A 144179-nucleotide genomic window follows, 5' to 3' on the forward strand; every position below is an offset into this window, starting at 1 on the left:
AGCCGCTTCATCCAACAATACCGCCGAACCAAAGTATGACATGCTGGTAAGAAGTATGACTTATATCGCCCACAACTCACTTGTGTTCTACTCGTGCATATAACATCAACACATCAAACCAGGCTCGGATGCCACTGTTGGGGAACGTAGTAATTTCAAAAAAATTCCTACGCAGACGCAAGATCATGGTGATGCATAGCAACGAGAGGGGAGAGTGTTGTCCACGTACCCTCGTAGACCGAAAGCGGAAGCGTTAGCACAACGCGGTTGATGTAGTCGTACGTCTTCACGATCCGACCGATCAAGTACCGAACGCACGGCACCTCCGAGTTCAGCACACGTTCAGCCCGATGACGTCCCTCGAACTCCGATCCAGCTGAGTGTTGAGGGAGAGTTTCGTCAGCACGACGGCATGGTGACGATGATGATGTTCTACCGACGCAGGGCTTCGCCTAAGCACCGCTACAGTATTATCGAGGTGGACTATGGTGGAGGGGGCACCGCACACGGCTAAAAGATCAAACGATCAATTGTTGTCTCTAGGGTGCCCCCCTGCCCCCGTATATAAAGGAGCAAGGGGAAAGGTGCGGCCGGCCAGGAGGAGGCGCGCCAGGAGGAGTCCTACTCCCACCGGGAGTAGGACTCCCTCCCTTCCTTGTTGGACTAGGAGAGGAGAGGGAACGAGAGAGGGGGAAAGGAAAGGGGGGGCGCCGCCCCCCTCCTTGTCCAATTCGCACTTGGGGGGGAGGGGCGCGCGGCTGCCCCTTGGCCGCATCTCCTCTTCCACCAATTGGGCCCATGAGGCCCAATAGCCTCCGGGGGGGTTCCGGTAACCCCCCGGTACACCGGTATATATCCGATAACCCCCGGAACCATTCCGGTGTCCGAATATAGTCATCCAATATATCAATCTTCATGTCTCGACCATTTCGAGACTCCTCGTCATGTCCGTGATCACACCCGGGACTCCGAACAAACTTCGGTACATCAAAACATATAAACTCATAATATAACTGTCATCGAAACGTTAAGCGTGCGGACCCTACGGGTTCGAGAACTATGTAGACATGACCGAGACACGTCTCCTGTCAATAACCAGTAGCGGAACCTGGATGCTCATATTGTCTCCCACATATTCTACGAAGATCTTTATCGGTCAGACCGCATAACAACATACGTTGTTCCCTTTGTCATCGGTATGTTACTTGCCCGAGATTCGATCGTCGGTATCTCAATACCTAGTTCAATCTCATTACCGGCAAGTCTCTTTACTCGTTCCGTAATACATCATCCCACAACTAACTCATTAGTTGCAATGCTTGCAAGGCTTAAGTGATGTGCATTACCGAGAGGGCCCAGAGATACCTCTCCGACAATTGGAGTGACAAATCCTAATCTTGAAATACGCCAACCCAACAAGTACCTTTGGAGACACCTGTAGAGCACCTTTATAATCACCCAGTTACGTTGTGACGTTTGGTAGCACACAAAGTGTTCCTCCGGTAAATGGGAGTTGCATAATCTCATAGTCATAGGAACATGTATAAGTCATGAAGAAAGCAATAGCAACATACTAAACGATCGAGTGCTAAGCTAACGGAATGGGTCAAGTCAATCACATCATTCTCCTAATGATGTGATCTCGTTAATCAAATGACAACTCATGTCTATGGCTAGGAAACATAACCATCTTTGATCAACGAGCTAGTCAGGTAGAGGCATACTACTGACACTCTGTTTGTCTATGTATTCACACAAGTATTATGTTTCCGGTTAATACAATTCTAGCATGTATAATAAACATTTATCATGATATAAGGAAATAAATAATAACTTTATTATTGCCTCTAGGGCATATTTCCTTCATTTCTAAGCCAAGTATCTGTGTTCGCCGAGATCATTTATGGCGGCTCACGTCAGAGATGAACACTGAGTATGTGGCAACAACTCTCGATGTAGGTCTAAGCCGAGTGTCGTACTTGGCATAGGTTTATACCCTGTCGTGCCATTTGATCTTGGACTTCCGTGATTGTGGCACGCGTCCTGTAAGCTGAGTGTCGCACTCAGCCTACATGTATAAGAGCAACTCTAGCAAACCCCGCATCCGGCCCCGACCCGCAAAATAACCGCCAAAATGCGGGTCCGCGCAAAAAAGCCCGCCCGAACAGACCCCGCAAAGTCGGTCGGCCCACAAAAAATTTTGAGGGGCGCGGCAAAATATCGGCCCCAACCCGCGAATACGCGGGTTTCCCCCTCGCCGCTGCGGTGCCCTGCATCACAGTGAAGCAGTTGGCGGGAGGGACATTTCAGCCCACGCGCCTTCCCCACTTCCTTCCGCCGCCGACCGCCTTTGCTTCCGCCCGTCCGCCGCCGGCGATTCCGGCCAAATCTGCGGGCGGAATCGTGCTGCGGGGCCGTCCCCCACCGTCCAGCGCCGATACGCTGCACCGACCACCCCGGATCTGGCAAGAAGAGCCGCCCCTCGTCGCTGTCGCCGCCGGGGATCGACCACTGTCGAGCCCGCCCCTCGTCGCCGCCCGGGATCACCCGCCGCATCCGCCGCCGGTTAGTGTTTGTTTTGTGATATTTTCGAGCGGTATGCATAGTTGATTGACGCGCCGGTATGCATGTAGATGGAATTGAGTCCGTGCGCCTTTGTCAAGAGCTGATACGTCTCCAACGTATCTATAATTTATGAAGTATTCATGCTATTATATTATCCTTCTAGGATGTTTTATATGCATTTATATGCTATTTATATGATTTTTGGGACTAACCTATTAACCTAGAGCCCAGTGCCAGTTTCTGTTCTTTCCTTGTTTTTGAGTATCGCAGAAAAGGAAAACCAAACGGAGTCCAATTGACCTAAAACTTGACAGAGCTTTTTTTTTGGACCAGAAGAAGGCCATGGAGTAAAAGGGTTGGGCCAGAACAGTCCCGGGCTGCCCACGAGGGTGGGAGGCGCGCCCACCCCCTTGGGCGCGCCCCCTACCTCGTGGATAGCCCAGAGACCCCCCTGACTTGTTCCCGACGCCAAAACCTCTTATATATACAGAAACCCCCAGAACATAACCTAGATCGGGAGTTCCGCCGCCGCAAGCCTATGTAGCCACCGAAAACCAATCTAGACCCGTTCCGGCACCCTGCTGGAGGGGGATCCCTCACCGGTGTCCATCTTCATCATCCCGGCGCTCTCCATGACGAGGAGGGAGTAGTTCACCCTCGGGGCTGAGGGTATGTACCAGTAGCTATGTGTTTGATCTCTCTCTCTCTCTCTCATGTTCTTGATTTGGCTCGATCTTGATGTATCGCGAGCTTTGCTACTATAGTTGGATCTTATGATGTTTCTCCCCCTCTACTCTCTTGTAATGGATTGAGTTTTCCCTTTGAAGTTATCTTATCGGATTGAGTCTTTGCGGATTTGAGAACACTTGATGTATGTCTTGCATGTGCTTATCTGTGGTGACAATGGGATATTCACGTGATCTACTTGATGTATGTTTTGGTGATCAACTTGTGGGTTCAGTGACCTTGTGAACTTATGCATAGGGGTTGGCACATGTTTTCGTCTTGACTCTCTGGTAGAAACTTTGGGGCACTCTTTGAAGTACTTTGTGTTGGATTGAATAGATGAATCTGAGATTGTGTGATGCATATCGTATAATCATACCCACGGATACTTGAGGTGACATTGGAGTATCTAGGTGACATTAGGGTTTTGGTTGATTTGTGTCTTAAGGTGTTATTCTAGTATGGACTCTATGATAGATCGAACGAAAAGAATAGCTTCGTGTTATTTTACTACGGACTTTTGAATAGATCGATCAGAAAGGATAACTTTGAGGTGGTTTCGTACCCTACAATAATCTCTTCGTTTGTTCTCCGCTATTAGTGACTTTGGAGTGACTCTTTGTTGCATGTTGAGGGATAGTTATATGATCCAATTATGTTATTATTGTTGAGAGAACTTGCAGTAGTGAAAGTATGAACCCTAGGCCTTGTGTCCTAACATTGGGATACCGTTTGTGCTCACTTTTATCATTAGTTACCTTGCTGTTTTTATATTTTCAGATTACAAAAACCTATATCTACCATCCATATTGCACTTGTATCACCATCTCCTCGCCGAACTAGTGCACCTATACAATTTACCATTGTATTGCGTGTGTTGGGAACACAAGAGACTCGTTGTTATTTGGTTACAGGGTTTTTTGAAAGAGACGATCTTCAACCTACGCCTCCCACAAATTGATAAACCTTAGGTCATCCACTTGAGGGAAATTTGCTACCGTCCTACAAACCTCTGCACTTGGAGGCCCAACAACGTCTACAAGAAGAAGGTTGTGTAGTAGACATCAAGCTCTTTTCTGGCGCCATTGCCAGGGAGGTGAGTGCTTGAAGGTATATCTTTAGATCTTGCAATTGAATCTTTTAGTTTCTTGTTTTATCACTAGTTTATTTTATAAAAGAAAACTACAAAAAAAATGGAATTGAGAGTGCCTCATATGCTTCATCTTTTAAATGTGTTTCGTGAAAATAAGGATTCCGATAATTGTGCTCAAGTGCTAGAAGAAGAATGCATTAGAATGTTTGGCACTAAATATTTGAATGATGAGCATGATTGCAATGTTGTTAGTATGAATTCCTTGAATATCCATGATGCTAATGATATGCAAAGCCACAAGCTTGGGGAAGCTATGTTTGATGAACATGATATTTTTTGTCCCCCAATTTTTGATGAGCAAATTTATTATGATGAAAGCATGCCTCCTATTTATGACGATTATATTGATGAAAGTGGATTTGGAGAGGTCATGACTTTATTTAGTGATGAATCCACTATTTCGGAAGAGGTTCCAATTGATTATGATAACAAAGTTGCTATTTATGATGATTGTTGTGATGACATGTATGCTATTAAGAATAATGATAACCATGAAACTTGTCATCATGATTTTAGTTTTCAATTGGATTATGCTTCACATGATAGTTATTTTGTTGAGTTTACTCCCACTATTCCGAATGATAAGAATTTTGCTTATGTGGAGAGTAATAAGTTTTCTATGCTTGTAGATCATGAAAAGAATGCTTTATGCGATGGTTATATTGTTGAATTTATTCATGATGCTACTGAAAATTATTATGAGGGAGGAATATATGCTTGTAGGAATTGCAATAATAACAAGTTTCCTCTCTATGTGCTTAAAATTTTAAAGTTATGTTTGTTTTGCCTTCCTATGCAATATGATTCTTGTTCCCATAAGTTGTTTGCTCAAAAAATCCCTATGCATAGTAAGTGGGTTAGGCTTAAATGTGTTAGTCATATTCTTCATGATGCTCTCTTTATGTTTCAATTCTTATCTTTTATACGAGCATCATTGAAATCATCATGCCTAGCTAGAAAGGCATTAAAGAAAAGCACTTGTTGGGAGACAACCCAATATTTACCCCTACTGTTTTTGTGTGTTCACATGATTAAGCTACTGTAGTAATCCTGTTTTATAGCTTTTGTTTCAATAAAGTGCCAAGTAGAACCTTTGGGAAGACTTGGGTGGAAGTTAATGTGATCTTGCTGTAAAAAACAGAAACTTTGCGCTCACGAGTTTAGCTGTCATTTTTTACAGAAGAGCGCTTTTAAGTTGATTCTTTTTTCAGAAGATTAATAGAAAAATGCCTCAGGTCCACCAATTTATTTCAGAATTTTTGGAGTTCCATAAGTATACGTTTGATACAGATACAGACTGTTCTGTTTTTGACAGATTCTGTTTTCTATATGTTGTTTGCTTATTTTGATGAATCTATGAGTAGTATCGGAGGGTATGAACCATAGAGAAGTTGGAATACAGTAGATATTACACTAATATGAATTTAGAATGAGTTCACAACAGTACCTAAGTGGTGATTTATTTTCTTATACTAATATGAATTTAGAACTTACGAGTTTTCTGTTGAGTTTTGTGTTGTGAAGTTTTCAAGTTTTGGGTAAAGATTTGATGGACTATGGAATAAGGAGTGGAAAGATCCTAAGCTTGGGGATGCCCAAGGCACCCCAACGTAATATTCAAGGACTACCAAGAGCCTAAGCTTGGGGATGCCCCGGATGGCATCCCCTCTTTCGTCTTCGTTCATCGGTAACTTTACTTGGAGCTATATTTTTATTCACCACATGATATGTGTTTTGCTTGGAGCGTCATTTTATTTTGTTAGTATTTGCTTGTTGTTATTTAGAATAATGTTTTGCATCTCTATTTTCAATAAAAATGTCAAGGATAGCCTTTACCATGCTTATTTTGCAAGTATACATGTTGCTGTTTCAAAACAGAAAGTTTATCGTTGTTGCAAAAATTCCCTAGAAAAGAAGGAATATGATAAAATGTTGAAACTTTTTGCATAATAATCTCTGATAAATTTTCTACAGTGTGGTAGAATTTCATAATGTTTGGAGTTAGGGAAGTATGATGAATCTTGCATTCTTTACAGACTGTACTGTTTTGGCAGATTGCTGTTATGTTTGCATTGTTTGCATATGTTTGCTTGTTTAATGATTCTATTTGAGGATAGGAGTATTAAATATGCAGAGGCATTTAGTATGCAATGTCGAATAATAATTTTAGTGATTTGTTACAGTAGAAAATGATAAGGTTTTTGCATTGGTTTATACTAACTTATCTCACGAGTTCTTGTTGAGTTTGGTGTGGATGAAGCTTTCGAGATTTAGGAAACCGTGATATGAGAGTAATTAAGGAGACACAAAAGCTCAAGCTTGGGGATGCCCAGGGCACCCCAAGTTAATATTTCAAGAAGTCTCAAGCATCTAAGCTTGGGGATGCCCCGGTAGGCATCCCACCTTTCTTCTTCAACAATTATCGGTTAGTATCGGTTGAGCCTAAGTTTTTGCTTCTTCACATGATGAGTGCTATACTTGAAATGTCGTTTTATTTTGTTTTGCTTGTTGTTTGAATAATACCCCAAGATCTGAAATTCTTAAATGAGAGAGAGTCTTCACATAGCTACATAATTATTTAACTACTCATTGATCTTCACTTTTATCTTTTTTGGAGTAGTTTATCATTTACTCGTGTGCTTCACTTATATCCAATGAGTAAATGGTTGAATGATTTGAATGTCATAAATCTGAAATTATATATGTTTCATATGCCTTTCCCATGGGGAGAAATGCCTTCACATATAAGAAGTAGAGGTGGTAATTTTTTTGAAGGTTAGCAAACATTGTATTGGTCACTTGAACAATTAATCTATGTACTGGTGCAAGCATCTCGGAGTTAGAATAAACGCTTTGCTGAGTTGATCAAAGCATATAGTTTTATACAAACTTGCGCTGAAGCCTATATTTACAAGAAAGTGAGTGGGAGCACTACAACATTTCTGATAAGTATATGTGAATGACATATTGTTCATCGGAAATAATGTAGAATTTTCTGGAAAGCATAAAGGAATATTTGAAAGGAGTTTTTCAAAGAAAGACCTCGGTGAAGCTGCTTACATATTGAGCATCAAGATCTATAGAGATAGATCAAGACGCTTGATAAGTTTTTTCAATGAGTACATACCTTGACAAAATTTTGAAGTAATTCAAAATGGAACAGTCAAAGAAGGAGTTCTTGTCTGTGTTGCAAGGTGTGAAGTTGAGTAAGACTCAAAGCCCGACCACGACAGAAGATAGAGAGAGAATGAAAGTCATTCCCTATGCCTCAGCCATAGGTTCTATAAAGTATGCCATGCTGTGTACCAGATCTATTGTGTACCCTACACTGAGTTTGGCAAGGGAGTACAATAGTGATCTAAGAGTAGATCACTGAACGGCGGTCAAAATTATCCTTAGTGGAATAAGGATATGTTTCTCGATTATGGAGGTGACAAAAGGTTCATCGTAAAGGGTTACGTCGATGCAAGTTTTGACACTGATCCAGATGACTCTAAGTCTCAATCTGGATACATATTGAAAGTGGGAGCAATTAGCTAAAGTAGCTCCTTGCAGAGCATTGTAGACATAGAAATTTGCAAAATACATACGGATCTGAATTTGGCAGACCCATTGACTAAACTTCTCTCACAAGCAAACATGATCACACCTTAGTACTCTTTGGGTGTTAATCACATGGCGATGTGACCTAGATTACTGACTCTAGTAAACCCTTTGAGTGTTGGCCACATGGCGACGTGAACTATGGATATTAATCACATGGTGATGTGAACTATTGGTGTTAAATCACATGGCGATGTGAACTAGATTATTGACTCTAGTGCAAGTGGGAGACTGAAGGAAATATGCCCTAGAGGCAATAATAAAGTTGTTATTTATATTTCCTTATATCATGATAAATGTTTATTATTCATGCTAGAATTGTATTAACCGGAAACTTAGTACATGTGTGAATACATAGACAAACAGAGTGTCACTGGTATGCCTCTACTTGACTAGCTCGTTGAATCAAAGATGGTTAAGTTTCCTAGCCATAGACATGAGTTATCATTTGATTAACGGGATCACATCATTAGAGAATGATGTGATTGACTTGACCCATTCCTTAGCTTAGCATTTGATCGTTTAGTATATTGCTATTGCTTTCTTCATGACTTATACATGTTCCTATGACTATGAGATTATGCAACTCCCGAATATTAGAGGAACACTTTGTGTGCTACCAACGTAACTGGGTGATTATAAAGGTGCTCTACAGGTGTCTCCAAAGGTACTTGTTGGGTTGGCATAGATCGAGATTAGGATTTGTCACTCCGATTGTCGGAGAGGTATCTCTAGGCCCTCTCGATGCACATCACTATGAGCCTTGCAAGCAATGCAACTAATGAGTTAGTTGCGGGATGATGTATTACGGAATGAGTAAAGAGACTTGCCGGTAACGAGATTGAACTAGGTATTGAGATACCGACGATCGAATCTCGGGCAAGTAACATACCGATGACAAAGGGAACAACGTATGTTGTTATGCGGTTTGACCGATAAAGATCTTCGTGGAATATGTGGGAGCCAATATGAGCATCCAGGTTCCGCTATTGGTTATTGACCGGAAACGTGTCTCGGTCATGTCTACATAGTTCTCGAACCCGTAGGGTCTGCACGCTTAACGTTCGGTGATAATCGGTATTATGAGTTTATGTGTTTTGATGTACCGAAGGTAGTTCAGAGTCCCGGATGAGATCGGGGACATGACGAGGAGTCTCGAGATGGTCGAGACGTAAAGATCGATATATTGGACGACTATATTCGGACATCGGAAATGTTCCGAGTGATCCGGGTATTTTTCAGAGTACCGGGGGAGTTACGGGAATATGGGAGTACATATGGGCCTTAGGGGAAAAAGAGGAGAAGCCACGACGGTTGGCCGCGCGCCCACCATGGGCCTAGTCCGAATTGGACTAGGGGAGGGGCTGTGCCCCCTCTTTCCTTCTCCTCCCCCTCTCCTTCCTTCCCCCTCCTAGTAGGACTAGGAAAGGAGGAATCCTACTCCTACTAGGAGGAGGATTCCTCCTCCCCTTGCACGCCTAGAGAGGCCGGCCGGCCTCCCCTCCCTCCTTTATATACGTGGGGAAAGGGGCACCCTAGAACACACAAGTTGATCAGTTGATCTTTTAGCCGTGTGCGGTGCCCCCCTCCACCATAATCCACCTCGGTCATATCGTAGCGGTGCTTAGGTGAAGCCCTGCGTCGGTAGCATCATCATCACCGTCATCACGCCGTCGTGCTGACGGAACTCTCCCGCGAAGCTCTGCTAGATCGTGAGTTCGTGGGACGTCACCGAGCTGAACGTGTGCTGAACTCGGAGGTGCCGTGCGTTCGGTACTTGGATCGGTCGGATCGTGAAGACGTACGACTACATCAACCGCGTTCTCATAACGCTTCCGCTTACGGTCTACGAGGGTACGTGGACAACACTCTCCCCTCTCGTTGCTATGCATCACCATGATCTTGCGTGTGCGTAGGAAATTTTTGAAATTACTACGTTCCCCAACAGCTTGTGCATCCAAATTCCTTGAACGAAGTTTCTTCCATGAGTGTCCACCATATTTGCCTATATGCGGTATTTACCTGCCGTTCCAAGTAAATTTGCATGTGCCAAACTCTAAACCTTCAAATAATAATCTGTTTTGTATGCCCAAACCGCTCATGTAGCGACTAGGGGCTGTCAGTATCTTCCATGCTAGGTGGGTTATTCTCACGATGAGTGGACTCCGCTCATCATTCACGAGAAAATGGCTGGTAACTGGGATGCCCAGTCCTATGATCAAAAGATCAAAAACAAATTCGCAAATAATTTAAACAAACTCCCCCAGGATTGTTGAAAGTCGGACGGCACTCGTTGTTTCAGACAAGCCGTGGAGTGTGATTGTTGGTGGAGGCGGAGTAAAATCTTTACCTTTCTGTTTGGGAACCGCCTATAATGTATCTAGTATGGAACATATTGGGAACTCTTGGTCGTTATGTTGACAATGAAAGCATACCTCTCAAAATTATTTTCATCTCTGTTTTAGCTTCGAGCTCTGGCACCTCTGCAAATCCCCGCTTCCCTCTGCGAAGGGCCTATCTTTTACTTTTATGCAAGAGTTAGTAGTATTCCTTCTCATTCCAACCTACTTTTTAGTTCGCAAGCATCATGTGGTGGAGAAAGATCTAAGCATATATGGCCATTCAAATATATTTGAGCATGAATTATTATTGTTGACATTACCCTTGAGGTAAAAGGTTGGGAGGCGAAACATTAAGCCCCTATCTTTCTCTGTGTTCAATGAATACTATTTGTTCTAAAAATATGCTTTGAGTGGTAGCAATCATGGAAGACTATATGATGGTTGAGTATGTGGGATTTGCTAAATCAAAGCTCTTACATAGACCCTTCCTGAAAATAAGATGAATTGCAATTGTTTGATGACTGAGAACATAGTTTGTTAGTTTTCAAGAAAGTTTATGGTCTATGCTTTAACATGTGAATAGCTTGTTACTTGATCATGAAAAGTTTTATGAGTTGAGCTACTGTTATGACACATAATGATGCTAGAAAAGGTGATTGAAATTATCATTGATCAAACTTGTGCACCTGCTAGCATTCACACTCATAAATTATTTCTTTTATCATTTACCTACTCGAGGACGAGCAGGAATTAAGCTTGGGGATGCTGATACGTCTCCAATGTATCTATAATTTATGAAGTATTCATGCTATTATATTATCCTTCTAGGATTTTTATATGCATTTATATGCTATTTTATATGATTTTTGGGACTAACCTATTAACTGCTACCTCTTGAGCACTGCGTTGGTTTTCCCTTGAAGAGGAAAGGGTGATGCAGCAAAGTAGCGTAAGTATTTCCCTCAGTTTTTGAGAACCAAGGTATCAATCCAGTAGGAGGCTACGCGTGAGTCCCTCGTACCTACAAAAAACAAATAAATCATCGCAACCAACACGATAAGGGGTTGTCAATCCCTTCACGGTCACTTACGAGAGTGAGATTTGATAGATATGATAGGATAATATTTTTGGTATTTTTATGATAAGGATGCAAAGTAAAATAAAAGCAAAGTAAAAAGCAAAGGAAATAAATAAGTGCTGGAAGATTAATATGATGAAGATAGACCCGGGGGCCATAGGTTTCACTAGTGGCTTCTCTCAAGAGCATAAGTATTTTACGGTGGGTGAACAAATTACTGTTGAGCAATTGACAGAATTGAGCATAGTTATGAGAATATCTAGGTATGATCATGTATATAGGCATCACGCCCGAGACAAGTAGACCGACTCCTGCCTGCATCTACTACTATTACACCACTCATCGACCGCTATCCAGCATGCATCTAGAGTATTAAGTTCATGAAAACAGAGTAACGCCTTAAGCAAGATGACATGATGTAGAGGGATAAATTCATGCAATATGATAAAAAACCCATCTTGTTATCCTCGATGGCAACAATACAATATGTGCCTTGCTGCCCCTACTGTCACTGGGAAAGGACACCGCAAGATTGAACCCAAAGCTAAGCACTTCTCCCATTGCAAGAAAGATCAATCTAGTAGGCCAAACAAAACTGATAATTCGAAAAGACTTGCAAAGATAACCAATCATAGATAAAAGAGTTCAGAGAAGATTCAAATATTGTTCATAGATAATCTTGATCATAAACCCACAATTCATCGGTCTCAACAAACACAGCGCAAAAAGAAGATTACATCGAATAGATCTCCACGAGAGAGGGGGAGAACATTGTATTGAGATCCAAAAAGAGAGAAGAAGCCATCTAGCTACTAACTATGGACCCGAAGGTCTCAGGTAAACTACTCACACTTCATCGGAGAGGCTATGGTGTTGATGTAGAAGCCCTCCGTGATGGATGCCCCCTCCGGCGGAGCTCCGAAACAGGCCCCAAGATGGGATCTCGTGGGTACAGAAGGTTGCGGCGGTGGAATTAGGTTTTTGGCTCCTATTCTGATCGTTTGGGGGTATGTAGGTATATATAGGAGGAAGGAGTATGTCGGTGGAGCAACAGGGGGGCCACGAGGGTGGAGGGCGCGCCCTGGGGGGGGGTAGGCGCGCCCCCCTACCTCGTGGCCTCCTGGAAGCTTCTCTTACGTAGGGTCCAAGTCTCCTGGATCTTGTTCGTTCCAAAAATCACACTCCCGAAGGTTTCATTCCGTTTGGACTCCGTTTGATATTCTTTTTCTGTGAAATTCTGAAATAGGCAAAATACAGCAATTCTGGGCTGGGCCTCCGGTTAATAGGTTAGTCCCAAAAATAATATAAAAGTGAATAATAAAGCCCAATAATGTCCAAAACAGAAGATAATATAGCATGGAGCAATCAAAAATTATAGATACGTTGGAGACGTATCAAGCATCCCCAAGCTTAATTCCTGCTCGTCCTCGAGTAGGTAAATGATAAAAACAGAATTTTTGATGCAGAGTGCTACTAGGCATAATTTCAATGTAATTCTTCTTAATTGTGGTATGAATATACAGATCCGAAAGATTCAAGATAAAAGTTCATATTGACATAAAAATAATAATACTTTAAGCATACTAACTAAGCAATTATGTCTTCTCAAAATAACATGGCCAAAGAAAGTTCATCCTACAAAATCATATAGTTTAGTCATGCTCCATTTTCGTCACACAAGAATGCTCTCATCATGCACAACCCCGATGACACGCCAAGCAATTGTTTCATAGTTTAGTAATCTCAAACTTATAAACCTTCACGCAATATATGAGCGCGAGCCATGGACATAGCACTATGGGTGGAATAGAATATGATGATGGGGGTTATGTGGAGAAGACAAAAAAGGAGAAAGTCTCACATCAACGAGGCTAATCAATGAGCTATGGAGATGCCCATCGATTGATGTTAATGCAAGGAGTAGGGATTGCCATGCAACGGATGCACTAGAGCTATAAATGTATGAAAGCTCAACAAAAGAAACTAAGTGGGTGTGCATCCAACTTGCTTGCTCATGAAGACCTAGGGCACTTGAGGAGGCCCATTGTTGGAATATACAAGCCAAGTTCTATAATGAAAAATTCCCACTAGTATATGAAAGTGATAAAACAAGAGACTCTCTATCATGAAGATTATGGTGCTACTTTGAAGCACAAGTGTGGCAAAGGATAGTAACATTGTCCCTTCTCTCTTTTTCTCTCATTTTTTTTGGGCCTTCTCTTTTTTTATGGCCTTTCTCTTTTTTTTAATTCCTCACTTGGGACAATGCTCTAGAAAATGATGATCATCACACTTCTATTTATTTACAACTCAATGATTACAACTCGATACTAGAACAAAGTATGACTCTATATGAATGCCTCCGGCGGTGTGCCGGGAAATCAAATGAACCAAGAGTGACATGTATGAAAGAATTATGAATGGTGGCTTTGCCACAAATACTATGTCAACTACATGATCATGCTAAGCAATATGACAATGATGGACGTGTCATGATAAACGGAATGGTGGAAAGTTGCATGGCAATATATCTCGGAATGGCTATGGAAATGCCATAATAGGTAGGTATGGTGGCTGTTTTGAGGAAGATATAAGGAGGTTTATGTGTGAAAGAGCGTATCATATCACGGGGTTTGGATGCACCGGCGAAGTTTGCACCAACTCTCAATGTGAGAAAGGCAATGCACGGTACCGAAGAGGCTAGCAATGATGGAAGGGTGAGAGTGCGTATAATCCATGGACTCAACATTAGTCATAAAGAACTCACATACTTATTGCAAAAATCTACAAGTCATCAAAAACCAAGCACTACGCGCATGCTCCTAGGGGGATAGATTGGTAGGAAAAGACCATCGCTCGTCCCCGACCGCCACTCATAAGGAGGACAATCAAAGAACACCTCATGTTTCAAATTTGTTACATAACGTTTACCATACGTGCATGCTACGGGACTTGCAAACTTTAACACAAGCATTTCTCAAATTCACAACTACTCAACTACCACGACTTTGATATTATTACCTCCATATCTCAAAACAATCATCAAGCATCAAACTTCCCTTAGTATTCAAAACACACATAAGAAAGTTTTTACTAAACTTGAATACCTAGCATATTAGGATTATTTAAGCAAATTACCATGCTATTTAAGACTCTCAAAATAATCTAAGTGAAGCATGAGAGATCAATAGTTTCTATAAAACAAATCCACCACCGTGCTCTAAAAGATATAAGTGAAGTACTAGAGCAAAACTATATAACTCAAAAGATATAAGTGAAGCACATAGAGTATTCTAATAATTTCCAAATCATGTATGGCTCTCTCAAAAGGTGTGTACAGAAAGTATGATTGTGGTGAACTAAAAAGCAAAGACTCAAATCATACAAGACGCTCCAAGCAAAACACATATCATGTGGTGAATAAAAATATAGCTCCAAGTAAAGTTACCGATGGAAGTAGACGAAAGAGGGGATGCCTTCCGGGGCATCCCCAAGCTTTGGCTTTTTGGTGTCCTTAGATTATCTTGGGGGTGCCATGGGCATCCCCAAGCTTTGGCTCTTGCCACTCCTTGTTCCATAATCCATCAAATCTTTCACCCAAAACTTGAAAACTTCACAACACAAATCTCAACAGAAAATCTCGTGAGCTCCGTTAGCAAAAGAAAACAAAAGACCACTTCAAGGTACTATAATGAACTCATTCTTTATTTATATTGGTGTTAAACCTAATGTATTCCAACTTCTCTATGGTTTATAAACTATTTTATTAGCCATAGATTCATCAAAATAAGCAAACAACACACGAAAAACAGAATCTGTCAAAAACAGAACAGTCTGTAGTAATCTGTAACTAACGCAAACTTCTGGAACTCCAAAAAATCAGAAAAAATAGGACCACCTAGGCAATTTGTTTATTGATCAGCAGCAATTGGAATCAGTATTTTATCACGTTCTGGTGATTTTTAACAATTGTTTTCGTGAACAGAAAGTTTCTGAAAATTTCTGCAAGATCAAATAACTATCTTCCAAGAAGATCCTATAGGTTTAACTTGGCACAAACACTAATTAAAACATAAAAACACATCTAACCAGAGGCTAGAACAAAGTTTTATTCCTAAACAGGAGCAAAATCAAAAAAAAACTAAAAATAAAATTGGGTTGCCTCCCAACAAGCGCTATCGTTTAACGCCCCTAGCTAGGCATAAAAGCAAGGATATATCTTAGGTATTGCCATCTTTGGTGGGCAATCCATAAGTGGCTCTCATGATAGATTCATATGGTAATTTTATTTTCTTCCTAGGGAAGTGTTCCATGCCTTTCTTTAATGGAAATTGAAATCTAATATTCCTTTCCTTCATATCAATAATTGCACCAATCGTTCTAAGGAAAGGTCTACCAAGAATAATAGGACATGAAGGATTGCAATCTATATCAAGAACGATAAAATCTACGGGCACATAGTTCCTATTTGCAACAATAAGAACATCATTAATTCTTCCCATAGGTTTCTTAATAGTGGAATCCACAAGGTGCAAGTTTAGAGAGCAATCATCAAAATCACGGAAATCTAGCAAATCGCACAAAGTTTTGGGAATAGTGGAAACACTAGCACCCAAATCACACAAAGCATAGCATTCATAATCTTTAATCTTAATTTTAATAGTAGGTTCCCACTCATCATAAAGTTTTCTAGGGATAGAAACTTCCAACTCAAGCTTTTCTTCATAAGATTGCATCAAGGCATCAATGATATGTTTGGTAAAAGCTTTATTTTGACTATAAGCATGAGGAGAATTTAGCACGGATTGCAACAAGGAAATACAATCTATCAAAGAGCAATTATCATAATTAAATTCCTTGAAATCCAAAATAGTGGGTTTATCAACATCTAACATTTTGATTTCTTCAATCCCACTTTTATCAATTTTAGCATCAAGATCTGAAAACTCCGAATTTTTGGAACGCCTTCTAGGTAAAGGTGGATCATATTCAGTCCCATCATTATCAAGATTCATATTGCAAAACAAAGATTTAATAGGGGACACATCAATAACTTTTAGATCTTCATCTTTATTTTCATAGAAGTTTGAAGAACACGCTTTCATAAAGCAATCTTTCTTAGCACGCATCCTAGCGGTTCTTTCTTTGCACTCATCAATGGAAATTCTCACGGCTTTGAGAGACTCATTGATATCATGCTTAGGAGGAATAGATCTAAGCTTTAAAGAATCAACATAAAGAGAAATTCTATCAACGTTCCTAGCCAATTCATCAACTTTAAGCAATTTCTCTTCAAGCAAAGCATTGAAATTCTTTTGCGAATTCATAAACTCTTTAACACTAGTCTCAAATTCAGAGGGCATCTTATTAAAATTTCCATAAGAGTTATTGTAGGAATTACCATAATTATTAGAGGAATTGCTAGGATAAGGCCTAGGATTAAAGTTTCCTCTATACGCGTTGTTACCAAAATTATTCCTACCAACAAAATTCACATCCATAGATCATTATTATTCTCAATCAAAGTAGACAAAGGCATATCATTAGGGTTAGAAGAAACACTCTTAGTAGCAAATAATTTCATAAGTTCATCCATCTTTTCACTCAAAACATTTATTTCTTCTATCGCATGCACTTTTTTATTAGTAGATCTTTCAGCGTGCCATTGAGAATAATTAACCATAATATTATCTAGGAGTTTAGTAGCTTCTCCTAAAGTGATTTCCATAAAAGTGCCTCCCGTGGCCGAATCTAAAAGATTTCTAGAAGCAAAATTCAATCCGGCATAAAAAAATTGTATAATCATCCACAAATTCAAACCATGAGTAGGGCAATTACGTATCATTAATTTCATCCTCTCCCAAGCTTGTGCAACATGTTCATGATCAAGTTGCTTAAAATTCATAATATCATTTCTAAGAGAGATGATCTTAGCAGGAGGAAAATACTTAGAGATAAAAGCATCTTTGCACTTATTCCATGAATCAATACTATTTTTAGGCAAAGACGAAAACCAAGCTTTAGCACGATCTCTAAGCAAAAAAGGAAATAGCTTCAATTTAACAATATCATTATCAACATCTTTCTTCTTTTGCATATCACACAAATCAACGAAGCTATTTAGGTGAGTAGCGGCATCTTCACTAGGAAGGCCGGCGAATTGATCTTTCATGACAAGATTCAACAAAGCAACATTGATTTCACAAGATTCAGTATCGGTAAGGGGAGCAATCGGAGTGCTAAGGAAATCATTATTGTTGGTATTGGTAAAGTCACATAATTTGGTATTATCTTGAGCCATCGTGACAAACAAGCAATCCAACACACGAGCAAACAAAAAGCAAGCGAAAAAGAGGCAAACGGAAAAGAGAGGGCGAATAAAACGGCAAGGGTGAAGTGGGGGAGAGGAAAATGAGAGGCAAATGCCAAATAATGTAATGCGGGAGATAACGGATTGTGATGGGTACTTGGTATGTTGACTTTTGCATAGACCTCCCCGGCAACGGCGCCAGAAATGGCTCGTTGTCGGGAGTCCAAATCTTGACTTGACCTTGCGTAAGCCTCCCCGGCAACGGCGCCAGAAATCCTTCTTGCTAGCTCTTGAGCACTGCGTTGGTTTTCCCTTGAAGAGGAAAGGGTGATGCAGCAAAGTAGCGTAAGTATTTCCCTCAGTTTTTGAGAACCAAGGTATCAATCCAGTAGGAGGCTACGCGCGAGTCCCTCGTACCTACACAAAACAAATAAATCCTCGCAACCAAAACGATAAAGGGTTGTCAATCCCTTCACGGTCACTTACGAGAGTGAGATCAGATAGATATGATAGGATAATATTTTTGGTATTTTTATGATAAGGATGCAAAGTAAAATAAAAAGCAAAGTAAAAAGCAAAGGAAATAAATAAGTGTTGGAAGATTAATATGATGAAGATAGACCCGGGGGCCATAGGTTTCACTAGTGGCTTCTCTCAAGAGCATAAGTATTTTACGGTGGGTGAACGAATTACTGTTGAGCAATTGACAGAATTGAGCATAGTTATGAGAATATCTAGGTATGATCATGTATATAGGCATCACGCCCGAGACAAGTAGACCGACTCCTGCCTGCATCTACTACTATTACTCCACTCATCGACCGCTATCCAGCATGCATCTAGAGTATTAAGTTCATGAAAACAGAGTAACGCCTTAAGCAAGATGACATGATGTAGAGGGATAAATTCATGCAATATGATAAAAAAAAACCATCTTGTTATCCTCGATGGCAACAATACAATACGTGCCTTGCTGCCCCTACTGTCACTGGGAAAGGACACCACAAGATTGAACCCAAAGCTAAGCACTTCTCCCATTGCAAGAAAGATCAATCTAGTAGGCCAAACCAAACTGATAATTCGAAGAGACTTGCAAAGATAAGCAATCATACATAAAAGAGTTCAGAGAAGATTCAAATATTGTTCATAAATAATCTTGATCATAAACCCACAATTCATCGGTCTCAACAAACACACCGCAAAAAGAAGATTACATCGAATAGATCTCCACGAGAGAGGGGGAGAACATTGTATTGAGATCCAAAAAGAGAGAAGAAGCCATCTAGCTACTAACTATGGACCCGAAGGTCTCAGGTAAACTACTCACACTTCATCGGAGAGGCTATGTTGTTGATGTAGAAGCCCTCCGTGATGGATGCCCCCTCCGGCGGAGCTCCGGAACAGGCCCCAAGATGGGATCTCGTGGGTAAAGAAGGTTGCGGCGGTGGAATTAGGTTTTTGGCTCCTGTTCTGATCGTTTGGGGGTATGTAGGTATATATAGGAGGAAGGAGTACGTCGGTGGAGCAACAGGGGGCCCACGAGGGTGGAGGGCGCGCCCTGGGGGGTAGGCGCGCCCCCTACCTCGTGGCCTCCTGGAAGCTTCTCTTACGTAGGGTCCAAGTCTCCTGGATCTTGTTGTTGGGGAACGTAGTAATTTCAAAAAAATTCCTACGCACACGCAAGATCATGGTGATGCATAGCAACAAGAGGGGAGAGTGTGTCCACGTACCCTCGTAGACCGAAAGCGGGAGCGTTAGCACAACGCGGTTGATGTAGTCGTACGTCTTCACGATCCGACCGATCAAGTACCGAACGCACGGCACCTCCGAGTTCTGCACACGTTCAGCCCAATGACATCCCTCGAACTCCGATCCAGCCGAGTGTTGAGGGAGAGTTTCGTCAGCACGATGGCGTGGTGACGATGATGATGTTCTACCGACGCAGGGCTTCGCCTAAGCACCGCTACGATATTATCGAGGTGGACTATGGTGGAGGGGGGCACCGCACACGGCTAAAAGATCAATGATCAATTGTTGTATCTCCAAGGGGTGCCCCTCTCCCCGTATATAAAGGAGTGGAGGAGGGGGAGGGCCGGCCCTCCCTATGGCGCGCCCTAGGAGGAGTCCTACTCCCACCGGGAGTAGGATTCCCCCCCTTCCAAGTAGTAGGAGTAGGAGTCAAGGAAAGGGGAGAGAGAAGAGAAGGAAGGAGGGGGAGCCGCCCCTCCCCCTAGTCCAATTCGGACTAAGCATTGGGGGGGCGCAGCCGCCCCTCTCTGTTTCCCCTAAAGCCCAATAAGGCCCATATACTCCCCGGCGAATTCCCGTAACTCTCCGGTACTCCGAAAAATACCCGAATCACTCGGAACCTTTCCGATGTCCGAATATAGTCGTCCAATATATCGATCTTTACGTCTCGACCATTTAGAGACTCCTCGTCATGTCCCCGATCTCATCCGGGACTCCGAACTACCTTCGGTACATCAAAACACATAAACTCATAATATAACCGTCATCGAACATTAAGCGTGCGGACCCTACGGGTTCGAGAACTATGTAGACATGACCGAGACACGTCTCCGGTCAATAACCTATAGCGGAACCTGGATGCTCATATTGGCTCCCACATATTCTACGAAGATCTTTATCGGTCAAACCGCATAACAACATACGTTGTTCCCTTTGTCATCGGTATGTTACTTGCCCGAGATTCGATCGTCGGTATCTCAATACCTAGTTCAATCTCGTTACCGACAAGTCTCTTTACTCGTTCCGTAATACATCATCCCGCAACTAACTCATTAGTTGCAATGCTTGCAAGGCTTATAGTGATGTGCATTACCGAGTGGGCCCAGAGATACCTCTCCGACAATCAGAGTGACAAATCCTAATCTTGAAATACGCCAACCCAACAAGTACCTTCGGAGACACCTGTAGAGCACCTTTATAATCACCCAGTTATGTTGTGACGTTTGGTAGCACACAAAGTGTTCCTCCGGTAAACGGGAGTTGCATAATCTCATAGTCATAGGAACATGTATAAGTCATGAAGAAAGCAATAGCAGAATACTAAACGATCGTGTGCTAAGCTAACGGAATGGGTCAAGTCAATCACATCATTCTCCTAATGATGTGATCCCGTTAATCAAATGACAACTCATGTCTATGGCTAGGAAACATAACCATCTTTGATCAACGAGCTAGTCAAGTAGAGGCATACTAGTGACACTCTGTTTGTCTATGTATTCACACAAGTATTATGTTTCCGGTTAATACAATTCTAGCATGAATAATAAACATTTATCATGAAATAAGGAAATAAATAATAACTTTATTATTGCCTCTAGGGCATATTTCCTTCAGTCTCCCACTTGCACTAGAGTCAATAATCTAGATCACATCGCCATGTGATTTAACATCAATAGTTCATATCACCATGTGATTAACACCCATAGTTCACATCATCATGTGACCAACACCCAAAGGGTTTACTAGAGTCAATAATCTAGTTCACATCGCTATGTTATTAACACCCAAAGAGTACTAAGGTGTGATTACGTTTTGCTTGTGAGAGAAGTTTAGTCAACGGGTCTGCCATATTCAGATCCGTATGTATTTTGCAAATTTCTATGTCTACAATGCTCTGCACGGAGCTAGTTTAGCTAATTGCTCCCACTTTCAATACGTATCCAGATGAAGACTTAGAGTCATCTAGATCAGTGTCAAAACTGCATCGACGTAACCCTTTACGACGAACCATTTTGTCACCTCCATAATCGAGAAACATATCCTTATTCCACCAAGGATAATTTTGACTGCTGTCCAGTGATCTACTCCTAGATCACTATTGTACTCCCTTGCCAAAATCAGTGTAGGGTATACAATAGATCTGGTACACAGCATGGCATACTTTATAGAACCTATGGCTGAGGCATAGGGAATAACTTTCATTCTCTTTCTATCTTCTGCCGTGGTCGGGCTTTGAGTCTTACTCAATTTCACACCTTGTAACACAGGTAAGAACTCTTTCTTTGACTGTTCCATTTTGAACTACTTCAAAATCTTGTCAAGGTATGTACTCATTGAAAAAACTTATCAAGCGTTTTGATCTATCTCTATAGATCTTGATGCTCAGTATGTAAGCAGCTTCACCGAGGTCTTTCTTTGAAAAACTCCTTTCAAACACTCCTTTATGCTTTGCAGAATAATTCTACATTATTTCCGATCAACAATATGTACTTCACATATACTTATCAGAAATGTTGTAGTGCTCCCACTCACTTTCTTGTAAATACAGGCTTCACCGCAAGTCTGTATAAAACTATATGCTTTCATCAACTCATCAAAGCGTATATTCCAACTCTGAGATGCTTGCACCAGTCCATAGATGGATCGCTGGAGCTTGCATATTTTGTTAGTACCTTTAGGATTGACAAAACCTTCTGGTTGCATCATATACAACTCTTCTTTAATAAATCCATTAAGGAATGCAGTTTTGTTATCCATTTGCCAGATTTCATAAAATGCGGCAATTGCTAACATGATTCGGACAGACTTAAGCATCGCTACGAGTGAGAAAATCTTATCGTAGTCAACACCTTGAATTTGTCGAAAACCTTTTGCGACAATTCGAGCTCTGTAGATAGTAACACTACTATCAGCGTTCGTCTTCCTCTTGAAGATCCATTTATTTTCTATGGCTTGCCGATCATCGGGCAAGTCAACCAAATTCCACACTTTGTTCTCATACATGTATCCCATCTCAGATTTCATGGCCTCAAGCCATTTTTGCGGAATCTGGGCTCATCATCGCTTCCTCATAGTTCGTAGGTTCGTCATGGTCAAGTAACATGACCTCCAGAACAGGATTACCGTACCACTCTGGTGCGGAACTCACTCTGGTTTACCTACGAGGTTCGGTAGTAACTTGATCTGAAGTTACATGATCATCATCATTAGCTTCCTCACTAGTTGGTGTAGTAGTCACACGAACAGATTTCTCTGATGAACTACTTTCCAATAAGGGAGCAGGTACAGTTACCTCATCAAGTTCTACTTTCCTCCCACTCACTTCTTTTGAGAGAAACTCCTTCTCTAGAAAGGATCCATTCTTAGCAACGAATATCTTGCCTTCGGATCTGTGATAGAAGGTGTACCCAACTGTCTCCTTTGGGTATCCTATGAAGACACACTTTTCTGATTTGGGTTTGAGCATCAGGATGAAACTTTTTCACATAAGCATCGCAACCCCAAACTTTAAGAAACGACAGCTTAGGTTTCTTGCCAAACCATAGTTCGTACGGTGTCATCTCAACGGATTAGACGGTGCCCTATTTAATGTGAATGCAGCTGTCTCTGATGCATAACCCCAGAACGATAGTGGTAAATCGGTAAGAGACATCATAGATTGTACTATATCCAATAAAGTACGGTTATGACATTCGGACACACCATTATGCTGTGGTGTTCCAGGTGGCATGAGTTTGTGAAACTATTCCACATTGTTTTAATTGAAGGCCAAACTCGTAACTCAAATATTTTACCTCTGCGATCATATTGTAGAAACTTTTATTTTTGTTACGATGATTCTCCACTTCACTCTGAAATTCTTTGAACTTTTCAAATGTTTCAGACTTGTGTTTCATCAAGTAGATATACCCATATCTGCTCAAATCATCTGTGAAGGTCAGAAAATAATGATACCCGCCGCGAGCCTCAACACTCATCGGATTGCATACATCAGTATGTATTATTTCCAATAAGTCAGTTGCTTGCTCCATTGTTCCGGAGAACGGAGTTTTAGTCATCTTGCCCATAAGGCATGGTTCGCAAGCATCAAGTGATTCCAAAATTCCATCAGCATGGAGTTTCTTCATGTGCTTTACACCAATATGACCTAAACGGCAGTGCCACAAATAAGTTGCACTATCATTATTAACTTTGCATCTTTTGGCTTCAATATTATGAATATGTGTATCACTACGATCGAGATCCAACAAACCATTTTCGTTGGTGTGTATGACCATACAAGGTTTTTATTCATGTAAACAGAACAACAATTGTTCTCTAACTTAAATGAATAACCGTATTGCAATACACATGATCAAATCATATTCATGCTCAACGCAAACAACAAATAACACTTATTTAGGTTCAATACTAATCCCGAAAGTATAGGGAGTCTGCGATGATGATCATATCAATCTTGGAACCACTTCCAACACACATCGTCACTTCACCTTTAACTAGTCTCTGTTTATTCTGCAACTCCCGTTTCGAGTTACTAATCTTAGCAACTGAACTAGTATCAAATACTGAGGGGTTGCTATAAACACTAGTAAAGTACACATCAATAACATGTATATCAAATATACCTTTGTTCACTTTGTCATCCTTCTTATCCGCCAAATACTTGGGGCAATTCCGTTTCCAGTGACCCCAGTTCCTTTGCAGTAGAAGCACTCAGTCTCAGGCTTAGGTCCAGACTTGGGCTTCATCACTTGAGCAGCAACTCGCTTGCCTTGAAGTTCCCCTTCTTCCCTTTGCCCTTTTCTTGAAACTAGTGGTCTTGTCAACCATCAACACTTGATGTTTTTCTTGATTTTTACCCTTGTCGATTTCAGCATCACGAAGAGCTTGGGAATCATTTCCGTTATCCCTTGCATATTATAGTTCATCACGAAGTTCTAGTACCTTGGTGATAGTGACTGGAGAGCTCTGTCAATCACTATCTTATCTGGAAGATTAACTCCCACTTGATTCAAGTGATTGTAGTACTCAGACATTCTGAGCACATGCTCACTAGCTGAGCAATTCTCCACCATCTTGTAGGCAAAGTACTGTCAGAGGTCTCATACCTCTCGACACGGTCATGAGTATGAAATACCAATTTCAACTCCTAGAACATCTTATATGCTCTGTGGCGTTCAAAACATTTTTGAAGTCCCGGTTCTAAGCCGTAAAGCATGGTGCACTAAACTATCAAGTAGTCATCATACCGAGCTTTTGTCAAACGTTCATAACGTCTGCATCTGCTCCTGCACTAGGTTTGTCACCTAGCGGTGCATCAAGGACATAATACTTCTGTGCAGCAATGAGGTTAATCCTCAGATCACGGACCAAGTCTGCATCATTGCTACTAACATCTCTCAACTTAGTTTTCTCTAGGAACATATCAAAATAAAACAGGGGAGCAAAACGCGAGCTATTGATCTACAACATAGATATGCTAATACTACCAGGACTAAGTTCATGATAAATTTAAGTTCAATTAATCATATTACTTAAGAACTCCCACTTAAATAGACATCTCTCTAATCCTCTAAGTGATCACGTGATCCAAATCAACTAAACCATGTCCGATCATCACATGAGATGGAGTAGTTTCAATGGTGAACATCACTATGTTGATCATATCTACTATATGATTCACGCTCGACCTTTCGGTCTCAGTGTTCCGAGGCCATATCTGTTATATGCTAGGCTCGTCAAGTTTAACCTGAGTATTCCGCGTGTGCAACTGTTTTACACCCGTTGTATTTGAACGTAGAGCCTATCACACCCGATCATCACGTGGTGTCTCAGCACGAAGAACTTTCGCAACGGTGCATACTTAGGGAGAACACTTATACCTTGATAATTTAGTGAGAGATCATCTTATAATGCTACCGTCAATCAAAGCAAGATAAGATGCATAAAAGATAAACATCACATGCAATCAATATAAGTGATATGATATGGCCATCATCATCTTGTGCTTGTGATCTCCATCTCCGAAGCACCGTCATGATCACCATCGTCACCGGCGCGACACCTTGATCTCCATCGTAGCGTCGTTGTCGTCTTGCCAACTTATGCTTCTACGACTATCGCTACCGCTTAGTGATAAAGTAAAGCATTACAGGGCGTTTGCATTGCATACAATAAAGCGACAACCATATGGCTCCTGCCAGTTGCCGATAACTCGGTTACAAAACATGATCATCTCATACAATAAAATATAACATCATGCCTTGACCATATCACATCACAACATGCCCTGCAAAAACAAGTTAGACGTCCTCTACTTTGTTGTTGCAAGTTTTACGTGGCTGCTACGGGCTGAGCAAGAACCGTTCTTACCTACGCATCAAAATCACAACGATAGTTCGTCAAGTTAGTGCTGTTTTAACCTTCTCAAGGACCGGGCGTAGCCACACTCGGTTTAACTAAAGTTGCAGAAACTGACACCCGCCAGCCACCCGTGTGCAAAGCACGTCGGTAGAACCAGTCTCGCGTAAGCGTACGCGTAATGTCGGTCCGGGCCGCTTCATCCAACAATACCGTCGAACCAAAGTGTGATATGCTGGTAAGCAGTATGACTTGTATCGCCCACAACTCACTTGTGTTCTACTCGTGCAAATAACATCAACGCATAAAACCAGGCTCTGATACCACTATTGGGGAACGTAGTAATTTCAAAAAAAATCGTACGCACACGCAAGATCATGGTGATGCATAGCAACGAGAGGGGAGAGTGTGTCCACGTACCCTCATAGACCGAAAGTGGAAGCGTTAGCACAACACGGTTGATGTAGTCATACATCTTCACGATCCGACCGATCAAGTACCGAACGCACGGCACCTTCGAGTTCAGCACACGTTCAGCCCGATGACGTCCCTCGAACTCCGATCCAGGCGAGTGTTGAGGGAGACTTTCGTCAGCACGACTGCGTGGTGACGATGATGATGTTCTACCCACGCAGGGCTTCGCCTAAGCACCGCTACGATATTATCGAGGTGGACTATGGTGGAGGGGGGCACCGCACACGGCTAAAAGATCAATGATCAATTGTTGTGTCTCCAAGGGGTGCCCCCCTCCCCGTATATAAAGGAGTGGAGGAGGGGGAGGGCCGGCCCTCTCTATGGCGCGCCCTAGGAGGAGTCCTACTCCCACCGGGAGTAGGATTCCCCCCCTTCCAAGTAGTAGGAGTAGGAGTCAAGGAAAGGGGAGAGAGAAGAGAAGGAAGGAGGGGCGCCGCCCCTCCCCCTAGTCCAATTCAGACTAAGCATTGGGGGGCGTGCAGCCTCCCCTCTCTCTTTCCCCTAAAGCCCAATAAGGCCCATATACTCCCCGGCGAATTCCCGTAACTCTCCCGTACTTCAAAAAATACCCGAATCACTCGGAACCTTTCCGATGTCCGAATATAGTCATCCAATATATCGATCTTTACGTCTCGACCATTTAGAGACTCCTCATCATGTGCCCGATCTCATCCGGGACTCCGAACTACCTTCGGTACATCAAAACACAAAAACTCATAATATAACCGTCATCGAACTTTAAGCGTGCGGACCCTACGGGTTCGAGAACTATGTAGACATGACCGAGACACGTCTCTGGTCAATAACCAATAACGGAACCTGGATGCTCATATTGGCTCCCACATATTCTATGAAGATCTTTATCGGTTAAACCGCATAACAACATACGTTGTTCCCTTTGTCATCGGTATGTTACTTGCCCGAGATTCGATCGTCGGTATCTCAATACCTAGTTCAATCTCGTTACCGGCAAGTCTCTTTACTCGTTCCGTAATACATCATCCCGCAACTAACTCATTAGTTGCAATGCTTGCAAGGCTTATAGTGATGTGCATTACCGAGTGGGCCCAGAGATACATCTCCGACAATCGGAGTGACAAATCCTAATCTCGAAATACGCCAACCCAACAAGTACCTTCGGAGACACCTGTAGAGCACCTTTATAATCACCCAGATACGTTGTGACGTTTGGTAGCACAAAAAGTGTTCCTCCGGTAAACGGGAGTTGCATACTCTCATAGTCATAGGAATATGTATAAGTCATGAAGAAAGCAATAGCAGAATACTAAACGATCGTGTGCTAAGCTAACAGAATGGGTCAAGTCAATCACATCATTCTCCTAATAATGTGATCCCGTTAATCAAATGACAACTCATGTCTATGGCTAGGAAACATAACCATCTTTGATCAACGAGCTAGTCAAGTAGAGGCATACTAGTGACACTCTGTTTGTCTATGTATTCACACAAGTATTATGTTTCCGGTTAATACAATTCTAGCATGAATAATAAACATTTATCATGAAATAAGGAAATAAATAATAACTTTATTATTGCCTCTAGGGCATATTTCCTTCAGTTGTTCGTTCCAAAAATCACGCTCCCGAAGGTTTCATTCCGTTTGGACTCCGTTGATATTCTTTTTCTGCGAAACTCTGAAATAGGCAAAAAAAACAGCAATTCTGGGCTGGGCCTCCGGTTAATAGGTTAGTCCCAAAAATAATATAAAAGTGAATAATAAAGCCCAATAATGTCCAAAACAGAAGATAATATAGCATGGAGCAATCAAAAATTATAGATACGTTGGAGACGTATCATTAACCTAGAGCCCAGCGCCAGTTTCTATTTTTTTTCCTTGTTTTTGAGTATCGCAGAAAAGGAAAACCAAACGGAGTCCAATTGACCTGAAACTTGACGGAACTTATTTTTGGACCAGAAGAAGGCCATGGAGTAAAAGAGTTGGGCCAGAAGAGTCCCGGGCTGCCCACGAGAGTGGGAGGTGCGCCCACCCCCCCGGGCGCACCCCCTACCTCGTGGACAGACCGGAGATCCCCCTGACTTGTTCCCGACGCCAAAACCTCTTATATATACAGAAACCCCCAGAACATAACCTAGATAGGGAGTTCCGCCGCCACAAGCCTCTGTAGCCACCGAAAACCAATCTAGACCCGTTCTGGCACCCTGCCGGAGGGAGGATCCCTCACCGGTGGCCATCTTCATCATCCCGGCGCTCTCGATGACGAGGAGGGAGTAGTTCACCCTCGGGGCTGAGGGTATGTACCAGTAGCTATGTGTTTGATCTCTCTCTCTCTCTCTCTCTCGTGTTCTTGATTTGGCTCGATCTTGATGTACCGCGAGCTTTGCTACTATAGTTGGATCTTACGATGTTTCTCCCCCTCTACTCTCCTATAATGGATTGAGTTTTCCCTTTGAAGCTATCTTATCGGATTGAGTCTTTAAGGATTTGAGAACACTTGATGTATGTCTTGCATGTGCTTATCTGTGGTTACAATGGGATATTCACGTGATCTACTTGATGTATGTTTTGGTGATCAACTTGCTGGTTCAGTGACCTTGTGAACTTATGCATAGGGGTTGACACACGTTTTCGTCTTGACTCTCCGGTAGAAACTTTGGGGCACTCTTTGAAGTACTTTGTGTTGGATTGAATAGATGAATCTGAGATTGTGTGATGCATATCGTATAATCATACCCACGGATACTTGAGGTGACATTGGAGTGTCTAGGTGACATTAGGGTTTTGGTTGATTTGTGTCTTAAGGTGTTATTCTAGTACGACCTCTATGATAGATCGAACGGAAAGAATAGCTTCGTGTTATTTTACTACGGACTCTTGAATAGATCGATCAGAAAGGATAACTTTGAGGTGGTTCCGTACCCTACAATAATCTCTTCGCTTGTTCTCCGCTATTAGTGACTTTGGAGTGAATCTTTGTTGCATGTTGAGGGATAGTTATATGATCCAATTATGTTATTATTGTTGAGAGAACTTGCACTAGTGAAAGTATGAACCCTAGGCCTTGTTTCCTAGCATTGCAATACCGTTTGTGCTCACTTTTATCATTAGTTACCTTGCTGTTTTTATATTTTCAGATTACAAAAACCTATATCTACCATCCATATTGCACTTGTATCACCATCTCTTCGCCGAACTAGTGCACCTATACAATTTACCATTGTATTGAGTGTGTTGGGGACACAAGAGACTCTTTGTTATTTGGTTGCAGGGTTGTTTGAGAGAGACCATCTTCAACCTACGCCTCCCATGGATTGATAAACCTTAGGTCATCCACTTGAGGGAAATTTGCTACTGTCCTACAAACCTCTGCACTTGGAGGCCCAACAACGTCTACAAGAAGAAGGTTGCGTAATAGACATCAAGAGCATCAAAGATCCCAAAACTAGAAAACATTGTGAATTTGCAAGGGTGCAAGAGGCAGCCCGAAAAGACATTGAAAGAGCATTCGGTGTTTTGCAATCTAGGTTTGCCATTGTCCGTGGACCTGCTCATTTTTGGGATAAGAGAACGTTGAAAAATATCATGACATGTTGTGTTATCCTTCACAATATGATTCTTCAAGATGAGAGAGGAATGAACTTGGAATTCTTCTACGACAATGTGGGTAGCCGTGTCAAACTAGCTAGAGACCCTAACCGTATTAGAGCTTTTCTTCAGAAATACAAGGAGATTGAAAATGCAAACACACACTTTCAACTTCAGGAGGATCTCATTGAGCACCATTGGCAAAGGGCTGGACAGTGACTCATTTTTGTATTCATTTGTATTTGTATTCATCACGAGTTTTGTATTGCATTATTTAAGTTTGCTTCGGTGATTTGAATAATTATTTGTAATGTGGATGATTGTAGTATTATGTTGGATTCGAATAATTATTTAGTTTGCTTCTGTTTGTTGTATTATGTTGGATTTGATATTTGCGGGCCGATGAGATGCGGGATGCAGCGGCGCAAGAGCAGACACCGCAAAGCCGACCCGTAAAAAGCATATTCTGCAAATATACTTTTATACGGGTCCGTTTGGGGGGTCTGCATCTGCGGCCGTCCTTGCCGGCCCAGAAAGACCGTTTTCCGCGAACTGCAAACGCGTTTTGCGGGCCGGCGGGATGCGGGGTCTGCTAGAGTTGCTCTAACCGAGGCAACACTCCGCCAAGATACCAGAATACATTTTTTTCATGTAAGCAGTTGAACTACACAAACACTATCAGTTCGATGTAGTTAACAGAATATTAATCCCAATCATTGAACTAACGCCTGCTCCTTTATATTGGCAATCTTGTATTTTGGTTGTCAGATTGCCGCTGTTTGTGATCTGGTAACTGATTTCCATGGTGTTGCTTAATTCGTTCGTTGTATTTTCAGTTGTTTCCAGACAGGTTAGTCGGGAGTACATACTTATACAAATGAAAATACTGTTTTAATTGCTGCCACAGGAAAGTTGCTGCGTAAGTAATCGTCACAGGAGATTTGAAGAGCATAGTTTTTCTATTTGCAAGATCTTACGTAGATGTGGACCTGGAGATAGATATCCTTGGGCACGAACTTGGAGAGTGCCTTAACTTAAATACACATGATTTAGTGACCTTGGCGATCTTACTTTTCATCTGAATTTTAATTGGTGGTGTCAATATTTGAAGCTAGGCTCCGGCTTACTCAAACGGTAGCGAGGTTCGGTGATCCTTTACATACCATGCATATTTCTTAATTTGATGAAAGTTGTACACAAAAAATACGACACATTCTCTATATATTATTAATGTCGATAATTTTATTGGTTCTGTGACTTGATTCCTATTTAGATTGCAGTCTCCTTGCATAGTAGGGCATAACATGGTTCCTAATGTTCAATTCTACTTAACTAACTGACATTTTTAGGACACTGCTGTTGATATTTTTCTAATGTAATGCCTAAGATGTACTTTCCTGAACTATTTTCGGACAATGGCTGTTGTTGATATATTTTTGGTTCTTAACCCCAAAATGATAGATATATACACTGTTCCAAGCTTTTACTAGGATATATGAGCTGTTGTTGATATCCCTGACAAGCTTTTGCTAATTTCAAGGTGAAATCAAGATTGTTACTATCTCTTAAGCTGCGTGTACCATTTTCCACATGTCTGTTTGTTGGGAAGCAGAAATGAACTCCTTCAAGCTTTGGATTAGTTGAGTTGGGAGCTGTATGTACCAGTTATGCCCGATGTGATCATCTCCGGTCCATACTTTAAAGTTTTGATTTGAATCCATGTGCTCCACCGCTGCGACGACCATCAGACCTCACTGGCAAATTGAGTTTCGCGCGTTATCGCTGGTGATGATTCGATTCTGATTGACGATGAGTAATTGGAATCGTGCCGATCAATGGTCATCCTGGAAGGCAATACAATCTACAAGTGGGTAATTGTGCTGTGAGCGATTGAAACTGTTGCCATTTGCATATTCTGTTGTGCTTCTGAGTCGCAGCATGTACATGTTCTGTTGCCATTGTAATTGAACATGGTTGAGAAATATACAACTATACATACATATACTGATCGAGAGATACAGGCAAGTTTTATTAAGACAAAACATTTCCAAATTCTACACGTGATGACAAACAAATTAACCGGCCAGCAAGGTGACTGAAACAGATGGATGTCTTGGGTGCACCCGCGCGGCTCTCTTGAAGGCAGACTCGACATCGGCGCTTATGTGTTGCCGGTTGTTGCCTGACACCCGCGCGGGACCAAGGTTGTTAGAGCCACACGGATGTCCCTGAGGCAGGTCAGAAACTTCATGCCGACCGGCCACTAGTAGAAAACTGGGCTTTGGTCACAGGGCAATATTCACATTAGTCCCGGTTCAGTCACGAACCGGGACTAATGTGAGCATTGGTCCCAGTTCATGCGGCCAGGGGCCTGCCGGGCCTCGTGGGTGCATTGGTCCCGGTTCGTCCGGCCCCTTTGGTCCTGGTTGGTGGGACAAACCGGGACCAATGGGCCTCGCTCCTGGCCCACCACCATTGGTCCCGGTTGGTGGCTTAAACCGGGACCAGAGGCTCACCCTTTAGTCCCGGTTCATACCACAAACTGGGACTAAAGGGTTGGTCCTAGTAGCGGTCAGAGTTGGTGCCACCAACCGGGACTAAAGGGGGGCATGCGTACCGGTTCGTGGCACCAACCGGGACCAATGCCCCCCCTTTAGTCCCGGTTGGTGCCACGAACCGGGACCAATGAGTTGCCTATATATACCCAATCGCCATAGCAGAGCACTCCACAGTGCTCTGTTTTTTCTGACCGGCGAGGGGAGGGCATTTGGGTGCTCTAGCTCACCTCCTATGCACATGAGGTGTTCGATGAAATGTCTGAGCCACACTAGTTAATCTTTCTCCTCTCGAAACTCGACCTCCGAGCTCCATTTTCCCCAAGATTTGTCTAGGTTTAGCGGTTCGTCCCGTCCCGTCCCCGTCTTCACCGCCGTCGATCGCCCGCGCCGATCTCATCGCCAGCACCACCGTGGTGAGCCTCTTGTTCTTATCTTCTTTCTGAAAGAAAAAAATCTTACTTTAGATAGATACTTGTCTAATTTTGTTACTTTTATTATTCCTTCTTATTACATAGTGCGATGGTTTTGGTATCCGCCCCCGTCGGCCCTCGTCCTGTCTATGATTCGGATGTGGTATATATTATCTTTTTATAACTATTTGGTTCATTTATTGTTTATGACAAATATGCCGACCAACGTGACATAGATTTTATTTATCTAGGAGGTGGTTGAACCGGAAATTCCAACCGACCCTATTGTCGAGAGGTTAAATTTAGTTGAAGAAGAAAACAATTACTTGAAGGAAAAAATAAAAAAAAATTGAGGAGGAGAAGATGATATTGAAGTTGCATGTTGCGGATGTCGTCGATGATCACAAGATCAAGATGGATGCAATGCGCTTGAAGATTAGAAAGATTAGAAAATATGCCATTCATACCGAGGCTTGGTATCATTATGTCGTTGGATCAATTGTTACCTTGGTTGCGATTATGATCGCATTTGTTTTCGCATTGAAATATTTTACATAGTTTCAATGTATGGTTTAATTAATTAGATGCTCTGGAGAGCTATATATATGTTGTTAGATGAGAACTATGTATGTACTTTGGTTTTAATGTGATGATGAACTTCTATTAATTTGGTCACTTAATTATCTATTCATGATGTTCTGTAATGGTTTTTGACACACTTAATTATATATAAGCACGCAGATGAACCGGCAATGGATGTACGGTGATAGACACACCTCCGAGTACATTAAGGGCGTGCATGATTTTGTCGAAGTGGCTGAGGCAAACAAGCAGAATGGTTTTATGTGTTGTACATGCCCTATATGTGGGAATACGAAGTCTTACTCTGACCGGAAAATCCTTTACACCCACCTGCTTTACAAGGGTTTCATGCCACACTATAATGTTTGGACGAGGCACGGAGAAATAGAGGTTATGATGGAAGACGGCGAAGAAGAAGAGGACGATGACAACTATGTGCCCCCTGAATACGGTGATGCTGCAACGGGGGAAGCTGCTGAAGATCAAGAGGAACCAGACGATGTGCCCAATGATGCTGCAAGGGGGAAGCTGCTGAAGATCAAGAGGAATCAGTGCCCGATGATGATGATCTCCGCCGGGCCATTGTCGATGCAAGGACGCAATGCGAAAGTCAAAAGGAGAAGCTGAAGTTCGATCGCATGTTAGAGGATCACAAAAAAGGGTTGTACCCCAATTGCGAAGATGGCAACACAAAGCTCGGTACCGTACTGGAATTGCTGCAGTGGAAGGCAGAGAATGCTGTGCCTGACAAAGGATTTGAGAAGCTATTAAAAATATTGAAGAAGAAGCTTCCAAAGGATAACGAATTGCCCGACAGTACATACGCAGCAAAGAAGGTCGTATGCCCTCTAGGATTGGAGGTGCAGAAGATACATGCATGCCCTAATGACTGCATCCTCTACCGCGGTGCATACAAGGATCTGAACGCATGCCCCGTATGCGGTGCATTGCGGTATAAGATCAGACGAGATGACCCTGGTGATGTTGACGGCGAGCCCCCCAGGAAGAGGGTTCCTGCGAAGGTGATGTGGTATGCTCCTATAATACCACGGTTGAAACGTCTATTCAGAAACGAAGAGCATGCCAAGTTGATGCGATGGCATAGTGAGGACCGTAAGAAAGACGGGAAGTTGGGAGCACCCGCTGACGGGTCGCAGTGGAGAAAAATCGAGAGAAAGTACTGGGCTGAGTTTGCAGCTGACCCAAGGAACGTATGGTTTGGTTTAAGCGCGGATGGCATTAATCCTTTCGGGGAGCAGAGCAGCAATCACAACACCTGGCCCGTGACTCTATGTATGTATAACCTTCCTCCTTGGATGTGCATGAAGCGGAAGTTCATTATGATGCCAGTTCTCATCCAAGGCCCTAAGCAACCCGGCAACGACATTGATGTGTACCTAAGGCCATTAGTTGAAGAACTTTTACAGCTGTGGAATGGAAACGGTGTACGTACGTGGGATGAGCACAAACAGGAGGAATTTAACCTGCACGCGTTGCTGTTTGTAACCATCAACGATTGGCCCGCTCTCAGTAACCTTTCAGGACAGACAAACAAGGAATACCACGCATGCACGCACTGTTTAGATGACACTGAAAGTATATACCTGGACAAATGCAGGAAGAATGTGTACCTGGGCCATCGTCGATTTCTTCCGACCAACCATCAATGTCGAAAAAAAGGCAAGCATTTCAAAGGCGAGGCAGATCACCGGAAGAAGCCCGCCATGCGTACCGGTGATCACGTACTTGCTATGGTCAATGATTTACACGTAATCTTTGGAAAGGGTCCTGGAGGACTAGCTGTTCCGAATGACGCTGAGGGACACGCACCCATGTGGAAGAAGAAATCTATATTTTGGGACCTACCCTACTGGAAAGAGCTAGAGGTCCGCTCTTCAATCGACGTGATGCACGTGACGAAGAACCTTTGCGTGAACCTGCTAGGCTTCTTGGGCGTGTATGGGAAGACAAAAGATACACCTGAGGCACGGGAGGACCTGCAACGTTTGCACGAAAAAGACGGCATGCCTCCGAAGCAGTATGAAGGTCCTGCCAGCTACGCTCTTACGAAAGAAGAGAAAGAAATCTTCTTTGAATGCCTGCTCAGTATGAAGGTCCCGACTGGCTTCTCGTCGAATATAAAGGGAATAATAAATATGCCAGAGAAAAAGTTCCAGAACCTAAAGTCTCATGACTGCCACGTGATTATGACGCAACTGCTTCCGGTTGCATTGAGGGGGCTTCTACCGGAAAACGTCCGATTAGCCATTGTGAAGCTATGTGCATTCCTCAATGCAATCTCTCAGAAGGTGATCGATCCAGAAATCATACCAAGGCTAAGGAGTGATGTGGCGCAATGTCTTGTCAGTTTCGAGCTGGTGTTCCCACCATCCTTCTTCAATATCATGACGCGCGTCCTAGTTCATCTAGTCGACGAGATTGTCATTCTGGGGCCCGTATTTCTACACAATATGTTCCCCTTTGAGAGGTTCATGGGAGTCCTAAAGAAATATGTCCGTAACCGCGCTAGGCCAGAAGGAAGCATCTCCATGGGCCATCAAACAGAGGATGTTATTGGGTTTTGTGTTGACTTCATTCCTGGCCCTAAGAAGATAGGTCTCCCTAAATCGCGGTATGAGGGGAGACTGACTGGAAAAGGCATGCTTGGAGGGGACTCAATAATATGCAGGGACGGATATTCTTGGTTTCAAGCACACTACACAGTTCTACAGAACTCTACCTTGGTGACCCCGTATGTCGATGAACACAAGAACAGTCTGCGCTCCAAACACCTGGAGCAGTGTGACGACTGGATTACATGTGAACACATCAAGACTTTCAGCAGTTGGTTGGAAACACGTCTCAGAGGTGACACCACTGTTTGTGATGAGTTGTACTCGTTGTCCAGGGGACCATCTTCGGCTGTATTGACTTACAAAGGATACAAGATAAATGGGAATACATTTTACACGATCGCCCAAGATCAAAGAGCACCAACCAAAACAGCGGTGTCCGCTTTGATGCAGCAACCGAGAGGGGAAAGGACACATATTATGCTTACATAATGGACATATGGGAACTTGACTACGGACATGATTTTAAGGTCCCTTTGTTTAAGTGCAAATGGGTCAATCTGTCAGGAGGCGGGGTACAGGTAGACCCACAGTACGGAATGACAACAGTGGATCTGAACAATCTTGGGTACACTGACAAACCGTTCGTCCTAGCCAATGATGTGGCACAGGTTATCTATGTGAAGGACATGTCTACCAGACCGAGAAAAAGAAAAGATAAGGAAGCGAATACATCATACGATGAGCCAAAGCGCCACATAGTTCTTTCAGGAAAAAGGGACATTGTGGGAGTGGAGGGCAAGACAGACATGTCTGAAGATTATGAAAAGTTTCATGAAATTCCTCCCTTCAAAGTCAAGGCTGACCCAAGCATCCTGATAAACGATGAAGATTATCCATGGTTACGGCGCAATAAGCAAATGACACAAGCGAAGAAAAAATGAAGACTTTCTCCCGCAACTATTATGATGATACCATGCCAACTTTGTAACAGACGAGTATGATACCATTGTCCGTTTTGTACACGAAGTGCATCTAGTTTTTGCCATAACCCTCTCAACTTTCTTGCACATGCTATGTGGATGAAATGATGATACCATGACAACTTTCAACCTTTTCAGAGTTCATTTGAAATGCTTTTCAATTTTAGGGTCTTATAGCTCAAAATAATTAGTAAATGCATGAAAAATAACAAATAAATTCAGAAAGGGTTGAAAATTGATGATGTGGCTTTGAATGGTGTATTTTGAACACACAAAAAGTCAGGAGTTCAAATAAGTTTTAAAAAATGAAATCCCTTTGTAAGAGACGAGTTTCCATATGAAATCCTGATACTTCGAAAGAGATTGTCCGTTTTGTACACGAAGTGCATCCAGTTTTTGCCGTAACCCTCTCAACTTTCTTGCACATGCTATGTGGATGAAATGATGATACCATGTCAACTTTCAACCTTTTCAGAGTTCATTTGAAATGCTTTTCAATTTTAGGGTCTTATAGCTCAAAATAATCAGTAAATGCATGAAAAAATGGTGCATGAAAAATAACAAATAAAATAAATAAGTAATTAGAAACAAAATAATATAAACTTTAATAAAATATATAAGTAGAAACAAAATAAAATAAACTTTAATAACATAAATAAAATTTATGAAACTAAAATTATCAAAGTATTTTCTGTTTAAAACATTATAAGCAACCTCTAGTATTATTGAAAATAAAATTATATAAAATTGATGCAACTAAAATTATCGAAGTATTTTCTGTTCAAAATCTTTGATAGCAAAAATAATTTTCATAAAGAACTTTTTTTGTTAGAAACTTTAATAGCAAAAAGAATTATCATAAAGTAAAATAAATAAGTAATTAGAAATAAAATAAAATAAAATAAATAAGTTTTTTGTTGTAAGTAGAAACAAAACAAAATAAATAAAGAAAAAAAGAAAACAAAAAACAGGCAAAAAATAAAAATTATGCCACCTACTGGGCCACCACGGCCTGAATACGACTAGAAACCCATCCATGGGCCAGGATTCAGGCCCGCAGAAGGCCCAGTAGGCCCACAGGCATGTACAGAGAGGTTAGGCCCGTAAGCCTGCTTTAGAGAGGAGCTCGACAGCTCAGGCACACCGCACCTTATAAACAGATGCGGCTCTCTCTCAGCTAGCGAGGTGGGACTAAACTCCCACCACCACGCCGCTGTGCAAGGCCATTGGTCCCGGTTGGTGGCACGAACCGGGACCAATGCCCCCCCTTTGGTCCCGGTTGGTGGCACGAACCGGGACCAATGCCCCCCTTTGGTCCCGGTTCGTGGCACCAACCGGGACCAATGCCCCCCCTTTAGTCCCGGTTGGTGCCACCAACCGGGACCAAAGGCCGCCGCTTCCCGCCCTTTGGGCTGCTGAAAAGAGGCCTTTGGTCCCGGTTGGTGGCACCAACCGGGAATAAAGGGGGCATTAGTCCCGGTTGGTGCCACGAACCGAGACTACTGCTTGGACTATATAACAAACACTTGTGAAAATTTTCAGTTTTCATCGCCAGTTGCCCCCCCCCCCCCGCCGTCAGGCTGCTCCACCTCGCCGTCTACGCCGCCGCCAACGCCGTCGCCTCCCCGAGCCCGCGCCGTCCTCGTCGCCGGCATCCCTGAGCCCACCCCTCCACGTCCATGTCGCCGCCTGCCATCCCGAGACCGCCGTCCCCGTCACCGCGTGCCGCCCCGAGCCCACCGTCCTCGTCGCCGGACTCCTGCCATCGCCGCTCCCCTCGAAGTGAGCCCCCCCTTTCCCATGGTCCCGATCGAGCGCCGCTCTTGTGCCCGAGTGCCCCTTGCTCTCTGCCGCCCCTGCTCCATGGTCGCCGCCGGCCCCGACGCATTGAAGAGCAGAAGGAGAGGAGAAGGAGAGGAGAGGAGAAGGAGTGGAGCAGCAGCAAGACGTCGTCCAATTTTCTGAAATTTCTGAATTTTTTTACAGATATAAACAGTGCATATAGAGGGTGTTTGATCAAATGCTAGATGGCTTTGGGCATTTTTAGAATTTATGATATTTTTTGTGGTGAGGTACTGATGCAAGACAAAGGTGATGGCAAAATTTCAGAATTTTTTGATTGGTTTAGAATAGGTTTTCAGCAAGGAATTTGAATCTGGTTCAAATATCATTTGAATGAAATTTGAAAATTTTGAACTATGGATCAGAAGGTTTTTGGTGAAATGGAGTGTGGGTACTGTCATGAAGTTGGAGTAATTTTTGTGGTTGTAAAAGAGTTAGGAAAATTTAGAATGTGCTAAATATGTCAAAAAATGTTTTTTTGTTCATATACAGAAAGTTTTTATATATGACTATGGATATATGAGCAATGATGATCCATGGATGTATGCATTGATATATATGAGAAACGATGTTCATAGAATATTTACCAAGTATATATGTATTTTTGTTCATAGCATTTTTTTCCATTTATATATGTATGTCGCTATAGATGGATATATATGAGAAATGATGATCCATGGAAAAGTTTTATATATGCAAAAGTTACATTTTTAGAAAAGTTTTATATATCTAGCAAGGAAAGGAAGAAGAAGAAAAAGAAGGAGAGGAAAAAGGAAAATAAGAAGAGGAAGAAAGGAGAAGAAGAGGAGAGGAAGAAGAGGAGAGGAAGAAGAGGAGAAATAAATAAGAAGAGGAAAAAAGAAGAAAAAGAAGAGGAGAAGAAGAAAGGAATAGAAGAGAAGAAGAAAAAATAGAAAAAAATTCTATTTTTTCTTCTTCTCTCCTCTATTCCTTTCTTCTTCTCCTCTTTTTTTTCTTCTTTTTTTTCTTCGATCTTCTCCTCTATTCCTTTCTTCTTCTCCTCTTTTTATTTCTTCTTCGTTTTCTTATGTTTTATCGGGTCTGTCGTCGTCGATATACCCCTCTCCCGATAACTTCAACACGAGGGGGGGTCGATATACCCCCTCCCCGATAATATTATTTTCCCATGTACGTATGTCGTCGTTGTCGATATAAGCCCCTCCCGATAACTTCAATACGTGGGGGGGTCGATATACCCCCTTCCCGCTAACATTATTTTCCCATGTATGTATGTCGTCGTTGTCGATATATATAACTCCCTCCCAGATAACTTCGACATGATGGACGGCCAATATTTATACCCCCTCTCGACCGTGATAACTTATACCACGGGAGCACCCCCCCCCCCCGCCCTCTCGCTTGACCAAAACTCTCGAGGACACCCAAACCCTAGAAAAAAACGATGTCGGTCTCCTACCCCCTCCCGCCGCGCCCCTACCCTTGAAGCGTTGCCGAGGCCACCCCAAACCCGGAATAAGCTAGGTCTACGTTTGCACTAATATATCCACCTGCTGTCATGTTTGTGTAATAATTGTCATGTTGTAATATTTGCAGAAACAATGGAACACGGACGAGACGAGCAAGCAGAAGAGATGTTGGGGGACATAATCTTAGCCGGAGGTGATATCTTGTCGTATCTTAACGACAATGATGGTCTGGAAGAACAGGGTGAAGAAGCAGGCTACGGTGATCGAAGAGTGGAGGAGGAAAGACATGATTATGATGGCTCCGGTGACCCAATGCTGGTGCAAGAAGGAGCCCGTGGTGACGGCTCCGGTGACCGAACAGAGTCCGGCCAGGTAAATATATTAGTTAAGCATGTGCTGACTAGCTAATTGATGCATTCATTGTTTTGGTATGTACACATATTAATTAACACTCGTCTTTCTTCTTTTTCTAGCCCTCCGGATCGAGCACAACTTCGGTAAAGAGACGAGGCCCGAAGAGAAAGTTGCGCTCGGATGAAAGGTTTGAAATCACAGCAATCGCGCGCGACGGCCAACCGATTGAACTCATCCGGACAAAGGATGCATTTGCTGCTCAGTGCGGGGTTCTAGTTAGGGACAAGATCCCGATCAGCATCCACCAATGGTATAAGCCTAAGAAGGAAGACCCTGAGGTGTCTTATGTCAATGATATGCAGAAAGATGATCTTTGGACTGAGCTGAAGGCAAATTTCACCCTACCGCCAGAGGAGGATCCGAAGAAGCCAGTTAAAGAGCAATTAATCAAGTCTCATGCTCTTAAGAAGATGGCAGACCTATTCAGGAGGTGGAAGAATGAGCTGAAAATGTTTGTCGACAAAGAAGAGACACCAGAATTCATCGGCCGGTATGAGAAGATCAGAGATCACTGGCCCGCATTTGTAGCCCACAAGACATCGGAAAAGAGTAAGAAGATGTCAGCGACAAACAAGAAGAATGATGCGAAGAAGAAGCTTCACCATCGCACGGGGTCAGGTGGCTACCTCAAAGCCCAGCCTAAGTGGGCCAAGGCTGAGAATGATCTGCTTGAAAAAGGGATCGAACCACAGACAATGAACTGGACAGACCGTTGCCGGACTTGGTTCTTCGGGGCTGGCGGAACCTTGGACCCTGTATCAGGGAGGTGCGTTTGGACGAACGAGCTTTTGAGAATACCAGTCAAGAAGATTTAGCAATATATCGATGCAGCGCAGGAAGGGACGTTCGTTCCAGACAGAGAGAATGACGAGCTCACAAAGGCCCTCGGGAATCCTGAGCACCCTGGACGGACACGAGGCACGCCAGGCTCCGTTCCGTGGAAGGCTGGTTTTCCGGACGCATGCGGTTACAAAAGCCAGGAGAGGAGGAAAAAAATGGAGCAGACCCAAATTCAGAAGCTGCACGAAAGGGTTCAACCGCTAGAGGAACGAGACGGCAATCGACATGCCGAAACTACCCCCGAAGCTACCCCGCCATCTCAGCGGAGAAGCAGTGTGGCTTCCACCGAGCTGCTTCAGCCGGAGCATGTCTTGACGGCTCCTGCTAGCTACCCCGTGGATGCTATCACGGAGTCTCAACATTGCCACCTTATGGCGGAATGGCAGAACTTCAAAGTCAAGGCGGTTGTTGGCTCTGTTTTACCTCCTGAACCCGGCGCAACCTACCACTGCCGGCCGATTCCAGAAGGATATGCTAGGGTGATGGTGGATGAAATAACGGAGGGATTTGAGGACCTCCAGCTTGACCACCCTACCGGTGAAGGGGAGACTCGGCTGGGTTTAGCTCTGAAGACTCCGTGCCTATGGCGGAAGGAGCTCATTAACCTTCCGAACTGGACGCCTCCGGCGAGTAAGGGCACTCTGCCGCCGCCTCCTCCTCCGGCGAGTGATCAGGGCACTCAGCCTCCTTCTCCGGCGCGTGGCGGCACTCCGCCTCCTCCTCTGGCGAGTGATCAGGGCACTCAGCCTCCTTCTCCGGCGTGTGGCGGCACTCCGCCTCCTTCTCCGCCTGCGCCGGCGTGCCAGAGCAGCCAGCCTCCTCCTTCTTCGCCTCGTCAGCAAGGGCGGAAGAGACCCGCCGCCGCTTCGGCTGCTCCGGCGCGTCGTAGTCCTTCTCCTCCGCCTCGTAAGCAAGGAAAGAAGACAGCCACAGCCGCTCCGTCTGCTCTGCCGGCGTCTAGCAGTACAGCTACCAGAGGCGGGAGGCAATACAGATTCGGTCCTTCTCTGAAGACTCCAGAGAAGTTACCATACGAGAGGACCGAGGAGGAGAAGCGAAGATCGTGCGAGCCGAAGTGAAGAACTTCTTTGAAGGGGTGAAACAAAAGAAACATCCACCTCCGGAGGAGAAGGTAGATCCGGTGAAAGCGAAGCGCACTCTGGATGCCCTGACAAAACCACCAAAGTCTCCGCCGAAAGGCAACTATGAGCGCATTATTGCAAAGACATTTGTCGAAGCGGAGCGGTCGGGAAGTACTGTCAGTGATCAAAGGTTAAAAGAACGACGAGCTGGGGAAAAAATTGCCCAGCTCGGCGAACAAGCGAACCAATCGTGCCCCCCGCTCAAGGTGTCTAAAGACATCGTCGCTAATGATCCGAGGATGGTGGCCGATTATAGCAATCTTGGAGATTACCTGTCCGACGATGTACATTATGAAATCATGGAGGTGGACGAACACAAATACCATTACGGGAAGCCTCTCATCAAAGATGAAAGATCTCTAATAACGATGATGCGAAGATTACATGATTGGTACATGAAAACCTGCAGAGAGTCTGATGGGATGAATACTTTGACGCTGAGAGTTAAACCGGAGCATGACCTCGTTGGAATTGAACTGTTGAATGTTCCATTTAAGGAGTTCTTCCAGTTTTTCAATCAAAAGGCCCTCGATAAATCAACGATCACTTGCTACTGTCTATAAGTAGTACTACTTCTGTCATTAAGTCTCTCTATATAGGTCAGCTCTTTCATTGCATGTATTTATAATTATCCTCACTATATTATGCAGATTGAAGATCGCCGAATTGAAGAAAAGACAAATCGGTGATATTGGGTTCATTAACACAAATCTCATAGATGCATATACGGTTGAAAAACATGCCAAAGAAGCCGAGGCCAACTTGCTACGATCGTTGGTATTAAATCAAAACAAAGATATAATACTCTTTCCTTACAACTTCAAGTGAGTGTTACTGTCTTGTGCATATTCGGTTTCCCTTATTAGTCCAGGTTATGGTAATGTAATTGATGACTTATGCATGCATGCGCAGCTTCCACTATATTCTCCTAGAGATTAAGCTTGAGCAGGGAGTAGTAACCGTCTTAGACTCGAGACGAAAAGATCACCAGGACTATGCGGACATGACTCAAATGCTCGAGAAGTAAGTTAAATCGATCATTATCCACCATATCAGCAACTTTGTTCATTTCCTGATATCAAGTAATTGTTTTCTTTGTCTGGCAGGGTTTGGGGAAAATTCACCACAAAAGCTCCGGGACTGCCGAAGAAGCTGCAATTTAGACACCCGAAAGTAAGTACTATAGTAGCATGTTCCGCACATCTCCTAGTGATTCAAGCGCTAGTTTCATCAATACCATTTAGCATGCTTGCTTATTAGTTAGATTGACCTCTATTTCTTGTAAAGTGGTTGTGGCAGGAACAAGGGAATGATTTCTGTGGATACTACGTTTGCGAGTCTATCCGCCACACGACCTGTGAGCGGGGCTACTCTGACGAACAATATGAAGTGCGTAAGCAATAATATTCACAATTTTATTTTATTACCATCATTTGTGTCGAGTTTCATTTATTCATATATATATATGTATTGACCCCCTTCTTCAAATTAGATGTTTCGGATGCGGGATGAACTCCTAGCAGAAGATCGTATGCGAGCAATTCAAGAGGAATTGGCGGCACTCTTCCTTGACCACGTGATCGCTGAAAACGGAGAATACTATGTGGACCCTGTGTTCTTACAATTTAATTAGGAGATTATATTGTAAGAGATAATTATTGTATATATGTAGCCGGTAGTGTCATATAGATATACGAGAACTTGTTGTTCGACCAATCTCTCGGAGAAGGAGAGGTGGTCGATATCACTTCTCTCTGTATGCATATGTTCATGACGATCTTCTGTTTCCTTCATTTGCTTACTAGCTAGCGTGTCTAGTCCTCTCCATACGTATATAGTACGTAGCGTCGATCAAGCACGAAGATAAGAGAGGACACTTCTCTCTATTAATTAGCTAGCTAACACAATATATGAAACACCTAAATTAACCCCCCAAAACCCCCCAACCCCCCCCCCCCCCCTTCAAAAAAAACAAAAACCCCAGCCCCTGAAATGCTGACGCGTGGATGCCTATTGGTCCCGGTTGGTGACACCAACCGGGACAAAAGGCCCTGCCTATTGGTCCCGGTTGGTGGCACCAACCGGGACCAAAGGCCCCCCTGCCTGGGCTGGCAGCAGCGGCCACGTGCAGGACCTTCTGTCCCGGTTCGTGTAAGAACCGGGACTAAAGGGTTAGGGCTTTAGTAACGACCCTTTAGTCCCGGTTCGAAAACCGGAAAAAAAGGCCCTTACCAACCGGGGTAAAAGCCCCTTTTTCTACTAGTGGGCATAGAACCTCTCCACTCTTTCCAGCCGAATCGCAGAATGAGCGTTTGTAGCATGGGCATACCTCCTGCTTCAAAGCTCAGGTACGCGGTGACATCTTCAGACCGGATCGCAAAGTTCTCCAGAACCGGGATTAACCGCGTGCCGACCACGACCTTCGACACGTGGAACCATGCATGGACGAGGGACAAAAGCTCTCTAAGAACACAAACCTCTTCACTCGACATGTGCAAGACGTGAAGAGAGAGGACCCGTAGGCAATGTAGTTCACCAATCCATTTCGGAACTCTACCGAACTCCCACGTTGCCAGATCGAGTACCTCGAGACGTGGAGGAGGATCAGCTAATGACTTCAGCTTGCCTGTCATAACCATCCCATTCATGATGGCATATCAGGGAGAGTTGCCTTAGGCCTCTGAGCATTCCCCCCTAGCTTTTTGCGGATGGATATGTTCAATGGTGTAACTATTATTTGTATTAGTAAAGTGCACCATATGGCATTTTCCTTAAAAAAAGTCAATATGGGCGCAAACAAACTCATTAATTCAGGAGAGCTTTTTTAGAACCATTCAAGATAGTTATAAGGCTCGCCAAATCCTATTTGCCCCAAATAGAGGCAAAACGGTATACCACATACAGCTCTCACTAGATCTAAGTGGGTTGCGGCCCAATATCTCTCCTCCCACCGGTTTTTGGGCTAGGTTTTCCGTGGGTTTTTTTCATCATTTTTTGTTCGGTTTTGTTGGGTTTTTGGTTTTTACTTTCAATTTGTTTTTCCTTTTTTAAAATATTTATATGTTTTTCAATTTCCTGATTTTTTTGGAAATCACAAACAGTTTCAAAATCATGAGCTTATTTTTATTTTTTATTAACAATTTCAAATCTGCAAGTTTTTTCAAATTCACGAACAGATTTTAAGTCCATGAACATTTAAAAATTCATAGAATTTATACAAATTCGTGAACATTTTTATAAATTTGTTTTTTGTTCAAATTAGTGAACATTTTCTAAATTAGCGAACTTCGTGAACTTTTACAAAATTCACAAAGATTTTCTCCAATTCATGAACTTTTTCAAAATTCACGAACTGTTTTTCATGTTGGTGATCTTTTTCCAAACTCGTGACTTTTTTAATTCCCCCCTTTTTTTTAGAGAGCCACGGTGTCTGTATATGACTTTTTAAAAACATTTATCTTAACACTTACAACTAGTGCTTTTGTTAACAGTGAGCAGCGAAGTGCACGAGCGCAGCCGAGCAACAAGCGGGCGAGTGCAGCTGAGCAGCCTAATGGCTGGCCTAAGTGTCACTCGCGTGCAAGCGTTTTCCATTAGGGCTCCTGAAGGCGCTAAATAGGAGCTCTGAAGTGGGATTATCCATACTCGGTAAAGAATAAAAAGGTAATTGAAGACATGGAGCTCCTCAAGGCCCAAAGTTGACGACAAAAGATTCCAACAACCCAGCCCAGTGCCCATCCGCATCGCCCACATTTTCCCCTTCGTAGTATCTCCATCGCCACCGCCGCCGCCGCCGCCGCCGCCGGCATGCTCCGCCTGCGAGAATCCATCGTTTCCCATCTCCTCTCTTCACCCTCCGCCCCTGCCACATCCCCACTCCGCCGCCTCCTCTCCGCTGCCGCGGCCGCCATTTCTCCGAACCCCGCTGGATTCGCCGTCGAGGAGTACCTCATCGACACCTGCGGCCTCACCCGGCCCCAGGCGCTCAAGGCCTCCACCAAGCTCTCCCACCTCAAGTCCCCTGCCAACCCCAACGCCGTCCTCGCCTTCCTCTCCGGCCTCGGCCTCTCCGGCGCCGATGCCGCCGCCGTCGTCGCCAAAGACCCGCTTTTCCTCTGCGCCGGCGTGGAGAGAACCCTGGTCCCCGTCGTCGACGGGCTCGCCGGCCTCCGCCTGTCGCGCCCTGACATCGCCCGCCTCCTCTCGCTCGTCCGCAGCAACTTCCGCTGCAGATCCATCGTCTCCAAGGTGCAGTACTGCCTGCCCCTCTTCGGCTCCTTGGACAACCTCCTCCGCGCGGTCCGGCGCTCATCCTACCTTCTCTCGTCGGACCTGGACAAGGTGATCAACCCCAATGTCGTGTTCCTGCGGGAGTGCGGGCTAGGCGATTGCGACATTGCCAAGCTGTGTTACCGTGTGCCGAGGATCCTGACAACCAACCCGGAGCACGTCCGGGCGATGGCGGCGTGCGCCGAAAGATTAGGGGTTCCCAGGGGCTCCGGTATGTTCAGGGAAGCGCTGCATGCTGTCGCATTCTTCAGTGAGGAGAAGATTGCTGACAAAGTGGATTATCTGAAGAAGACGATCAGGTGGTCTGATACCGAGGTGGCCATTGCTCTGTCCAAGGCTCCAGTGTTGCTGAGGAAGTCCAAAGACCTGCTTAGGCGCAGGTCTGAGTTCTTGCTATCTGAACTCGGGTTGGAACCGGCCTACATTGCTCATCGGCCGGTGATACTCTATTATAGCCTGGAGGGCCGGCTCAGGCCTCGACACTATGTGTTAAAGTTTCTCAAGGAAACTGGATTGGCCGATCGCGACTGGAGCTTCTATAATGTGGTCACGAGGACCGAGAAGGATTTCGTGGACAAGTACATATGCCCTCACAAGGAAGCTGCGCCACACCTTGCCGAAGACTATGCAACCGCTTGCAAAGGGCAGGTGCCAACTAACTTCAGATTTTTACTTCAACCAAAAGTGGGCTGAGGAAATTGGCTACTATGTATTGCGCAGCAAAGTTTTCACTCGGCATAGTAAGTTGGTAGTTCCTGTTTTGGTGTTCTTTGCCAAACTAGATGTTTTTATTTTATTTTCTGTAGTATGCCTGTTACATGCCGGTTTGGTCATTGCTAAATGCTAACTCCTATGAAACTGATAATTTAATTACTGAACCGTGATATGTTGATGTTGTCATCCCTTACAGAAGATCTTTGTGTTTTCCTGATAATTTTATTCCTGAAGCCTACAGTCTAATTATATATTTTCCTAAATCATGGTTGAGCGAAATATGTGTTGCTAGTTCCATTCTATCATGTGTTCAGATTTTAAGAGTGATCTGGGAAGTAGGATTTGCCGGCACCTATCATGTCCACCTTCAGATACGTGGACATGGACCAATGCAGCCTGCCAAGATGGTGCTCTGTGAGATCAAACTTCTTCCACCAAGAAGGGCATTTGGCCTCAAACTCTGCTCGCTTTTTTTTTTTGAGAATTACTCCTCAATTTATCTGATAGGCATCCTTTTGTTAGTAAGAAATCGATCTATTTTAATGTGATTTAGATATGCTTCTTAGAGTCATTGGTTGATTTTGTTACTGAAATCTGCACTTACTTCTCTTTGTGTCATTGCTTCATTCCATCCAGTAGTTTGTAAACCACTGGAACAATATCATGAAAATATTTTTGTGTTCTGGAAAGTGGAGTTTGCCGGCATTCCTCCTTCAGATACGTGGGCATGAACCAACGCAGCCTGCCAAGATGGTGCTCAGTGAGATCAAACTCCTTACACACAAGAGCATGTGGCATAAACTCTGCTTGCTCTTATTCTTTTTTGAGAATTACTCCTCAATTTATCTGCTAGATATTCTTTTGTTAGTAAGAAACCCATCTATTTTAATGCGATTTAGATATGCTTCTTCTGGTCATTGGTTGATTTCGTTACTGAAATCTGTACATGCTTTCTTTGTATCATTGCTTCATGTCATTAATTCAATTCATGCCTTACAGTTAGTTGTTCATAGCTGCAGAACTGTAGGGAGTTCCATCCAATGGTTTGTAAACTACTGGAACAGTATCATGTGAAAAAATTAGTTTCCTGGTTCTATTTTGCCTCTCCTTTATGTGGTCCTATTTTTTCTTGTTTACGGATTCTTTGTTAGTGCTCCTTCGCATTGCAATCTTGTGCGTCAGATTGCTGCTGTTTGTGATCTGGTAACTGATTCCCATCATGTTGCTTAATTTGCCCTGGTATTTTTTGTTGTTTCCATACAGGTTAGTTGGGAGTACATACTTATACAAATGAAAATACCTTTTAAATTTGCTTCCATGGGAAAGTCATTGCTGAAGTAATCGTCACAAGAGATTTGAAGATCATAGTTTTTTTATTTGCAAGATCTTGCTTAGATGTGGACCTGGAGATAGATATCCTTGGGCATGAACTTCGAGAGTGCCTTAACTTAATACACAGGATTTAGTGAGTTCAATGATCTTACTTTTCATCTCAATTTTAATCGGCGGTGTCGATATTTGAAGATAGGCTTGAGCGTAATCAAATGGTAGTGGGGCTCGGTGATCCTTTATATACCATGCATATTTCTCAATTTGGTGCAACTCGTACACAAAAATATGACACATTCTCTATAAGTTATTAATAGTGATTTTTTGGGGGGTTCCGTGACTTGATTCCTATTTAGATTCCAGCCTCCTTGCATGCTAGAGCAATAACACGGTTTCTGATGTTCAATTCGAACTTCCTGAATTTTTAGGACACTATTGTCCATATTGTTCAACTGTAATGCCTAAGATGCACTGTCTTGAAGTTGCGTGGTCAATGGCTGCTGTTGATATATTTTTATTGCTTAATAACCCCAGAATGTAGATACGCTGTTCTGATTTTTTTATAATTTCAGCTGCTGTTTATATCCCTGAGATCGTTACCTGCTCATAAGCTGCAGGCACTGATTGCCATCTTCATACTGGATCTGTTGAGTTGGGAGCTATGTACCAGTTATGTCTGATTAACCATGTGTTCTGCTGTAATCATCCAATATTTTTGCTCGGCTACCTTGCCTTAGGTTTCCACTGCAGCAGCGACCATCAGACCTCGCTGGCAGGGAATTTCCATGCGTTATGGTTTTGGTCCCGAAAGTTTCTTAAATTGTTGCTACTTTGACACTGTCTGTTTCATGCATTGCTATTCTGAACTTTATTATGATGTCAGTTCAATATTCTATTTGTAAATGTGATGCTGTTTCTGACCATGGCCAAAGCATCTAGTCTGTGTTAATTTGCTAAGGAGGTGTAGTATATTCAAGGGTGCAGTATATTCAGGGGTGCTACAAAGTTCCAAACTTAAATGCAACAACACCCAGCATCAAAACATTCAGTACTTCAACAAATTCAGCTTAATTAGTGTCGCACACACATTTATAAACTCTTACACAGACCGAGGTATGCAGTATCCATTGATAAACAAAACTCCAGAAACTAAATAAACAGGGGAAATAATGTAGTGATAATAAATACAGAAGCGAAATGATACTGATGAAAAAAAGAATTAAGACAGAAATCAATCAAGTTACAAACTGCATTGTAACGGAAGGTTGTCTTGGGTGCAGCAGGGCGGCTGCGCTCTTGAAGGCAGACTCAACATCAGCAAGCACCTGTTGAATTTTTTTCCTGGACTCGCTGTTGCCGTTGATGAGACACACGCGGATGTCCTGGAGGCACGGCAAACATTCCATGCCGGCTGGTGTAGCGCCTCTCCACTCCGTGCAGCCGAATTCCACCAACGTACCTTGGGCATAGCTCCTGCCTCGAAGCTCAGGCATCTGTTTTGACCTTTATATTAGAGGCATGGAAGATGTATGTTCAGGAGTACTTTACATAACTACTGAAAGGTTTAGAACCTTAGAGGGCAGCACCTTTGAACAGCAGAGTTTTGCTATCTGTGCGGTCTTACTTATTTAGATGTGGAGATAGATAACCTTGGACACGAAACTGGAGAGTTGCCTTAACGTAAGTATACATAATTTGCCGAGTTCTACTTCCATACTTTCATCTAAATAATTGGTGTTGTCAATATTTGAAGCCAAGCTTGCTCAAATGGTAGCGAGGTCCTAGTGATCCTCTACATACCATGCATACTAATTAGTGGGGATATGCACATGTACTTTGGCGGGTTGGTCGCCTCTTCCACTATCTATGCCTCTTGTCCCATGCGGGCGACACCCGTCCGTGGTCCTAACGCTGTTACTGACTGACGAAAGAACCTGAAGATGTGGCTGCGGCCTGCAGATTCTCTACTTGAGGAGGCAGGTTTTGTGTGCCCAAGCTGAAATTCCAAATAGCGCAGACCCCAGGAGCTAGTGTGTAAGCAGTTGTGTGTTGTACTTGAACCTTTTGCTGTTCTGCAGAGAATTTGATGATCCTGGTAAAGACAATTTGTCTGGTATTAACCTGGTCACCGCCGATCCCTTTTGTTGGAACTTCCATTACTGTGACACTGCTGAAGCCTTTAGCCCTAGTAACCTTGTCACATGGTGCTGAAGTGGCACCTTCATTAGACTGGATTTCAAAGCACCCCAGAACCGGGAATAATCTTGTGCTGCCAACCATGACCTTGCCTTGGACATCTGACAAGCATCGACGAGGGAGAGAGAAAGAATCTCTCCCCCCAAGAATACGAAACTAATAACTCGATAGGTGCAAGGCGCGCAAGAGAGGATCCGGAGGCAATGTAGCTCAGGAACCCATTTACTGAATCCCCATATTGGAAGATGGGGTACCTGATGGGAAGGAGGGTCAGGTAATGAGTCCAGCCGATTGTCATGCCCACTAAAGGCTAGGTTGGTTCATGCCCTGGGCACTATGCCTGGGACGAAGCACAGCCTGAAAATAGCCTCGGAAACTGCCTGGCTAGGCACGCATTGGAGGATGGTGTTTGGTTCCTGAACTTAGCCTGGAGAAAGTTTTACCTAGGAAGATGTGCTAGACCCTAACAGAAGTATAGCTAACATCATGATTTGATCCAGGATCATGGAGCAGATACAGAACCGACCATGCATTGGCACCATAATAGTACGTTCAAAAGTGTATACACAATACATACATATACTATTAAAGCATAGGCAGGATTTATTAGGGACGAACATTTTCAGACTCTACGTCTGGATCATTCGTCAAAGGGCCTGCTGAGTGTTGACCGGCATATTCATTCATACATAAAACTGGGAGTATCAGGTTTACAGTACTCAAGAAATTAAACATATATACATACAATGGAAAACGCAATATTTATAATAAAATAAACCAAACAGCAAAGTGATTATGCATGCCTACTAAACTGTAACAGAGGGATGTCTTGGGTGCACACTTGCGGCATTCTTGAAGGCAGCCTTGATGTTAGCGCGCACATGGTGCAGATTTTTGTCCGACTCAACACGGGAGAATTAATGTGAGGCGCACACGGATGTCCTGGAGGCAGGGCAGGCACTCCATGCCGAATGGTGTACCGCCTCTCCACTCTTGCCATCCAAATGCCACGTTGAGCGTTCGTAGCTTGGGCATAGCTCCAGCCTCAAAGCTCAGGTATGCAGTCACATCTTCATCAGAACGGAAAAAGAAGTACTCTAAAACAGGGAATAACCCTGTGCCGACCACGACCTTGTCTTGGGAGAGCTCTGACACGCGGATGGTGGCATCAACAAGGGAGGGAAGGTCTCCAAGAACACGAACCTCGTCACTCGACATGTGCAAGACGTGCAGAGAGACGACCCGGAGGCAACATAGTTCACCAATCCATCTGGGAGCTCGACTGAGCTCCCATGTTGCTAGATTAAGCACCTCGAGACGAGGAGGATCGACTAGTGAGTTCAGCCGGCTGCCATAGTCATCTAATTTACCCCAACACACGAGGGAGAGGTGTTTGAGATCTCTGAGCATTTGAATGGAGGAAACCAAAGCATTGACGTGTTCAACCGTCAAGCACTGCTCGTAAGGTGTGCATAACATCAATTCCTTCAGATTGGTTAGCTCACTAAGGCCTTTGATATCTTCTAGTGAATTCTTCAACATGCCAGTGTAATGCAAGGTGCGGATTGATTTCATGTTTTGGATCCCTTCAGGTAGCATTGCACCATACGGAAGTTTCAAGTGAAACAAGTTGGCCAAGCGAGTTATATCGGATGGAAAGCTTTGCACTGACCGACATGATAACTCCAAACTTTCCAAATGCACAAGCCCTCGAATTTCAGTAGGGAGTGCTACATCTGCTAATCTGGCTAAGACCTTCAAATACCTAAGCAGAAATAAATGGCCAATTGCAGTTAGGTCGACTATCATGTCCCATCCATCTGGAAACTCAAAGAATAGAACCCGTAGATACTTAAACTGTGAAAGGTGAGGTATGTACTTGGACTCTCCGAACCGTGCATATGATCTAACTTGTGACATGCTAGTAGCAAGGGTCTCCGATGTTGCACCACCAACACCGGACTTCAGGGATAACCGATGAACCTTGTACTCGCAACTTTGTAATCTTGCCATGTCTTCATAGTTATATGCCACACTGATGAAATTGTTTTCTTTATTCTTGCTTATGATCAAATCAACCATCATGTTGTGTACTCTGCAAGAAACCACATCCCCATAGCATATTTCTTCAGGTTGAATCAGACTTCTATTGATAAGCTCATCAAAATAACTTTTGGCAACGTCTTCCAAATCTACTCCGTGCAAATTACAAACAAAGCCTTCGCCTATTCATTGGCAAACCAGGTCATCCTTTCTGATCACACAGTCTTCTGGATACATGCCAAGGTACAAAAAGCATGGCCAGAGATGAACGGGAAGATGCATGTAGCTAAGGTTTAGTATATACTCCTCATCTCTTCCATGGTGGGTTCTGTTTGCTACCAAGAGAAGTCTTTATGCTCCCCTATTTAGTCAGTGATCTTGCTTCATGCCTAGCTATGGTGATAATTGCAAGCGGCACTCCACCACATTTCTTGAGAATGTCACCTGAATTTCCTTGAAACTGTGGTGGGTAGACAATTTCATACCCAAATACTCTATCAAAAATAATCTTCTCGAATCTTGCTCTTCGAGGTGCTTCATTCTCATGTACGATCATTGCGACATGCCCTCACAGCTATGCCATCCAATCGTGTGGTTACCATTACCCTACTTCCATTACTGTTTTTCGGAAAGGCGCAACTAATAATATTACATGTTGGTTGATCCCAGAAGTCATCAACTACAATAAAGTACCTATTGCGATTTTGCGCAAGTTAGTACATGGTCATAAGTGTTGGTAATCGTAGCAGAATTTAAATTTTTTCCTACGCATCACCAAGATCCATCTATGGAGTATACTAGCAACGAGGGGAAAGGAGTGCATCTACATACCCTTGTAGATCGCGAGTGGAAGCGTTCCAATGAACGGGGTTGATGGAGTCGTACTCGCCGTGATCCAAATCACCGATGACCGAGTGCCGAACGGACGGCACCTCCGCGTTCAACACACGTACGGAGCAGCGACGTCTCCTCCTTCTTGATCCAGCAAGGGGGAAGGAGAGGTTGATGGAGATCCAGCAGGACGACGGCGTGGTGGTGGAAGTAGCGGGATCCCGGCAGGGCTTCGCCAAGCGCAAACGGGACGGAGAGGTGTTGTAGGGGGAGAGGGAGGCGCCAGGGGCTGTGGTGCTGCTGCCCTCCCTCCCCCCCACTATATATAGGCTCCCTGGGGGGGCGCCGGCCCTGGGAGATCAGATCTCCAAGGGGGGGCGGCGGCCAAGGGGGAAGGGGTGGCGGCTTCCCCCCCAAGCCAAGTGGGGCGCCCCCCACCCCCAGGGTTTCCAACCCTAGGCGCAGGGGGAGGCCCAAGGGGGGCGCCCCAGCCCACTAAGGGCTGGTTCCCTTCCTACTTCAGCCCATGGGGCCCTCCGGGATAGGTGGCCCCATCCGGTGGACCCCCGGGACCCTTCCGGTGGTCCCGGTACAATACCGATAACCCCCGAAACCTTCCCGGTGGCCGAAACTGGACTTCCTATATATAATTCTTCACCTCCGGACTATTCCGGAACTCCTCGTGATGTCCGGGATCTCATCCGGGACTCCGAACAACTTTCGGGTTTTCGCATACTAATATCTCTACAACCCTAGCGTCACCGAACCTTAAGTGTGTAGACCCTGCGGGTTCGGGAGACATGCAGACATGACCGAGACGCCTCTCCGGTCAATAACCAACAGCGGGATCTGGATACCCATGTTGGCTCCCACATGTTCCACGATGATCTCATCGGATGAACCACGATGTCGAGGATTCAATCAATCCCGTATACAATTCCCTTTGTCAATCGGTACGTTACTTGCCCGAGATTCGATCGTCGGTATCCCAATACCTTGTTCAATCTCGTTACCGGCAAGTCACTTTACTCGTACCGTAATGCATGATCCCGTGGCTAACTCCTTAGTCACATTGAGCTCATTATGATGATGCATTACCGAGTGGGCCCAGAGATACCTCTCCGTCATACGGAGTGGCAAATCCCAGTCTCGATCCGTGTCAACCCAACAGACACTTTCAGAGATACCCGTAGTGTACCTTTATAGTCACACAGTTACGTTGTGACGTTGGGTACACCCAAAGCACTCCTACGGCATCCGGGAGTTACACGATCTCATGGTCTAAGGAAAAGATACTTGACATTGGAAAAGCTCTAGCAAACGAACTACACGATCTTTAGTGCTATGCTTAGGATTGGGTCTTGTCCATCACATCATTCTCCTAATGATGTGATCCCGTTATCAATGAAATCCAATGTCCATAGTCAGGAAACCGTGACTATCTGTTGATCAACGAGCTAGTCAACTAGAGGCTTACTAGGGACACGTTGTGGTCTATGTATTCACACATGTATTACGATTTCTGGATAACACAATTATAGCATGAACAATAGACAATTATCATGAACAAAGAAATATAATAATAACCATTTTATTATTGCCTCTAGGGCATATTTCCAACAGTCTCCCACTTGCACTAGAGTCAATAATCTAGTTACATTGTGATGAATCGAACACCCATAGCGTTCTGGTGTTGATCATGTTTTGCTCTAGGGAGAGGTTTAGTCAACGGATCTGCTACATTCAGGTCCGTATGCACTTTACAAATATCTATGTCTCCATTTTGAACACTTTCACGAATGGAGTTGAAGCGACGCTTGATATGCCTGGTCTTCCTGTGAAACCTGGGCTCCTTGGCAAGGGCAATAGCTCCAGTGTTGTCACAGAAGAGAGTCATCGGGCCCGACGCATTAGGAATCACCCCTAGGTCGGTAATGAACTCCTTCATCCAGACTGCTTCTTGCGCTGCCTCTGAGGCTGCCATGTACTCCGCTTCACATGTAGATCCCGCCACGACGCTTTGCTTGCAACTGCACCAGCTTACTGCTCCTCCATTCAAAATATACACGTATCCGGTTTGTGACTTCAAGTCATCCAGATCTGTGTCGAAGCTAGCGTCGACGTAACCCTTTACGACGAGCTCTTCGTCACCTCCATAAACGAGAAACATATCCTTAGTCCTCTTCAGGTACTTCAGGATATTCTTGACCGTTGTCCAGTGTTCCATGCCGGGATTACTTTGGTACCTTCCTACCAAACTTACGGCAAGGTTTACATCAGGTCTGGTACACAGCATGGCATACATAATAGACCCTACGGCCGAGGCATAGGGGATGACACTCATCTTTTCTCTATCTTCTGCCGTGGTCGGGCATTGAGCCGTCCTCAATTGCACACCTTGCAATACAGGCAAGAACCCCTTCTTGGACTGATCCATATTGAACTTCTTCAATATCTTGTCAAGGTACGTACTCTGTGAAAGACCAATGAGGCGTCTTGATCTATCTCTATAGATCTTGATGCCTAATATATAAGCAGCTTCTCCAAGGTCCTTCATTGAAAAACACTTGTTCAAATAGGCCTTTATACTTTCCAAGAATTCTATATCATTTCTCATCAATAATATGTCATCCACATATAATAAGAGAAATGCTACAGAGCTCCCACTCACTTTCTTGTAAACACAGGCTTCTCCATAAGTCTGTGTAAACCCAAACGCTTTGATCATCTCATCAAAACGAATGTTCCAACTCCGAGATGCTTGCACCAGCCCATAGATGGAGCGCTGGAGCTTGCATACCTTGTTAGCATTCTTAGGATCGACAAAACCTTCCGGCTGCATCATATACAATTCTTCCTTAAGAAAGCCGTTAAGGAATGCCGTTTTGACGTCCATCTGCCATATCTCATAATCATAGTATGCGACAATTGCTAACATGATTCGGACGGACTTCAGCTTCGCTACGGGTGAGAAAGTCTCATCGTAGTCAACCCCTTGAACTTGTCGATAACCCTTAGCGACAAGTCGAGCCTTATAGATGGTCACATTACCATCCGCGTCTGTCTTCTTCTTAAAGATCCATTTATTTTCTATCGCTCGCCGATCATCGGGAAAGTCTGTCAAAGTCCACACTTTGTTTTCATACATGGATCCTATCTCGGATTTCATGGCTTCTAGCCATTTGTCGGAATCCGGGCCCGCCATCGCTTCTTCATAGTTCGAAGGTTCACCGTTGTCTAACAACATGATTTCCAGGACAGGGTTGCCGTACCACTCTGGTGCGGAACGTGTCCTTGTGGACCTTCAAAGTTCAGCAGTAACTTGATCCGAAGCTTCATGATCATCATCATTAACTTCCTCCCCAGTCGGTGTAGGCACCACAGGAACATCTTCCCGCGCTGCGCTACTTTCCGGTTCGGAAGGGGTGACTATCACCTCATCAAGTTCCACTTTCCTCCCACTCAATTCTTTCGAGAGAAACTCTTTCTCCAGAAAGGACCCGTTCTTGGCAACAAAGATCTTGCCTTCGGATCTGAGGTAGAAGGTATACCCAATAGTTTCCTTAGGGTATCCTATGAAGACGCATTTTTCCGACTTGGGTTCGAGCTTTTCAGGTTGAAGTTTCTTGACATAAGCATCGCATCCCCAAACTTTTAGAAACGACAGCTTAGGTTTCTTACCAAACCATAATTCATACGGTGTCGTCTCAACGGATTTCGACGGTGCCCTACTTAAAGTGAATGCGGCAGTCTCTAAAGCATAGCCCCAAAATGAGAGCGGTAGATCGGTAAGAGACATCATAGATCGCACCATATCCAATAGAGTGCGATTACGACGTTCGGACACACCGTTTCGCTGAGGTGTTCCAGGCGGCGTGAGTTGTGAAACGATTCCACATTTCCTTAAGTGCGTACCAAATTCGTGACTTAAATATTCTCCACCACGATCTGATCGTAAGAACTTTATTTTCCTGTCACGTTGATTCTCAACCTCACTCTAAAATTCCTTGAACTTTTCAAAGGTTTCAGACTTGTGTTTCATTAGGTAGACATACCCATATCTACTTAAGTCATCAGTGAGAGTGAGAACATAACGATATCCTCCGCGAGCCTCAACACTCATTGGACCGCACACATCGGTATGTATGATTTCCAATAAGTTGGTTGCTCGCTCCATTGTTCCGGAGAACGGAGTCTTGGTCATCTTACCCATGAGGCATGGTTCGCACGTGTCAAATGATTCGTAATCAAGAGACTCCAAAAGTCCATCTGCATGGAGCTTCTTCATGCGCTTGACACCAATGTGACCAAGGCGGCAGTGCCACAAGTATGTGGGACTATCGTTATCAACTTTACATCTTTTGGTATTCACACCATGAATATGTGTAACATCACGTTCGAGATTCATCAAGAATAAACCATTGACCAGCGGGGCATGACCATAAAACATATCTCTCATATAAATAGAACAACCATTATTCTCGGATTTAAATGAGTAGCCATCTCGAATTAAACGAGATCCAGATACAATGTTCATGCTCAAAGCTGGCACTAAATAACAATTATTGAGGTTTAAAACTAATCCCGTAGGTAAATGCAGAGGTAGCGTGCCGACGGCGATCACATCGACCTTGGAACCATTCCCGACGCGCATCGTCACCACGTCCTTCGCCAGTCTCCGCTTATTCCGCAGTTCCTGTTTTGAGTTACAAATATGAGCAACCGCACCGGTATCAAATACCCAGGAGCTACTACGAGTACTGGTAAGGTACACATCAATTACATATATATCACATATACCTTTGGTGTTGCCGGCCTTCTTGTCCGCTAAGTATTTGGGGCAGTTCCGCTTCCAATGACCACTTCCCTTGCAATAAAAGCACTCAGTCTCAGGCTTGGGTCCATTCTTCGACTTCTTCCCGGCAACTGGCTTACCGGGCGCGGCAACTCCCTTGCCGTCCTTCTTGAAGTTCTTCTTACCCTTGCCTTTCTTGAACTTAGTGGTTTTATTCACCATCAACACTTGATGTTCCTTTCTGATCTCCACCTCCGCTGATTTCAGCATCGAATATACCTCAGGAATGGTCTTTTCCATCCCCTGCATATTGAAGTTCATCACAAAGCTCTTGTAGCTCGGTGGAAGCGACTGAAGGATTCTGTCAATAACCGCGTCATCCGGGAGATTAACTCCCAGCTGAGACAAGCGGTTGTGTAACCCAGACATTCTGAGTATGTGCTCACTAACAGAACTATTTTCCTCCATTTTACAGCTGAAGAACTTGTCAGAGACTTCATATCTCTCGACCCGGGCATGAGCTTGGAAAACCATTTTCAGCTCTTCGAACATCTCATATGCTCCATGTTTCTCAAAACGCTTTTGGAGACCCGGTTCTAAGCTGTAAAGCATGCCGCACTGAACGAGGGAGTAATCATCAGCACGTGATTGCCAAGCGTTCATAACGTCTTGGTTCTCTGGGATTGGTGCTTCACCTAGCGGTGCTTCTAAGACATAATCTTTCTTGGCAGCTATGAGGATGATCCTCAGGTTCCGGACCCAGTCCGTATAGTTGCTGCCATCATCTTTCAGCTTGGTTTTCTCTAGGAACGCGTTGAAGTTGAGGACAACGTGGGCCATTTGATCTACAAGACATATTGTAAAGATTTTAGACTAAGTTCATGATAATTAAGTTCATCTAATCAAATTATTCAATGAACTCCCACTCACATAGACATCCCTCTAGTCATCTAAGTGAAACATGATCTAGGCGCAGGGGGAGGCCCAAGGGGGGCGCCCCAGCCCACTAAGGGCTGGTTCCCTTCCCTCTTCAGCCCATGGGGCCCTCCGGGATAGGTGGCCCCACCCGGTGGACCCCCGGGACCCTTCCGGTGGTCCCGGTACAATACCGATAACCCCCGAAACCTTCCCGGTGGCCGAAACTGGACTTCCTATATATAATTCTTCACCTCCGGACTATTCCGGAACTCCTCGTGACGTCCGGGATCTCATCCGGGACTCCGAACAACTTTCGGGTTTCCGCATACTAATATCTCTACAACCCTAGCGTCACCGAACCTTAAGTGTGTAGACCCTACGGGTTCGGGAGACATGCAGACATGATCGAGACGCCTCTCCGGTCAATAACCAACAGCGGGATCTGGATACCCATGTTGGCTCCCACATGTTCCACGATGATCTCATCGGATGAACCACAATGTCGAGGATTCAATCAATCCCGTATACAATTCCCTTTGTCAATCGGTACGTTACTTGCCCGAGATTCGATCGTCGGTATCCCAATACCTTGTTCAATCTCGTTACCGGCAAGTCACTTTACTCGTACCGTAATGCATGATCCCGTGGCTAACTCCTTAGTCACATTGAGCTCATTATGATGATGCATTACCGAGTGGGCCCAGAGATACCTCTCCGTCATACGGAGTGGCAAATCCCAGTCTCGATCCGTGTCAACCCAACAGACACTTTCAGAGATACCCGTAGTGTACCTTTATAGTCACACAGTTACGTTGTGACGTTGGGTACACCCAAAGCACTCCTACGGCATCCGGGAGTTACACGATCTCATGGTCTAAGGAAAAGATACTTGACATTGGAAAAGCTCTAGCAAACGAACTACACGATCTTTAGTGCTATGCTTAGGATTGGGTCTTGTCCATCACATCATTCTCCTAATGATGTGATCCCGTTATCAATGACATCCAATGTCCATAGTCAGGAAACCATGACTATCTGTTGATCAACGAGCTAGTCAACTAGAGGCTTACTAGGGACACGTTGTGGTCTATGTATTCACACATGTATTACGATTTCTAGATAACACAATTATAGCATGAACAATAGACAATTATCATGAACAAAGAAATATAATAATAACCATTTTATTATTGCCTCTAGGGCATATTTCCAACAATAAGGTGCAGAAGAAAGCACTAAAACTAAAAATGAAGGAAAAATAGGATGATGAACATGTGTTTTTAAGTTTAAGGAGAAAGGCCATAAAAATGGTTGAATTTAAAACAAAGGGTTCAACCTCTAATATTATTGTCCCTATTTATATTGGTTAAACTGCAATGTACATACAAGTAAGGTACACCAAGAAGATTTTATACAAGCTAACGCACAACTTTTCTGCAGTGGAAACGCCTCACAAAATATGGCGTTGGCCTTAAAGTCTCCTTGTCATGACTCATGAGTACAACTCTTTCAAGTCACACCAAACGATGCACAAAAAACCTTAAAATGACATCTGTTCAAATCACACAATTGATGAGTAATGGCCCATGCAAGTATACACGTGCGTACAAGAATAAAATACCTCTTATGTTTGAGGTGTTCTCTAAGTCGGTCAATGATGTCTTGCACCTCATGAGCTTTAGAAGAATCCTCCATCTCGAGCTTTAACTGTAGGCCACTGAGAAGGCTTTTCACATCTGGTCTTTGGGAGACCGACACAAATGCCTTGCAATTAAACTGCAGTCGAATGTCATCATACACTTGTTTGGCTAGAGTAGTTTTACCCAACCCTCCAAACCCTACGATGGAAACGATTTTGAGTTTCTTTTGGGAATCCATCAACAAACTTACAAGCTCTTCCCTTGGGCCATCAATACCTGCAAGGCATGTTGCCCTCACTGTAGATTGCCGACATCTGGAAATCCATAACCACAATGCTAGGACTCGAATTGATAGCTTTGTGGTTAAACAAGTAGTTTTGATAGGCAGTATCAAGCTTAATTTGTTTACATGGATAGTAAAAAATATATAAACAAGTTAACATAGAAACTATGAAAAACATATTACAAATTATACAACCCAAAAATAGAAAAAGGGAAATTTGCGTGAAAAATAAGGGGAAATAAAAAAGGACAAGCAAGGAAAAAGAGAGGAAAACATGAAATAAAAAGACACCCTATAAAATACCCAAGCTAAATATCCAATGTCTAACGATTAAAATTCGAAGAGGTAAGCCTATAGGATGAAAAATGGGTCCAATTAGAGCCCACTGCTGAAGCGAACGACAAGAACAGAGAATGGCAGCCCATTCTCAACGGCCCCCATTTCTTTCCTTCCCCACACACAAGTAGACCACCGCCGCCATCGCCGCCGCCGGCCGCCTGCGCCATGCTCCGCCTCCGAGGGCGCATCGTTGCCCATCTCCTCTCTTTCTCCTCCACCTCTGGCCCGGCCATCTCCCCCCTCCACCGGCTCCTCTCCGCATCGGCAGCCGCCGGCCCCATTTCCCCGAACCCCGGTGGATTCGCCGTCGAGGACTACCTCGTCGACACCTGCGGGCTCACCCGGCCCCAAGCCCTCAAGGCCTCCACCAAGCTCTCCCACCTCAAGTCCCCCGCCAACCCCGACGCCGTCCTCGCCTTCCTCGCCGGCGTCGGCCTCTCCGGCGCCGACGTCGCCCCGGTTGTCGCCAAGGACCCGCAGCTCCTATGCGCCAAAGTGGACAAAACCCTGGCTCTGGTGGTCGATGGGCTCACCGGCCTCGGCCTGTCGCCTCGTCTCGCTCGCCCCCTACTTCCGCTGTAGATCCATAGTCCCCAAGCTGCACTACTACCTGCCCCTCTTGGGCTCCTTCCACAACTTCCTCCGTCTGCTCAAGCGCTCATCCCGCCTTCTGTCGGCGGACCTCGATAAGTTGGTCAAGCCCAATGTTGCCTTCCTGAGGGAGTGCGGGCTAGGTGATGTGATATTGCCAAGCTGTGTATCTGGGAGCCGAGGATGCTGGCAATTAACCCGGAGCGCGTCCGCGCAATGGTGGCATGTGCTGAAAGATTAGGTGTACCTCGTGGCGATGGGATGTTCAGGCTAGCGCTACAGGCTGTCGCGTTTCTCAACGAGGAGAAGATTGCCGGCAAAGTGGACTACTTGAAGAATACATTCAGGTGGTCTGATGCCCAAGTGCGCATTGCTGTGTGTGGCGCTCCGTTTGTGCTGAGGAAGTCCAAGGAATCTCTGAAGCGTAGGTCTGAGTTCCTATTCTCTGAAGTGGGACTGGAACCCGTTTACGTTGCTCATCGACCGATAATTCTCTGTCTTAGCCTGGATGGACGGGTCAGGCCCAGGTACTATGTTCTGAAGTTCCTCAAGGAAAATGGATTGGTAGATCGCAAGCTGAGCTTCCATACTGCAGTCATGATGACTGAGAAGGTATTTGTGGAGAAGCTCATATGCCCTCACAAGGAAGCCGCACCACACCTCTCTGAAGACTATGAAACAGCTTGCAAAGGGGAAGTGCCAACTAATTTCATATTTACATGAACAAAAAACGGCTATGGAAATTGGTTACAGTGTATGGCGCAACAATGTTATCATCCTGCGTGTAAGCTGTTAGTACTTTCCTGTTTCGTTATTCTTTGCCTAAGATGATGTTGGTTGTTTTCTGTAGTATGCCCGTTACATGACAGTTTGGCATTGCTAAATGCGAACTCCCTATGACACTGATAATTTGGTTCCTGAGCCCAGTATGTTGATGTTGCTATTCCTTACAGAGTATCTCTGTAAATGAGAAGTTCATGGATATATTTGTGTTTCTGACTTCCATTAAAGATCATGGAAATAGGATGTGTGGGTGGACCAATTTTATGATGAACCCAGCATTCACAAAACTAGAAACCAAAATAGTAATGCGGTGTCCTTTTCCACCAAAATGTATCAGTATGATCTGCTTCCATGCCAAAATTTATTTATCATGCATGTTCGTTTTCATTTCCTTGTCTTTTAGATTCCACTCTATGTAAATTAGTACTAACTGTGTTTAATATTTAGGTTAGATTTATAGACACTGAGACCTTCCACTGGTTGTCCACTCTATGTAGGGTTCTGGCTGCATTTAATGAGCAACAGGGGTAGCAATCCCCGCTGCTGTTACCATGCCATTATATACAAACATGTTTCCTGTTTGAACACATGAAAGATCAGTCATTTAGATCTGAAAAAGAAGAGAAAATTGCAGCAACTACAGGTGATTAAATGTTGTTTAAAAGCTGCAAACTGCAGGTGATTACCGACAAGATGAGAAATAGTATATATTCAGTGAACACAGAGTATAATATATACCTAGGTGATGAATAGTATATATTCAGATAAGATGGGTATCAGTACGAAAAATTCACCCTGCTGTTAAGATTCATAAAATTTTCTTAGAAGAGTTTTACTTGAGCAAAATTAATGGTTAAGATAGCTTGATACTGTCTTTGGGACACTTATTTTGGGACGGAGGGAGTAACTTTTGCGGAGATTAGAATTATGTTTATGCAGAAGTTACAGCTAACTGTCTCAAGTAAAAGAAAGACAAATTAGTCTGATGTAAATTTCTGCTGCACTGAAGCATAATATTGTGATTCTGAATTATCACATTAAGCATGAGTATATTTTTGTGACTTTGAAATGATGGACGCTGCAAGTGGTTTGAGGTTTCTAATGATCAGTTAAGACTATTAAACATTAATTTTTGTCTGAAGAAGTGGGTGTTTCGATTGATGCATCGGGTCAAAATTGTATATGTGATTTAGGTTAACATTGCAATGACCACTTTTCTTGGAACACAAAACTAAGTTATTATTATATACTAGCCCCCCATGATTCTGTTGTATATAAATTCAGTTTTGTGTTCTGGCTACACATTTGTTTAGGTGCAGACCTGTCCCTCTGCCTGGTGCCGCCACCGCCGCCTGCGCCATGCTCGGGCTCCGGCTCCGAGAGTGCATCCTTTCCCATATCCTCTCTTCTCCCTCCAAAGCTGCATTCTCTCCACTCCGCCGCCTCCTCTCCGCCACAGCGGCCCCCGTTTTCCCGAACCCTATTAGCTTCGCCGTCGAGGACTACCTCGTCGGTACCTGCGGCCTCACCCGTCCCCAAGCCCCCAAGGCCTCGAAGAAGCTCTCCCACCTCAAGTCCCCCACTAATCCCGACAACGTCCTCGCCTTCCTCGCTGGCCTCGGCCTCTCCGGCGCCGATGCCGCCGCCATCGTCGCCAAAGACCCGCAGTTCCTCTGCGCCAGCGTGGACAAAACCCTGTCCCCCGTCGTCGCCGGGCTCACCCGCCTCGGCCTGTCTAGTCCTGAGATTGGCCGCCTTGTCTCGGTCGTCCACAAACAATGTCGTTACAGATCCATCATCTCCAAGATGCAGTACTATCTGCCCCTCTTCGGCTCCTGCCACAACTTCCTCAGGGCGCTCCAGCGCTCGTCCTACTCCTACCTTCTCTCGTCGGACCTCGATAAGTTGGTCAAGCCCAATGTTGCCTTCCTGAGGGAGTGCGGGCTAGGTGCTTGTGATATTGCCAAGCTGTGTATCCGGGAGCCGAGGATACTGGCAATTAACCCGGAGCGCGTCCGGGCAATGGCGGCATGTGCTGAAAGACTAGGTGTGCGCCGCGGCTCTGGTATGTTCAGGCTAGCGCTACAGGCTGTCGCGTTTCTCAGCGAGGAGAAGATTGCCGCCAAATTGGACTACTTGAAGAATACTTTCAGGTGGTCTGATGCCCAAGTGAGCATTGCTGTGCGCAAGTATCCAAATCTGCTGGGGAAGTCAAAGGAATCTCTGAAGCGCAGGTCCGAGTTCCTGGTCTCTAAGGTGGGGGTGGAACCCGTGTACATTGCTCATCGACCGACATTGCTCTCTTATAGCATGGAGGGCCGACTCAGACCCCGGTACTATGTTATAAAGTTTCTCAAGGAAAATGGACTGCTAGATGGTGACCTGAGCTTCTTTACTGCGGTCAAGATGACTGAGAAGGTATTTATGGAGAAACTCATATCCCCTCACAAGGAAGCTGCACCACACCTTGCTGAAGACTATGCAACAGCTTGCAAAGGGGAAGTGCCAACTAATTTCATATTTAGATGGACCAGGAACAGGCTATGAAAATCCGTAACCTGTGTATGGTGCAAGAAATTTTTCACTCTGTGTAGTAAGTTGGTAACTCCTGCCTTGGTGTTTAGGCCTAACTGGATGTTCACTATCTTTTCCAGTGTGTTTGTTACTTGCCAGTTTGCTCATTGCTAACTCTTGATGTAACTAGTAATAAATTGATTTCTGAACCCCGATATGCTGTTGTTGTCATTCCTTAGAGAAGATCCTTCAAAATATCAGTCTGGTCTGCTTTTATGGCAATTTTTATCTAGCATGTTCCCTTTTGATTTCATTGTATTTTCAGTTGCATCATATTTCAGTTAGTACTAAGTTTGTGGTTCAATGTTCAGTATTTGGATTATTCTTACAAATATTATGACAGTTAGTACTAAAGTTTGTAGTTCAATGTTAAGTATTTACATTATGCTTAGATATATATATTTCTAATTGATGTCGGTTCTTTTTTAACCTTTTGTTTTCTTCCTCCTTATTCATTCCTAAATACCACAGTTGACCTTTCTTTAGTTTGGAAATTCTCAAATTTCTACATATGAATCAGTCTTATCATTTGCACCCCTCATTAATTGTCAGAATAAACCAATTGAGGTGCCATGTATAACAAGCAAATCCAATGAAGTTTGAACTAACACTTGTTCTTGTGGACATATGAAGAAGAAAAGGCTATGAGATTTTCCCACTACAACCTACTGCTTGCACTGAGGGCAAACGTTTTTTTCTTCATATCTGTCTACAATTCAGTGAAATCGTAGATTTATGAATATAGTTTGCAACAAAATTCATCCCAGTTTTCTGCCTTGAAACGACACTGAGACCTTCGATCTGTTGTCCATCCTAACATAAAAAGTTGCGAATTGTTTTCTTTAGCAAGGACTAAGATTTCAGAGTTGCTCGACTAGTACTTGTCTTGCAACCAAATTAGTGTCGCAACATGTCCACGAGTCAGTGCCCTGGGCACTTGGAATCCTTGGTGTTTAGTGATGTATGTATCTGTTCTGATGGTGTTTAATGAGAAGCAGGGATAACTCACCGTGCTACTCTTACCATGACATTATATGCAAACATTTTTCCTGTTGAAACACGTGAAAGATCACAACCATATCGATCTGAAAAAGAAGAGAAAAAAATGGGAAATAGTATATATTCAGTAAAAACAAAATATTAGTTCATGAATTAGTAAAGGTTATACCTCGGTGATGAAGTGCACATCAGCACGGTGACTCCAACTCGCTTGTCAGCCATTGGATGTAGTGCGCCTCTGTTCTTTTGCTTGTGCAGAGCGTCAGCAGATCTGGGCTGCTATTGCTATTTTTTGTTCTGCGCAGTGACTTGAACTGAGGTGAGTTAACTTGCTTTTCCTGAATTTCATGATCCAAACAGAGAAGAACTTAAGGGACATAAGAGGGGGGGGGGGGGGGGGGGGGGGGGAGGGGGGGGGGGAATGAAACACTAGGAGGGATGTACATGCTTGTGTTGGTCAGTGCTTTATATTTACGTGGGGACAAATGCATTGGATATTTTGTTCAAATAGGAGGGATATATCTAATCATATTGCCATTTTCTTGCTGTTTTAGTTGCTGCCACAGTGAAGTCGCTGCATAGGTAATGGTCACATCAGATTTGAAGAGGATAGTTTTTCTATTTGCATGATCTTACTTGGATGTAGTAGATGTGAAGCTCAGCTCTAGCGTACACTCTGCTGTCGGTATTTAGAAAAATGTAATACCTATTTCCTAAGATGCACCGCCCTGAACATTTTTAGGAGAATGGCTGCTGTTGATAAAACCCCAAGATGATAGGTGCACTGTTCTGGATTTTTAGGATATCAGCTATCCTATGTATCTTTGAGTTGCTAATTTCAAATTAATAGAATTCAACATCTTTATCCCCATTTGCATTCTTGTTCGAGTTGCGTCTGATTAACCATGTGTTCCACTTATGTAATCATATCCGGTCCCTGCTCTCTGTTTCTGTATCCATGTGCTCCACCACAATGGTAACCATCAGGCCTCGCCGGCAAATCTTGAGCGTTGTCAATGGTTTTTGTTCTGATTGGAGACGAGTGATAAGGATTGTGACGACGGGAGTTTTTGGCAGGAAATTTGCTTGGATCTCTGGCAACACGATCCATAAATTGATTGACTCTGCCCAACTTGAGCTGCTGTGCTGTGTTTGTGAATCACGGACGATGGAAAATAGAAGATGACGGGTGTGGTGAAGAATTCGAAGGGATCTCTGAAGCACAGGTCTGAGTTCCTGTTCTCTAAGGTGGGGGTGGAACCCGTGTACATTGCTTATCGATCGGAAATACTTTCTTATAGCATGGTGGACCGACTCAGACCTGGGAACTATGTTATCAAGTTTCTCAATCAAAATGGACTGCTAGATCGTGACTTGAGCTTATATTCTGCAGTCAAGATGACTGAGAAGGTATTTGTGGAGAAGCTCATATGTCCTCACAAGGAAGCCGCACCACACCTCGCTGAAGATTATGCAGCAGCTTGCAAAGGGGAAGTACCAACTAATTTCAGATTTACATGAACAAAGAAGGGCTATGGAAATTGGTTACAGCCTATGGCACAACAAAGTTATCACCCTGTCTGTAAGCTGGTACTTCCTGTTTCGGTGTTCTTTCCCTAAGATGATGTTGGTTGTTTACTGTAGTATGCCTGTTACATGCTAGTTAGTCATTGCTAAGTGCTAACTCCTTATGAAACTGAAAATTTGATTCCTGAACCCCCATATGTTGATGTTGTCATTTCTTAGAGAAGATCTCTGTAAATGAGAAGTCCATGGATATATATTTGATTCCGACTTCCATTGAAGATGATGCAAATTGGATGCGTGGGTGGATCAATTTTGTATTGAAACCACTACCCACGAAACCAGAAAGCAAAAGAGTAATGATGTGTTGTTTTCCACCGAAATGTATCACCCTGCTGTTCGGATTCATAAATTTTTCTTAAAAAAGTTTTACTTGAGCAAAATTAATGGTTAAGATGCTAGATTTTTTCGCTGGTATTAGACTTGTGTTTTACTCATAAGTTCCAGCTAACTATCTCGAATAAAGGAAGACTGACCTAATTAGTCTGATGTAAATTTTCTACTGCACTGGAACATAATATTGCAAGGCTGCTTTGATTGATGTGTCTGGTCAAATATGTATATATGATTAAGGTCAGTGCTGTGTTTCTCAGGTTTTACACTGCAATGACCAATGTTCTTTCCTAGAAACAGATAACTGGATTTACTTGGGCAAGGTCGCTACAGCTGTATGCCTATTTCAGTGATTATTAACTTTATAAGAATGCAAATATATGATTTAAAACTTAGCATCTCTTGTTCTGCAAGATACTGCTGTCCAATAAATAGTAGTAGTAGCAACAATCAGTTATTGGTACAATGTGTAGTCCTGCTGAATACTAAGGTGTGGTACAGGCGCACCTTAGTCAGGCTCAATGTGTAGCCAAGCCCAACGCCGTCCTCGCCTTGCTCGCTGCCCTCGGCCTCTCCGGCGCCGCCGTCGTCGCCAAAGACCCGCGGCTCCTATGCGCCAAAGTGGACAAAACCCTGGCCCCCGTCGTCGCCGGGCTCACCGGCCTCGGCCTGTCTAGTCCTGAGATTGGCCAACTGGTCTCGCTTGCCCGCACCCGCTTTCGCTGCAGACCCGTCGTCTCCAGGCTGCAGTACTACCTGCCACTCTTCGGCTCATTCGACAACTTACTCCGGCTGCTCAAGCGCGAATCCAACCTTCTCTCGATCGACCTTGACAAGGTGGTCAAGCCCAATGTCGTGTTCCTGAGGGAGTGCGGGCTAGGTGATTGTGATATTGCCAAGCTGAGTATCCGTGTGCCTAGGATGCTCATCACCAACCCGGAGCGCGTCCGGGCGATGGTCGCACGTGCCGAAACATTAGGTGTGCCCCGCTGCTCTGGGATGCTCAGGGAAGCGCTGCAGGCTGTCGCGTTTCTCAGCGAGGAGAAGATTGCCGCCAAAGTGGACTACTTGAAGAATACGTTCAGGTGGTCTGATGCCGAAGCTTGCGTTGCTGTGCGCAAGTATCCGAGTGTGTTGAGGAAGTCAAAGGAATCTCTGAAGCGCAGGTCTGAGTTCCTGGTCTCTGAGGTGGGACTGGAACCCGTGTCCATTGCTCATCAACCGGTAGTTCTCAGTCTTAGCTTGGAGGGCCGGCTCAGACCCCGGTACTATGTTATAAAGTTTCTCAAGGAAAATGGACTGCTACATCGTGACCCGAGCTTCTTTACTGCGGTCAAGATCACTGAGAAGGTATTTGTGGAGAAACTCATATCCCCTCACAAGGAAGCTGCACCACACCTCGCTGAAGACTATGCAACAGCTTGCAAAGGGGAAGCGCCAACTAATTTCATATTTAGATGGACCAGGAACAGGCTATGAAAATCCGTAACCTGTGTATGGCGCAAGAAAGTTTTCACTCTGTGTAGTAAGTTGGTAACTCCTGCCTTGGTGTTTAGGCCTAACTGGATGTTCACTATCTTTTCTAGTGTGTTTGCTACTTGCCAGTTTGCTCATTGCTAACTCTTGATGTAACTAGTGATAAATTGATTTCTGAACCCTGATAGGCTGTTGTTGTCATTCCTTAGAGAAGATCCTTCAAAATATCAGTCTGGTCTGCTTTTATGGCAATTTTTATCTAGCATGTTCCCTTTTGATTTCATTGTATTTTCAGTTGCATCATATTTTAGTTAGTACTAAATTTGCGGTTCAATGTTCAGTATTTGGATTATTCTTACAAATATTATGACAGTTAGTACTAAAGTTTGTAGTTCAATGTTAAGTATTTACATTATGCTTAGATATATATTTCTAATTGATGTCGGTTCTTTTTTAATCTTTTGTTTTCTTCCTCCTTATTCATTCCTAAATACCATAGTTGACCTTTCTTTAGTTTGGAAATTTTCAAATTTCTACATATGAATCAGTCTTAACATTTGCATCCCTCATTAATCATCAGAATAAACCAATTGAGGTGCCATGTATAACAAGCAAGTCCAATGAAGTTTGAACTAACACTTGTTCTTGTGGACATATGAAGAAGAAAGGCTATGAGATTTTCCCACTACAACCTACTGCTTGCACTGAGGGCAAACGTTTTTTCTTCATATCTGTCTACAATTCAGTGAAATCGTAGATTTAAGAATATAGTTTGCAACAAAATTCATCCCAGTTTTCTGCCTTGAAACGACACCGAGACCTTCAATCTGTTGTCCATCTTAACATAAAAAGTTGCGAATTGTTTTGTTTAGCAAGGACTAAGATTTCAGAGTTGCTCGACTAGTACTTGTCTTGCAACCAAATTAGTGTCGCTACATGTCCACGAGTCAGTGCCCTGGGCACTTGTAATCCTTCGTGTTTAGTGATGTATGTATCTGTTCTGATTGTGTTTAATAGCAGGGATAACTAACCGTGGTACTGTTACCATGGCACTATATACAAATATTTTTCCTGTTGAAACACATGAAAGATCTCAACCATATCGATCTGAAAAAGAAGATAAATGAGAAATAGTATATATTCAGTAAATACAAAATATCAATTCATGAAGTACTAAAGATTATACCTGCCCCTGGGTGATGAAGTGCACATCAGCCATCGGTTGTAGTGCGCCTCTGTTCTGTTGCTTCTGCAGAGTGTCAGCAGATCTGGGCTGCTGTTGCTATTTTGTTCTGCTCAGTGACTTGGAATGAGTTTAGTTAACCTGCTTTTCCTGAACTTCATGACCAAAACAGAGAAGAACTTAAGGGACGCAAGAGGGGGAAAAACGAAACACTTAGGCAAGCTGTACATGCTTGTGTTGATCAGTGCTTTATATTTACGTGGAGACGAATGCGTTGGATATTTTGTTCAAATAGGAGGGATATATCTAAGCATATCGCCACTAGGGAAAGGCCACTCTACTGTTCAGGTTGATAAACTTTCCGTAAACGGGGTTTACTTGATCAAAATTGGAGGTTAAGATAGCTTGTTATTTTTCACTGGGATTAGACTTATGTTTTACTCAGAAATTCTGGCTAACTATCTCTGAAATAAAAGAAAAATGAACCTAATTAGTCTGATGTAAAGTTTCTGCTGGACATATTGACAGAACTTATTCACCTGCACCTGTTCTATTTCTGACGAGTATCTCCAGACTATTTAACCCTCGCAACCACAAATGCCAATTTTTCAAGACTCCTCACAGGAAGAAAAAGAGAGGTATAACAAATCAGGAATGTTTATGCATGGAAGGTCACTTGATGCAGATAGAGAGCATTCCTTACTCTATTTACACATATCTTATATTCCTTCTGCTTGGTCAGCATATATGGTTTGTGGGGCCAGTTCTGTCTGGTCAAGCATGTTAATGTATCAGGGGAAGAGTGCATTCTGAGATCAGTTGACATGTTAATGTGGAATAAAAGAAAATGTCACTAAGCTTCTCAACATGGGCATGCTCGACAGCCAGGTAGTTATATAAAATATTCTTATCTATATTTACTGAAGTTTATGTATGTATGTCCAGTTTATCCATTAATTTACATCCTTGGTCCTCATGGTGCTGCCACTGAAGTAGATCATAATGCATTTTACTGAAGTGGGAGTAATGCCAGTTCTCCACTCAGCGTAATGTCCCTCTGATATATATGAATCTACTTTTCATTGTTGCAACTGATGTACTGCCACACAAGGACAAATACTTTAGTTGTGTACTATAGGAAAAACATGATTCTTCCATCCTGCGGCTGGGTGGTTGTATTCATAGAACCGCAAATATTTTCTTATGATTGCCTTGAATAGTAATAGTATACTTCAGTTCCACGCGCCTAAGAATAATTAAGTTGACCAAACTGGTTCTTTTGTAAGTTTGTAACCCAGGTAACTAATTCTGGAACAGAGGAGATTAGTACTTCAGTATGAGATAGTTACCACATTTAATGGAAGATGAAAGAAAAAACAGATAATAGCTCAGTTTTTTGTTTTGTTCCACTAATGTGCTGTGATATTATGTAAGGTCTCACCAGATCAATACTCTTTGCCGTCTGATTAAGATTCAACTGGTGGAGCTGTCGAACCCATGCCTCTGCACACACCTGCTGGACAATTTTCCAGGTATACACACAGTCTCAGTGTGCCAATATGTTTCTTATGCCCTGCACCTCCCAGTAGTATTTTCATTACCGACTTTATGTTATCAAACAGTGCCAACAATAGCCAGGGATCAATCCTCGTCTGTAAGGCCCTGTTTCACATTCTAGACTCACAAGAGCACTTCACTGGTATTCTTATATTTATGGCCTATATCACACAGAGATCTGCCTTATACACTGTATTATAAAACTATATTATTCCAGATGCGACTGCCTTCTCTTTCTGTGTAACACTCTGCAATTATTTTTGTGTTTCTCTGCTGAGATCTGCTTCTGTATGCAGTGCGTTCCCTCATCACAGTTACCCAGCGTACAGTCTATTCGGGTGATTATCGAAATCCAAAGATATGATTTAAAACTTAGCATTTTGTTTTGCTATATGATACTGCTATCCAATAAATAGTAGACACTAAGTTCTATATACAGCAAGTAGTCTTTGGAGAAAACAAGGGGTCCATGAGTTGAAATCTTTGTGCTTTCGTTGCAGACCTGTCCATTCTATCTGGTTGCTGTGAGGTGAGCCCTTTCAGAAACCAGCATTGTGCTGTGCCACAGCAGTTTATGTTTACAGAGTTTCTAAGTTGCATGTACAATGATTTCAATTAGCATCCACATCCAGGTCTGACATATAAATTCATTTCTTTTTATATACTGCTCACACAACAGGAGACCTATGGTCTGGTGTCATCAGCACATGTCTTACAGTTAGTTCTGCTTATTTTTATTCTGTTGCTGCTAATAGCGTATCTTTGGCTCCTATTTACATATACTTTTGCAAGGCTGATTACGAATTCCGACCATTATTATGTTATATAATATATGGGAAAAATGGAAAATACGAAAATATGTGGCAAGACAAATTTAATGGGCGATTGCAGGTCATAGCAAAAGGAGAACCTAGGCGATCAAAACCGAAGGAGAAATAAGAGTTGGGAATGAGAGGAAATTACAGCTCAGGAGGGGAGGCGACAGGCAACGCAAGCTCATAGAAATAGAGATAGTGGTGGATCTTGACGGACTCCAGGACTCTCTCCCTGCTGTCGTCAGCGGTGTGATATGCCTCCATGAACTCCCAGTACTTGGCCAGATTTTTTGCCTCGTCCACCGTCTCCGGTTTCAGGCCTATGCGGCACTCCATCTTGGGCATGACGAGGGTTGCCGCCAACAACCTGACTGCTATGCAGTTGGTGACCACATGGTGCTCGACCCTTGCCAGCACCACACTGCTATTGGCGATCATATCTCAATGACTCCGTCTGGTGACCGGTGCCCAAGTTAATGACAAACGCATCGGGTTCTGTGGGATGAGGAGCCACCTTCCGTGTGATATAGCTGAATGGTTGGACGAATTATATGGCCGAACTAATCGGGTTAATGACAAAGCCGAACTCCTCTAATTATATTTTTCCAAATCATGGTTGGACGAATTATGTGTTGTCAGTTCCAGTTTTTCCCATGTTGGGATTTTAAGAGTGATTTGGGAAGTATCAGTGTCGAGTGATGGGCCAACGGAGACAGTATTGCACTCGTTCCATCTTCAGATACGTGGACATGGGCCAACACGGTGAGATCATGCTCTCCTTCCACTAAGACATACTCTTTGATTGTTTTTCTCTCCTTTTACGTGCTGGATTTTAGTAAGAAATCCAGATATTGTAATGCGAATTAGTTTCCTTCTTTTGATCATTGATTGATTTCGTTGCGAACTGCACTTAGCTTCTCTTTCTCTCATTGCTTCATGTCATTAGTTACTTTCACGCCTTGCAGCTAGCTGTTCCTAGCTGCAGAATTGCAGAGTTGTATCCAATTATCTGCAAACTACTGGAAGCAATATCATGTGGCAAAATTTATTCTTTCATGGTTTCATTTTGCATCTGTTTTATGTGGTTCTGTCTTCTGCCTGCCATCTTCCTTGCAATTCTCACTGTTGTCTTGTTCCTTGCAATTGTTAGCTAACCCATGAACTTTGTCATCACCCTGCAGAAGCTGCTCAAGTCGAACTACCAACCGTTGGCTCTGACCAGAGTCCAGACTTACTGTGTGGATGGTCTAAGATAACTAGAAGTGGATCCTTCTGATATTTTCTTGACCCAGTGATGCCTGACCATCCGCGAGCGCTGCTCTGAACTGCTGAAGAAGGGGCCTTAGTTCCCCATCTGTAAGCTGATTTCGGATGTCCTGTCACACCTAGTTTGTATTTGACCATCTGTAAGCTGATTTCGGATGTTCCGTCGGCTCTCTACTTTTCTTGTTTAACTTAAACAATGCCATATCTTCAATAATTGATTACTTTGGTGATTCGACGGCTCAAGCGCATCGTTCCTAGTTGTCAAAACGATGGTCTATGGCATTACCTATTATTTTCACTATGTATATCAAATAGTAGAATCTTCACTACACTAATAATTCTATCATTATACAACAAAAAATTCGTACAACCTATTTTTTTCTCACATTAAACAATAGTCTATTATTGGGTCTCGGCGTTGGAGCCGCCCAGGGGTTCGAAAGGCCGATCCTTTCCGCTCGTCTCTTTGGTTGGGTAGCGGCTTGTCTCAGGTGAGGTGGTGTCTAGGTTTTGGATGCCGGGGCGGCGGCCCTGGTGGTGGCACGGTGCTCATGGGCAGAGCCCATGGCGCGGTGCTGCCCGGTGGTCATGGCCGCGTGGGTGGCATGGTCGCTAGGGTGTGGCGTTCGGTGGCAGTGAGTACTGGCGAGGGTGAAAACCTGATCTATCTTCGGACGGACAGGCGGCGGCGAAACTCGTTCCCTTCTTGAAGGCGTCGTCGCGGCTCTCATTGCCCGCGTGTTGCTTCAGGGGAAACTCTGATCTTTGGGTGTGTGCGTGTGTTCCGGTTGCTCTTGTAGTGCTAGGGGTGGTGTTGCTGTGCTCAGCACCAATGTATTCTGCCTTGGGTGTGTATGTGTGTTCTGTTGGCGTGCGTTTGTATCGAATTGTGGATGATCATTGCTTTATATATAAAAAGCGGGCCGAAAGCCTTTTTCGGTATTATATGGTCTGTTCTGGCGACATGTTTTGGCAATTGTCCGTTTTTGGTATGGTGAAATGTTGTTGGAACACTGTCTGCTGCGTACTTGTATTTCCTTTTTTGATCGGGTTGAACACTGATTCTCAGAATAGTCTGGCCTTGGTTGGTGAACGGTGATTCTTCCTGTGATCATTTGAAACCGCACAAATGAGATGATGTTCTTCACTGATTTATTGCTCCTTCATTTGCCCCGAATTATAGCGTTGGTTTGTCGTAAGTCTGCCCTTCCATCCTTCTTCCACAGATTGCAGATTTCATCTTGAACATGCTAACGAGAAAATCAACGTGGCTGAATGGGCTTATCTAATTATATTTTTCTAAATCATGGTAGAACAAATTATGTGTTGCCAGTTCCATTTTTTCTCATGTTAAGATTTTCCTAGTGATTTGGGAAGTGTGATTTGCCGGCACTCATTGCATCTTCAGATCTGTGGTCATGGGCCAGCGCAGCTACCAAGATAGTGCTTGAGATCACGTTCTCCTTCCACCAAGAAGAGAAGCACCCTCAAACTTGTCTTAATCCTTTCACTTTTTGAGAATTACTCCTTAATTCGACTGCTGGATTTAATATTTTGTTAGCAAGAAGTTGATATATTTTAACACGATTTAGATATGCTTCTTCTGTTCATTGGTTGATATTGTTAGTGAAATTCTGTACTTGCTTCTCTTTCTCTCATTGCTTCATGTCATTAGTTATTTTCACGCCTTACAATTAGCTGTTCATAGCCGCAGAATTGCAGAGAGTTGTAACTCGTAACCAATCGTTTGCAAATTACTGGAAATGAATATCATTTGGACAATTTATGTTTTCATGGTTATATTTTGCCTCTGTTTTCTGCTTGTCATCTTGTTTATGGATTCTTTGAAGTGCTTCCTTGTGTTGATGGTCTTGTGCTTTGGTTTTCAGATTGCCGCTGTTTGTGATCCGGTAACAGCAGTCCTTGGCGTTGTCCCTGCTACTTTCTGTCACGTTGATTAAGTTGAAAGTAGAGGACAATTAACTAAACATGTTGAAAGTACACATACATACATATCCATCGAGATGAGGCATGTAGAGGACAGATTTTATTAGGTGGAAACATCTCCGAACTCTAGGGATCATTTGTCAAAGAGTCTGCTTACCAGGAGAGAAGGAGGCCTGCTGCGTACATTTTTTTTTTTAAATGGAGGAGGACCCCGGCCTCTGCATTTGGACGATGCATGTAGCCACTTTATTAATTATTCACACAAGACCTTATAATGTCATACAAAAGTAAGGCTAAAGCCACCGTTTAGGCAACATGTCGCTACTCCTATCCAGTTGATGAAGGGATGCTGGTAGTCTGGGCCTAATACCAAACAGACCTTGCAGCCAAACCTAGCATCTAAGACCCGAGGTCCCAACCAGGACGCCTGCCGGATATGGGGCACCCACCAGTCCGGCGCACTCCTCAACCTGGACGCCTGCCGGGTATGAGGCCCCGCAGCCACCTGCCACCACTCCATCTTTAGTGTTGTACTGCTGCATGTACCTTGCCCGGTCTACCTGCCGTCGACGCCACCACGACGCCAGACAACGCCATCATCCTGCGCTCGTCCATCATCACACGCCCACCAGCGAGACCCCGCTGCTCCATGCCACTGAGACCCGCCGGTGTCGACGTGTCAGATACCACGCCGCTCCTCCTCTTGTCCCCTCCAGCCAACACTTGCTCCAAAACAATGCCCCCAGGAGGGAGAACGACATCGAAACGTCGCCATCGTCCGATCCAGTAGATCCAGATCTAGGGTTTCCCCCGGAACTTTCCGATCAGATTGACGTGACCTGCAAAGACGATGCCTCGAGAAGGGAACGACGTCAGAGACGCCGCCATCGTCCGCCATGACCGCAGTCAGGCGCGATTTTCACCGGAAACCACGTCGTCCCGATCTCGCGGTTGGCTGGAACCGACCGGTGCCCGCCGCCGAACCTGTGACACCGCCACCGATCCGGTCACGCCACCGCCGTGCGACGCCCCCGATGGAGATCTCGATCGAGATCGAAGACGACCCTGACCGAAACCCCGCCACCAGTGCCGCCGCACCGCGCCACCTCCTCCTAGCCCAGTCGCCGCCGGATCCAGCCGTACCCGCGTTCGGGAGACCAGTCGGTTGAGGCGCCCCTTGTCCCCGAACAGCCGACCCGCGCCCCCGCCACGAGGACCAGAGGAAGGAGGGAGTGACAACGGGGGCATAGAGTGCTGATGGAGATGCCGTGGGTGAGGAGGGATCCACCTCACCTTGGTGGCAGCCAGGTGATCTGACCCATCTAATCCATGAAGCGCTCATGTCTACAACCCTCTCAGCATCACATTGTTTTTTTCGAAATAGATGCAAAGATTGCCTCATCTATTAATTTAGCAGAAGAGAATTGCCCAGTTAATTACGGAAAACCGGGCAAAAACCGAAACAACAAGGGCCAAGCCCACTCTCATAGACTGAAACACACAGGGCAAAGCCCACCCTAATCGATGACAAGTTGACCTGCGGCCAGACAATGTAGCTCCGACTCTAACGGAGAGCTCAGAAGAACAAAACCAGGCACGGCTGGCGCCACGGAAGATCGCCGAATGGGCCACCTGCAGCCAGTCATCATACACCACAGGGCCCCGCCGCAGCAGCTTCGACTCTACAACAACAAGCAAACCGAGGCAAAATCGTGGACACGCCGGAGAAGAGCCGACTACCGCAACCATTGCCGCGTCGCCGACATCGCTCCCATCATCATCGTTGCCACAGAAGTCTGGTCGCCACAGAGATTCACTCGGGACCACCGCCCCGACATCCACTGCTCCGTCGCGCCCAGCGCAATCAACCGACATCGCCTTCCGGGGCCGCCGCCCCGACATAGCACCGCTCCACTCGAGCAGCAACGCCACACAACCCAGCTGCCCGCAGCCCATGCTGCTCAGGGCAACCGCTCGCAGACCACGCACGTCGCATCACATCCGGGGCCGCCGCCCCAACGTAAAGTCAGACCGCCCCCTTTGGGGCGCATCGACCGAGCTGACACCCCTACCGTCCAAGCGGGACAAGGATACCACCCAATCAATGTCGAGATAGAGCCCCACCTCATAGAGCTGCCACTCACATTGTTCCCGAGATCGCCATCTCGACGCAAAATCAGAAACCATCCGGAGCCGCCCCGACGACGAAGAGATCCGTGCAAACTGCAACATGCTGACTCTCCAAGACGATGCCTCAAAGAAGGAAACGACGTAGAGGCTACCCGGACCCCTCTCAGCAACAAGCATGCACAGGAGGAGTCGAGGACGAAACATCTCCAAACTCTACGTACGGATCATTTCTCAAATGGTCTTGCAGACCGAAATATCCAATGGCTGATTTACAATACTACTCGTAAGAGATTAGTGATACTAACTAAATTAAGACAACAAAGGTGGCGGGGAGATTACTTAAGTTACAGACGAAATGCAGATATGTGGGATTCATTGCGGGCGATTAACTCGCTATAAAACTGTGACAGAGGGATGTCTTGGGTGCACCCGTGCAGCGCCCTTGAAGGCGGACTCAACAATATTAGCGCGTGTATTTCTTCCACGGGTATCGCGAAGAGTCACGTAGATGTCCTGGAGGCAGGGTAGGCACTCCATTCCAACTGGTGTAGCGCCTCTCCACTGACCCCAGCAGAAATCCATGGCGAGGCTCCCATGTTTCCAGGTTGAGCAGCTCGATACGGGGAGGAGGATCAAGCAATGACTCCAACTGGTTGCCATGTACTTCGCATTCAATCTTGCAATCGAGGGTCAGGCGCCTGAGGTCCCGAAGCATTCCAATGGAGGATACCAAAGCATCGACTTGTTCCGACACCAAGAATTGGTCGTAAGGTGTGCATAACTTCAAATCCTCCACATTTGTCAGCTTCCCAAGGCCTTTGACATCCTCCAGCAAAGTCTTCGGCATGCCAGTACAGTGCAGGTCACGGACTGATTGCATGTTCTGGATCCCTTCAGGCAACACTGTACCATACGGAAGTTTCAAATGAAGCAAGCGAACTATATCTGATGGAAAGCTTTGAGTTGGACAACATGATACATGTAGAGTTTCCAGATGCACAAGCCCTTGAATTTCTGTAGGGAGCACTAAATCTGCAAATCTGGTATCAATCTTTAAATATCTAAGCAGAAACAAATGGCCAATTGCTGTAAGGTCCACTGACGTACCCCTTCGACCTGAAAACTCAAACAAAAGCACTCGGAGATACTTAAACTGTGAAAGTGGAGTTGTGTACATGGACTCTCCAAACCGTGCATATGATCGAACTTGTGACATGCTAGTAGCAAGGGTCTTCGATGTTGCACTAACACTTGACTGGAGGGATAATCGACGAACTTTGTACTTGCAACTGTGCAATCTTGCTATGTCTTCATAATTATATGCCACACTTATAAAATTATCTTCTGTACACTTGCTTATGATCAAATCAAGCATCATGTCATGTACTCTGCAGGAAATTACCTTGCCACAAAATGTTCTTCCGGGCTGAATCAAGCTTCTGTTGATAAGATCATTGAAATAACTTCTTGCAACACCATCCAAATCTTGCCCATGCAGATTACAAATAAAGCCTTCGGCTATCCATTGCCGAACTAGATCAATCGTGTAGATCTCACGGTCTTCAGGATACATACCAAGGTACAAAAAATATGGCCTGAGATGAACAGGAAGATGCATGAAGCTAAGGTTTAGTATGCCCCTCATCTCTTCTAAGGTGGGTTTTGTGGAAAACTTGGCACCAAGAGAATTCTTTATCCTTTCCCATTTCATTCAACAATCTTTCCTCATGGCTAGCTAATAGGCTAGCTATCGTGATAATTGCAAGGGGCAATCCACCACACTTCTTGAGAATTTCAACCAAAATTTCTTTAAACTGTGGTGGGCAAACATTTTGAGACCCAAATACTCTATTAAGAAATAATCTTCTTGAGTCTTGCTCTTTGAGGGGCTTCATTTTGTAAATGCAGGAATGGTCATTCTGACATGCTCTCAGAGCCACGTCGTCCAATCGTGTGGTTATCATTACTCCACTTCCATTACAATAATCCGAAAAGGCACAACTAAGAATATTCCATGTTGGCTGATCCCACAAGTCATCAACTACAATAAAGTACCTGTTGCAATTTTTGTACGAGTTATTCATACATTAGAATGGACTATGGTTATAACGTATAGAGGAAAGCATCACAACTAAAATGAAGGTCACAAGGATAATGAAGGATAATGATACATGTCTTTCAAAGTTTTAGGGGGGGGATAGAAATATCGTAGGGATTCTAATAGAAGGAAATCTCAAGTCAACCCTAAATTTTGTTGCCACACTATTACTGAGAACTATCCATGCAAGTATATGAGTGAGTAATACAAGAGAAAATACCTCTTATCTTTGAGGTATTCTCGAAGCCCGTCAATGAAGTCTTGGAGCTCGTGAGCATGAGAGGATTCCTCCATCCCAAGCTTGAATTGTAGTCCATCGAGAAGGCTTTTCATATCTGGTCTTTGGGAGACTGAGACAAATGCCTTACAGTTAAACCGTCCTCCAATTTCATCATACACTTGTTTGGCAAGTGTAGTTTTACCCAAGCCTCCAAACCCCACGATGGAAACCACTTTGAGTTTCTTGTGGGAATCCATCAACAAGCTGACCAGCTCTTCTCTCGGGCCATCAATCCCAACAAGGCTTGCTGCCTCCTTGTAGATTGCCGTCATTCGGGGATCCACAAGCACAATGTCATGACTCGAATTGATGCAATCATCAATCTTGTACCTCTCTCGCCGAGCATTTGCCTCCACTGCAAGATCCTTGAGCTCCTCGATGCGGTTGGCGATCTGATGACGCCTCCCCAATCTCTTGAGACGTTGAGCCATCTTCCTGACAAAGCCTTTCTTTCCATGGGCACATTCAATGTCATGCATGAAGTCATCAATGCAGTTATCCATATCATAGGTCATATCCCTGATATGTTCCCTCCAGTCCTTGGCAGATGAATCGAGCTTATCCATAAGCTCCATCTTGTCAAGGAGAGCTTTCATGGCGCTGAGCTCATCCTTTAGGATGAAGACCTGCTTCCTCACCCCCGTGAACTTCTTGTACTCCTCGTCGAGCAGCTTGGTGAGCTTGCCAAGGAGTGGGTTCATCACCCCCGTCGTGGCACTCACCGCCATTCCTCTCAGTTTGGTGAGCTAGCTACGTTTGTGTGGGGCAAGGTAAGTAAGCAAAGGCTGGTGAAGAAAGTTGTCTTGTGCAATGGTGGTATCTATACTAGCATATCAAAACTCGGAGGGCATGCTGCGGCCAATCCATTGCACTGCAGTCCAGGATTATACCTTATGTTTGCCTCGAGATCTGCATGTGTGTTAATTAACTCAAAACAGTATGTACAACACTAGGAGTTAATTACTCCTACTACACAATGCAAAATTTTGTTTCATCGATAAGAAGGCTACTTCCAATGCATTGGTGTTTACATGAGGTGCTAAGTGCATTAAAAATATTAGCAACTAATCTCCCCAATGCATAAGTGCTTAGCTATTGTAGCTAAGCTTCCCTCATTGAATTGTTTAACAATTAAACTTCTTCATGCATTGGTTGTTAGTCATTTTGCATAGGTTCATGCGTTTAGCATTGTTTCCTCCTGGGGTCACCATAGTGTCCTCTCTCCTATTTAATTACTTTGCCACATCACTTTTTGCTTATGTGGCACCCTTAACACCTGTACACGGTGGAGCAATGGGAAGGGACTAATGGTACTCCTAGAGATGGACGTAGGCTGGTCATAGTGGGTAGTATTATATACTAGTATCATGCATATGATACTACCTCCGTAATGCATAGTATCATAAACTAGTATCTTAGGTAGTCTCATTCAGTGGTGGAGCTACACCCTAGGCCTGGGGGGCCTGGGCCGGGTCGTGGCAAGAGTATCCTTCGTTGACTCTAGTGGTTTTGTTACTGTTGGTCACTGTACATCACTATTGCAATGAAGCAGGCCCGGGGCCCAGCACTAGCCTGGCTCCATCCCTGGTCTCATTTATTGTTATGCATGACACATACTAGTAGCATATAATTTATTATGATACAGTACCATAATATGATACTCAGTCCTCTCTTTTTTCATTTAATTCTACGCCACCTTATCAAAATTGCCTAGTTGGTATGTATGATACTAGTTATGATACTCCCATACGACCAGATTAACTACTCCAACCATGCATTTTTATACTTGTTGATTGTGGGGTGGTTCAAACCGACGATGCTTTATGTCTGCCTCGTTCACATTGGGCTTTCCTCGCAAGATTCCTTTTGTTTAATAAGAGCAGGAGAATATTGCTATATCTATTCATCAGTAGAAGAAAACATGCAAATTTTACACCCCAAAAACGCACGGCAGTTGGGCAGGGACACTTAAAATTCCTGATTGTACCTTTAATTACATGAATATGCTGTCTGTGATACAGGAAAGTAGGCAGCAAGCGCCACTTGATGCTGATGATCGAACAGGACAAGCCGTGCAAAATTTTAATTTGCTGGGATTTGCATACTTGTGCAAGTCTCCTCCAATCTATATATTGGATAATCTCATCATCTTATAGTATGGTTACTTCATCAATAAGACATAAGACAACGACCAATGAGCGCGTCAAGCAGTGCCGGCCGGCCGGTCATTTTTCGTTTCTATATACGCCTATGACATGACAGGGGCCGGCCAACAACTACGCCTGGTCATGTGATTTGGATCCATCGATAATGCAGAGCTTTAGAAAAACATTAAGCAAAGCGGGAAAAGTTAGGCTAACAAGCTTGGATGTTGACACGCAGACGAACGCTAATTAATAAGCAACATATATGGAGCATAAGGGCTGCAACAAGTTATCTCCGCAAGGCTGATCTGCCTCGCTCTCTTGATGCCATTTGTTTTCTGGTGCCATGGTCTTCGGATGTTTGGTCTACTTAGGGCCTGTTCGGTAACCCTCCACCTCTTCAACTCCTCAAGCCAACAACCAGCTTCTCGCAAAACATCCCGGATCGAGTCAGCCAAAGGAGCTCATACGACGCTAACTGCGGCAAACAGTCAGCCTGATGCACAGGAGCGTCCCTGACTAGGCCGGCCCAAATACAGCTTGCAATATGGCAGTACAAAACACGTGCTGCTAGCCACTACCTAATGACAGATGGTAACACGTAATAGCGTGAACGGTTTTTAACTATAACGCGATATTCACTCTACCGTCCTATTTACTGTAGCATACAGATTGTTCATTTTTTTTGAACCATTTTAAAAAATGACAACAAAAATTTAGAAATTATGAAAAAAATTGAAATCCTTAAATAGTTTTTGAATTACCGGAACAAAATTTAGAATTTTGCCAGATTTTGAAAATTTCTGAACATCGTTTGTAAAAGGACAAAATTTATTTTTACATTTTCACATTGTTTGAAAAATTTTGAACACAAATTTAGAACCATCGGGACATTTTTTAAATTCGAAAAAAATGTTGAAAATGCGAACATTTTTTGAAATTGCGAAACATTTTTCTTAAGTTGTGAATAAAAATTTTAAAACAAGAACTTCTTTTAAATTCCTGGACATTTTTTGAAACAAAAAACATTTAATGAAAATTGTCAACATATTTTGATGACGAGAACATTTTTTGAATCCCTTAACATTTTTTGAAACACGAACATATTATGAAATCATGATAAATACGGAAACATCAATTCTTTTATGAAATCATGATTTTTTTTAAATAATAATATTTTCTGAAATCTCTGAATATTTTTTAAAATCCTGAACAAATTTTCAAAATGAGAACAATTTTTGAAACACAAACATTTTTATTAAAGTACAAACACATTTTGAAAGAAAGACTATTTTTTGCAGTTCCTGAACATTTTATGAAACACGAACATTTAAAAAAATGTGAACACAATTTTGAACACGTTAACATTTTTTTCAAATTCAGAAGAAAAAATTGAAAATTTCAAACAAAAGCAACAGAAAAAGGAAAGGAAAAAATAGAAACGAAAAAGGAAAAGGAAAACAAAAGAAACAGTAACTAAAAAAAACAGAGAAAGTTCCTAAAACTGATAAAAATCATTGGCAACCCTCTAGAAGATTCGCAAAATCGAAAGCTTCTACGTTCTACAAATGTGCCGGCCCAATCGCTCGCTCGGTCGCCTCCTCTGTGCGTTTGCTGGACAGTTTGACGCAACGTGCGTCAAATAGGAATTTCTGCCAGCCAACCGTTCGGGAGCACAACCTCTTTCTTTTGCCGATTTCCTCCTGGGCTGAAAGCTCATTTAGTTGTTTCTGGCCCAATTGTCTATAGTAGGCGGGCTATTAGGTATGGGGCTGGGATTTGACTGGGTTTCAGCCAGCCATACAAGCAAACTGGCTCGTTGAAGCCCATGTCCGCAGCCAAGAGGGGAACAGAAGGACATAACGCTCGAATTGGTACGAGCTAACCTCACTTTGGCAAGGACTGGTAATTTCAGGCAACTCCCGCTTCTTTGTTTTGGTGGAGCTCGGTTTACCCATCTCCACAACTCCTCCAAATTTTCACTACAATAATCGCCAGCTTCTTGTGAGGAACTCCCAGAGTTAGCCTGTTCGGCTCAACTCCGAACACGAGTTGGAGGAGTTGGGCTACCGAAAAGGCCCTTACTTAAACGCCATGCTCTGAGCTTTCATTTCTGCCATTCGGAGCCCATCACCTTTCGGTTGGAGCATCCTTTTCTCCAGGCTTTCATTTCTGCCATTCAGAGCGTCCTTTCGGTTGGGCTTTCTTGTGGCTAGCCTTTCATTTCTGCCATTCGGAGCCCGACACCTTTTGGTCTTTCCATGCTTTGTCTACTTAAACGCCACACTCTGGGCTTTCTTTTCTGCCATTCTGAGCCCGTCACCTTTCCGTTGGGCCTTCGTTGTCTCTAGGCTTTCATTTCTTCCAATCGAGGCCGTCAACTTTCGGTTGGGCTTTCGTTGTGTCTGGGCTTTCATTTCTGCCATTCCGAGCCCGCCACCTTTCGGTTGGGCCTTCGTTTTTCTTCGGGCATTCTTAGCTCGACCTCACTAGGATGCCACAGTCGGCCGTGTTACCAGCGCCTCGCTGTTGTCACGCTCTTCCCCACAGAAAAGATTGGTGTGACGCAAAAAACGTATATGTTTCGACTAAATATTCCAAGAAACATCTTAGACATGTTGCGGCCCGACACTGGAGGTCCTATATATTGACACTGGGTAGACAAGCAAGAGGATGCGTAGAGGCCGATGGCTAGCGCGGGCGTCTTGCGGCTTGCTCATCGAAGCCATGTGTGTTGCCTTGCTTACTGAAGCCATGCATGTTGTCAAGGTACTCGAAGCCTAGGGAAATCATCGAAGATGTTGATCCTATAATCCTTGGCCTTCTCGACCAACCATTCATGGTTTTCGATCTGGTTGGAAGGGTTTCGTATTGTGGTTTCCAAGTTTGACTGGTTTGTCGGGTTGTGCGTCTAGACATATGGGCTAGGTTTGGGGCGCCTACTGGGCATTTGGAGGAGAAATGGCTACGCCCTTGGAGACGTCCTTAGGGCATATAGTTCTAGATCATATTTTTTCATCAAAAATTTCTACGTAACAAAAGTATTTACCATCATGTTTATTGAAAGTGATACTATAATAGAGTAAATTCAAAATTGTTATAAAGTATTGAACAATTTTTTTCCAACAAAAGTTTTCTAAAATATAGTCCCCCCTCTATAAAAAAACGATCATATATGTTAATAAAGTTCACATTTATGACAAATAAAACATTTATGCTACTTTTTTTAGTTGAAAAAATGTCCTATTTGTAGATTTGTTTTCTCCCGAGATACATCACACGGTTCACAAAAATGATCATGCATGTCAACTAGAAGTGTCATCTATTTCTATGTTTATATTGATTGAAATATCCTATATGTATTTTTTTCTTAAGATTTATACTACTTCATTGTATACAATTTATTTATGTATATCAAATAAAATATTCACTGTATTATAAGAATTATTTCATCATACAAAAAACATTCCATGTAAACCTTTTATTCGTCTCAAGGGAATAAAAATCTGCTATTGATAACAAATTATCCAGTAGTGAAAAAAATTCTGATATTTTAAGTAGTGCCAAAGACATAGATAAAAAATTTATACCCCCTCCGATCCATATTACCTGTCGCAGTATTAGTACAACTGTGTACTAAAGCAGCGACAAGTAATATGGATCAGAGGGAGTTTATATTGAATTGTCCATGAAATTTGCTTAAAATGTTCATTGTGCTTGTAAAAATTATCTCGTCTGCTAAAAAAGTATTTCATATGAATGAGAGAATTATTCCATAATACCCTTTTTTGTCTTCATATATACTCCCTTCTTCCTCCACATCTTCTATCTCCACACTCGTAGCCTCCTCCCCACCATCGGGGCCCCCATTTCCTTGAACCCTAGTAGCTTTGTAGGTGACCGACGTTGGTCGAGACATGGTATTGGTTATCATTTTAGGACATGCCCTTTAGCATTGGAGTGGGTGTGTTTGAGTTGCAGTGGTGTTTGCTACTCATCAACCTATGCGGGAGCTTGCTTGTTTCAATAAAGCTGAGGCACACAGTGTTCGTGCTCTCAAAAGAAAAAGATTGGTTTTCTCCTGAGATACATCTCATAGTTCACAAAAATTATCATGCGTGTCAAATAAAAAGTGTTATCTATTTCTATTTTTTAGATTAATAGAAATATCCAATATGTATTTTTTTTCTTAAGATTTATACCATTGCATTGTATACAATCTATTTATGTATATTAAATAAAATATTCACTATAATTACAATAATTATTTCATCACACAAAAACATTCCATATATACATTTATTTGTCACAAACTAATAAAAATCTGCTATTGAGAACAAAGTATCTGTTAGTGAAAAAAGTATGCATTTTAAAGTAGTGCCAAAGACGTAGATAATTTTTACTTTAATAAATAGTATATATTTCATTGTTCATGAAATTTGTCTAAAATGTTCACTGTGCGTGTAAAAATTATTCGTCGGATAATTTATATTCCATATAAATGAGCAAATTATTCCATAAAACCTGTTTTTCTTCGTCAGGTTAATAAAATGTCACTGCCGAGAACAAAAAAAAAACATGAAAAAGGAAGAATTGTAATTCTGAAAAGGGAATAAAAACGGATGACAAACAAACCGAAACTAATCTGGATACGAACATCTTAGGCAGGCCAGGCCTATATTGACACTCACTACGACGACGGGCCAGATCAAAACTCCTCCGGTCCATGCAGCCCATATTGACTGACTACTAGGTCACTCACTACGACGGACCAGAGCAATTGCAATCCACCGGAAATATCTCTGTCGCCGCCGGCGCCGGTCGCCGCCGCTGCGCCATGCTCCGGCTCCGAGAGTGCGTCGTTTCCCGCCTCCTCTCTCCTTCCTCCACCTGTGCCGTCTCCCCTCTGCTTCGCCTCCTCTCAGCATCCGCATCGGCACCCCCCATTTCCCCGAACCCAAGTAGCTTCGCCGTGGAGGAGTACCTCGTCCACACCTGCGGCCTCACCCGGCCCCAAGCCCTCAAGGCCTCCACCAAGCTCTTCCACCTCAAGTCCCCCGCCAACCCCGACGCCGTCCTCGCCTTCCTCGCCGGCCTCGGCCTCTCCGGCGCCGACGTCTCCGCGGTCGTCGCCAAGGACCCGCAACTCCTATGCGCCAAAGTGGACAAAACCCTGGCTCCGGTGGTCGATGGGCTCACCGACCTCGGCCTGTCGCGTTCTGACATCGCCCGCCTTGTCTCGCTCGCCCACGCCTATTTCCGCTGTAGATCCATAGTCTCCAGGCTGCAGTACTACCTGCTCCTCTTGGGCTCCTTCCACAACTTCCTCCGGCTGCTCAAGCACTCACCCCGCCTTCTGTCGTGGGACCTCGACAAGGTTGTCAAGCCCAATGCTGTGTTTCTTAGGGAGTGCGGGCTAGGTGATTGTCATATTGCCAAGCTGTGTATCCCTGTGCCGAGGATGCTCGCCACCAACCCGGAGCGCGTCCGGGCAATGGTGGCATGTGCTGAAAGATTGGGTGTACCTCGTGGCACTGGAATGTTCAGGCAAGCGCTACGGGCTGTCGCGTTTCTCAACGAGGAGAAGATTGCCACCAAAGTGAACTACTTGAAGAGTACGTTCAGGTGGTCTGATGCCGAAGTGAGCATTGCTGTGCGCAAGTATCCGATTCTGCTGGAGAAGTCAAAGGAATCTCTGAACCGCAGGTCCGAGTTCCTGTTCTCTAAGGTGGGGGTGGAACCCGTGTACATTGCTCATCGACCGGAAATACTTTCTTATAGCATGGAGGGCCGACTCAGACCCCGGTACTATGTTATCAAGTTTCTCAAGCAAAATGGACTGCTAGATCGTGACTTGAGCTTATATTCTGCGGTCAAGATGACTGAGAAGGTATTTGTGGAGAAGCTCATATGCCCTCACAAGGAAGCCGCGCCACACCTCGCTGAAGACTATGCAACAGCTTGCAAAGGGGAGATGCCAACTAATTTCAGATTCACATGAACAAAAAAGGGCTATGGAAGTTGGTTACAGTGTATGGCGCAACAAAGTTATCACCCTGCGTGTAAGCTGTTACTTCCTGTTTCGGTGTTCTTTGCCTAAGATGATGTTGGTTGTTTTCTTTAGTATGTCTGTTGCTAAATGCTAACTCCCTATGAAACTGATAATTTGTTTCCTGAACCCCTATTTGTTGATGTTGTCATTCCTTAGAGAACGTCTCTGTAAATGAGAAGTTCATGGATATATTTGTGTTTTCGACTTCCATTGAAGAGTAATGCGGTGTCGTTTTCCACCAAAATGTACCAGTATGATCTGCTTCCATGCCAAAATTCATTTATCATGCATGTTCATTTACATTTCCTTGTCTTTTAGGTTCCACTGTATGTCAATTAGTACTAAGATTGTTTTATATTTAGGTTAGACTTAGAGACACCGAGACCTTCTAGTGGTTGCCCATTCTATAACTTAAAGAGTGGCAAATTGTTGTGATTTGTGATGTATATGTGTTCTGTCTGTGTTTAATGAGCAACAGGGGTAACAATCCCTGCTGCTGTTACCATGCCATTATATACAAACATTTTTCCTGTTTGAACACATGGAAGATCACAGCCATTTAGTTCTGAAAAAGAAGAGAAAATTGCAGCAACTACTTGTATTGTCTAAAAGCTGCAAACTGCAGCTGATGACCGACAAGATGAGAAATAGTATATATTCAGTGAACACAGAATATATACCTAGGTGATGAATAGTACATATTCAGATAAGATGGGTATCAGTACGAAAAAAATCACCCTGCTGTTAAGATTCATAAACTTTTCTTTAAAGAGTTTTACTTGAGCAAAATTAATGGTTAAGATAGCTTGATACTGTCTTTGAGACACTTATTTTGGGACGGAGGGAGTAACTTTCGCGGAGATTAGAATTATGTTTATGCAGAAGTTACAGCTAACTGTCTCAAGTAAAAGAAAGACAAATTAGTAAATTAGTCTGATGTAAATTTCTGCTGCACTGAAGCATAATATTGTGATTCTGAATTATCACATTAAGCATGAGTATATTTTTGTGACTTTGAAATGATGGACGCTGCAAGTGGTTTGAGGTTTCTAATGATCAGTTAAGACTATTAAACATTAATTTTTGTCTGAAGAAGTGGGTGTTTCAATTGATGCATCAGGTCAAAATTGTATATGTGATTTAGGTTAACATTGCAATGACCACTTTTCTTGGAACACAAAACTAAGTTATTATTATATACTAGCCCCCCATGATTCTGTTGTATATAAATTCAGTTTTGTGTTCTGGCTACACATTTGTTTAGGTGCAGACCTGTCCCTCTGCCTGGTGCTATTAGGCGTGCCCTTTCAGAAACTAGCATTGTGTTGTGGCACAGCTGTTTATGTTTATATAGTTTATACATTCCAGCTACAAAGATTTAAGTATCTACATGTTGCAAAAGAAGAGAGTATCCACATCCAGTAGTATCTAACATTTAAATTCAGTTCTTTCTCCACACTGATTCACATCCAATATTCAGCTTGTTTCTTGCAGCTAGTTCTGCTTTAGTTATCAACCCCATCCCTTGGAAAAAAGAAGGTAGCACCGAAGATTGCAGTTAATACAAAACTAAGTCACTTATTTTGGGACGGAGGGAGTATGAAATAAAAAAAAGGAAAATATGATAGAATGTTGCAAAAAAAAGAGAGCGATTGCATGCTCCCTCAGCAGAAGCAGCAAAGCTCGGGGCATTCTAGGCATCATCATCTTGCACATTGGCACTGATGTTTTCCGTGCCAGAAGCAGTTGATCCAAGGTGGATGATGCAGCCCAGGAGCAAGTGGTGAAGAACATTCCTTGAGCGGCCCTATGCTACCTGGTCGGGCCTTCTTATGACAATTTTTTTTATTGGATCTGGAACTTGATTGCTTCTCCTTGCGCAGTAGTAGAGCATAACATGGTTTCTAATGTTCAGTTCTACCTACTGTACCGCCTACTGAAATGAAGTGATGCCTAGTTAAGACGCGCTGTCCTGAATTTGTTTTAGGACAGCGGCTGCTGTCGTTACCTAACCCCAAAAGGACAGACGCACTGTTCTTAACTTTTAGGACACCAACTGTTGTTTGTATCTGTGAGTGGCTCATAATCAGTTAACCATGTCTCCGGCCGGCCAGGACTCTGTTCGATCAATGTATTTGTTTGGCCTGGAGTGCTCCTGATGTCGATCGCCCTTAATGGATGCTCGTCGAATTTTGTACTTGCTCCAGTTGATTAGCATTTTTTACTACACATAAAATTCGATGGATGCACCAGGTGTTGCTGTTACGTGTTTGGTTTTAGTGCTTCGCCAAGACACTTGCTGAACTTGCTGATGAGATGCAAGGGTTGCGGTCATGTCAGGTAGTCTTGTACCGCCTACTGAAATGTAATTCCTAAGATGCACTTGTTGAATTTTTAATCAGGACAATGGTCCCGCTCCCGTGTCGCTCCGCAGGGCGACCCCAACCCTAGCCGCCAGATCCACCTCCACCACCACTCTGCCGCCGCCGCCGGTGACCGGCGCCGGCGGCGGCGAAGGCCGGCTCCAGAAACCGGGCGGCGACCTCTCCCACTTCAATCCAAGCCACCACCGCAAGATCCATCGGGGCTCGGTCCAGGCAACCTGTCGTCTTTCGATCCACCGGGCCACCGCAAGATCCATCGGGGCTCGGTCCAGGCAACCTGTCGTCTTTCGATCCACCGGGGCGCCGCCGCCCAGGCCTCACCCGTCCGCTGCTTCCCCGCCGGCCCCTGTCACCATGCACGAAGCACCCATGCCAACCCCTGCCTCACCGTCTGGTACTCCCCTCCGCATCCACCATCGCCGGATCGAGGCGCCCCCCCACATCGCCGGCGCCAAAGGAGGCCGTCGGGCCGGTCCCGCGGCGGACGGCGGCGGCAAGACCATGCTCTGCTCTTCGCCCGCGACATCAGCCTCCTCCCAAGATCCAAAATCCGCCTCCCAAATCTTCCTTCCCGGAGCCGCCAGTGCCCGCCGGCCGGCGCGTGCTGGCCCTCCGTCGGTGGCTGCTGCTCACACAGCTCGTCGCCGTCGATGGGGGGTTGCTCCCGTGCTGCTCGTCAGATCCGGCCGACGCTGCCCTTTTCGTCGCGGATATGCTCGTCTGGGGGTGCCCCTTTCTCAGGCTGTCAGATTGAATCCTCTATGTCCGGTCAGTCGGAGTTTGGGTGTGGTGGTGGTGGAGGGTGTGAGGAGGCATGGAGAAATCCGTGCCGGCGGTCCCCGGCTGCCAGCGGCGACGCCTGCGGGCGCCACGTCCCACCATGGTGGCGCTGTTCTGCCTCCTCCTCCTTCTCGTTGGACTTGGGGATGGGGAGAAATCTCTGCCGGTTCGTCCGGCCACGACTGCGGCGGCGCACTCACGCCGCTCCTCCATGTTGATGGCGCGGTCTGCATCCCCTTCATGTTCGTATGGTGAATTCCTTTGCCCTCTGTTTGACCTCTCGAGTTTGCTTCAATTCTCTCATCGCCTCCCATCCACCTCGTACCACATTCGACTTCGCCTCTTCGCCGAGCCCTTCGCTGCCTTTCATCCGCCCTTGCCCATCGTCTGGTGTATCGTCCATGTTGCTGTGCATGCTCAAGACCCTTCCATGGATGCCATTGTGTTGCGGCGAGCTTCATGCTCTTGGTGTTGTCTTGGTTCATCTTTGCTCAACGACGATGCAAGATGCCTCCCCAACTTGCTAATCGTTCCGAATTCCTGTGGCGGAGCTCCCGGTCAAGGTTCATGTCCAGCTGTGGCACTCGTTGATTGTGGATGCTCCTGTGTTGCGCCGTGGGGCTTGGTACGCAAGCCGGTGCGGTGCGTTAGGTTGCTTGCAAAGTCTTGGTATTGTGATCCCTCGATGGCACCCCACATCTACTTGTGTCTCTCATGGTGATGGTCCTTCGGTCTACTAGCTAGGTCGTGACATGTCCCGGGTGTCTTTACTTTTTTCTTTCTTTCTCATCTTCTGTAACTGTGTTACCTGTACGGTTTTCGGCCCGGTTTTCCTCATAAACGGGGTCAACTTGTTTAGGTTTTTGATCCGGTTTCCCTTATAAACTGGATCAGCCAAAGCTTAAGGGGTGATTCTTGGCTTTGCCAGCTTTTTGAGTAATATATTCAGGTGGGGAATCTCTCCCCCCCGTTGACCGTTCAAAAACAATATTTGCCGGGGTCGAACTTCACACTGATAGACAAACTGTTCAGAGTTATGATATCAGCTGTTATTTATATATCTTTTGAGTGGCTAATTTGAAACTGAAATCGAGATTGTTATCTGCTCATAAGCTGCAGGTACTAATTGCCATCTTTATCTCCGTTTGACATGATGAACTCTTTCCGACTTCGCATTAGTTGAGTTGGGAGCTATGTACCAGGTATGTCTACCATGCGTTTATGATTGACATTTTGAATGAGACGATGGTTAATCTTTAGCTTGAGAAAAAAAACACTCATTTAGAAAAACATCCAATGATTGTTATGGCATTTAATTATTTGTAAATTAAATTTTAAGTGGAAACTAAGAAATTGCATGATAGTAATCCCTAGAAATCTCATTATGCAAACTCTATGAAATTATGGCTCTTCTAACAAATTTAAGAATTTCATTATATACTAATTCCGGGATTTTGTAGTGAAAGCATTCAGTGATTTTCATGATGTTGCACATATTCAAATTTTCTGCGGAAAGCTAATAATCCACTATTCCAATTCCGAGAAATTTAATTATACCAATTCCTACAAATTATGAATCTTCTCGGAAAAAGAATTTGATGATACTAAATTGGGAAATTTTAATCTGCATACAAACGAGAATGTTTTAGGATATACAAATTCACATTACTCCCACCGTTTTGAATACAAGGCCACTTCATATTCTTAGGTCTTACTTTGATCATTAATTTTACCAATAAAATGGGAGTTATATGCCGTAAAAAGTATGCATTGGATGCACATGTCAAAGAATCTCTATTTGAGGATCTGCTAGCTCTATCTCGGTGCCACCACATCATTTCTAGTCAATTTAAAAGTTCATCCATACAGTAGCTGCGGGCTCGGACGCGGACATTTGGCCCTTCGGTCCACACCCACCCCCTTGAAATCTGCATTTTCAATATTATATTGTCACCGGTGTACAAGATAAAAAGCAGTAAATCACTTTTTTTTTTTGGCCCCACGAATCTGCTGAATCACATGCGAGCAAGTCTGAGATGTTTTAAAGTAATTCACATCATATATAATTAGATAGTGGGACAAACTATTGAGTAATAGAAAATTACCACGCCCAACATGAGAAGGAGAGATGCCTTCACTTTGTAGTTTGTACTAACAAAGATGAAAGAGACCCCGCAACCAACTGCACGGCTTCATGTATTTATGCCTAGCTTGCTCCTTGGTATCTGCTCATCAGACATCCACTTGCACTTGCTCCTACAACCGGTTTGTAATAGGCACAAGATGGCCCATGTAGCAAAGAAAAAACTCGAGCGTGGCTGCCTCGCTGACACGCTGCCGGCGACAAACGGTGCCGACAACCTCGCCGAGCTCATCCCGTCGCTGCCCGTCGAGAAGCGGTTACTGCTGCCGCCCGCCGGCTCGCAGAGGCGACAGTACCGTGGGTATTGGTTCCCGGAGTGGCACCTGTCGGCCCTGGCGGCTGTCCGTGACCACTTCGAGCCCAAGCCAACGGACATCTTCCTGGTGAGCTGCCCCAAGTCCGGTACCACCTGGCTTAAATCACTGGCCTTCGCCACCGTGCATCGTGATGTCCACCCGCCGTCCAGCCGCGAGCACCCTCTCTTGCACAAAAACCCGCATGGCTGCGTCGAATTCATCGACGCAATCTATCGGCAACCGGTCGACGTTGCACGGGGCATCGTCGAGGCGTGCCCTTCCCCGCGCATCTTCGGCACCCACTTCCCTTTGTCCTTGCTGCCGGAGCGTATCAGCGGCGATGGCAGCGGGTGCCGGATTGTCTACATCTGCCGGGACCCCAAGGACGTGGTCGTCTCATGGTGGTGGTTCATGCGCACCTATGTCCCAAACCCCGAGCAGGTTCGGTTCGAGGAGGTCTTTGACTTGTTCTGCGAGGGCCGCACAGGCGCGGGCCCTTATTGGCGCCACGCCCTCGAGCATTGGGAGGAGAGCCGGAGAAGGCCCGGCAAGGTGTTGTTCCTCAGGTATGAGGAGATGCTGCGAGACCCGCATGGCAACCTTAGGAGGCTGGCGGAGTTTTTGGGGTGCCCCTTCTCTGAGGCGGAGGAGAAAGCCGGTGTCATGGACGCCATCTTGGAGCTCTGCAGCCTGGACAAGCTAAAGAAGCTGGAGGTGAACCAGAGCGGCAACAAGATTAAGAACGGACTCGTGATGAACCATTCCTTCTTCAGGAAAGGGGTGTCCGGTGACTGGATCAACCACATGACGCCGGAGATGGCGGCAAGGCTCGATGCAATCGTCCAACAGGAGCTGCAAGGCACCGGATTTGGCTTTGGCATCCCCACGCCACAGTAATCAATCAATCATGTATTTCTACACCATATCTGCAGCTGGTCGCCCTGGAGGAAATGTGAAGGCATTCTATACCGTCATGAGGCATATCCAATGTGCCTCAGCTCGGGGGTTTTATTTTTCCTTTTTGTATATAAGCCGATTCATCGGTATCAATGCTTGGCTTGCTTGGCATTGTTGTTAAATAATCAATAATATATGTATCAGTGTGTGCATGTTGGCATTACAAAAGAGCATCCACATCCAGTAGTATCTGACATATAAATTCAGTTCTTTCTCCACACTGATCCACATTCAGTAATCAGCTTGTTTCTTACAGTCAGTTTTTCTTTATTTATATTCTATTGCAGTTAATAAACTGAACATGTATCTTCAGTTCATTCTATTTACTTTATTCTTTTATCAAGACTATTACAGAAAAAATTTGACCATGCTCCCTCAGCATAATGTGAGCTCGGTGCACCGGTAGCATCACAAGCTCCGATGCACCAGATATTTTCCCATTATAGAGATGCATTTCAGTTCATAAAAGATTTCTTAATTTATTAGTCAAAAGACAGTGTGCATCTTAACGTTGAAATTGATGGCGGATGCTCAATCGGTATATACCGGCTCAGATAAATTTGCGGATGCTTCATCCGTACATACCGGTTCCGATAAATTTACTTGTTCGGCAGCAGAACCCTCTTCAGATCGGCAGCGATACGAGAGATCAAAATTGTAAGGCCCACAAGAGACCAAAATTGCATCGTAGGAAACATCGGCCCAGACCACACGCACTCAGCCACTATTGACCTACACCATAGAGGAGGCATAGACACGCACTGATCAAAAAAAAAAAATTCTTCCTCGCCGCGGCGCCGTCGCTGCCGCCGCCTGCGCCATGCTCCATCTCCGGCACCGCATCGTGTCCCATATCCGCTCCTCCTCCTTCACCTCTGCCATCTCCCCTCTCCACCGGCTCCTCTCTGCAGCGGCAGCCGCTGCCCCCATTTCCCCGAGCCAAGGATTCGCCGTTGAGGACTACCTCGTCGACGCCTGCGGCCTCACCCGGCCCCAAGCGCTCAAGGCCTCCAAGAAGCTCTCCCACCTCAACTCCCCCGCCAAGCCCGACGCCGTCCTCGCCTTCCTCGCCGGCCTCGGATTCTCCGGCGCCGATGCCGCCGCCGTCGTCGCCAAAGACCCGCTGTTCTCTGCGCCGGCGTGGAGAGAACATTGGCCCCCGTCGTCGACGGGCTCGCCGGCCTCGGTCTGTCGCGCCCTGAGATCGCCCGCCTCGTTGTTGACATCAGATTTTGGCATGGCTGAAAACATAATTAAGAAGGCCTCAAATAGAAAAGTGCTCAAAATGATAAAGTTCTATGTCGTCAAAAGGAGAAACTTTGATATTTGGGCCATAGCCATCCGGTCCCATCTCTAAGGCCGAAATTGTGTTCGAAGTACTGAGATTTTATATCCAGAACACTATTCGGCTGATTACACCCCCAAGATTGCCTCAAATGAGAAAACATTCTACACGAATTGTCTTCGTCTCGTCGAAATGGTCGATTTTGATATAAAAATCGTCTTAATCCGAGGTCATATGCAAAAGTTACAGCCAGTACAAGACACTGCTACACTGGATGGCCAGACACTCCGGGGAAAACCGTCCGGGTTTTGATTTTCTCTGTCGATGGCCGGACATTCCGGATATGTTCGTCCGGGTTTTGAATTTCGCTGCTGCAGACTTCGGAAAACAACCTAAAACCCCCTCAAGATGGCCTCAGATAAAATAATGTCCAACATCAAAGTTGTTCGTCTCGTCGAAACGGTCAAGATTGCTTTTGGGCTCATTTTCATCCGAGATCGTTTACTTCCCCAAACATGGCCCGCAAGATGCAGCCAGATTTTACCGAACAGTTTTGGAAAGTTCAGACCAAACAAATCCGAATTGGACTAGGGTTTTGGACGTGAATTGAAGCCTTTTCCTTGCACGGGAAGTCCAGCCGCCTCTTATATACCTAAGGGGTGACGGCCGATTGAACAACACCTAATCGAACAAATCATCTACCACTTTTTACCTTTACCTTTATCTCTCTCCCTTGTTTTTCTTCTTCCTCGTTCTTCGTTCGTTCTTCTTGTTGTAGGGCGGCGAACCTCGAGGCCCTAGGGGCGGTCAGGCCGACCTAGGGCAGCCCATAGCCGCCGTGCGTCCAGACGGGGTCCCTCCCGGGCGCGTGGTGTTTCGGGTCTACAAAAGCGCCCGCCGGATTGTCTTGCGTACCACGCTTCCGGCGGGTCTCCTTTGACGTGAGCTGCGGTGCATCACCCCCGGCGTCGAGGGTACACGGTGACGTGTTCATGTGCGAACACACTTTTTGGCGACTCCGCTGGGGACGAAGCTTTGAACGGTCTCCTGCCCGTTCTTGCTACGAAGAGATCGTCATCTAGGGTTTGCAATCTACAAAGGTAATATGAATACCCAATTCACTTATGTAGATGCAAATAATGCCTATGTTGTTGCTAGATCGCTTAATGAGCATAATGTGTCGGCTAGCCCTAGTTTTATCAATTATGCATCTAATTATGCGCAACAGTCGATTCAGAATAATCTTCATGCTTCAATTTCATATAATTTTAGCAACATGCAACATATGTATCCGAGCTCCCATGCATCGGCAACCCCACAAATCTATATGCCGATGAACAACATGACGAGTTCGGTTAATCAAGTTGAAACACCCCATGTAGGAACTTTCAATAGCATGCAACATAGTGTTTCATCTTTTTATTCATCGGCAACTAATTTGCATCATGTTAATCCAAACATGCCGGTGGATAGGGTACTTGGCCATGCTACTACTAGTTATTCGGCCAATTACCCTCAAACATCGTATGCTACACCTCATGCTACGAACTTTTCGGCACCATACGCAATTGTAGATATTCGTGATTCGGCTCCGCACCTTCATGCTCATGGCCGAATAAGTGAGAATTCTACCAGAGCGCATGTGTCTTTACCTAGTAACGTAGCATATCATGTTGCCCCTGCACAATTACAGAATTTCGGCAACACACCATTGCTGAAAGCGTCTCAAAGTATTTTGGGGGGGGGGGGGGCGGCAATCCGATGAAGATTGGGCTGAAATTGGTCGAAAAAAGCTTAAAGATAGACTAGCTGCAATGTTTGCTGAATTTAGACAAGAACAAGCAACCTTGCGAATCAAAGAAAGAAAGAGTGGTGATTCGGATAACAAAGTTAATTCGGTTATTTAAAAAAACCGAATCAAATAGTATGTGTACCGAATCTATCAAAGAAAAAGAGGATGCCAAGGCATTGGAGAGTCATTCAAAAGTGGAACAAAGTATTATTCAAGTGATACAACCATCATGCTCTCCCAACGTAATTGAAGAGGTATGTCTAGCAAGTGACTTGCCTATCTTCCGATTTGGTCGCAACTTTATTGTCGATGCTTCTATAAGAAAAATTCTCATAAGTAATTTTGAAAGACCAATGAAGCAGGTAATTTACTTGTTAGTAACAAAATTGTTATAGACTATATCGGTCAACCTATTGTGCCATTTATAAAGACCGATAGTGACTTACTATTGTAGCCAAAGTTTTCTCCATTGCTTTATCAAAAGTTTATATCTACTTGGGTAGCTTTGCTTGTTTCATACTTGGCTTGCACTTGGTCTCAATTGAGACACGTGTGTTCTAACTATTTTCGTTTCAGAAATATAAAGCCAAGGATAAATTCTTTTGAGAAATCCGATGCTAATATTATATCTTATCCAAAGACATCGGAGATAGAGTGCAAAACACAATGCATAGCCGAATGGGGAGATTCTAAATCTGAACCATTCGTTTGCTTACCTCCAAAGCCGTTCGCATACCAAGATCGGCTAGAAAACAAAATGTATACCTTCGATTCAAACATGTGTGATCAAATCTTTGATTTGTTGTTGAAAATAATTACATTATAATTCTTGATCACCATGTCAAGCCATCTATCCAAGGACGAATTTATTGTAAGTTGCATGATTCGTTCAAGCATAGTATTGATGATTGCAACATGTTTCGTCAAATAGTTAAATCGGCCATTGATAAAGAACGATTGAAATTTGTTGAGACACCAAGAGATGATGAGTCTATTCCAATTGGTCCCGATGGTAAAAGGTTTTTGCATCGGCTGCTTCAAGCCGATCCATTTAAAGAGAAGGTAAAAACTGCAGGTGATGGGATCAAGCTTTCAAGTAAAGAAATTGTTGAAGAGCATAATGAACATAATGAGGGTGAGAATTCCATCGAAGCTACCATGGAGACGCCAAAGACTGGGGGCAACAAGAAAATCCAAAGATCGGTGCAAGCACAACCAAAAAAACAAAGGCCGGCGTAAGCACAAAGGTAAAAATCCGAAAGTCACTTTCGCGCAACTATTGGAAAAATACCAGAAGATAAGTGAGGAGAACAGTGCTTATCGGCCAACTAATGCAAAAGCATCAAGATCACCCCCTAGGTGCAAATCCAGGGATCGATATTGGCAAGAAGATAATTTGAATACAACTTGTTCATATCCTTATTTTGGGCCGCCAATGCCAATGTCGTGGATGCCTCCCTATGCTCACGTAAATCCATATCCATCATGGGACAAGTATGATACAAGGGCACATTCTCCATATTATTATAGACCATCTCACCAATATTATGCAGCTCCAAGAAGACCAATGTTCAATGAGCAGTCATATGTTCAAGACCGTTTCAATAAAAAAGAATCGGTCCGGAGCACAAGGAAGAATAAGGAGGTGGTTGAGCAAGTCTACCGCGTCAAAAGAGATGGTCGTAAGAGTGCTACTTCAGATATGATCTCAAATGAAAAAGAGCCAATTAAAGTGTTGACGTTGGCTACAAAAGGCAATGAGGCAAGTCAATCAAGTGCCAAATCTGAAGGGAAGAAGTTGAGAGTGCACCGGATAAAACAAGAATTGCCATTACTTTAAGCAAAATCGCAGCCCACTCGGCTTATCGTATTGGCAAAAGAAAAAGTTGCAAAAGCTTAGTGCACAAGAACTTGAAAAGAGAAACATGGCATGGGTTCCCAAAGGAAGTATTCAAAATAAGAATTATGTGCGAGCTTCCTTTACAAGGAGTGTGGCAAAGTTGAAGAAGGGAAAGAGTGAAAACTATGAAGGACCAAGCCGAATGTTTCAACATCTTCGGTCCACACATTATCCATTTTCTTCAACAATGTCATTGATGCCTATGCCATGGAATTCGTTATCAGGTATGATTAGTTACCGTTAATGGGCTTATTTTAATCCATGGATGCAATATAATTTCTTACATCATGAAAGGGTATTACCAAATCATCATATGTTTGATTAGCTTCACTTTTGTTGCTAATATAAATGGCCGATATATACTTATCGTCCTAAGCACGTACAAATGGCCGATGAAGTGTTGACATCGTCCTTAGAAAGAGCATTGTGCAAGTTATTTTTGGCACGCAAGCTTTGCCGAAAAACAGGGGGGCATGTGTTGACACCAGATTTTGACATGGTTGAAAACATAATTAAGAAGGCCCTAAATAGAAAAGTGCTCAAAATGATAAAGTTCTATATCGTCAAAAGGAGAAACTTTGATATTTGGGCCATAGCCATCCGGTCCCATCTCTAAGGCCGAAGTTGTGTTCGAAGTACTGAGATTTTATATTCAGAACACTATTCGGCTGATTACACCCCCAAGATTACCTCAAATGAGAAAACATTCTACACGAATTGTCTTCGTCTCGTCGAAACGGTCGATTTTGATATAAAAATTGTCTTAATCCGAGGTCATATGCAAAAGTTACAGCCAGTACAAGACACTGCTACACTGGATGGCCAGACACTTCGGGGAAAACCATGCGGGTTTTGATTTTCTCTGTCGATGGCTGGACACTCCGGATATGTTCGTCTGGGTTTTGAATTTCGCTGCTGTAGACTTCGGAAAACAGCCAAAACCCCCTTAAGATGGCCTCAGATAAAAAAATGTTCAACATCAAAGTTGTTCGTCTCGTCGAAACAGTCAAGATTGCTTTTGGGCTCGTTTCCATCCGAGGTCGTTTACTTCCCCAAACATGGCCCGCAAGGTGCAGCCAGATTTTACCGAACATTTTTGGAAAGTTCGGACCAAACAAATCCGAATTGGACTAGGGTTTTGGACATGAATTGAAGCCTTTTCCTTGCACGGGAAGTCCAGCCGCCTCTTATATACCTAAGAGGTGACGGCCGATTGAACAACACCTAATCGAACAAATCATCTACCACTTTTTACCTTTACCTTTATCTCTTTCCCTTGTTCTTCTTCTTCCTCGTTCTTCGTTCGTTCTTCTTGTTGCAGGGCGGCAAACCTCGAGGCCCTAGGGGCGGTCAGGCCGACCTAGGGCAGCCCATAGCCGCCGTGCGTCCAGACGGGGTCCCTCCCGAGTGCGTGGGGTTTCGGGTCTACAAAAGCGCCCGCCAGATTGTCTTGCGTACCGCGCTTTCGGCGGGTCTTCTTCGACGTGAGCTGCGGTGCATCACCCCCGGCGTCGAGGATACACGGTGACGTGTTCGTGTGCGAACAGTCGTCTCGCTTGCCCACAGCCGCTTCCGCCGCAGATCCATAGTCCCCAAGCTGGAGTACTACCTGCCCCTCTTCGGCTCCTTCGACAGCTTCCTCCGGGCGTCCCGGCGCGCATGCTACCTTCTCTCATCGGACCTCAACAAGGTGGTCAAGCCCAATGTCATGTTCCTGCAGGAGTGCGGGCTAGGTGGTTGTGATATTGCCAAGCTGTGCGTCTCTGCGCCGAGGATGCTCGGCAACAAACTGGAAAGCGTCCAGGCAATGGTGGCGCACGCCGAAGGTCTGGGTGTGCCCCGTGGCTCGGGGATGTTCAAGATTGCGCTACAGGCTGTCGCATTCCTCAGCGAGGAGAAGATCGCCGCCAAAGTGGACTACCTGAAGAAGACGTTCAGTTGGTCGGATGCTGAGGTGGTCGTTGCTTTGTCTATGGCTCCAATGCTGCTGAAGAGGTCAAAGGACATCCTGCAGCGCAGGTTCGAGTTCCTTGTCTCTGAGGTGGGCTTGGAATCGGGGTACATTGCTCATCGGCCGGTAATCCTCTATTATAGCCTGGAGGGCCGGATCAAGCCCCGGTGCCATGTTCTAAAGTTCCTCAAGGAAAACAGATTGCTCGATCGCGACTGGAGCTTCTATACTGCAGTCAATAGGTCTGAGAAGTATTTCATGAAGAAGTGCATATGCCCTTACAAGGAAGCTGCACCACACCTTGCTGAAGACTATGCAGCTGCTTGCAGAGGGGAAATGCCAAGTAATTTCAGATTTACTTGAACCAAAAATGGGCTAAGGAAGTTGGTTGCTTGTGTATGGCGCAACAAAGTTTTCACTCTCCGTAGTAAGCTGGTAGTTCCTGTTTTGGCGTTCTTTGCCAAACTAGATGCTCGTTATTTTCTGTAGTATTCCTGTTACATGCCGGTTTGGTCATTGCTGAATGCTAACTTCTGTCAAACTGATAATTTTATTCTTGAGCCCGGATATGTTGATGTTGTCATTCCTTAGAGAACATCCCTGAAAATGATAAGTCCATGGATATATTTATGTTTCTGACTTCTGTGAAAGATCATGATAACCAGAAAAATCAAAAATAATGCTGTGTCGTTTTCCACCGAAATGTATGTGTTATCTGCTTTCATGCCAAAATTTATCTATCATGCATGTTCTATTTTCATTTGATTATGTTTTAGGTTCTATCATAGTCCTATGTTACTTGAACCAAAAAAGGGCTAAGAAAATTGGGTACTTGTGTATGGTGCAACAGAGTTTTCACTGTACTAAGCTGGTACTTCCTGTTTTGGTGTTCTTTGCCAAACTAGATATTGGTTATTTTCTGTAGTATGCCTGTTACATGCCTGTTTGGTCATTGCTAAATGCTAACTTCTATGAAACTGATAATTATATTCCTGAACCCTGATATGTTGATGTTGTCATTCCTTAGATCATATGATGTGTTTAGTGATGTCATTGACACCTTACACCCTCTGTTCATTATTCAGTATAAAATAAAGTGGCAAATTGATGTGGCGTATTAGCCGGCCCTCCAGGCTATAACATAAAATTGGCAAATTGATATGGCATATGAGCCGGCCCTCCAGGCTATAATAAAACAGTTTTGGCATTGACACCTTACTGAAGACTATGCGGCCGCTTGCTGAGGGGAAATTGATGTGGCATATGCCCTCACAAAAACAGTTTTGGCATTGACACCTTAGTCCCGCTGTTCATTATAACATAAAAGTGGCAAATTGATGTGTTTAGTGATGTAATTATGTGTTTTGATCGTGTCTAATGATGCAAGAAGGGTAACTACCCCCTCCCCACTGTTCATTGCCAATATATATCACTTTCTGGAGATCAATGGATCAAAAAAATTCCTTGTTAAATCGCATGAAAGATCACTGCCATTTTGATCCGAAAATGAAGAGAAAACTGCAGCAATTGCTTCTTATGTGTATAAACTGCAAATGGTTACAGCAGGGCTGATAGGCAAGATGAACAATATAGTATACGCTAACTGGAAAGTAAAAATTTACACTAATGCTCATGAGTGGCTATAATTCCTGAAGGTTGCTTCACATTAATCTCAGGACATGATATGATGAAAGCAATGAGTCACTAGAGCAGATAGATTTGGTTTCAAGCAAGTAGTGAGGTCACAACAGATAAATTAATTTTGTTTTTAAGTAGTACATGACACAGATAAAGGCCAGATATAAGGAGCAAGTCTGCCTGTCCTTCCAATGCTAGGTTGGGGCAGGCTAAGATGGCAAGCTTGATTTGTAATCACAAGATGTCTCGGAATATTAAATCCTTAAAAACGAAACGATTAAGCTGGCCCTAGCAAGGAACATGGCAAATCAGACGCCGTCCGCATGGGAAGACAAGGCCGTGATCCTTGATCTTGCTCCTTTGTATGATGCCGATGTCCTCTGCCTAATTGAAGGTGCTGGATGAGGTTAGCCCTCAATCATTTCATATGATCTACTCCCTCCGTCCCAAAATAAGTGACTCAACTTTGTACTAAAGTTAGTACAAAGTTAAGTCACTTATCTTCAAAGTACAAGTATCGTTTAAGAATAGTACTATTGTTGTTATGCCAAATTTTAGCGGATGAAGTGTTGCCAGGTAATTGGGATGTGCCGGCATTTGTTCCATCTTCAGATACATGGACACTGGCCAAAACAGGTGCCAAGATGGTGCTCAGGTATACCACGCTGTCCTTCCACGAAGAAGCCTATGTAGCCTCAAACTCGGCTTACTCCTCATTTTTGAGAATTATCCCTCATTTTATCAGCTTGATTTGTTCTTTTGTTGGTAAGAAATCCATGTATTTTAATGTGACTTAGATATGTTTCTATCAGTTATTAGTTGATTTCATTTTATTAGTTAATTTCACGCCTTGTAGATAGATGTTCATAGCTGCAGAATCTGAACTAAAACCATGACACTTATTATGGAACAGAGGGATAGTTTGCAAACTACTGGAAACCATGTCACGTGGAGATTTATTTTGTCATGGTTATATTTTGCCTCTGTTTTATGTGGTTCTGTTTTCTGCTCACCATCTTGTTTACAGATTCTTCGTTGGTGCTCCTTTGTACTGCGATCTTGCGCTTTGGTTGTCAGATTGCCGCTGTTTGTGATTTGGTAACAAAGTTCCCTGGTGTTGCTTAATTTGCCCCTCATTTTTTCTTTTGGTTTTCCATACAGGTTAATTGGGGTACAGCTAGGCACATAACTGTCAGAAGTAAAGTACTGTTTTAGTTGCTGCCATAGTAACGTCGCTGCGTAGGTGATGGTCACAGTACAAAAGACGGAGAGGGGATACATGACGGTAGGTTTGTGAACCATGTAACATCCTAACAGCTGAACTGGCTAATCCATGCATTTCAGAAAAACCTTCATGAAGTTTTCTCTTTTATAATTATTGTGTCGATGCTGTGTGCATCATTCTATTTTAACCTTCATTTAGAAGCATGGAAGATTTAGAAGGCATATGTATGATATGATGACTGCTTTACCAATGTACTGAAAGGTTGGAGCCCAGTATCTTTGAAGAGCAGAGTGTTGCTATTTGCATGATCTTACTTATGTAACCGTGGAGATAGATAACCTTGGACACAAGCTTGGAGTTTCCTCCACTTAAATATGCATAATTTGTTGAGTTCTAGGACCTTACTTTTTATCTGAATTTTAATTGGTGATGTCAGTTGTTGAAGCCAAGCTTCAGCTTACTCAAATGGTAGGGAGGTCATAGTGTTCCTTTACAAGCATAGTAGAGCATAGTATGGATTCTAATGTTCAACTCTGATTAAACAGGTTCTACAAACGGTCTTTTACTGCACTTGACTGAAGAAGTAGGTGTCTGATATACCTTGCACTTGAGGTGAGTTGTGTTCTCAGGTTTACATTGCAATGGACATTCTTCTTGTAAACACAAGTTCAAATTTATATTCTATAGGCTGGCATAACTGTTTCTTTTAGGCAGGACAGTTCAGTAGCTGATGTATCTTGGGTTGATTATAAACATCTAAAAATATGGTTCACTTTGGCTCCTGGATGGAATTACTGGTAATATCAGTTGCTTACTTGGTACTGTGGGATGGTAACTTAAATTAGTATTAATATTCATTGTTTTACGGGATGTAGTCTCTTGAATTTATTAAGGAGATAGTACATTTAGAGGTACAAAGTTCCAAACTCAGGAGGTTCTAAGATCCATACTGACGACCCAAACACAAATAAACAGAACCCACACACACAACAACAAAATTTGTACTCCCCTTGTCTGTTTATTTCGTGCCCTCTGCATGGCAGCAGCAGCTGAAATCATGCAGTTTGTCACTCATCATCGAGCTATTCATGGTTGATCCTGAAGGACTCTAGCACTTCCTCCCTGCTGGCGTCGGCCGCATCATATGCCTCCATGAATTCGCTGAAAGCAAATTCCCTGTACTTGGCTGGATTCATCGCCTCGTCCACCATCTCTGACGCCGGTCTGATGCGGCACCCGTCTGTGGGGTGCACGTGCGTGGCCACCGACATCCTCGCCACAGCGGAGTTGGTGACGGCGCGGTGCTCCACGCTGGCCAGCACCCCGTTGGTGACGATCTCCATCTGGTGGCCAAAGTTGACGACGAATGCGCCGGGGATGGGGTGGACGAGGAGCCACCTTTCACCGTGCCTTGCCTGGAGCCCAGCGACATCAGCCTGGGAAAGCACGGTGAGGAGGTGGCGGTCGCAGTGCGCGAGCAGGCCCATCGTGAGGGTTGGGTCCGGGCACGGCGGGTAGTAGTTGATGCTCATGTGCGTGTCGCCGCCGCTGAGGTCGCCGGTGAAGAAGCCGCCGTCGAGGCCCAGCCCCTCGGCGATCAGACAGAGGATGGTCTGTGCCAGCTCGTGCACTGCCGCAGAGTACTCGACGAGTCTGGGCGTGAAGTTCGATGGCTTGGACGGCCAGTGGCGCGCGTTCTCGTCGGAGGCCGGGTAGCAGCGGAACTTGATGTAGTCGCGCCAGTACCGGGTCTCGCCGCGGTCGTAGGAGGTGCTGGTGGCGAGCCGGAAGCGCTTGCTCATGTCGTAGGAGCAGTAGGGGAGCTTCTCCTCCGCCGGCATCGCGAAGAACCCCGCCGCCGCCTCCCGGAACCCCCGCACCACGCACTCCCCCACGCCATGGTTCACCACCTGGAAGAAGCCGAACTCCTTGCCGGCCCGGATGATCTCCTCGGCGGCGTGGCGGCGGCGATGGTCAGAGACGGGGAGGGCGCCGCCGTGCAGGTCGATGACGGGGAAGGCGACGTCTGGGCTGTGGTCGTCGGAGAGCAGGGTGGGGCGCTTGTCGGGTGGGAAGACGTACCTTTCCGGCACGGAGTGGTGCACCGGGGCATTGGACAGCAGCTCCATGCCTGATCGATCAAAGGAGCGCCAGTAGCCAGTGGAGTGGATACACCAGCTAAGAGCCTAATTAAGATGCGTGCTGATTAGCAAAGGACATGTGAGTGTATGTCGGAAGTGTAGTTAATTGACGAGATGCTCTGTGCCTGCGAGTGCTGGGGATCACTGTCGGTTGCTGGATCATAGCTAGCGTGATGTGCAACCACTACCTCGACATCCGTGCACTCGTCTAGAAGTTGACAAGAATTCTGTAAAATTAAACTCAGAACTTTAAACATTGCTGTAACGAGAAAAACGGCAAATCGCTGGACGAATAGTGGCTAACCTACATTAGGCTGTAAATTCGGTCCATTGTCGGTACAGTGGATTTCTTCTTTTTTGTTTCGCAAACTCTCGTTTGAATTTTTTTTCTCCCAGTATTGTGTACAAGATATTTACAGGAGACTAGGATCTCTATACGAGACATCATGTTAATCATTGAGAAAATACAAATGAGGCCCGTCCGATTATGCAAACTCTGCATGATTATATATTATTTTTTCCCAACCTTCAAGCATCTCTTCATAACTGACAGTTCCTAGCAAACCTCTGCTGGAAACCGAGTATTGCTCAGGTTTGGTGTCCCAGGAAGCTAATTCATGTATTTGGTTTGGTGCATATGGCCACATGTTGCGTATACTTATATTAGGAGTTGGTGCCTACAGATTTGTTTATTTTCTTGATGATTGATTCCTGAAAGCCCGCGCGTAATATTATTTTGTACATATGTTTATAAGGTGCACATACTTCTATGAAGATGTCCTCTCACGCCAAGCAAAATTTGCATGTTCATGCACTTCTACTGAATGTGCCCTACTTAAATGACTGCTCATATGCGGCCATGTCAAATTAAACCCCTGCAAGATTGCATTTTACACGTTCTAGCATTATGTTGGACATTACAGGATTAGCCAGTTAAAATACACATACTTACAGGATAAGCAAGCATCAGGTGGGTCACTAGTGCAGAACCGGGCTTTAGCGCCGGTTCGTAAGGGCCTTTAGTGCCGGTTCTGCAACCGACACTAAAGAGTGAAGCCTAGAGCCCCCCCCCCCCCCTTACTATCGGTTCGGCACGAACCGGCGCTAAAGTGCCACCACGTGGCACGAGTCAGACCCAGGTGCTGGTAGACCATTAGTACCGGTTGGTAGCACCAACTGGTACTAAATGTTTGGGGGGGGGGGGGGGGGTTTGGTTTTAATTTTTATTTTTCCATTAATTTTGTGTTTTCCATTTAATTCTTTTTTGTTTGCTGGTATTTTACGATACTACATATTGTCACGTTATGCATATATATAAATAGATTTTCTCGTAGAACCGATCATATATATATAATCGAATGTCTCACAACCACCATTAATTATTCACACATACACATGTATATATATACAATTTCTCCTACATGTTGCCTTGGTGCCTTCGGAGCACGATGACAAGTGGTTCATGGGGCGGTAGCGGGTAATAGTATTCTCCTTTGGGATCTATGACCTGGTCGAGCAAAAATCCCGCTATTTTCTCTTTAAGTGCTCGTATGTGCTCTGTTGGTAGGAGCTGGTCCCGCACCTCTTTGAACTGTTAAGAAAGAGATCAATATGCATGTGTATTAGTTGTGTGACTAGATATTGACAATCATGTAAGATTTGTGAATAGTATTCTGCCAAACGTACCCAGTCCTGTCTATCAGATCTGCTCCTTTCGGACGCCATCATGCGAATGTTCTCGCAAACATAGTATGCACACACTTCAGTCCCCGGCGCCTGCTTCAGGGCCTTTACGAGAATAATGTTCTCGCAAACGTAGTATGCATATTCTTTACCATTACCAGCAACTTTCCAAATCCCTTGTCAGATACACCATTCTCTTTCTTCCATTGCAGCAATTCTAGTGTGGTGCCCAACTTTTTCTTGTCAGCTTCGCAATTCGGGTACAACAATTTTTTGTGATCCTCTAACATGCGCTGCAACTTCTTCTTCTCCAAATCACTTGCGCAGTTTCTCTTTGCATCGGCAATGGCCCGACCTAGATCATCAGCGGGCTCATCTGATGCCTCTTCTTCAGCTTCTTCCCGCATTGCCGGCTCAGCTTCTTCCCCCATTGTTGTATCATCGTATTCAGGGAACCCATGGCCAGGATAGCTATCGTCGTCCTCTTCTTCTTCATTGTCTTCCATCATAACCCCTCTTTCTCCGTGCTTGGTCCAAACATTATAGTGGGGCATGAAACCGGACTTAAACAGGTGGACGTGAATGGTTCTTGACGTAGAGTAATTGTGATCATTCTTACAGACTAAACATGGACAAAGCATAAAACCATCCGCCCGCTTGTTTGCCTCAGCCGCAAGCAGAAAAGTTTGCACGCCATTAATGAACTTGGGAGAGCATCGGTCATCGTACATCCATTGTCGGCTCATCTTCATTACACAACACCGAAAAGACCAAATTAATACAAGTTCATCATAAAGTTCATACAAGACTTAAATGCAACAAACAAATAACTTTCTAACTAAAGCATTTAAATGCAACAACAAATGCGATCAAGATCGCAACTAAAGGTAACAATTGATCCAACGGCATAATGATACCAAGCCTCACTATCAATGGCATATTTTCTAATCTTTCTAATCTTCAAGCGCATTTTCTCCATCTTGATCTTGTGATCATCGACGACATCGGCAACATGCAACTCCAATTCCATCTTCTCCCCCTCAAATCTTTTCAATTTTTCTTTCAAATACTCGTTTTCTCTTTCAACTAAATTTAACCTCTCGACAATAGGGTCGGTTGGAATTTCCGGTTCACAAACCTCCTAGACAAAAATATCTATGTCAACTTGATGGGCATAATTTGTCATAAACACGAAATGCAACAACTAGTTTTAAAAGAGAATATACCACATCCGAATCATAACAAGGACGAGGGCCGACGGGGACGGATATCAAAACCATGTCACTATGTATAACAAACAACGTACGGGTAAGATAATTATACGAGTAACTATATATCCAAATCACACAAACATCAATTTGGTAATGTAAAACATTCATGAACAAGAGGCTCGCCACAAGGTGGTGCCGGCGACGGAACGGTGGGGGCGATCGACTGTGGTTACGACGGAGATTTAGAAGGCACTAAGTAAACCACACCTACATATGCAAACTAAGTGTTATTTTTGACCTCAAATTGCATATAAATCAAATACTAGCACATATATTTCCTCCCAAATTACTAAACTCATAAATTAATCACTATACAAAGCATTGCAAGAGCTAATCTAGCAATGAGAGATGAAAGGACAAAGTTGCTAACCTTTGTGATCATTTGAATGGATGGGGGCCTTCAAATCTTGACAAATTTTGGGCAAAATGTGTGATGAGCTCGAGAGGAAGAGGGGAAGAACAGAGAGGAGAGGGGAAAGGGGAAAAACAGAGCGAGCTCGGGTGGACGAAGGGTTTATGTAGGACGACCTTTAGCACTGGTTCGTGCCACGAACCGGTACTAAAGGTGCTGGAGGGGCCCCGGACTGACAACATCCTGCCACCACTCACTTTAGTACCGGTCCGTGGCACGAACCGGTGCTAAAGGTCGGCCACGAACCGGTACTAATGAAAGCGGCCGGCTAGCCGTTGGAACCGGCACTAATGCACACATTAGTGCCGGCTCAAAAGCAAACCGGCACTAATGTGCTTGACATTTGACCCTTTTTCTACTAGTGGGTGAACTCAAAGCTCAGTGTAAGCTCACTCTAATTGACCAATTAATTTTGATCATCCGGTTGCACTTTGGTTTCCCCTACAAGTACCCTGCAAATTTGTGTCTTTTTTGTTTCTCAGACACGTCAAATGTACTAAAGCTTCTATCGTAAGGTTGGTAGTAGTAGTGTCGCCTGATCCATTCTCAGAAACAGGCGCCATGTCTCCATATATAGGATGTACCACTCTCTCCCGTCAGTGCCTCTGCGTGGCCTCCTCGCACCGGTGCCATCTCGGAACCCCCTCGGTCTATACCATCACCAGTGGTGTCCTCTTCGACTCCATGCCATGGTTGCCAGCCTGCCAGGATCACGCTAATGAAGCGTCGTGTGGATGGGATTTAGGCAAACAAGCTAGGTAAATATCTCCAACTACTTTGTTTTGCTAATAATTTTGTCCCACTATGTTCTTCTACCTATCTTGGGTACGTATGCACTTGCACATAATGTCAACCTCCCAAGCTACATGAATATATAACTGAATCAAAGGTATATCTAGCAAGATTATGCCCCGCCATGTTGGCCCCCCGTGCGCGGATAATGATGCAGGAAAGAAATACCACCAATTCTCCGAACCCTTTGAAACAGTCGACTAAAATTGCTGTGTACGGGCTCCATACCTCTGTTAACCCATTACATGCTTGAATTAATTCCATTGAATCAGATTCCACGATCACCGGACAACAACCCATATTCTTCACTAACTCCAGCCCATTGTGTAAGGCCACTGCCTCTGCTGTAGTAGCGCTCAGCTGATGCTCAAGTAACCAAGATTCACCGGCTATAGCCTGCCCACGGTCACTCCGAATGACTACGGTGTTGGTTTTGTCACGTTGATCTGAACGATAGCCACGCCATGATCTGCATTACATGTTGTAATACTAGCTTGTTATGATCGAAGAATAACAAGCTCTTTCTGCATTACACCACAGGAGAGAGAGAGAGAGCATATCTGAGCGGCTGGAGTGCACCTGGTCCATTACCAGAAGAATCAAGCTTTGTAGTCGATGCCAGAGACTCAATTCCACAGTGATGTTCCCCGTGATCCATGATGATGCCTTCCATCAACACTCTAAGCTGGAACGTGAGGGGCTTAAATTGCCCTGATAGAAGCAACAGTCAGTGCCACGATCGCTGCCTCCTCGTGCCAAATCGTGTGTTTGCAAGAGACGAAGCTCGATAATGTAGATATATTTATTGCTTCCTTCCTGGGTGGTAACAGGCTCAAAAACTTTGCGCAATGACCGGCGACGGGAACTAGAGGAGGGATTCTCTTGCTGTGGGATGACAGTCTTCTTACGATCACTGACATCACAACTTCAGCCTTTTGCCTCTCTGGCAACGTTCGAATCCGTGCAAACGACGTCTGTTTCAAGTTAACATCCGTCTACGGCCTCTCTGACTCTGCTAGCAAGGATTCTTTCTTTGCCGAGCTGGTCTCCCACAAGCCAACGGCAGGTGTTGCTTGGCTGGCCTTTGGAGACTTCAACCAAATCTACCGTGCACGTGACATTAATAAGAGAAATGTGAATCGAAGTAGGATCAACCGGTTCCATGCAACTCTGCAATCGTGTGAGCTGAAGGAAATCCACCTTCAAAATAGGCGCTTTACTTGGAGCAACGACCGGGACAACCCAACTTTATGCAAGCTGGACTCCTTCTTTTGCAACGCGGACTGGGACATGACTTTCAACACGCATGTGTTGCATGCTTTGTCGTCTTCCCTGTCCGACCATTGTCCCCTTTTGCTTGCCGATGACAAGGGGCCGAGAAGACCACGGTCTTTCAAATTCGAGAACTTCTGGGTTTCTTTGCCCGGTTTCATGGAGGTGGTTCAAAAGGCATGGGATGAGCGTGTGAGTCACACGGAGCCATTTCTCATTCTGCACAATAAGCTCAAAACAACCGCGTTGCGACTGTCCGAATGGAGCAAGAAGTTATTCTCCAGTGCCAAGGTTCAACTTCATGCTGCACTCCTCATCATCCTTCGGTTGGATATTGCTCAAGAGGAAAGATCTCTCTCCCCGGAGGAGCGCAACCTTCGCTCCAGGCTCAAGCAGAGGGTTATTAGTCTGGCGGTGCTTGAGCGGACGAGGAAGCGCCAATGCGCCAGGATCGCCAACTTGAGAGAGGGCGACGCCAACACCAAATTCTTCCACCACCGCATTAACGCCCGTAGGCACAAGAATCACATTCATCGGATCAAGCATGCTAATGGTTGGGTGACCGAGCACACAGAGAAAGAGAAGCTAGTTCATGACCCCTTCTCTGAGGTCATGGGGAGGGGAAGCATGAGCAGCAGAGATTTCAATTGGGAGGAGCTTCGTGTCGAGCCTCATGATTTGCAAGGTCTCGACGACACCATCTCTGAGGAGGAGGTTTGGGCTGCCATTAAAGAAATGCCTGGGGATAAGGCGCCCGGTCCAGATGGCTTCACAGGGATTTTTTTCAAGAAGTGTTGGGGAATTATCAAACACACTGTCATGAGGGCTGTTCAGCGCTTCGACTCCCTACATACCTCCACCTGCAGTGGGTCAACTCCGCCAATGTGATCCTCCTGCCAAAAAAGGATGGGGCAGAAGGCATCTCTGATTATAGGCCTATTAGCCTTATCCATGCCGTCGCCAAAATTATTGCCAAAGTTCTCTCGCTTCGTCTTGCTCCCCACATGGATGACCTTGTCTCCAACGCTCAAAGTGCCTTCATCAAGAGACGAAGCATCCAAGACAATTTCATGTACGTCCGGAATCTTGCCCGGCGTCTGCATAAGTGAAAATCTCCCGCCCTCCTCTTCAAGCTGGATATAAAAAAGGCCTTCAACTCGGTCAAGTGGGGATACATTCTCGAGCTTATGCAACATTTGGGGTTCCCCCCTAAATTTAGGGCTTGGATTGCGGCGCTTCTATCCTCATCTTCGTCAGGAATCCTATTAAACGGCGTGCCCGGCCCTCCGATCTTGCATGGGAGTGGATTCCGGCAGGGGGACCCCCTATCCCCCCTCCTTTTTGTCCTGGCGATTGATCCCTTGCATAAGATTCTGGACCTAGCCACTCGGAAAGGGCTTCTTCACAAGCTTCGCGGTCGGGGTGCCATCATGAGAACCTCCCTATATGCGGACGATGCGGCGGTCTTCGTGGCGCCAATCAAGAGGGACATTGACAATCTTGCTGCTATCTTGCGGGGCTTCGGTGACGTGACGGGCCTATGCACCAACTTCCAGAAAAGCTCGGTCGTACCAATTCGTTGCAACCATCTTGATCTTGAGCGCATCCTCACAAGTATGCCGGTGACCCAAGCCTCCTTTCCGGTGAAATACTTGGGCCTTCCGCTTTCGGTGTGGCAGTTGAAGGCAGTGGACTTCCAATACCTTGTCGACAAGGCGGCCGGAAAACTCGTCACTTGGGAAGGCCAAAACATCACTCCTATTGGGCGAACGACCCTTGTCAAGTCGGTCATTTCCTCCCAAGCGGTGTTCTCGATCACACCTCTCATCGTGCCCTCTAGCACGCTGGATAACCTCAACAAGATTGAGAGGGCTTTCCTTTGGTCGGGTGCGGAAAAGACCACGGGAGCCAAATGTAAGGTCAACTGGAATGCGGTTTGCAGACCAAAGGAGTACGGTGGCCTTGGAGTGCTCAATACTGAAAAGTTCGCAAGGGCCTTGCGGTTACGATGGCTATGGTTTGAATGGAAGGAGCCCAGAAAACTTTGGGTTGGCCTTGGCAACCCCTGCACCGTAGAGGACCGTGAGTTCTTCTATGCATCTACGACTATCACCGTCGGGGATGGCGCCAAAACGCCTTTTTGGGACTCCCCTTGGCTTCTTGGTCGTATGCCCAAGGACATTGCACCGCTAATTTTTGAGGCCTCGACAAGAAAGAATTGGAGGGTGCGCGAGGCTCTCAAGGAGAATGCTTGGATCCTCAAAATAAAGCAAGGCACCACTATCTCTGTCAACCACATCTCGGAATTCTTCAACCTTTGGATGCTCTTGCATGACTTCCACCTTGATATGCAAGCGGAAGATGATATCATTTGGAAGCATGCGAACGACGGGATATACACGGCGAGCTCCGCCTACAAGGCTCAGTTTCTTGGCTTGACCCTATCCCCCTTGGACCGTATGGTTTGGAAGGCTTGGGCACCTCCGAAGATTAAATTCTTTGCTTGGTTGGCCTTGCAAGATAGGATTTGGACAGCCAATCGTCTGGAGAAGCGTGGTTGGCAAAACTGTGGCCTTTGCCCGCTTTGCAAGAGGGAACAAGAAACGGGGACACATCTCTTCTTCAAGTGTCGCTACACGCTTAGGCTTTGGAGATTGATCATAGAGCAGCTTGGACTTGCACACATGGACACCTCCGAGTGGCACTTGGATGAAACCGTCAACGCGTGGTGGCAAAAAAGAACCGACAATAATATTCCTAACCGAGACGCAATGGCCTCCCTTACCATGCTCGTTTATTGGGTAATTTGGAACGAGAGAAACGCCCGCGTTTTCCGCCACAAAAGCGCACCGCCGGCGATTCTTCTTACCAACATTTTAGAAGATGCAAAACTATGGGTGACCGCCGGTGCAAAGAAACTAGGGAACATAATAGTGTCCGAGTAATTGCCATGCCGCATTTGTGAGTGCGTTGTAAAAAACTCTAAACTATTCTCTCCCTTATTTAATTGAAGAGGCAAATCTTTTGCCTTCGTTTCAAAAAAAAAATTCCACAGAGTGAGAGCTACAACTGCTACCAACACTGGCCGAGGTGCAGCAAGAGGAAGTGGCAGAGGGAGGGGAAGCACTGATGTACATGCTAAAACAGATGAGCCAGGCACAAGTTCTGGTGTTGTCCGAGGAAATAAGAGACAAAGAAAAAAAAATTCAAACACTGGAACAAGAGGTGCTGGCAGGGGAAGAACTGCTGGAAGAGGTAGAGGAAGAGGTATAGTAGAAGAGGAGCCACTTTACGACCCGATGTTTGGAAATGATGGTGCTACGGGAAGAACTGCACATACCCCTGACCCTAATGCAGACATGAATGCTGAAGAAATCCCTCTATCTCAGCATGCACCACATATGCAACAGGAAGAGTAGCTTTGTGTACTAGTTTATCATCAATGAACTGTTGTTCTGCTCCGGTAGTTCATGAATGAACTTTAGATGTTATGCCCTTTTGAAACTATTTGCATTGAATCTGAATCTGTATGCCCTTTTGATGTACCGAACCTGTTAGTTGCATTAATTGATCTGTTATATGCTGAAGAAATCCCACTATGCCCTTTTGATGTTATGTGATGTCATGTCTTGCACAGAAATAAATTTCTATGCTCTCTCTTCATCATAAAAAAAGGTTAAAAGTCTGTAAGCATATTATGTACGATTATGATCCCAAAAAAGATTTGGTAAAAAATGTTTTGCCTGGGTGCTCAAACTCCACTTGGTTGGGTTTTATGGGATGAGCAGAGGGCGACGGAGTGAGGAGTGGACCCTTCTTGTACCGTGGGTTGGACGTGCTTTTGTTTTGTTTTTGTTTTTTTGCGGGGAAAGATGCTCTATTATTTCTGTGTGAGATGGGGAGTTTGTGCAAAAATCCAGATGCGACGTGGCAGCCGATGTGTAACATGCGGGGCTGTTTTGTAGTCAGCTGTTACATCAAACAAGTTCGTGTATGAGTTTTGTGGGGTTTTCAAGTCTATGTATGAATCTGTTAATTCCGAGCAGGTTGTTGGACCGCGGGTGTAATTAACTCTAGTTAAATTTTGCATGCCGATACGAGTGCTCATTCTTTACATGCGGGATTGTGTTTCCATAATTTCTAAAAATTTAAATGATCCAATTTTGTATTAGAATTTGGAGTAGATATCACATGGGACTAGTTCCCTCTAACATGGGCACCAGTTCACGCGTTGGGTGACCATTTTTGTTTTTCAGAGCTGTAAAACACATATATTTCAAAAGATTTTTTTTAGACACATATATTTCAAAAGATTATTTCCCACGCTGATTGAGATAAAACTCGGCCCGCAAAATCTCGCGCCGAATCCCGGTCGACCCGGAAACTTCCTCGGCACAAATACAGTACGGCGCGATCTGCCGATCATCACACCTCGTCGGCGGCGGCAATGGCGCAGCGGCAGCAGCAGGAAACGAAGGCGATCCCCGTGCGGTCCCTGGACGGCCGCACCACGACCGTGCGGCTGGCTGCCGCCTGCTCCGTCGACGACCTCAAGGCCGCCCTCCGCGCCTCCAACTTCCCTCCCCCGGCCGGCGCCCCCACGTTCCACCTCTTCCTCAAGGGCGCCAAGCTCCTCCCCCAGGCCAAGGTCGGCAACCTCCCCATCTACGCCGGCGACTTCGTCTCCCTCATCCCCTTCACCGCCAAGCCCACCACGCCCGCTCCGTTCGGCCGCCACGCTTTCTCTTCCTCGCCGTGGGCGGCGGCCGGCACAAGGAGGAAGCTTCCGGGTTCATGGAGTGGCGGCGGCGACGACGACGTGTACGCGCCGAATAAGGTGGCGAGACCGTCCTCTTCCTCGTGCAGCAACCATTGCGGCGGCACGGAGCCGCTGGACCCGGCGCAGATGGTGGAGCACCTCCGGCGAGGGCTCGGGAAGCACGGCCAGATCGCGCACGTCGAGCGGATGCCCGGCAGCGAGGCCACGTTCGCCGACGACGACCTACTTCACCGCTTTACAGACGCAATGAGGAGCTGCCTCCGGAGCACCGGCGTGACGAGGCTGTACGCGCACCAGGCGCAGGCCGTGCGCGCCGCCGTCGCCGGCAAGCACGTCGTGGTGTCCACCTCCACGTCCAGCGGCAAGTCGCTCTGCTACAACGTCCCCGTGCTGGAGTCCGTAGTCTCCTCCCCGGCGGCGTGCGCGCTCTACGTGTTCCCGACCAAGGCCCTGGCGCAGGACCAGCTCAAGGCGCTGCTGCAGATGAAGGCCGCGCTCCTCCTCGCCGGCGCTGGTGACTTTGGCGTTGAGATATACGACGGCGACACGCCGGTGCAGGACCGCGCGAGGATCAGGCAGCAAGCGAGGGTGCTCATCACCAACCCGGACATGCTGCACGCCTCCATCCTCCCCTGCCACGGCCAGTTCCGGCGCATACTCTCCGGCCTCGCCCACGTCGTCGTCGACGAGGCGCACACGTACCGCGGCGCGTTCGGCTGCCAAGCCGCGCTCGTGCTGCGACGCCTCCGTCGTCTCTGCGCCGACGTCTACGGCCGCCGCCTCATCTTCGTGTTCTGCACCGCCACGCTGGCCAACCCGCGCGAGCACGTCATGGAGCTCGCCGGGGTGGACGAGATGGAGCTGGTGGACCAGGACGGCAGCCCGCGCGGCGTCAAGCACTTCGTCCTCTGGAACTCCTCGTCGGCCTCAAAGTCGCCGGTGACGGAGGTGTCCCGGCTGGTGGCCGAGATGGTGCAGCACGGGCTGCGGTGCATCGCCTTCTGCAAGACGAGGAAGCTGTGCGAGCAGGTGCTGGCGGCGGCGCGCGAGGTGCTCGAAGAGGCCGTGCCGGCGGCGCCGGAGCTGGCGAGCTCCGTGTGCGTGTACCGGGGCGGGTATGTGGCAAGCGACCGGCGGAAGATCGAGGCGGACCTGTTCAGCGGGCGGCTCCGCGGCGTGGCGGCCACGAACGCGCTGGAGCTGGGCATCGACGTCGGCCACGTCGACGCCACGCTCCACCTCGGCTTCCCCGGCAGCATTGCCAGCCTTTGGCAGCAAGCCGGCAGGTCGGGCCGGCGATCCAAGGACTCCATCGCCGTCTACGTCGCCTTCGACGGCGCCGTGGACCAGTACTTCATGAACTACCCCGACAAGCTCTTCGGCAAGCCGATCGAGCGCTGTCACGTCGACGCGCAGAACCAGAAGGTCCTCCGGCAGCACCTCGCCTGCGCCGCCGTCGAGAACCAGCTCCGATCCGACCGCGACGAGCCCTACTTTGGCTCCACCATGAACGACGCCATCACGTTCTTGAAAGATAAAGGAATCCTCACCATCAATCCAACCGGCGGTAACACGTGGAAGTACGCCGGCCCGGTCAGGCGGCCGTCGCAGTCGGTGAGCATCCGCGCGATCGAGCACGGAAAATTCACGGTGACGGAGACGGCGAGCAAGCGAGTGCTGGAGGAGATCGAGCAGAGCAAGGCCTTCTTCCAGGTGCACGAGGGCGCGGTGTACATGCACCAGGGCGTGAGCTACCTGGTCGACCGGCTCGACCTCTCGTCCAGGACGGCCTACTGCGGCATCAGCATGTCGGAGCTTTGCTACCACACCAAGACCGAAGACTACACCGACATCGACGTTGCCGCCCCCGCCGACCCTAGCGGCGTCCGCGCCGACGAGTGCACGGTGACCACGCGGTGGGTCGGCTACCGCCGGATATTCAAAACGACCGACCAGGTGTCCGACGTCATCCCTCTCCACCTCCCCTCCTACTCCTTCGACACCCAGGCCGTCTGGGCGACGATCCCCCAGACGGTCTGGGCGTCGATCGAGCAGAGCAAGCTGTGGTTCCGGGGCGGGCTACACGGTGCCGCGCACGCCATCCTCAGCATACTGCCGCTGCACATGATGTGCGGCTCCGGCGATCTCGGCACGGAGTGCGTGGATCCCCAGGAGACGCGCAAGCGCGATGACGACCGCGTGGTCGTCCCCGACAGGATCTTGCTGTATGACAAGCACCCCGGCGGCATCGGGCTGGCGTCGCAGGCGAGGACGCTCTTCGGGGACCTCCTCGTGGCGGCGCTAGAGCTCGTGTCGGCGTGCGGCTGCCACAACTCCGACGGGTGCCCGAACTGCGTCCAGTCGTTCGCGTGCCGTGACACTAACAAGAATCTGGACAAGGAGGCTGCCGTGGCGCTGCTCAAGGGTCTCATTCAGTGGCATTCTGAACTGAAGCCTAGTTAAGGTGGATGGAGGCCATCAGATTCACAGCTGAACATGAATGAAAAAATAAAGATGGTACACTAGCTACTTGGTTCTTGCTTAACTGTCATAATATGGGGCAGCAAGTTGAAATTGCAACTCAATAAAACCAAACTTTGTATGCCCAGTTTGGTTGATCATGTAGCGCATGAGGGGAAGTTGATGGCATTTCACACCAGCTAGACATTGTGTTTTGCAGGTTGCATATGCCATATACACAATTATGCTTTAATTCTACCCTCTAATCATCCAAACACTTGGTGCAAGGATATTTTATGCGACTCACGAATTGCAGAGATTGATCGGGCCAAGATTGTCACTGTTATGTGGGCGATTTGGATTTCACGGAATAATATCACGCATGACAAGGCGAGTATAGACCTGATTCAGTCTATGAGGAGAACAAGGGAAGCCCTAGCTTTGGTAGAAATCCCGGTTCAGCATGCGAGGATCTTACCTGGATTTGGTTGGTGAACACCCGATATGAATTGGGTGAAGATCAATTGTGATGCTAGTGTCTCTAGTCTTCAACATAAAAGTGGGCCAGGAGGGATTGCAAGAACTCCTACCGCTTTTTTAGCGGTTTGGAGCAAGCCGTACCCAGACTTCACTGACCCACTTATCGCTGAGGCTTTAGCTCTGCGAGATGGTGTCATTTTTGCTAATCTTCGAGGATTTCCACGAGTGGTGATGGAAGTGGACTGCTTAGAGGTTGTAAACCTCTGGGACTCGCGCCGCTTTTCGCGCTCACTGGTAGCACCGTTACTTCTAGAAATTGAAGAGCTATCTTCATCTTTTTCTTCTTTTATTAGTCAACATGTAATGAGAAATGCTAACACCTCCTCCCACCTGTGTGCAAAACATGCTTGTACACTGGAGGTGACGGGATGTTGGATGGACCCCCGCCCCCTCCCCGCCCTGTTTCCTCTTGACCAGCGTTCTCGCTGGAGCTATTGATGATTGAATAAAGCTCTAAGTTTCCCGCAAAAGGTTTTTTTAAGGATTCCTTTGTCCGCATTCCTTCGGAATTTTATTAACGTCCACCTCAAACCCCTAAAAAAATCCTTTGCTTTTCATACATGATGCAATAAAAAAAACATGAGCCTGGCATTGCAATCCTATGTTTTTTATTTTCCTGTGTTTTTAAAATCTTGCAAATCAAAGAGGCTTCCACACCTCTGAATTTGAAAGGCACGCAATATCTATCACTGATGTTTTGGTTTTGGTTGTACTCTGGGAAATTAAATTTTGCAGTTGGAAGTTAAAAGTTATATGGTGTGTGGGAAAACACACACAACAAGGGTTAATTTGGTGCAAAAGAGAATGGGATGATGAGATGATACATTATTGTGATTTGCAGTCCACTTAGTCCTTGTTTGGTATAGAGAGGTAGGAGGGTGCGTGTGGAGCGGGGTGGGGGCGGGGGGGGGGGGGGGGTCGTTCCGATATGAAAATATGATGTAATGTTTGTTGAGATATTATGCAAGGCTAAATTAAATATGTAGTATTTAGAGAAATCTATAAAATAATAAAATAAACTTGTTTTGTGGCACTCCACAATATAGCGTTATATGTGGGGGGGGGGGGGGGGGGTCGTTACAATATGAAAATATGATGTAATGTTTGTTGAGACATTATGCAAGGCTAAATTAAATATGTAGTATTTAGAGAAATCTATAAAATAATAAAATAAAGTTGTTTTGTGGCACTCCACAATATAGCGTTATAGGGGGGGGGGGGGGGGGTCGTTACAATATGAAAATATGATGTAATGTTTGTTGAGATATTATGCAAGGCTAAATTAAATATGTAGTATTTAGAGAAATCTATAAAATAATAAAATAAAGTTGTTTTGTGGCACTCCACAATATAGCCCCATATATAAGGGGTTATATGGCGCTATATTGTGGAAGGTACCTGATGATCAGACCCGTCGACTTCACGCAACCGGGAAGTTTGTCTAGCAATGATAGCAAATAACAAGATAAGGATCTATGGGCTAAACTCAACTGCTGCGCATGGAGTTTGTTCAAGGAATTTGATGGTCCAGCCGAAGGTTGCCAGCTTATCGATACTGGATTTGAAAAGGTGTCAGTCCATTCGGGGGACAGGTTGTGGTACTGGATATTACATATGGGATTTACAAAGACGTGCCCTTAGCGTTCAACGACGTCAGAAATGGTTGGTGTTACGACTTGCCCTACCCACCCAGGAATTCTCCCTAGACACAACTCAAGTGAGAGGTTAGTCCATGAGCCAGTTCTTCCGTTTGAATCTCTTTTTCCAAGACAAAGTTATGTTCAATTTTGGGACAAGTGTTTGTGTTAATCAGGGATTCCTTGTTCTGATTAACCAGGGACTGTGTCGGAGCTTGATGAGGGAAATGAACGAAGAAAGAGACAAGGACCAAGCATAAAGGGGGAACAGCAAGAACAACCTTGTGGCAAGGCCACCAACAATTTTTTGTACTTGTATTAGGTATGTGCCCGTTTGTTACCACGTGGGCCAAATATCTTATAACACAATAAATGGACCATATGGACGGCAAATCTTGATGCAAAGCAAATAGACAAATGATAATTGTAACTGGCAAACCACTTCCTTTTTGCAAGAACACTGAATGTACTAGTTGTCGTCAGATGTGTATCGTGTGGTGGGAGGTTCTCCTGGCGGTTCCGATGGGCTACTCGTGCGGCGTGGGTGGTGGGCGTGTGGCTGTGGTTTGTTTTTCAAGTTGACAAAACCCTTGCGCGATAAAAATAAGTTGCATGGCGTGGGACTCATACCCGCGACAGTGGCTAGAGATGCAGCGCTGATAAAAATAAGTTATTTATTCATATAAATGCTCCTTTTTCAATTTAATGTTTCCTAAAATATAAAAACATACATCCTCTGTTATATTAGTCTAATATTTTTTCTGAAATGCATTAGTTTATCTGATAACATTCTTGATAAAATGAAAAGACATGATACAATACATATAAGTCAAAAAACTATATGGTTGGTGTTTGTTGAACTTCTGCTTTTGTATTTTGAACACGATCTTTTTCTTAGGAGTTGACCAAGTACTCAAGATTTTTATGGGTAGGAAACATGTAAATTAAAGTACCATTTTGCTAATGGACATCTAGATGTGCTAGTGAACATCTAAGTCTCATGTCATTGATTTTACGCGAAGATTTGTGCAGATTTTTTATCATTTTTATGATTGACTGAGTCACTCAGACGTGCAATAACTAGGGCACATCTAGATGTGCCCTAGACAGAGCCAATAACACATTTGAACTATTTTGTAAGATTAAAATGCAGTCGATTTGGTATAACTCCAAAAACATGCATATCTATCTAAAACTCTATAAAGATTTACAAAAGAAATTCTTAGGTCCCTTTTGGTGTGACGACATCCATCATCGTCTGGTCAGACACATGTGACTAAGTCAGGGGATGCCGAAACATGACAATAAGAAAGAAGAACAAAACCGGTAACGAGGATATCGATATAGTGAGCATGTGATGACTTAAGAGGATACCGATGCATCCCGGGTTTTGTGAAGTATCGTGAAGCAAAGTGAACATCACATGATAATCAAAGGTTCACCGAATATCATTCATATGCTCATAGGGATTGATATGGACGTCCATGGTTCCGTTGTTGGTCATTGAACGAACGGTTTCTTTCATGTCTATGAGTTACCGAACCTACGGGATCACAAGCTTAAGGCAATCACAATCTGAGTGTTAGTAGGACGGGGGCGATGAGAATATATTTGTGGAATTGTTTCATTAATATATGAATGTAGCAACCCGACCTCAAACGGTCAAGCCTCTGTGCTTCAGTGTCATCCCTGGATCGGTAATGCTGACACACATAGTACTCGAAGGATTTATAACAGAGTAGCAATCACACACTTATTACATCGAATGTCTCAAAAGAGAACGTATTACAATAAATATGGCTTAAGGCCATCTAAAACGATAACAACGGAAGGCTTGGAAGATAAGTGAGTTCATCAACTCCAATGGCATAGCTGAGATGCACAACAACGACCTATCGCACCTTTACTCGTCGTCTGAAAAGTCTGCAACATAATACGTTGCAGCCCGAAAACGGGTCAACACATGGAATATGCTGGCAATATAACACAGTAGAGCAATGAACAGATAAATGCTATCACTACATGCATATATGGCTGGTGGAGGCTCTATGGTTAATAAGTTTTTGCAAAAAGCCAATTTTTCCCTACAACAAAGGAATAGATTTTATTTAACGATCATGGTAGTTGAAACAACATTGAGAAGGTTCCTCCAACTCAATCCCAATTAATGTAATTATTAACCCAACCAATTAAATTAGAGTGATGAGATACATATGATAATCCAAGTACTAGATACTCAAGATGTCCATAACCGGGGACACGGCTAACCATGATTAGATTGTACACTCTGCAGAGGTTTGCGCACTTTTCCCCACAAGACTCGATCTCCTCCATTGGATTTCTCGCACTTCATGGTGTTTGAGAAACGGATGACCGAGACACAGTCTTTCAGAAACATTCACTCTAACCCCGGGTAGACAGTACCAACCTACATCCCTCTACATCTGCTAGCCTACCACTGGAAGAGGTCATGCAACTTACTACACTATGCTAGAGCCCATAATAGCTTGTGGCTGCACACGGAAGTTTCTAGCCTGAAATATCACAGATCCCTTAGAGCCTGGGTGGCGGACCGTAGGATTATCACACGGGTACTCGGGATATCCTAGGACAACACTGGATTCTCCAGGTGCCCAAACAAGCAATCCACCCAGATGTGTATTAAAGTTGCCACCTTAAGTTGAACCATTAAATAATCATCTCACATCTGTCATGGATTCACTCACCCAAACCACGTCTACGAGCATAGCATAGCAATATAAGCATAACGTAGAAGTAACTCCCAAGGGTTTGATAATAAACAGGTAATAGGTTCTACCTCATCAACTACTTCCCAATACCCACAAGCTAATCACATCCTAATCATGCAGTGTTTGAGGATTGTAACTAATGCATAAAAACTGGGTATAAAGGGATATGATCAAAGTGTTACTTGCCTTGCTGACGATCCGCAAAACCTAGAGACTCGTAGTAGCACGCTTCGCACTCCGGGAATTCTATCGCAAACAAACAATAGAATACATAAGCAATCAAGCAAAGATGCACGGGTAAGACTCAAATGAGAAGATCTAACCAGAAAGTTCAACTTAAGAACTCCGGTTTGCAAAAATAATCAAATCAAACGGAGCAACGAAACTCAAACTGCGGAAGAAACAAGATCCGATTACTAATCTGGACTAAAGTCAAATTTTACAGTACCAAAAATCTTGTTCAAGTTGGTTAAACAGAAAGAGAACTTCGAGACGAAGATCTAGGCGCTTGAATCGCCAGATTCCGATAAACGGGCGAAAAGTTATACTAGAACGAAGATTAGGGCAGAAATCGCGATCGAAAATAATCACGGAAAACCCTAAAAAAAGAAAAACCGACGAACAGGCTAACGAACGAACGTTCGCTGTCTGTGACTAACGGATGAACGGCGTTCGTTAAAACGAACATATGGATGAACGTCCGCAAAATAACTAAACCGAAAAAAATGAACGAACCGATCTAAAAAACAGATCTAGGGTTAGAAAAAAACCGAACGGTTTTCTAAAAAAGACGAACGGCGCGGCGGCGGCGGCTACCTCGGCGAGGTCGGCGGCGGTGGCGAGACAGAGGACGGCGACTGGCTCCGGCGGCGGGCGGGCGAGGCGGCGGCGCGGCTCCGGCGGCGGGAGGCGAGGCGGCGGCGGCGCGGCGCGGCGGCGGCTGCTGGCGGCGGCGGCGCTACGGTTTCGGGGGCGGGCGGCTGGGCCTCGGGGGTCGCGGGCTCGGCTTATAAAGCCGGCCGGCTAAGTGTCCTAGCTGGACACGGCCGGTAAGGCGGTTCATTTTTTTAAAACGTGTCGCTGAAAAACAAGGAAAAGAAATACTAAACAGACTCCAAAAATCCTGAAATAAATTTTCCCCATCCTCTAAAAATCTACCGGACAAGGTGAACATTTATTTAGGACTCTAATGAAATTTTGAAAAACGCATATTTTCCTAATTTAAATAAAATAGCAATAAAAATGTTTATTTGTTTTTAAATATTTGTCCTCCAATATTTCATTATTTTGGGGAAGTCATATTACCCCTCTCATATATTTTGGTATGAAATATTTTCGGAGAGAAAAATAATTAAAACAAATGACCCTTGTTCCAATATTTGATAAAATTCAAATATGAAAACGGTGAAATCCCCAACTCTCTCCGAGGGTCCTTGAGTTGCTTAGAATTTCGAGGATCCCGAAACGAAATGCAATAAAATATGATATGCAGATATGACCTATGTATAACATTCCAAATTGAAAATTTGGGATGTTACAAACCTACACCCCTTAAGATGAATCTTGCCCTCGAGATTCGGGTTGGCTAGAAAATAAGTGTGGGTGGTCTTTCCGTAGATCATCCTCTCGTTCCCAGGTGGCTTCATCCTCGGTATGGTGGCTCCACTGAACTTTGCAAAACTTGATAACCTTGCTGCGTGTAACTCGGCTAGCAAACTTGAGAATCTTGACCGGTTTCTCCTCATTGGTCAGATCACTGTCCAACTGAATTGCTTCCAGGGGCACTGTATCTCTTAGCGGTATATCGGCCATCTCTGCATGGCACTTCTTCAACTGAGATACGTGAAACACATCATGAACTCCTGACAGTCCTTCAGGTAACTCCAACTTGTAGGCTACCTCTCCCATACGCTCCAAAACACGGTACGGTCCTACAAATCTTGGGGCTAACTTCCCCTTCACCCCAAAACGTTTAACTCCTCGGAGCAGTGATACGCGAAGATATGCTCGGTCTCCGACTTCATAGGTTACCTCCTTGCATTTCGAATCTGCATAACTCTTCTGCCTGGACTGAGCTACCTTCAATCTGTCTCGAATCAACTTAACCTTCTCTTCAGACTCCTTGATCAAATCTGGTCCAAACAACTGACGGTCTCCAACCTCATCCCATATCAGCGGTGTTCTGCACCTTCTTCCATACAGGGCTTCGAACGGTGCCATCTTCAAACTGGCCTGATAGCTGTTGTTGTATGAGAACTCCGCGTACGACAAATTGTCATCCCAACTAGATCCATAATCTAGTGTACAAGCTCTCAACTTGTCCTCCAGAATCTGATTGACTCTCTCGGTCTGTCCATCTGTCTGCGGGTGAAAAGTTGTACTGAACTCCAGCCTGGTTCCCAAAGTCTGGTGCAGCTGATGCCAAAACTTGGAAGTAAACTGTGTTCCTCTATCTGATATGATGGTCCTCAGAACTCCATGCAGACATACGATCCTGGTCATATATATCTTGGCCAACTTCGCACTTGTATATGTGGTTTTCACTGGGATAAAGTGAGCTACTTTGGTCAACCGATCCACTGCTACCCAGATAGAATCATATCCCGATCAGGGCCTGGGTAATCTGGTGATAAAATCCATGCCAAGTTTGTCCCACTTCCATTCGGGTATCGGCATAGGCTGCAGTAATCCTGCTGGCTTCTGATGTTCGGCCTTTACTCTGTGACATACATCACATATAGCTACATACTCGGCAATATCCTTCTTCATACCAGTCCACCAGAAACGGTCCTTCAAATCCAAATACATCTTGGTGTTTCCGGGGTGTATCGAGTATGGTGAGTCATGAGCTTCCTGAAGTATCAACTTCCTGATCTCTGCGTTGTTGGGCACATAAACACGGTCCTCAAACCATAAGGTGTCGTGCTCATCCTCACAAAAACCTTTGGCCTTTCCTTTGCTCATTCTCTCCTTTATCTCTGCAATCTCTTTGTCATCCTTCTGAGCTTCTCGAATCTTTCCCAACAATGTAGACTGTACTTCCAATGCTGCAACAAAACCTCTAGGGACTATCTCCAAACGAAGTTCCCTGAGATCCTCGGCTAACTCCTTTGGCATCCCTCCGCTTACGAGGGTATTAGCATAACTCTTCCGGCTCAAAGCGTCTGCTACGACATTGGCCTTTCCTGGATGATAGTGCAGCTTCATGTCATAATCCTTTATAAGTTCCAACAATCTCCTCTGCCTGAGATTCAGCTCCTTTTGTGTGAAAATGTACTTCAAACTCTTATGATCCGTGTACACATCACAATGGTTTCCAATAAGGTAATGTCTCCAAGTCTTGAGTGCATGCACTATGGCTGCTAACTCCAAATCATGCGTAGCATAATTCAACTCATGCGGTCGAAGCTGTCGAGATGCATACGAAACAGCTCTTCCGTCTTGCATAAGTACACCTCCAAGTCCTAAGCGGAAGCATCACAATACACTTGGAAGTCCTTACGTATATCCGGCAGAATCAGCACTGGGGCTGTAGTCAAACGTTTCTTCAACTCCTGAAAACTTGCCTCACATTCTTCCGTCCATTTGAATTTGGTATTCTTCTTCAATAATTCCGTCATGGGCTTCGCAATCTTGGAAAAATTCTCAATGAATCTCCGATAGTATCCCGCGAGTCCAAGAAAACTGCGGATCTCGCTAACTGAGGTGGGTGCCAACCACTCAGTGACTGACTGAACCTTGGTGGGGTCTACTGCTATGCCTTCTCCTGATATAACATGTCCAAGGAATCCAACTTCTTTCAACCAAAATTCACATTTGCTAAACTTGGCATACAACTGATGTTCCCTGAGTTTCTCGAGAACTAGACGCAAATGCTCCTTGTGCTCCTCTTCATTCTTCGAGTATACCATTATATCATCAATGAACACCACCACAAACTTATCCAAGAATTCCATGAACACCTTATTCATCATACTCATGAAATAGGCAGGGGCGTTAGTCAGTCCAAATGACATGACCGTATACTCATATAACCCGTACCTTGTGGTGAATGCTGTTTTAGGTATATCCTTTTCTCGAATCTTCAGCTGGTGGTATCCTGATTGCAAATCGATCTTCGAAAACACTTTAGCTCCTTGGAGCTGGTCAAACAAATCATTGATCATCGGCAGTGGGTACTTGTTCTTGATCGTCACTTCATTCAATGCGCGATAATCAACAACCATTCTTAGGGATCCATCCTTCTTCTCAACCAAGAGCACTGGGGCTCCCCATGGTGATGAACTTTGTCGGATGTAACCTTTATCCAACAACTCCTCAATTTGCTTCTTGGTCTCCTCTAGATCATTTGCGGGCATCCGGTATGGTCTCTTCGATATCGGTCCGGTGCCTGGCAACAGTTCTATCAAGAATTCAATGTCTCGATCCGGTGGCATGCCTGGTAATTCCTCTGGAAACATGTCCGGGTAATCCTTCACAACAGGCACTTCCTCCTGAACAACTCCCGTGAGAGAATTTGCTTGAGTCCCCCTAGGAGCATGCCTAGATACATACTTGATCCTTTTTCCCTCCGGGGTGGTGAGTAGAATTGACTTACTAGCACAATCAATGCTTCCTCCATACTTAGACATCCAGTCCATGCCTAATATCACATCCAATCCTTGTGACTCCAAAATTATTAGGTCTGATGGGAAAACATGGCTACCAATGGTTAAGGGTATCCGGTCGCACCATCGGCTGGCCATATACTCTGCTCCAGGTGAACTTACCAACATGGGTGTCCTAAGGGCTTGGGTTGGCAACTTAAACTTGTCCACAAATCCCCTTGAGATGTATGAATGCGATGCACCAGTATCGAAAAGAACAAGAGCTAACCAAAAACTTACCAATAACTGCGTCTGGCTGCTCTTCAACCTCCTCCACGCTAACGTGGTTCACTTGTCCTTTGTTGAATGGATTGGGCTTCTTCCCAGCACTCCCATTACCATTTCCATTCTTCGCTTCAGGGCACTCTGTGGCATAGTGTCCAGTCTTCCCGCACTTGAAGCAAGTAATGTGACTTAGGTCTCTCTTGGCGGGTGTGGCTGGATTGGAGCGGTTCTAATTGTTGCTTGCTCCGTTCCCGTTCCCATTCTTGGGGCCACTGTGGTTATGCGAACTTCCTCCATTGTGAGTGTGGCCTCCATGGTTATGGGTAAATCCTCCCGAGTTCGGGGTTAAACGAGGCTTCTGCTGAGCTCCTGAGTTGTACCTTCCTTGCCCATACTTCCTCTTGCGGCTCTCAATCTGCTGCTGCTTCCCTTCCATCATAAGAGCCTTGTCTACCAACTCCTGGTAGTTAGCAAATGTTGCCACCATCAACTGCATACTCATCTCATCGTTCAGCCCTTCCATAAGCTTCTCCTGCTTCGCGGCGTCTGTGGCCACATCATCAGGGGCATAACGGGATAGCTTGCTAAACTCCTCTACGTACTGAGCCACAGTACGATTTCCCTGGCGCAAGTTGCGAAACTCACGCTTTTTCATGCTCATAGCTCCATGAGACATGGGCTGTGCGGAATGCTTGCTGAAATTGATCCCAAGTGATGTTGGCTATAGGGAAGGTGGCTGTGTAATTCTCCCACCATGATGCTGCGGGTCCATCCAATTGGTGTGCGGCAAAACGCACCTTTTCAGCATCTGTGCATCCTGCGGTGGTCAACTCCCTTCCAATCTTGCGTAGCCAGTCATCAGCAACTATTGGCTCGGTGCTACTGGAAAACACCGGCGGCTGCAGCCTCAGAAAACGGGCTAAGTTGTCAACTGGTGGTGGTGGCGGAGGGTTGTTGTTGTTGTTGCCTTGGTTCTGGACTAATATCTGCATTAAGGCATTCTGCTGCTGGATCAACTGGGTGATCTCAGGTGGGAAGACAAATCCGGTGTCACGTCTCGGAGGCATCTGATGGGTTTAGAGGGGAGAGATTAGAATAGAATGAGGTCTAGTGAGAAAGCACTACCCATATGCACATGAGACAAACACAATCATATCACCCAATCAATCAAGCAAGGGCATACAATCGGTCTAGAACTATCGTTACAGTGCTCGGACTATACTATATACATGGGAAAAGACTGCTAATCATATGGTGGTCATCTAGAAATTTTGATCGGTGGAAGACTCCATGATGTCCGCTCCAGCTTCGTCTTCAAAATCATCATCACTATCGTCGGGGTCGGAGTCGGTGTCGTCGATGATGATGTAGTTCTTCGGGCAAGTGGAATTGTCGTCTTTTCCGCCTGGCGCGGGGTCTCCCATGAAAACTCCGATCTTCTTTATCAGGTCGTCATTCTTCTCCAATAGTATCGCGATTTCCTCCTCATATCCATCGCGTGTAGACTTGAGTTCCTCTTCAAGCTCGGTGATCCTAGTCATTGCTGATACGTCCATTTTGCATCATGCTTTCATATCGATATTTATTGCATTATGGGCTGTTATTACACATTATGTCATAATACTTATGCCTATTCTCTCTTATTTTACAAGGTTTACATAAGGAGGGAGAATGACGGCAGCTGGAATTCTGGGCTGGAAAAGGAGAAAATATTAGAGACCTATTCTGCACAACTCCAAAAGACCTGAAACTCCACGAAAGTTATTTTTGGAAATAATAAAAAATACTGAGCGGAAGAAATACCAGAGGGGCCCCACACCCTGGCCACAAGGGTGGGGGGCGCGCCCTACCCCCTGGCGCGCCCCCTGCCTCGTGGGCCCCCTGTTGGCCCTCCGGTGCCCATCTTCTGCTATATGAATGAAGGAAATATGCCCTAGAGGCAATAATAAAGTATTATATATTTTCTTATATCATGATAAATGTTTATTATTCATGCTAGAATTGTATTAACCGGAAAAATAATACATGTGTGAATACATAGACAAACAGAGTGTCACTAGTATGCCTCTACTTGACTAGCTCGTTAATCAAAGATGGTTATGTTTCCTAGCCATAGACATGAGTTGTCATTTGATTAACGGGATCACCTCATTAGGAAAATGACGTGATTGACATGACCCATTACGTTAGCTTAGCACCCGATCGTTTAGTATGTTGCTATTGCTTTCTTCATGACTAATACATGTTCCTATGACTCTGAGATTATGCAACTCCCGTTTACCGGAGGAACACTTTGTGTGCTACCAAACGTCACAACGTAACTGGGTGATTATAAAGGTGCTCTACAGGTGTCTCCAAAGGTACTTGTTGGGTTGGCGTATTTCGAGATTAGGATTTGTCACTTCGATTGTCGGAGAGGTATCTCTGGGCCCACTCGGTAATGCACATCACTATAAGCCTTGCAAGCATTGTGACTAATGAGTTAGTTACGGGATGATGTATTACGGAACGAGTAAAGAGACTTGCCGGTAACGAGATTGAACTAGGTATCGAGATACCGACGATCGAATCTCGGGCAAGTAACATACCGATGACAAAGGGAATAACGTATGTTGTTATGCGGTCTGACCGATAAAGATCTTCGTAGAATATGTGGGAGCCAATATGGGCATCCAGGTCCCGCTATTGGTTATTGACCGGAGAGGTGTCTCGGTCATGTCTACATAGTTCTCGATCCGAAGGGTCCGCACACTTAAAGTTATGATGACAGTTTTATTATGAGTTTATGTATGTTGATGTACCGAAGGAGTTCGGAGTCCCGGATGAGATCGGGGACATGACGAGGAGTCTCGAAATGGTCGAGACGTAAAGATCGATATATTGGACGACTATATTCGGACTTCGGAAAGGTTCCGAGTGATTCGGGTATTTTTCGGAGTACCGGAGAGTTACGGGAATTCGTATTGGGCCTTAATGGGCCATTCGGGAAAGGAGAGAAAGACCCCAAAGGGTGGCCGCACCCCTCCCCATGGGCTAGTCCGAATTGGACTAGGGAGGGGGGGCGCCCCCTTCCTTCTTTCTCCTTCCCCCTTCCCTTCTCCTACTCCCACAAGGAAAGGAGGAGTCCTACTCCCGGTGGGAGTAGGACTCCCCCCTTTGGCGCGCCTCTCCCTTGGCCGGCTGCCTCCTCCTTGCTCCTTTATATACGGGGGCAGGGGGGCACCCCATAGACACAACAATTGATCCTTGAGATCTCTTAGCCGTGTGCGGTGCCCCCCTCCACCAAATTACACCTTGATAATACCGTTGCGGAGCTTAGGCGAAGCCCTGCGTCGGTGGAACATCATCATCGTCACCACGCCGTCGTACTGACGAAACTCTCCCTCAACACTCGGCTGGATCGGAGTTCGAGGGACGTCATCGAGCTGAACGTGTGTAGAACTCGGAGGTGCCGTACGTTCGGTACTTGATCGGTCGGATCGTGAAGACGTACGACTACATCAACCGCGTTGTGATAACGCTTCCGCTGTCAGTCTACGAGGGTACGTGGACAACACTCTCCCCTCTCGTTGCTATGCATCACCATGATCTTGCGTGTGCGTAGGAAATTTTTTGAAATTACTACGTTCCCCAACAGTGGCATCCGAGCCAGGTTTTATGCGTTGATGCTTTGCACGAGTAGAACACAAGTGAGTTGTGGGCGATATAAGTCATACTGCTTACCAGCATGTCATACTTTGGTTCAGCGGTATTGTGAGATGAAGCGGCCCGGACCGACATTACGCGTACGCTTACGCGAGACTGGTTTCACCATTCGGAGCACTCGTTGCTTAAAGGTGATTGGCGGGTGTCTGTCTCTCTCACTTTAGTTGAACCGAGTGTGGCTACGCCCGGTCCTTGCGAAGGTTAAAACAGCACCAACTTGACAAACTATCGTTGTGGTTTTGATGCGTAGGTAAGAACGGTTCTTGCTAAGCCCGTAGCAGCCACGTAAAACATGCAACAACAAAGTAGAGGTCGTCTAACTTGTTTTTGCAGGGCATGTTGTGATGTGATATGGTCAAGACATGATGTGATATAATGTGTTGTATGAGATGATCATGTTTTGTAACCGAGTTATCGGCAACTGGCAGGAGCCATATGGTTGTCGCTTTATTGTATGAGATGCTATCGCCATGTAATAGTTTTACTTTATCACTAAACGGTAGCGATAGTCGTAAAAGCAATAAGTTGGCGAGACGACAACGATACTACGATGGAGATCAAGGTGTCGAGCCGGTGACGATGGTGATCATGATGGTGCTTCGGAGATGGAGATCACAAGCACAAGATGATGATGGCCATATCATATCACTTATATTGATTGCATGTGATGTTAATCCTTTATGCATCTTATCTTGCTTTGTTTGACGGTAGCATTATAAGATGATCTCTCACTAAAATTTCAAGACAAAAGTGTTCTCCCTGAGTATGCACCATTGCGAAAGTTCTTCGTGCTGAGACACCACGTGTTAATCGGGTGTGATAGGCTCTACGTTCAAATACAACGGGTGCAAAACAGTTGCACACGCGGAATACTCAGGTTAAACTTGACGAGCCTAGCATATGTACAGATATGGCCTCGGAACACAGAGACCGAAAGGTCGAGCGTGAATCATATAGTAGATATGATCAACATAGCGATGTTCACCATTGAAACTACTCCATCTCACGTGTTAATCGGACATGGTTTAGTTGCTTTGGATCACATAATCACTTAGATGATTAGAGAGATGTCTATCTAAGTGGGAGTTCTTAAGTAATATGATTAATTGAACTTAAATTTATCATGAACTTAGTCCTGATAGTATTTTGCAAATTATGTTGTAGATCAATAGCTCGCGTTGTTGCTTCCCTGTTTATTTCTGATATGTTCCTAGAGAAAAATTATGTTGAAAGATGTTAGTAGCAAAGATGCGGATTGGATCCGTGATCTGAGGATTATCCTCATTGCTGCATAGAAAAAATTATGTCCTTGATGCACCGCTAGGTGACAGACCTATTGCAGGAGCAGATGCAGACGTTATGAACGTTTGGCTAGCTCAATATGATGACTACTTGATAGTTTAGTGCACCATGCTTAACGGCTTAGAATCGGGACTTCAAAGACGTTTTGAACGTCATGGACCATATGAGATGTTCCAGGAGTTGAAGTTAATATTTCAAGCAAATACCCGAGTTGAGAGATATGAAGTCTCCAACAAGTTCTATAGCTAAAAGATGGAGGAGAATCGCTCAACTAGTGAGCATGTGCTCAGATTGTCTGGGTACTACAATCGCTTGAATCAAGTGGGAGTTAATCTTCCAGATAAAATAGTGATTGACAGAATTCTCTAGTCACCATCACCAAGTTAGTAGAACTTCGTGATGAACTATAGTATGCAAGGGATGACGAAAGTAATTCCCAAGCTCTTCGTGATGCTGAAATCGACGAAGGTAGAAATCAAGAAAAACATCAAGTGTTGATGGTTAACAAGACCACTAGTTTCAAGAAAAGGGCAAAGGGATAGAAGGGGAACTTCAAGTAGAACGGCAAGCAAGTTGCTGCTCAAGTGAAGAAGCCTAAGTCTGGTCCTAAGCCTGAGACTAAGTGCTTCTACTGCAAAGGAACTGGTCACTGGAGGCGGAACTGCCCCAAGTATTTGGTGGATAAGAAGGATGGCAAAGTGAACAAAGGTATATTGGATATACATGTTATTGATGTGTACTTACTAGTGTTTATAGCAACCCCTCAGTATTTGATACTGGTTCAGTTGCTAAAGAGTAGTAACTCGAAAACGGAGTTGCAGAATAAACAGAGACTAGTAAAAGGCGAGGTGACGATGTGTGTTGGAAGTAGTTCCAAGATTGATATGATCATCATCGCACACTCCCTATACTTTCGGGATTAGTGTTGAAACTAAATAAGTGTTATTTGGTGTTTGCGTTGAGCATGAATATGATTTGATCATGTTTATTGCAATACGGTTATTCATTTAAGTTAGAGAACAATTGTTGTTCTGTTTACATGAATAAAAACCTTTTATGGTCATACACACCAACGAAAATGGTTTGTTGGATCTCAGTGATACACGTATTCATAATATTGAAGCCAAAAGATGCAAAGTTAATAATGATTGTGCAACTTATTTGTGGCACTGCCGTTTAGGTCATATTGGTGTAAAGCGCATGAAGAAACTCCATACTGATGGGATTTTGGAATCACTTGATTATGAATCACTTGATGCTTGCGAACCGTGCCTCATGGGCAAGATGACTAAAACGCCGTTCTCCGGAACTATGGAGAGAGCAACAGATTTGTTGGAAATCATACATACAGATGTATGTGGTCCGATGAATATTGAGGCTCGCAGCAGGTATCATTATTTTCTGATCTTCACAGATGATTTGAGCAGATATAGGTATATCTACTTGATGAAACACAAGTCTGAAACATTTGAAAAGTTCAAAGAATTTCAGAGTGAAGTGGAGAATCATCGTAACAAGAAAATAAAAGTTTCTACGATATGATCGCAGAGGTAAAATATTTGAGTTACGAGTTTGGCCTTCAGTCAAAACAAAGTGAAATAGTTTCACTACTCACGCCACCTGGAACACCACAGCATAATGGTGTGTCCGAACGTCATAACCGTACTTTATTGGATATAGTCCAATCTATGATGTCTCTTACCAATTTACCACTATCGTTTTGGGGTTATGCATTAGAGACAGCTACATTCACGTTAAATAGGGCACCATCAAAATCCGTTGAGACGACGCCTTATGAACTGTGGTTTGGCAAGAAACCAAAGTTGTCGCTTCTTAAAGTTTGGAGTTGTGATGCTTATGTGAAAAAGTTTCATCCTGATAAGCTCAAACCCAAATCGGAGAAATGTATCTTCATAGGATACCCAAAGGAGACAGTTGGGTACACCTTCTATCACAGATCCGAAGGCAAGACATTCGTTGCTTAGTATGGATCCTTTCTAGAGAAGGAGTTTCTCTCGAAAGATGTGAGTGGGAGGAAAGTACAACTTGATGAGGTAACTGTACCTGCTCCCTTATTGGAAAGTAGTTCATCACAGAAATATGTTCCTGTGACTCCTACACCAATTAGTGAGGAAGTTAATGATGATGATCATGTAACTTCAGATCAAGTTACTACCAAACCTCGTAGGTAAAGCAGAGTAAGATCCGCACCAGAGTGGTACAGTAATCCTCTTCTGGAGGTCATGTTACTAGACCATGGCGAACCTACGAACTATGAAGAAGCGATGGTGAGCCCAGATTCCGCAAAATGGCTTGAGGCCATGAAATCTGAGATAAGATCCATATATGAGAACAAAGTATGGACTTTGATTGACTTGCCCAATGATCGGCGAGCCATTGAGATTAAATGGATCTTCAAGAGGAAGACGGACGCTGATAGTAGTGTAACTATCTACAAAGCTAGAATTGTCGCAAAAGGTTTTCGACAAGTTCAAGATGTTGACTACGATGAGAGTTTCTCACTCGTATCTATGCTTAAGTCTGTCCGAATCATGTTAGCAATTGCCGCATTTTATGAAATATGGCAAAGGGATAAACAAAACTGCATTCCTTAATGGATTTATTAAAGAAGAGTTGTATATGATGCAACCAGGAGGTTTTGTCAATCCTAAAGGTGCTAACAAAATATGCAAGCTCCACCGATCCATCTATGGACTGGTGCAAGCATCTCGGAGTTGGAATATATACTTTGATAAGTTTATCAAAGAATATAGTGTTATACAGACTTGCGGTGAAGCCTGTATTTACAAGAAAGTGAGTGGGAGCACTACAGCATTTCTGATAAGTATATGTGAAGGACATATTTTTGATCAGAAATAATGTAGAATTATTCTGCAAAGCATAAAGGAGTGTTTGAAAGAAGTTTTTCAAAGATAGACCTCGGTGAAGCTGCTTACATATTGAGCATCAAGATCTATAGAGATAGATCAAAACGCTTGATAAGTTTTTTCAATGAGTACATACCTTAACAAGATTTTGAAGTAGTTCAAAATAGAACAGTCAAAGAAAGAGTTCTTGCCTGTGTTACAAGGTGTGAAATTGAGTAAGACTCAAAGCCCGACCACGGCAGAAGATAGAAAGATAATGAAAGTCATTCCCTATGCCTTGGCCATAGGTTCTATAAAGTATGCCATGCTGTGTACCAGATCTATTGTATACCCTACACTGATTTTGGCAAGGGAGTACAATAGTGATCTAGGAGTAGATCACTGGACAACGGTCAAAATTATCCTTAGTGGAATAAGGATATGTTTCTCGATTATGGAAGTGACAAAAGGTTCATCGTAAAGGGTTACGTCGATGCAAGTTTTGACACTAAATCTAGATGACTCTGAGTCTCGGTCTAGATACATATTGAAAGTGGGAGCAATTAGCTAGAGTAGCTCCGTGCAGAGCATTGTAGACATAGAAATTTGCAAAATACTTACGGATCTGGATGTGACAGACCCGTTGACTAAAATTATCTCACAATCAAAACATGATCACACCTTAGTACTCTTTGGGTGTTAATCACATAGCGATGTGAACAAGATTATTGACTCTAGTAAACCCTTTGAGTGTTGGTCACATAGAGATGTGAACTATGGGTGTTAATCACATGGTGATGTGAATTATTGATGTTAAATCACATGGCGATGTGAACTAGATTATTGACTCTAGTGCAAGTGGGAGACTGAAGGAAATATGCCCTAGAGGCAATAATAAAGTATTATATATTTCCTTATATCATGATAAATGTTTATTATTCATGCTAGAATTGTATTAACCGGAAAAATAATACATGTGTGAATACATAGACAAACAGAGTGTCACTAGTATGCCTCTACTTGACTAGCTCGTTAATCAAAGATGGTTATGTTTCCTAGCCATAGACATGAGTTGTCATTTGATTAACGGGATCACCTCATTAGGAAAATGACGTGATTGACATGACCCATTACGTTAGCTTAGCACCCGATCGTTTAGTATGTTGCTATTGCTTTCTTCATGACTTATACATGTTCCTATGACTATGAGATTATGCAACTCCCGTTTACCGGAGGAACACTTTGTGTGCTACCAAACGTCACAACGTAACTGGGTGATTATAAAGGTGCTCTACAGGTGTCTCCAAAGGTACTTGTTGGGTTGGCGTATTTCGAGATTAGGATTTGTCACTCCGATTGTCGGAGAGGTATCTCTGGGCCCACTCGGTAATGCACATCACTATAAGCCTTGCAAGCATTGTGACTAATGAGTTAGTTACGGGATGATGTATTACGGAACGAGTAAAGAGACTTGCCGGTAACGAGATTGAACTAGGTATCGAGATACCGACGATCGAATCTCGGGCAAGTAACATACCGATGACAAAGGGAACAACGTATGTTGTTATGCGGTCTGACCGATAAAGATCTTCGTAGAATATGTGGGAGCCAATATGGGCATCCAGGTCCCGCTATTGGTTATTGATCGGAGAGGTGTCTCGGTCATGTCTACATAGTTCTCGAATCCGAAGGGTCCGCACGCTTAAAGTTATGATGACAGTTTTATTATGAGTTTATGTATGTTGATGTACTGAAGGAGTTCGGAGTCCCGGATGAGATCGGGGACATGACGAGGAGTCTCGAAATGGTCGAGACGTAAAGATCGATATATTGGACGACTATATTCGGACTTCGGAAAGGTTCCGAGTGATTCGGGTATTTTTTGGAGTACCGGAGAGTTACGGGAATTCGTATTGGGCCTTAATGGGCCATACGGGAAAGGAGAGAAAGACCCCAAAGGGTGGCCGCACCCCTCCCCATGGGCTAGTCCGAATTGGACTAGGGAGGGGGGGCGCCCCCTTCCTTCTTTCTCCTTCCCCCTTCCCTTCTCCTACTCCCACAAGGAAAGGAGGAGTCCTACTCCCGGTGGGAGTAGGACTCCCCCCTTTGGCGCGCCTCTCCCTTGGCTGGCTGCCTCCTCCTTGCTCCTTTATATACGGGGGCAGGGGGGCACCCCATAGACACAACAATTGATCCTTGAGATCTCTTAGCCGTGTGCGGTGCCCCCCTCCACCAAATTACACCTTGATAATACCGTTGCGGAGCTTAGGCGAAGCCCTGCGTCGGTGGAACATCATCATCGTCACCACGCCGTCGTACTGACGAAACTCTCCCTCAACACTCGGCTGGATCGGAGTTCGAGGGACGTCATCGAGCTGAACGTGTGTAGAACTCGGAGGTGCCGTACGTTCGGTACTTGATCGGTCGGATCGTGAAGACGTACGACTACATCAACCGCGTTGTGATAACGCTTCCGCTGTCAGTCTACGAGGGTACGTGGACAACACTCTCCCCTCTCGTTGCTATGCATCACCATGATCTTGCGTGTGCGTAGGAAATTTTTTGAAATTACTACGTTCCCCAACAATGAAGTCTTTCGTCCGAAGAAAAATCAGAAGCAACCTTTCGGGACGAGACTCCGCCACCACGAGGCGGAACCTTGGCGGAACCAATTCACGGCTCTGGCAGAGTTGTTCTGCCGGGGACACTTCCCTCTGGGGGGGGGGGAATCATCGCCATCGTCATCACCAACACTCCTCTCATCGGGAGAGGGCAATCTCCATCAACATCTTCACCAGCACCATCTCCTCTCAAAACCCTAGTTCATCTCTTGTATCCAATTCTTGTCTCCAAGTCTGGGATTGGTACCTGTAGGTTGCTAGTAGTGTTGATTACTCCTTGTAGTTGATGCTAGTTTGTTTATTTGGTGGAAGATCATATGTTCAGATCCTATATGCATATTAATACCCCTCTGATTATGAACATGAATATGCTTTGTGAGTAGTTACGTTTGTTCCTGAGGACATGGGAGAAGTCTTGCTATTAGTAGTCATGTGAATTTGGTATTCGTTCAATATTTTGATGAGATGTATGTTGTCTATCCTCTAGTGGTGTTATGTGAACGTCGACTACATGACACTTCACCATTATTTGGGCCTAGAGGAAGGCATTGGGAAGTAATAAGGAGATTATGGGTTGCTAGAGTGACAGAAGCTTAAACCCTAGTTTATGCGTTGCTTTGTAAGGGGCTGATTTGGATCCACATGTTTCATGCTATGGTTAGGTTTACCTTAATACTTCTTTTGTAGTTGCGGATTATTGCAATAGGGGTTAATCATAAGTGGGATGCTTGTCCAAGTAAGGGCAGCACCCAAGCACCGGTCCACCCACATATCAAATTATCAAAGTACCGAACGCGAATCATATGAACGTGATGAAAACTAGCTTGACGATAATTCCCATGTGTCCTCGGGAGCGCTTTTCTCTATATAAGAGTTTGTCCAGGCTTGTTCTTTGCTACAAAAAGGATTGGGCCACCTTGCTGCACTTTATTTACTTTTGTTACTTGTTGCTCGTTACAATTTATCTTATCACAAAACTATCTGTTACCTATAATTTCAGTGATTGCAGAGAATACCTTGCTGAAAACCGCTTATCATTTCCTTCTGCTCCTCGTTGGGTTCGACACTCTTACTTATCGAAAGGACTACGATAGATCCCCTATACTTGTGGGTCATCAAGACTCTTTTCTGGCGCCGTTGCCGGGGAGTGAAGCGCCTTTGGTAGGTGGAATTTGGTAAGGATAAATTTATATAGTGTGCTGAAATTTACTGTCACTTGTTACTATGGAAAGTAATCCTCTGAGGGGCTTGTTCGGGGTATCTTCACCCCGACCAGTAGAGCAAAGAGTTGCCCCTCAACCTACTGAACCTATTGAAGATGATAATGTCTACTTTGAAATTCCTTCGGGTATGTTAGAAAAACTGCTAGCTAATCCTTATGCAGGAGATGGAACAATGCATCCTGATGAGCACCTAATATATGTGGATGAAGTTTGTGGATTATTTAAGCTTGCAGGTGTGCCCGATGATATTATTAAGAAGAAGGTCTTCCCTTTATCTTTGAAGGGAGATGCATTGACATGGTATAGGCTATGTGATGATATGGGATCATGGAACTACAAACGATTGAAATTGGAATTTCATCAGAAGTTTTATCCTATGCATCTTGTTCATCGTGATCGCAATTATATATATAATTTTTGGCCTCGCGAAGGAGAAAGCATCGCTCAAGCTTGAGGGAGGCTTAAATCAATGTTATATTCATGCCCCAATCATGAGCTCCCAAGAGAAATAATTATTCAAAATTTTTATGCTCGGCTTTCTGATAACAATCGCACCATGCTCGACACTTCTTGTGCTGGCTCTTTTATGATGAAGACTATTGAATTCAAATGGGATTTATTGGAAAGAATTAAATGCAACTCTGAAGATTGGGACCTCGACGAAGGTAAGGAGTCAGGTATGACAGCTAAGTTTGATTGTGTTAAATCTTTTATGGAAACCGATGTTTTCCGTAAATTTAGCACTAAATATGGACTTGACTCTGAGATAGTAGCTTCCTTCTGTGAATCTTTTGCTACTTTTGTTGATCTCCCTAAAGAGAAGTGGTTTAAATATCATCCTCCCATAGAAGTAAAAGTAGCTGCACCTATTAAAGTTTAAGAAAAGACTATCACTTATAACGATCCTATTGTTCCTACTGCTTATGTTGAGAAACCACATTTTCCTGTTAGGATAAAAGATCATGCTAAAGCTTCAACTGTGGTTCGCAAAAGCAATATTAGAACCTATACACCTCCTGAGCAAGTTAAAGTTGAACCTAATATTGCTATTGTTAAAGATCTCTTGTCTGATAATATTGATGGGCATGTTATTCATTTCTGTGATGAAACTGCTATAATTGCCAAACCTTGTGCTAAAGATAAACATAGACCTGTGGTAGGCATGCCTGTTATTTCTGTTAAAATAGGAGATCATTGTTATCATGGCTTATGTGATATGGGTGCTAGTGCTAGTGCAATACCTATTGACTTATACAAAGAAATTATGCATGATATTGCACCTACTGAGTTAGAAGATATTGATGTCACAATTAAACTTGCTAATAGAGATACTATTTCACCCATGGGAATTGTTAGAGATGTTGAAGTTGAAGGAAATATGCCCTAGAGGCAATAATAAAGTTATTATTTATTTCCTTATATCATGATAAATGTTTATTATTCATGCTAGAATTGTATTAACCGGAAACATAATACATGTGTGAATACATAGACAAACAGAGTGTCACTAGTATGCCTCTACTTGACTAGCTCGTTAATCAAAGATGGTTATGTTTCCTAGCCATAGACATGATTTTTCATTTGATTAACGGGA

General features: G+C 44.7%; 10 protein-coding genes and 3 pseudogenes across 10 annotated transcripts; 10 read left to right on the forward strand and 3 right to left on the reverse strand.

The window, feature by feature from the left end:
* Positions 1-46414: 46414 nt before the first annotated feature.
* Positions 46415-47954, forward strand: LOC109765037 (transcription termination factor MTERF8, chloroplastic). The gene has a single exon (XM_020323827.4). It carries the CDS (start codon positions 46525-46527, stop codon positions 47698-47700), a length of 1176 nt encoding a protein of 391 aa, XP_020179416.1. The 5' UTR covers positions 46415-46524; the 3' UTR covers positions 47701-47954.
* Positions 47955-52052: 4098 nt separating this feature from the next.
* LOC109765023 (disease resistance protein RGA5-like) lies at positions 52053-61934 on the reverse strand (annotated as a pseudogene).
* Positions 61935-62145: 211 nt separating this feature from the next.
* Positions 62146-63636, forward strand: LOC120966065 (uncharacterized). The gene has a single exon (XM_040391681.3). The coding sequence runs from the start codon at positions 62261-62263 to the stop codon at positions 62675-62677; it is 417 nt and encodes a 138-aa protein (XP_040247615.1). The 5' UTR covers positions 62146-62260; the 3' UTR covers positions 62678-63636.
* Positions 62870-63409, forward strand: LOC141025700 (transcription termination factor MTEF18, mitochondrial-like). The gene has a single exon (XM_073501612.1). It carries the CDS (start codon positions 62870-62872, stop codon positions 63407-63409), a length of 540 nt encoding a protein of 179 aa, XP_073357713.1.
* Positions 63637-64806: 1170 nt separating the features above from the next.
* On the forward strand, positions 64807-68975 carry LOC109765036 (transcription termination factor MTERF8, chloroplastic). The gene is made up of 2 exons (XM_020323826.4): positions 64807-65887; positions 68453-68975. The coding sequence occupies exons 1-2, from the start codon at positions 64829-64831 to the stop codon at positions 68561-68563; spliced, it is 1170 nt and encodes a 389-aa protein (XP_020179415.3). The 5' UTR covers positions 64807-64828; the 3' UTR covers positions 68564-68975.
* LOC141025701 (transcription termination factor MTERF15, mitochondrial-like) lies at positions 68577-70438 on the forward strand. The gene is made up of 3 exons (XM_073501613.1): positions 68577-68624; positions 69220-69294; positions 69461-70438. The coding sequence occupies exons 1-3, from the start codon at positions 68577-68579 to the stop codon at positions 70436-70438; spliced, it is 1101 nt and encodes a 366-aa protein (XP_073357714.1).
* Positions 70439-79667: 9229 nt separating this feature from the next.
* On the reverse strand, positions 79668-82466 carry LOC109765020 (disease resistance protein RGA5-like; annotated as a pseudogene).
* A 6120-nt stretch (positions 82467-88586) lies between these two features.
* LOC109765012 (transcription termination factor MTERF8, chloroplastic-like) lies at positions 88587-90151 on the forward strand. The gene has a single exon (XM_020323806.4). It carries the CDS (start codon positions 88693-88695, stop codon positions 89854-89856), a length of 1164 nt encoding a protein of 387 aa, XP_020179395.1. The 5' UTR covers positions 88587-88692; the 3' UTR covers positions 89857-90151.
* Positions 90152-95283: 5132 nt separating this feature from the next.
* Positions 95284-96680, forward strand: LOC109765011 (cytosolic sulfotransferase 13). Its single transcript, XM_020323804.4, has one exon. It carries the CDS (start codon positions 95355-95357, stop codon positions 96405-96407), a length of 1053 nt encoding a protein of 350 aa, XP_020179393.3. The 5' UTR covers positions 95284-95354; the 3' UTR covers positions 96408-96680.
* Positions 96681-97272: 592 nt separating this feature from the next.
* Positions 97273-104439, forward strand: LOC141025499 (uncharacterized; annotated as a pseudogene).
* A 2679-nt stretch (positions 104440-107118) lies between these two features.
* On the reverse strand, positions 107119-108536 carry LOC109765035 (2'-deoxymugineic-acid 2'-dioxygenase). The gene has a single exon (XM_020323825.4). The coding sequence runs from the start codon at positions 108385-108387 to the stop codon at positions 107341-107343; it is 1047 nt and encodes a 348-aa protein (XP_020179414.1). The 5' UTR covers positions 108388-108536; the 3' UTR covers positions 107119-107340.
* Positions 108537-113988: 5452 nt separating this feature from the next.
* LOC141025702 (uncharacterized) lies at positions 113989-114717 on the forward strand. The gene has a single exon (XM_073501614.1). It carries the CDS (start codon positions 113989-113991, stop codon positions 114715-114717), a length of 729 nt encoding a protein of 242 aa, XP_073357715.1.
* A 3559-nt stretch (positions 114718-118276) lies between these two features.
* Positions 118277-121072, forward strand: LOC109765019 (uncharacterized). Its single transcript, XM_020323812.1, has one exon. It carries the CDS (start codon positions 118277-118279, stop codon positions 121070-121072), a length of 2796 nt encoding a protein of 931 aa, XP_020179401.1.
* The last annotated feature ends 23107 nt before the right edge of the window (positions 121073-144179 follow it).

The sequence above is a fragment of the Aegilops tauschii genome, chromosome 6 (assembly GCF_002575655.3).
Source record: "Aegilops tauschii subsp. strangulata cultivar AL8/78 chromosome 6, Aet v6.0, whole genome shotgun sequence".
NCBI classification, from domain to species: Eukaryota; Viridiplantae; Streptophyta; class Magnoliopsida; order Poales; family Poaceae; genus Aegilops; species Aegilops tauschii.

Excerpts from the sequence above, each read along its gene's own strand:
- LOC109765012 (XM_020323806.4), top strand. The coding sequence starts at position 88,693 with ATGCTCCGGCTCCGAGAGTGCGTCGTTTCCCGCCTCCTCTCTCCTTCC.
- LOC141025701 (XM_073501613.1), top strand. The coding sequence starts at position 68,577 with ATGGAAATTGGTTACAGCCTATGGCACAACAAAGTTATCACCCTGTCT. Across the intron at positions 68,625-69,219 it reads ACAAAGTTATCACCCTGTCT|GTTTTACACTGCAATGACCA; the intron begins GTAAGCTGGTAC and ends TGTGTTTCTCAG. Across the intron at positions 69,295-69,460 it reads TGGGCAAGGTCGCTACAGCT|GCGCACCTTAGTCAGGCTCA; the intron begins GTATGCCTATTT and ends GGTGTGGTACAG.
- LOC141025700 (XM_073501612.1), top strand. The coding sequence starts at position 62,870 with ATGCTGGCAATTAACCCGGAGCGCGTCCGCGCAATGGTGGCATGTGCT.
- LOC109765036 (XM_020323826.4), top strand. The coding sequence starts at position 64,829 with ATGCTCGGGCTCCGGCTCCGAGAGTGCATCCTTTCCCATATCCTCTCT. Across the intron at positions 65,888-68,452 it reads CGGTCAAGATGACTGAGAAG|GTATTTGTGGAGAAGCTCAT; the intron begins GTATTTATGGAG and ends ATGACTGAGAAG.
- LOC109765037 (XM_020323827.4), top strand. The coding sequence starts at position 46,525 with ATGCTCCGCCTGCGAGAATCCATCGTTTCCCATCTCCTCTCTTCACCC.
- LOC120966065 (XM_040391681.3), top strand. The coding sequence starts at position 62,261 with ATGCTCCGCCTCCGAGGGCGCATCGTTGCCCATCTCCTCTCTTTCTCC.
- LOC109765011 (XM_020323804.4), top strand. The coding sequence starts at position 95,355 with ATGGCCCATGTAGCAAAGAAAAAACTCGAGCGTGGCTGCCTCGCTGAC.
- LOC109765019 (XM_020323812.1), top strand. The coding sequence starts at position 118,277 with ATGGCGCAGCGGCAGCAGCAGGAAACGAAGGCGATCCCCGTGCGGTCC.
- LOC109765035 (XM_020323825.4), bottom strand. The coding sequence starts at position 108,387 with ATGGAGCTGCTGTCCAATGCCCCGGTGCACCACTCCGTGCCGGAAAGG.
- LOC141025702 (XM_073501614.1), top strand. The coding sequence starts at position 113,989 with ATGGAGGTGGTTCAAAAGGCATGGGATGAGCGTGTGAGTCACACGGAG.